General features: G+C 34.1%; 1 long non-coding RNA gene across 1 annotated transcript; it reads left to right on the forward strand.

The window, feature by feature from the left end:
• Positions 1-26,821: 26,821 nt before the first annotated feature.
• On the forward strand, positions 26,822-96,151 carry LOC122112861. Its single transcript, XR_006148284.1, has 4 exons — positions 26,822-26,940; positions 37,622-37,719; positions 93,734-93,862; positions 96,088-96,151. It is a non-coding gene; the product is annotated as an uncharacterized LOC122112861 (long non-coding RNA).
• Positions 96,152-144,179: the final 48,028 nt, after the last annotated feature.

Below are 144,179 nucleotides of genomic sequence, written 5' to 3' on the forward strand. Positions count from 1 at the left end.
CTGGACTGAAAATTTTATAAGACACAACTGTGAGACAAACTTAATACATAGCTATCAGAAATAGTGGGAGAAAAAACGTGAAAATGAATGCAGGTAATAACATACACAAATAGTCTTTCTAGCATTTTCCATATTGATCAACCTTAGGAGATTTTATTTTACCACTTTCTTGGTGACCAAAAACCACTCTCATTTCACCCAGCAAAGAGACTTTGCCCTTCACCTTAACATTATTTAAAAATGCTGGCTGCCATTTTACTCAGTAGACTTGTGTGATGTATCACAACTCTCTTACTCTCTCCCTGAACTGGATGTTTTTCTAATAGCTCAGTGCTTGTTAACCTAGCAAGCAGATATTGTCCTCTCCCTTTTCCCTGCCAGAATAGCTCAACCCTCATTACAAAGGTTGAAAAGGCTTGGTGCTCATTTTTCCATTCTCCCTTACAGCAAATACACTGGTAAATTATTCTCTTTTCCAACAGGGCACAGCGTAACATTTCTAGGAATGTCTTTTTGCGTTAAAAAAAATATTCAACACAACTATGTTTATCACAGCATTATTCACCATAGCTAAGATATGGAACCGACCCAGATGTCCCTCAGTAAATGAATGGGTCAAGAAAATGTGATATATACATATACATATATATATATATATATATATATATATATATGAATTCTATGCTGCCATCAGTAAGAATGACATCACCCATTTGTTAGGAAATGGAAAAACTTGGAAAAAATCATATTAAGTGAAGTAAGCCACTCCCAAAGAAATTTAGGTCCCGTTGTTTCCCTTCTTTGAAATACTTGGTATATATATGTACATATACATATATATATACATATATATATATATGTACATATATATACACACACAATCTTATCAGATGAGCTGAAAAGATCAAAAAGCATGTACAAATGACCATATACGGTGATGCTAAGTGAAATAAACCCCAAGATATGGACTCAAGAGGTCTTTCTTTGTTATTGCTTTAAATGTACTATGTGATTTTTTTTTTTTGTTTCCTTTGTATGTTGTTTCCCCTATGGTATATCCTTGTTGTTATTGTACTTGATTTTGATGCCCTGAATCTCCTATATACATTTGTCTAATCTGGGGAGGGGAAGGGGATTAACAAAACTCGGAAGTAAGGACATAGGATGACCCATTGCAACAATGATACCCACAGGACAGTATATTGGAAATGAACTTTACAACTTTGTGCAGGGGTCAGAGGTAAGGGTGGGATGGGGTGGGGAGGAGTGTGGAAGTTGGGGGAGGGAAAGGATAGTGGGACAACAACAAGGGAAGGGGGTAACAATGATTGACAGGTAGTGTACTGATTGCCTTACTCATGTAACTGTAACTGATCTGTACTGCATCTTTACAATAAAATTTTAAAAAATACCTAGTTACAGAACATTTTTCTTCTATTTTACTACCTTTAAAAATTGGCATATTGAAGATATACTTATAGAAGCTTTTATAGTTTTTTTTTAAATAAAGAACCATTAAGACCCTTTGGCATTATTGAGTTTCTGAATTAACTAAACCCATAACCACACAAAATCAGACTCTCTACTATATGAGATTTGTTGGTAGATTAATTAAGTTGTACAAAACATGACTACATGTTCTAATTTCTACAGTTCAAATGATTATTTGTATAACATAGATCTTAAAAATCATGGTAGTATTGTCATGGACACACTTCTTCACCATGACATACCTTGGATTTCTCATCCATATTGTGTGGATAGCAGTTATAATTATCTCAGAAGTTTGTTCTGAAGATCAATGCAAGAAAATTCATTAAGCATTTGCACTGATACTCAGGAGGGGCTATGTGAGGAAACGGTTCTCATCTTTATTTTTCATGCCATTTTAGCTCCCTTTCTTCTTTAATATGCTGTCTCTGCTATTTGCAATTCTTCCCCACCCATTCCAACTTGTCAGCCTTTCTTTCCCCGCCATGTCAAAGTCACCTTCATGTTGAAAAATATAATGGTCCATTCTTGCTCCCATTTTATATGAAAAAAGGGATAGCATTCCATAATTATTACTATTATCTCTGGCTCCCATGTCATTACACTCAGTTTATTTTTGTTTACTTTTCTAACTAATTAATTTGTTTCTATTTTTGTTTCATCTTCATTGCTCCTTGTGTGATTCACCCACTTTAGAAAATAAAACAAAAGAAAATCCCACAAATCTGTTCCCACAATAGTTAATTTCCGTAAAATGAAATGGAACGTCTTAGTCTTGTCCAGATAAATCCATCTTAAATCAGCTTAATCTTCTTACTTTCACACCTTATACTTTCCTATCAATCTATACAATCGGTTTTACTTCTAATCACTTTAGTGCAAGAAAATTATTCTAATACCATCAATTCTTACCTCATGTCTGATAATTGCAATAAGAAAATAGATTTATGGAAACTGAAGGATAGTAAAAGTTTTAAAAATAAGAATTATTTTCTATTAACTTTTATATTCAAGATAGATACATTTTAAATGATATAAATTTATATGCACATTTAATTTTAAATAAAAATAAATTCTCATTGAGGACCTTAACTTTTTGAAGATAAGCCTGTGATGAATTTGAAGGTATTTTATTCATAAAGAAATGATCATTATAATGCATATCTTTTGCCTAATCCCAAGAATACTTAGATTTTGCAGTAAAGGATTAGAAATACTTCTATTTTATGTGACATCAATGGTTAAAATGATAAGTGTATTAAAGATTCATATACACATAAATATGAGAAAAAAATCATTGAGAGGTCATGGTAGCATCCCATGAGCCTAGAGACTAAGTTATTTAAAGTAAGACATGATGGTAAGATAATTTATCAGATTACTAAGATTTGAAGCCTAATTGAGAACTGAAAATATAATACTTAAATGAATTACAGACCATACTGAAAAGAGAAAATATCTTTGTGCTAATGCCCACAGAAATATCAAATGAACTCCCTGACCTGAACATTTTCATGACTTTGTATTAGTACATTTGCAGTGTCCAGAATGTTAATATACTAGGATCTGAATGTTTTAAAGAACAAATAAAGGATCCATTTGAAATATTTTAAATTTTAATTTAAATCTTTATTTTAAAGTTAAATTTGGGGGCTTGGAATGTGGCTTAGTGGTAGAATGCTTGTCTAGCATGCATGAAGCTCTGGGTTCAATTCCTTAGTACCATATAAACAGAAAAAGCCAGAAGTGGCGCTGTGGCTCAAGTGGTAGAGTAGCACTAGCCTTGAGCAAAAAAACGTTCAGGGACAGTGTTCAGATCCTGAGTTCAAGCACCAGGACTTGCAGAAAAAAAAGTTAAATTTTACATTATTTATGGTACAGATATTCTAGATTTTCTAAGGAAATATTTATTTCAAACTCTATTCAATACTGTTCAGAGCATTTTTTATCCATTTTGGTTTCAGAAAAATACTGTCTTTCTTCTGAGCTTTTGAATATTCTTGCTTTCACAGAATCCATGATGTTATTCTGAAAAAAAATAATTCATGTTTAAATCTTCTTCAAGACACTGTAATTCTTTTCTCTAAACATTAAATTTTTCCCATGTGTTAAAAAAAGTCTAAAGTTTCTCAAACTCCAATGATCTAAAGATGACTACATCACATGTTTAAGTTTAAAATTTTATTATATTGCAGTTCAATTCTGATATATTTTTTCTACCTCATGTTAATTAAGATATTTTTCCCGGATTATGAAACTGGTTTTGTTTAGTATTATAAATGAAAAATTTAGACAAATATAGGATACAAGGGAAGATTACAGATACTAAAAATTTTTACACATTGTAAGGAAAATAAAATTTCATATGTAAATGTAGTGAGTTATGATTTGGCCATATTACTTATTATGGGCCTTAGTTTGAAAGAACATTACTTTCTAAGAAATCACTGATGGGTATGTGTAGTTCTTAGTGAGTAATGAGTATGCATTCTTCATAATCTTGACCAGGACTTGATGGACTAGGTAGTATTATTATTACTAATGTGTCACTGTTGTTATTATTGTTATCAGTTATGGAGAGCTACAAATTGAAACTTCATAAAATTAAGATGACCAGTGTTACAACATGAATAATGGTGGAGACATGTTTCAAACCCAGAGTGCAACCCCAAGTCTGCTGTTATACAATATTTTGAATTCAGTAATTATTAAGTAACTGCACAGCATGTATGACTATAGGTTTGTCCTATTAAAAATGTCATTTTTGAAATGAATTTAGTACTAAAATTCTTGGGACATGAAATTCCACTTTTCTGGTAGAAAGGTTAAGTTTGGCTTCACTAGATTACAGTGCATCACATTGTGGAATAAACAAAATGTCAACAGAAAAGATAATATCCAGCAATGAATTATAGTAAAAATAATATTCAGAACCTAATATGTAGACACTACTATACTAGAAACGGATGCAGTGGGAAACACAGAGGATCCATCAAGCATGATATATGAGTGGAATTTCTTATTTCAAAGCAGTTTGAAAGACAGTAACTACAAAAATGTGCTTGGAAATGTCAGTGTTACTATTTTCTTTATGTGCTTTTTGTTCCATAAACGTGATTTACAAAATGAAATAGATGCAGTAGCTCACTGAATGAAATCATTTTGATAAAGGAACATATGACATGACTCGTGGGAAACTTATACATCATAGATATACTGAAAATAAAATACAGAAATCATCTTACGCTGTGATAATTATACACCATTTTTCCTTGCTTGATAAATTGACTCTCCTAAGATTGTGGATGCCTGCACCCAACTTTCTGCCTTTCAAATTTCTCATACATAAAGTAGAAAAGATATTTAAAGTAGATCACACAGTTTATTTTGGGCTTAACATTTTTCAAGAGACTGTCCATTGGGCTAGGAAAGAATAAAAAGACTCAAGAAATAAAACTAATTGGTAATTTATGGAGACATAAATTTACTTTTGCTTTGCAATTCAACTACAGACTTTTAAAAAAGGTTTTGTCTCACTCCTAGTGGCTTCCACTTCTGCCCTATCCATTAGTGTACATCGACTTTCTGCCTCTGCTGTTCTTTAGGGAAAGTCTGTGTTGTCCGGGTTAAACACACTATGTATTTGAGTAAGTTTTCTATTCTAGATTTGGTTCTTTTGAAAATCCAGTTCCAAGACGTGATTTTATAGAGGAAAAACATAGAGACATCAATAAGTGAGGCAAAGATGAATGACAGGATGATATGCCAAGGAGAGATGGGGCAGCCTCTGAATATCAGGTGGCCCAGATCCATAGGTAAATGTTCAGTAAACTTTCCAAATCAAGAAATAACTGCTTCACTGCAGCGTTGGCACAGATGAAACAGTACCACTAAGTTTCTAAGAACTGTAGTGCTTATCATTCATGTTATGCTGAAGATTCAAGGTCTTTGCCTCCTAGGTCCATTTCATCTTTGGCTTTTCATAAAATCCTTACCACAAAAGAATTGAGAGCTGCAATCATTCTGATCTCAATAGATTTTTAAGAAATGAAGTATAAAAAAATGTAAGGCAATGGCGCTTCATCCACATGATTTTTTGAATGAAGCCTTATCACTTGCTCATAAAACATTCACCCAAAAACTATTTTAAAAAGACATTATTATAGGTAGAATCTAAGTTCTGGAAAGATTTCAGCCACTGGATTGAGAACAACGCATTGAAAGACCTATTTTTATTAGGTGAATTTGGGGTATTCTTGTCATTGGTAATAGGGCTTTAGCAATGGGCTGGTAGGGTATTTAAAATAATATATAGAATGAATAAAAGCATTAAGGCTGGCTGTGTACTCCTCCAAGTGTAGGCCACTCACAGGCATATAGAAACATGAGCAGTTGCTTACCTAGAAGAGAAGTGATAATCCAAAATAAAATCCTGAATATTTTAGGGATATTTTAATCTTGGTTAGAAAACACTCTTCAGTTGGTGCAGAGGCAATGACTTATTGAATAACTGACAGCTGTGGCCTCTGAGGCCACTTTCTCTCTCAGGAACAGAAGTCAGATTTTAGTGATGGGGAAGGTAGTGTAAATCTTTAAAATCTGAGGACATGCTAATCATCTGAAATCCATTTGTCAGACAGATAATGCAAAGAAGTGTCTGTTAATATTGAGATTAAAGACTTGGCTAACATGGATCCTGGACCACATAGCTTTTGAGTCAGAGGATGTAGAAGAAATCTATTTAGAATGGATGTGAGCAGGCATTTAATAAGTATGCTGGATCGTTGCTGCTGAAAGCTACATATGATTGAAATTAACAATGTCTTCAGAGTTAGTGAAGTCAATGGAGAAAATAGATCAAGGAATATTGTTGGTTGTCAGGTGAAAAGGAGAACAGGAAAATATCCATTTCTTTCCATGGCTTAGCCTCAGTTTATCAACTAGCGTGAGAAAATGCTCATCAGAATTATGAAAACTCCCCGATGACAGTTTGCTGCCTTTGGTATGCTTTCCACTTCAGTCTTTTTCAATGCTCATTCTTTTAAGCTCTACGCACCTCTAGCACCAATACAAACATGAATAGATGATCCAGTTTGTGCATGTACTGGCTTCTACATGGCTTCTGAAACTCATGCAGCACAGACCAGACAAAACTATTCTGGTTCCTAGCCACCACTGGTTCAGGACTCTTGTCAATGATCTGTATTGAAACTCTTGGGGCTTTTCAATCTATGCTCAAACCTCTTGCTACATCTTATGATCAATATTCTCAGAAAGTGAGCAACCTCCGAAGTCTGAGACCATATGGGTATGGGATTGGACTTCAGGTCTGTTTGCTTCATGTCCTTTAGGAAACAACTCTTCCCTCCCCTCACCGCATTTGTTCTGACAGGAGATCCACATTTCCCAGGTCCTAGAAGCATAGGAAAGGCCCGTACCGTAGAGTGACTTTGAAACAATGCAATAGTGTCATTACAAAGGTGGTTGTGAAAAGCTCCAAGTGCCCAGTAGCCACCATTTAAATCACTTGATTTTATAATTGTGTAACAATTTGCTATAAAAGAAAGAAGCCGGTGTAGCTTGCATGCCTTTAGATTCAGATAGTCTTAATTACAGAGAAATATGCTTCCATTCTGAAGGCTGCAGTGAATGCCACAGTGGCATTCTGCCTTGTCGACTTTATTATGTGGGGGAATATTTCCAGAATACAACAGACTTTCTGGCTGGGACTTTTGTTTATCAAATACTTTATATGTTGACATTGAGAATTTTCTATTTGCTTTATTTCAGATGGTCATATATTACATAAAATATTAGAAATGATTATTGGTTATAACTTTTCCTAAGTCAGGAAAAATTCAATATCGACTTTATTGTTCATATTTTTCTCTATGTAATATTGAAAAGTAAATTTCTAACTTCTGAATGCCTTTCCAGCTTTACTGCTGGTAATGACGATGGATTATATTTTGCTAGCAGCATTTCTGATTCTAACCCAGTTCAGCCATTTGCTCTTATGTCTTTATGTTGTGCAAGAAGAATATGAGTGATCTAAATTGCTAAAAGGTATATTCCTGGTGTATGCATTGCTCTTCTTTATGTAGACTCCTTCATGATTCTTATTAGGGAAAAAATTCAGAGCAAGACATTATGTAAGTAAAAATATGAACGTGAAGAATCAGAAGTCCTTGAAATGTAATACATAGAGCACACTGACATTTGAGGGTGAACTCAAAGAAAACATAAGGATTAATAGTAACTAAGCAGGATATGGCTGATAAGAAGTAGAAGTTGAACTTTTGAGGCTTGTGTTAACATTCAGTTATGCAGCTTTATCTAGGCTTCAAGAACAAAGGGAGAACTATGCAATAGAATGAAGCTAAAATGTAATATGATAAGACTGTCATCAGCTAAATATGTCACCTGTTCGCCTTCCACTAAAGTGACATTGGTTTTAACACAGTAATTATTGGAGCAAGATATGGCCCTTATTTCAAAAATCCATTTCATGTTTAGTCATATACATTTTACAGATAGAGACAGCAGTTGCCTTCACACTGCCTTAGTAGTAATACATGTTTGAGTCCTTTTGTTTGTGGTTTTGAAGCAAGAACTTGCTGTCATTTCTGCATAGGACCAAGATAAGCAAAGCAAAACCACTCTATGATTATATGAAACTGGCTTAAACATTCTTATTTGTGAGGATAAATTAAACTTCAATCTTTTTTTTGCCTTAACCAATCTTACAGCATTACTTTTTTTCACACAATGGGTATGGTTTTCCACTTTTTCCATACTATTTTACTATTTATGGTACCTATGAAAATACCTGCTCAGTTTATTCACTGTATTTGTTAATAGCCTACTATGTGGGAGACACATATTCTTCTTCATATGAAATTGAACATATATATCAGAAAAAGAAATGGCTTCACTGATAGCTAACAAAAGAGATACTATATGCTTTTTAATTAAAAGTGAGACACAGGCACTTCCAGAGAAACTTTTATGTATCAGTATTTAGGAAGACCATGAGAATTAAATTTCTCATTGTTTGTGATAAATATGTTTTGCTAAAAAGATACTGCTTGGAATGTTAAGAAACAGGGGCCTAAAATAAAATAAAATTAAAAAAAAAAAAGAAACAGGGGCCTAAAACATGAGCTTATGGCTCTCATAACTGTTGCTTTGCGAGAGCTCATTGTCCTAGCCAGCTCTACAAAGAAGCTCTTCAGTGTTTTATTGAGCTGTCAGAATTGTCTTTCAAAGTTTGGCTTTGGCTCAGCTGTGGATACCTGAACTCTAAGATTTAACCTGCTCAGCAGGGCACAACTGTCAATCTGTCAGAGCCACAGAACTATGAAGCAGACCTCTCTTACACCTGGAAGATAATCCATTGTTAGACAATCCTGTGGTAGACATTGTAATACACAAACATTTCATTGCTAGAGTCTTATTTTGTACATTGCTTCTTTGCTTATTTAAACAATACAAAGAGTTGACTCCTGTAGGCTTTTATATCTTGAAAAATATGATTATTTATTTATAGTAGGTTAATATGATAGTAATGAAAAAGAAACAAGAATGGCATACCATGAAGAGCCTACAAGGGTGGGCACTTTGAAATATAATCAGAAAACCCTTATGCCTTTGTATTTTGATGTGTTTTTTTCCCCTTAAAAGTAGGGCTTGTCTTAATCCTAAATTCAAATGCCAGGGTCTGAATTTGTGTGCTCTCATTTTCACATCATTACGCACATTCATTTTGTTTATTAGAATTTTTATTATGTGATATTGTCTTTTCTAATATATTTTGTATTTCTTCAGAAGTTGAGCTTTGCTCTTATGCTGCTGCTTTGTCCTTTGTGCTAAACATATTGCCTAGCAAATATTAGGTCTTAATATTAGTATATAGAAAGAACAAATTAATTCTTCATTGATATATATTCTCTAATGGGAAATAAAAATTATTATGTCAAGGTAATACTAATACTATCTCACTAGTTGCATAGGTACATTTTTACCACAAATTTTAAGTTTAAAGAAGAGTAAATTAAAATATTTTTCCTTTGTGGGAGAAAGTGGAGCTGTAAGGAAACTTACTACACCAAAATACCAGAGTATTCCAATACTGAACAAAGTATATTTTAGTGTTTACAGATACAAATTCATTCACTATAAATTCCATTACCAAAAAATTCAAATATTTGTTCCTAAGATCATGTGTATGAAATTTAAAATTATTTGAATAGCCAAATATTTAATAAAAATAAGTGTGTATTAATTTATCAAATTATTATAAAATTGTAATTGTTCAGTTAGGAACATTTTTCTTAGAAAAGACAAACCCAGATTTATAAGAAATGGCACAGAAAGAAGGTAAGATAAAAATATGAGTACTTGACATTTGTGAAGCTTTTTTTTTCAATTAGTTAATCACATTTCCACACATTTTCTGATATGATCATCCTGAAAACTTGATGGCAAAATGGAATCAAATCTCTCATTTTACAAAATCTAGGACTCAGTAAACAAAAAAACTAATGAATCAATTCAAGAAAAAAATATTAATGACTTAATTCAGGACACACTACACACATTACACACACACACACACACATGCATACACACACTTGCTACGAAGAAAAAGGCAGGAAGAGGGCTGAGATTCATTCTTGCTTTACAAATATCCTCATTTTTGTACTAAGGAAAGGGTCTTGAGTCTCAGGAGTAGATGTCTAAAAAGGACCAGACAAACAGCATAGATTCCTATTTCTAGGCTACCTAAAAAGGTTTAAAACTGAACCCAAGCCAACTGCTAGAGTACAACCTGTCTCTGAGCCTTCACTTGAAGCAGTTGGTGTTTCTGCAGTACCTCATTTTTATCATGTCTCTACCCTTCAATAGACGTTTACACTTGATTGACACATTTCTCCATTCTTACATGAGAGTTTACATTAAAATTCAGTTTAACAATTTTCAAACATTGATTTCATTCTTTCACATCTCTTCTGAAGTCTTATCTTTCAACCTCCACGTTCAAACTTATGTTGGGAATTCTTTCCCAATGCTGACAGAATCTCATGTCTTCCATCCTAGACACACTTGGTTTTTCTCTCTCATGTAACTACAAGGTCTTTCCATTTATTTTACTTAAACATCAAAGAAACAATATACAGAGCCAGGAACAGAAGTGATAGAACTGAAAGGATCCTCCTCCTTTTCCTTCATTTATTAAAAGCATAGTAAAGGAAAATAGAGATCATTCAATTCAATATGGAAAGTGTTGAAGCAAAGATATAAATTTACTTTTATATTAGCATGAATTAATCGGACAAACACAATGGGTTTTATTACGATGTTTTCACACATGTACATAATGTGTATCTTTCATATGTGTGCAATAAGAATGCCAAACTTCTAATGACTCCAGTAGCCCAGGAACCTACATCTGTTTAGTGGAGCCAAAAGTGATTCATATTGTCCAAAAGACAAAAGAGATGTATTAAATGTGAAGGTATGTCTAGAGAAACAGCTGTGCATCTGATCATGGCAAGGTTTAATCGTATCTAGCCAAAATAGTTTCATATGTAGACCTGGCTGTATAAGAAATACCAGGAAATGTTATTAATATAATTATATTAATGTCTGATTGTTGCAATGTAAGATACAAACCTCTAGATTTTCCAGAAAGTGATTCTGATCTAGCACAACTATAGAAGCTAGTGCCCCAGCAATGTCTGAGTTACTTTAAGTGGGTAAATCACATGTGAATAAATGATGTTGTAGATAGATCTTTCTGTTAAAGGAACAGAGGGAGGATTTAATGGGTGCAAACAAGACAGAATAGCTTTAACCTGGAGAATTCAAATCTTGAAATGCCTCAAAAAGTTGCTGTTTCCAAACCCCAGTGAATAGCTGCCAGGAAGCCACCAGGGAGCTCACTATGACCTTATGCCCAACCACAGGGAACTGCTACTCAAAGCTGCTATTATCCCACATGGAGCCCTAGCAGAAAGCTGGCAGGATCCCATGAGCACAAATAAATATCAGAGAGATGCCATTTCATAAACAAGCATAAGCATTTGTAAGCACAGTGGGGGTTGTGTTTGTCCACACTTATCTTGGCGATTATAAGAATTATTCTTATATCCCCTTCTTGCCCACCCCTCTTACAGTGACATGCATTCCTAGCACCAAAGCAGCCACAAACAGAGCTAATCTCCATCATTTTCCCACCCATGAAAAATCAGCTCAGTAACCATGAACCCCAGGCACATAGACTCTCATTCTTCATCTTTCATGTGCTTTTTATTTTGCCTTACATCTTTAATATACTAGTGTTGCAATTCTCTCAAGCAAAGAGTCTTTCATATCTTCATAAATTTCCATATGTAAGAGCATGAAAACTTACTTCCTTATATATTACTTTCATCCCTTTATGCCTTTATTTCTTGTTTTCCTAAAGATCTATTTCATCAACTATGTTCTTAGTAATATTCTCAATTCTCTTCCCTTAGCCTCTTTCTATATAACATTAACTAGCAAGTGCCAAACCTGAATAATACTTGGATTCCAGATCCAATTTCTTTCTTTCCTTCTTTCTTTCTTTCCTTCTTTCTTTCTTCCTTCCTTCCTTCCTTTCCTTTTCTTTGTTCCTTTCTCTTTCTCTACTTTGCTTTCTTTCATTCTTTCTCTCTCTCTCTTTCTTTCTTTCTTTTCTCTCTCTTTTTCTTTCTTCCTTTCTCTTTCTCTACTTTACTCTTTCTTTCGTTCTCTTTCTTTCTTTCTTTCTCTTTCTTTCTTTCTCTCTTTTTCTTTCTTCCTTTATCTTTCTCTACTTTGCTCTTCTTTCTTTCTTTCTGTCTCCCCTCCTTCCCTTCTTCCCTTCCTCCCTTCCTCCCTTCCTCCCTCTTTCCTTCCCTCCCTCCCTCCCTCCCTCCCTCCCTCCCTTCCTTCCTTCTTTCCTTTCTTCTTTCCTTCCTTCCTTCCTTCCTCCCTCCCTTCCTTCCTTCCTTCCTTCCTTCCTTCCTTCCTTCCTTCCTTCCTTCCTTCCTTCCTTCCTCTCTTTCTCTCTTTTGTTCTTTCTTTCATTCTTTATTTCCTGTCCTGCCGCTTGAACTCAGGGTCCTCTGTGCTGTCCCTGAACTTCTTTGTGCTTAAGGCTAGCACTCTACCACTTGAGCCATAGAGCCATTTCCCAGCTTCCATTTCTTTACTTCAACAGGCAGATATTGATGGAGAGCACCAGAATACTCAAGTACTGTTTTTGAACTAAGTTAATATTCCTGAGGCCTCTTTATTCCTCTAGTAAGTTTGTCTTCTAATTCCTACAATTTAATAGTTGCTCACTCCTACAGCCTCACCCTTTATTACTCACCTTTATTTTTCTTCTCTCTCTCTCTTTTTTTTTTTTTGGCTGGTCGTGGGGCTTGAACTGGGCTTAGGCACTTTCCCTGTGCTCTTCAGCTCAATGTGAGTGCCCTACTGTTTGAGCCACAGCGCCACTTCCAGTTTCCTAGTGGTTTATTTGAGATAAGACTCTCACAGACTTTCCTGCCTGGGCTGGCTTTGAACCGTGATCCACATCTCAGCCTCCTGAGTAGCTAGGATTACAGGCATGAGCCACCAGTGCCTGGCTCATTTTTCTTTAAATGGATAATATCTTTAGTTAAGTCCACCAGTGTTTCATATCCCATTCACCACAACAGAGTACAGAATAGCAGCTCCAACTTATCTGATATTCCTCACCAGGAATGTATCATCGTTGTAGCAAAAATACATGGATGATGCTACCGAATTGCTTTAAAATCTCTCAAGAGCTTTCCATTATATGTAGAATAAAAGCTAAACTCGATCTCAAAGATTCCAGAAACTGCATATCTGGTCTTTTCTGTCTCTTTAATCTGATGATATTTTAGTCACATTAGTACTTGTCACACTTTTTCAAAAATACCAAGCTTTGTCCAACTTTGAATGCTATTCTGGACCTCTGGAGCTCCTTGCCAACATTCTGCTACTACCAAACATGTGATTACATTTTTATCTTAATTTATGTCTCAGGAAAATATCTTTCTAGGCCAGTCTTTCCTGACTGTGCTCTTAAAGTTGTTCTTGACTCTTACCCTCTCCCTCAATCTTATGCTTGTTTCTTATTCTGTAAAATAACCAGACTAAAAATGAGACTTACCACTAATTCAGACACCATAAAATAATACCTTGTCTCCTTACTCCTTCAGAAGTATGGGGAGGGACGGGGAGGCAAAGTTCTCAACTTTGTTCTACCTTAGGGTAGAGAGGATGTTTTTGCACTTAATTTGGCTTTAGCATTATATCACAGCAGGCTTTTAAATTGTAGTTCCTGCCTACTGAAATTTATTGCCCTAAGATAAGAGAAAGAAGGTTATAAATAGAGGGACTACTTCATTCCCATTCATTGTTTGTGAATATAGTACTTGTATATCTGTACATATATATAATATACTATCTATACATTTTATATATAGTGTATGTATAACATATATACTATATTGTGCACCTACAGTATATATGCACTATATGGAACATACAGTAAATATAAACCATCACAGTGTCTATAATATATATATATAATAATAGGATGCACAAAATATATTATCAATATCTAGATATGGTATATGTATATATAATATAGCATATACACTATATACATTGTGTATAGTATAGTGCATGTGTACAAAGGGACATACTACCAAACCCATTTCAACAAAATTTAAAGCACTTGGTATGTGATGTGTGTATCCATTTTTACTTAATTCAGAAATCTTAAACTTTCCAAGAAATTTAAAACTTTACATCTCCATAAACCTTTGTTTCTTTAAGCATCTTTACACCTCTTAAAATTACAGGTAAAAAGGAAGTAATATTTCAAAAGTGTTCTTACACAGACTACTCTCTGCCTCAAATAGTTTATGTATCCTTTGCTCTTATAGTATTTGATGCTTGCCAAGTACATTGAGCAGAACACTTATTTTTGTAACATATTGGTAATGGTTATAGAGAATAAAATGTTGCTAAGTAAATTTGGCAAAGGCTAACTTAAAAATAATAAGTTTCTCTACCATGGTAATTTCTTTTTAAAAATTTTTATTTATTTTTTATTGTGAAAATACTATACAGAGGGGTTACAATTACATGGGCAAGATAACGAGTACATTTCTTATCAAGCATTGTAGCCTCCTCCTTTGTTTCCCCTTCCCATCCCTTCCCAGCCTCCCCCTGCCCCCCACCCTACCATGGAAATTTCTTTAAGAATCTCTACATGGAAATTTCTTGAGTTGATTCTTAAGATGTCTTGCAAGATCCTTATGTAGCCTTGAAACTTTTATCTTTTTGTTCAAGTACTGAGGCTTGAACTCAATGCCTGGGCAATATCCTTCAGCTTTTTTCTTCAAGGCTAGTGGTTTACTACTTGACCCACAGCTCTACTTCTTGCTTTTTGGTGATTAATTGGGGTAAAATTCTCATGAACTTTTCTGCCCAAGCTGGCTTTGAATTCCAATTCTAAGATCTCTGCCTCTCAAGTAGCAAGGATTATAGAAGAGGGTTGCTACTCTCTGGCTAAAACCTTTCCATTTTAGAATGGCTGATGGTATGAATACCCAAGATACATTAGCTGGTTAAACCTTGTTCTAAACCCTCATATGCCTATGAGTAGAATATCATTGCCAGTATTCCATGGTACTCAATCACTTGAAGTTTAACAAGGATGGGGATTATGCCTTTTCTATTTTAATTTTGTGTCCAGATATTTTTGGTAAAATAATATTTTATTACTAGTATCTAGCTTACTTAGATGTACTAAGAAAGGAAGCATTCATACTTACCCGCTATGAGCAGTTCTCTAGTCTCTTCCCCATTCTCACTCTAGAGGGGCACACATGCTAATTCCCTATATCTTGGAAGTATCTAGTTGAGCATGCTGACCTAGCTGTGTCAGCTTAGTCAGCTCCAAAGTGCTTAGCTAATGGACTACAGTTACAAGGTCTCGTCTTTACTTTCTCTGTGACTGTTTGCAAAAACAGTACTACTGCATTGTTTCCTTATTTTTCTCCTTTCCAATAAATCCTATTATTGAAACTAAAGGTACTTGCAATCATCTGGAATAAATGGAAAGAAGCTGAATATGAATGAGAGAAAAGGCAATTCACTTTTGATATTTCCTGAGTATATAGCCATATTCTCTGAAAGCAAAAGTACATTGTAGTCTATCATGAAGGTGTGTTGTAATTCTCATTGCCAGGATACGTGGATTGTAATAAACTCACAGACAGATTGTAGCATTACTACATATAATACATATTTGTGTCAAGTGAGAGTTAATTAAGAATATATTTGCCTTACTTGATATATTTTACAATTAGTTTTTAAACTACTTTATATTTACCATTTTATATCATGTTTTAAACATTACATATTTTAATCATTTAAAAGTGTACATATTGTTATTTGATGTGTATCTTTTATGTAACTTTTTGTTGTTGTTGTTGTTGGTTGTGTCTCTTGAACTCTGGGTTTGGGTGCTGTCCATGAGCTCTTCAGCTCAAGGTGAGTGCTCTGCAACTTGAGCTACAGCACCACTTCCAGTTTTCTGGTAGTTAATTGGAGATAAGAGTCTCATGGATGTTCCTCCCTGCGTTGGTTCTGAACCATGATCCTCAGATCTCAGCCTTCACAGTAGCTAGGATTACACATGTGAACTACCAGCACTCACCTATAACTTGTATTTTTTTAAAGTTACTTTGATTAGAACTAGTTTTTGGGGGGTTGGGGAAGGGCAAAACTGCACTATATATTCACTTTTTTCCTAGCTTCTTAAATGTATTGCTCAAATTTCCATTTTTTGCTAATCTGGTTTTTAATCTGATCTATAATTTGTCAAGGTATGTTTGTTAAAATTTTCCATTATGATGCTGGTTTTGTTAAATTTACCTTGTAGTTTTCCCCTTCATAAATATATAGATATATATTTATTAAAATTATATTACAGATACATTTACACAGATAATTATATTTTCTTCATGAGTTGATTATTTCATGATGATATAATGACTCTTATTACTTATTTGTATTGTGTGAAAATGTGTATTCTGGTAAAATGACCTCAGCAAATCTCCTGTGTTATAAACTCTTTGACACTTCTCTTTTTGAACTATGGATCTTTTTTCTCTCTCTTGAGCACAGCAATATTGTAATTAGGAAGGAATACAGGATTGCTTTTTTAGGACTAGAATATAAAAGGGTGTAAATGAACATGAGAGGGCTATGTAGAGATGTCTCAAGTAGGTTTTCTGGTTGGTAGCCAGCGTCCAAGATCATAGTAGCATCAACACCAAACAAGAGAATACATTTTCTGGATGACTTCTTTTTCTTTTCTTTTCTTTTTCTTTCTTTCTTTTTTTTTTTTTGTTGGTCTTAGGGGATGAACTCTGGGCCTGGGCGCTGTCCCTTGGCTTTTCAGCTCAAGGATAGCGCCCTACCACTTGAGCCACAGCATGCTTCTGGCTTTTGTCTGCTTATGTGGTGCTGAGGAATCAAACCCAGGGCCCCATACACGTGAGGCAGTACCACTGAGCCAAGTTCCCAGTCCTGGATGATTTCTCAACAGAAGATACTGCCTGGTCTTTCAATTTTTCTAGATATTGAATGATATTGTGAATTGTTGACTACAGAATCTAAATAATTACTAATATTATTTTAAACTCTTATTTTTGTAGTGATACATTATGCTTCAGTAGATAGCTGGAATAATCTGATCATAATCCTGCTAGCTTTGTCTCATTATATTCACGATATACATTTGGGGACTTTCTATAGCTATATGTAACTGAAAAACCCAAAATGAACTACACTGTGGCTTTTATTCTTTTTTTAGGAAGGAAGTTTGCAGACGGGCAGTCCAGAGCTGAAAGGGCAATCCTTAGTTACCACGGAACAATATACTTCATCTCTTTTTTTTTTCCCTTCTGTCATTTTTAGCACCATGCTTTAATCTTAACCTTCACCTCACATCCACATTTCAGGTATTAGTGAAGGAAAATGGCAGGAAGTACACAATGGGTCTTCCCTGCAATTGAGTGAACTTCTATTAAACAGATTTCCTTGAAGCCACCGTTTATGCTTCATTGGCTATACCTACTGCAAAGGAGTCTGGAAAAATGCAGTTTTAAATCTAACAAATTTCCATTTGAAGAAAATCAGTGTTCAGTTGCTAAGGAAAAATGAGAGAATGTATTTGAAGTAGTTCCTACAGACATTATTTGCTGCAAGTGGTATATCATGTCTTTTGCTCTAGTTATGTTTCTCCTGTTCTACTTTGTTTCTTATATAGAGGACATAGCTGGAGTATTTGCAGTTGAGCAAAACAAGTTTAATACATTCATATTTCCTATGATTAGGCTGACATTCTACTAACTTGATTTATATTTCTTTTGTTTTTTAAATAAAACTGGGAATGATTAAAAGAGGCATATTTATAAAGGACTAAAAACAACCATATATTTACGTTGACAATGATGAATCATAGCTTTGTGATTTTATCTTTAACACTATGATATCTAGCAATAAAGAAGGTTTTTAGACAGAATTGTTTCTAAATGAACTCAGATATAATTTATTATTATCATTATTTTCATTATTATTATAATTATTATTATTATCAAACAAAGCTAGCATCAAACACTTGAACATAATAGGCTAGCACTGTACCTTGAGCTTTCTTCTCAGCCCCTGGTTTTCTAAGACAAAGTCTCATATTGTGACATAAGCTAACCCTGAACTCCCTAAGAAGCCTAGGCTGATCTCAAACCCAAGATCTTCCTACTTCAGGCTACCAAATGCTGGGATTTAGAGATGTGCTGCTGTAATGTTGTAATTTTAATTTAAATCTCATCTGAAAGTAATGATACTAATGATCCATTGGTTCTGAGAGATCAAAGAACAATTTGTGCCAGGGGAAATTAAGTCTGATAGCCAGGGAACAGAAATGATGGCTAGTGTAATCCTAAGAGTGTGTTAGATAAGTTCTTTTTATTATAGGATAAGAGCTGAATCCCACTTGTTCTAGAAAAGAGAGATTTTGTGCAAGAAAATGAGATAAGGCTAGAAGTCAAAATATGACCAGGCTTTAATATGTCCAAAGCCAAAAATTGGAGAGCTGTTATTATAGGGCACAATTGCCTGGAAGGCAGATTCAGCATGTTATACTTTTTCTTCCCTATTTCTCATCTCCATGGATGCCCAGCTTGATTCATAAGTCTATTTCATTTTTTTCTTTCCTGCATTTAGGTTCTCAGTTATTCTTCTCATCCCATAATGGTTGACCCAGTTTATTTCACTTGTGGCAAAGTAGTATGCATTATTTTTGTCACTACCGAACACTAGCAAACTATCATCCATTTTGTTACAGTCAGATTTTGCTGAGCAAAATTTTTGAACCAGATCAAAACCATAGTTCATTGGCTGGAAAATGGACCAACTTTCCTTGATTATTTTTGGGCATTTAATCTATTAAAACTAAAATTTTGTGAAGTCTTTTCTTATATACATTGGTAGGGATAGTCAGGAACCCACATGGAGATACATTTCTTTCATCAAATATTTACATAGATGTTTCATTACTGGCAATTCTTTGAGGAGGCAATTTTTGATATTATATTTTAAAACTCACATATGCACCATTTACTCATTGGAAAAATTTCAATAGTCTCAAATTATGAAAAAAATATTAATTTTGATTTTTTCAACTTCTAAGTGCTTTTTCTTTCATTTTTTTTTAAAAACAAGCTTTTAATTAGAACAGAATCTGTGCATGCTCCATATTGAGTTTATTGTACTATTAACTACATTACCATGGTACACTTGTCACAATTATTGAATCAATACTAATATCTTACTATTAACTAGCAATCACAATTTATTCTGATTTTCTATTTTCCCCATGATCCTTTTTCAGTTGCAAGATCTCATCTAGAGTATCATAATACATTTAATAGGCATATCTTCTTAGGCTTCTTTTGATTATAGTTTTCCTTTTTCTTTTCTTTTTAAATTCAAGGTTGTTTTCTAGATTTTCTTTGAAATTCATATTTCTAGAGCTCCAGAAATTATGTGTCAGAGGTAAAGCTTAAGTAATTCTGTATGTTAATGTATGAAATTATAAGCAAAGTAAAATTCAAGGGTAAAATATTCATATACAGAGATATTATTTTTTAAAATGACATTTAAAATCCTGTGATACAAATAGTCTTGGTGCAGTTGTTTTACTTAGAACATGTATTTACAAAATTTTACTGGTGAAATAAATTATTGCTGCATTTAGCATGTACCTAATTAAACATTAAAAATCTACAAGTCACATTTGTTTAAAGTTCTTTAATAATTTTAAATTTAATTATCTAAAAACTATCAATCATCTTATTAGTCAATATTTGAAACTTCATGCATGTCAATGTAATTATTAATGCCAGCCCATTTACTGGCTCATTTACTCTGGCTATGCACAATTATATGTGACATTTAAAAAAAAAGCATTGTTTTCATCATGACAGAATCATTTTTCTGAAGATCAACAGAAGATCTATTTTTTGATAATTCTCTCCTGTATTGTTTTCTTGACTAAATTCATAGACTGAGATGAACCAGATGGTAATGGAAAATACACCAGTGGTACTCCACTTAATTAGCATCTTAAATTGTTTTTCTTTTTACTCCAAAATAATCTATATTTTATTATAGGAAGCCAAGAAAACACACTATCTCCTATCTGATGATATTTTTACTTCCATTTCTCATTTGATACTCACACATATTCAGCTATAGATAAAGTAAATAGAAACTCAGCACTCCGGGACTCATTCAAGTTTGAATAAAAGTGGAAGCAGAGGGCTGGGAAGGTGGCTCAGTGGTAGAGCCCTTGCTTTGCATGCCAGAGGCCCTGTGTTCGATTCCTCAGCATCACATAAGCAAAAAGAAAAAAACTGGAAGTGGTGCTGTAGCTCAAGTGGTAGAGTGCTAGCCTTGAGCTGAAGAGCTGAGGGACAGCACCCAGGCCCAGAGTTCAGGCCCCACGACCCACCCCCCCAAAAGTGAAAGCAGTATTAGCTTCCATATTTTGTTTTTTTAACCACACTTACAATATATAGTCTCTCTATCTCTTTTTCTATAAGTTCTATTCTTTCTCTTGAGAAATGCATTCTTATACAGCCATTGGTTAAGATGTAATGTTAATTCTTGCTGGCATACTAAATATACCTTTTTTTTTAGCAGGGGTTTGTGTAACCCACTTTTTCCCAATCACATCATTTAATCTTCCATTTAACATATTTGTATAATTCCTACTTTATGACAACTCTGTTTTAGATGTAATGGTTTTAGCATTCAATAATACACTGGCTTTTCAGCTTTAGGGATTTTATACACGTAAATAGATAACTAAAATAAACAATAAATATGCAAATCAATAAGCATAAGAATGTAATGCTACTAGGAAGAAAATGAAATACTGTTGTACAGGAAAGGTGATATAGATGCTACAAAGGTAATAGATAGGTCGAGATCCAGTGAAGAGGAGTCAAATATGAAGAACCAAAGGAATAAAGGATGGGAACTTTATGCACTTGAGAGTTATTTCCAAAAGTTATGTGACTATATTGAATAAGTGGAAGAATTTAAACAAGTATTTCAAAGAAGCCCGCTTTGACCAGACTACCTTGCCATTTCAGAAAAGAAACAATCCTAAAAGTAAGATTCTTATAGAAAGCAGTCATCTAAACTAATTGGATGCAAACTTTCAGTCTTTCTGTTATACTTGATGTTACCTTTTCATATACATATACATTTTTCAGTTTTTGTTTTGCCTTTCTGGATCCCATTTTTCTCTCCTGTCTCCACAGAAAACCTTATTCAAGCCAGGCATTGATACGCTCATGCCTTGAACCTAGCCATGTGGGAGGTAGAAATTGAGATGATATGGTTCAAGGCCAGACAAAAAGTTCATGAAATACAATAGCTGGACATGGTGTCATGTACTAGTCTTCCCAGTTAACATAAGAGGCATGAAAAGAAGATCGTAGTCTAGTCCTAGCAAAAGCAGAGATTTTTTTAAAATTTAAATTGTATTGTAAAGGTGATATACAGATAATGAATATAGGTGATTCAGGTAATGAGTACATTTCTTTTTGAATAATGTCACCCCCTCCCTCATTCAGTTTTTCCCCTCCTGACTTCTTTCTCTGCAGTTGTATTGTTCATTTCCAACATGGTGTCTAGTGGGTTTTACTGCTGAACTGAGATTTTTAACTCCAACCATAAAGGATTGGAGATGTGGCTTAAGCAGTAGAACACTGTGTTGAAAGTGTAAGGACCTGAATCCAAATCTTAGTACTACTTTCATCACCACCCCTTCAAGAAAAAAGATAGATTCATTTTTTATGTCACCTTTTGATTGTTCCCTTCAAAAAGAAATTCTCAGCATCCCCAGACTCTCAGCAACTAGACTACTCTATGACTTTTCTTTAAGTGAACTTATTATGTAAGGCACTACAAACTGCTCTCTTCACACTATGCATTTGCCATTGAAAGATGCTTGCCCATTTGTTTTTGTATTTTTCTATCCCTGCTAAGCCTTACTTGCAGAACAAAATTACTTATTATTTGTTTAATAATTATTCATTATTATTAATTATTAATTATTATTAGTTATTGATTTAGTAATGTATGAATTAATGAACATGAAAATCATAAAGAACTTTAATATTCATGAAGAAACATTTTTATTTGAGATTAAGACAAATTAGTAGAAGAAAATAATGACTCAAAATTAGGAATATAAAAATAATAACAGATGCATATTGATTATGTTTCGTTGGCTAATGGAGAAAGCTATAGGAAAGCTGGTAGTGACTTAGCTGCTCTTTTAATTGTCTACCAAGTAAGAATTTGGCTGATTCATATCCAAATATTTAAGTCAATTATTACTCATAGACTTTTTGGAAAGTAACAAGGAAGAATACTTTGACTATTTTTAACATTCTTGGCACTTTATTCTTGAGGCAAACTTGAAAGTATGTATTATAAAAAGTAAATTCTAAGTAAACTTCTGGCTGGGATTTCAAAATATATTTCCAGGCTGACATCTTTCTCAATGTTAAAAAGAAGATGTCAGTGTATCTGGTATATTGTTGACATTTTGGTGACAACCTTACCATCAACTATTAATGTTAACTTATCCTGAAAGGGTTAAAAAGAAATCCTATAAGGGAATGAATAATATTCTCATGCAAACAAAAAGACCGAGCAGAGATTGTTAGTACAAGTGACACAGGTTATCTATCTATCTATCTACCTATCTATCTACCTACCTACCTCCCTCCCTCTCTCTCTCTCTCTCTATTTTTTCTTCTCTATAACCAGAAAATGAAGATTTCTGTGATTATGATTGGGAAAGTGCTTAGAGAGATAAATTTGAACAGATGAGGAGTTTGTTTGAAGTCACTTTATGCCTTTAAACAAGATGGGTTTTGTGGTAAAGTATAATTGAAATTTTCAAATGTTTAACTGCAATTTTTAACTATCAGCCAGACTATATTTAACTTCACAATATAAAATGTTTACATGGAAATATCTAGTGCAGTAAAATGGTAATACTCTCTCCTAAAACAAACAAACAAAACCCAACTATTCATGTCTATCCAGTAGCCTTAACCCCTTGATAAAAGAACTTGAAGCTCTGCAATGATGAAATAGTGAATGAAGAATATTCTATTATCCACACATTGCCATTTTTGAAGCACAGAACTTTAGAATACCTGCCTGAACTATTCTGTCTTATGTTCTGAGCTCACACATATAAAAAGAAATGAAGACTGAGTTTGAAAGTGTAAAGAGGCCTTGGGAATGAGCAATTGTGTTTTACGTGGATTCACTGACCATTTTTCTAGGGCCCAAGGTCAACAAGAAGCATAGTAAGGGAGGTGAGCAACCCTTTGGTATAGTGACACCGCATGTTGGAGTCTTGTATGCTAACAATTAGTGTGGACCTTAATTGACTATTTTAACTACAGTTCTCTCATTTCATATTCAGTTCTTTTGGGGTGTGTGTGTGTGTGTGTGTGTGTGTGTGTGTGTGTGTGTGCGCGCACACACGTATGTGCTAGTCCTGGGTCTTGAACTCAGGGGTGGGCACTGTACCTAAACATTGGCTAGAGCTCTACTACTTGAGCCACACCTTCACATCCAGCTTTTGTTCCCCTCTTACATATGCCCCAAACTGCAATCCTCCAAGCTCAGTTTCCTGAGTAGTTAGGATTACAGGTGTGAACTACCGGTGCCGGGGCTCTTCAGTTTTTCGTAATCCATGGCTCTATTAATAATTACTCAAATTTTGACTTCATAGCAACGTTAATAAAATTGCTTACTTTAATATTTTCTCACATTTTAAATTTCCTAATACATTTAATGAAGTTATTTTGTGAAGCATAAACATCTAAGGAAGAGGGAAAAATATGTACTGATCTTCCAAAAAGTATCGACAGTACTATACATATTTTGAATGTCTAAACACAATGTTTAAGGGATGTATTATATTCTACTGTATAATGTGAGTCATAGTATTTTACTTTTCCTATTTACATTATTTCCAAATTCATACTAAAAAGGTTAAAACCACAATGCCATCTGTATGCCTAAAACTTTATATTTTTTCTTACAAACATCTTCCAAGATTTACTTAAGTGAAAGATACAATTTCTTTTAAAAATGGACAAAAATGTTTTTGTGAGCACCATCTTTCATTGGTTTCTATAAAAATTGTCCAAATGAGCAGAAAAGGTCAGATAAGGTAATGTTAGGGCAATGAACCCTAAGATATGTGTTCAAATGTTTTCTTTTCTTTCATGTGATTGTTTCTAACACATTTATAAAATTATTTCTTTGTTGCTTTGTATGTCCCTCCCCCACAGTATAACCCCTGCTTTCACTGTATTTGATGTCGGTATAATTTGTGGAGGGGAAGGGGAAAAACAAATCGTTTAAATAGGGATACAGGTGGACCCATTGCAACAATGAGATGTACAAGACGTTATGTAGAAAAATGAACTTTACAACTTTGGTGGGGGGGGGGAGGGAGGGTGTTAGTGGGGAGGATTGGGTCGGGGGTAGGGGGGAGGAGGAGAAGGGATGGGAAGGGGAAACTAAGGAGGAAGCTACAATGCTTGATAAGAAATGTACTCATTATCTTGCCCATGTAATTGTAACCCCTCTCTACAGTATTTTCACAATAAAAAATAAAAATAAAAAATGTCCAAATGTATAGTTTGCTCTAAAAGACTTCTGATATGTAATAAACCCTTGAAAGTCTGAAATTTAAGTGCTACTATAGTACAAATAACACATCTTTGTTTCAATTCACATTAACATTATTATAACCAATAATGAGATAGAATATTTTTAAATTAATGTGTTCTAAATTGAGATATATAAAGCATTGGCAATGGGGAAGGGGAAAATAGTTTGCAGTGCACTTTTCCTTCCTGTGTGAACATTTTCATCAGCTTCCGTGAGGGGGGTTACTTTTGCTATTGTATTCTAAGATGAATATTGAAATTTTAAACTTCACGTACACTGTAAGAATAGAATAACAAGATTTTGAGTTTACATTCAAAAAGAATGAGTAGCAGTATAGTGTTATTTGAAAACTGGTAAATGATCTTTAGGGGTGAAAATGGAACATATCAATAATATACTTAAAAATACAATAGTATAGCTGAGCACTGGTGGCTCAGGCCTGTAATCCTAGCTACTCAGGATGCTGAAATCTGAGGACTGCGGCTCAAAGCCAGCCTAGGCAGGAAAGTCTGTGAGACACTTATCTCCAACAAACCACTCAGAAAACCCGAAGTGGTGCCATGGTTCAAATGGTAGAGTGCTAGCCTGAGCTGAAGGGCTGAGGTCCAGAGTTCAAGACCCATGATTTAAAAACAAAGCAAAACATAACAAAACAATAGTATTTGAATAGATAGGTACTCATCCAAATTTAGCATTGAACATATTATAAAAATAATGTGAGAATATATATAATATAGACTATACATTAGGTTTGATATCAAAATTCTATGAGAAAGCCAATTGTACTGATTCTATATAACTAATTCACATAATTGTATGACACATGTTTGAGTGCAAACAAACAGATAAACAGATGTTGTCCTACTGAGAAATATCACCTTGGGTGACATGCTCACATGAGAAGTATTACTTGCTTGTTATTGGACCTTGCTTGTTAGGTGCACATTGGCAAACTGCCTAGAGATGAGGAAATGTGTAATTGAAAACTTGGAAATTAAAAGCAATTTTTTTAAATTAAAGTTGTGTCTGCCCAAATTTACATTTCAAAACTTTTAAACCGTGGCATTAATATCATTATTTTCTTATTTTGAGTAGGTGGATGGATAGAAGGAAGGAAGTTTCTGTTTTACTGAGGTATCATAGTGAAGTATGCTTGATATAAAAAGAGCCAGTTAATAAATATTCACAGAATGGAAAAGATGTGACTACAAATATATCCAAACACAGGGCTCTCAATACCGAGGCTGAATCAAGCTGTTAGATGTAACAAGAAGAAATATTAGGTCACTTGCTAACTAAGCTACTATTTGAATGCCAACCTTCTCCTATCTCACTACTTACTAACCTTTAGTCATAGGAGTAAAAAAGCTAAGCAATTAAATTGATATCCTTCTGAAGAACAAATAGAATTAGCATAGATGAATAGTTTCTTTCCCCATTCTGGGACATTTGCCTCTGTTCTATCTTTATTAGCGACACGTGTAGTGTATCTCAGTTATTGTCTTCTGTTTCTCCATTGGCTGTCCCTTCTGAAGGCAGCTGTCACACTGTATTTACCTCACTCTGCATTCTGTCAATGCTGTGAGCTAGCTGTAGGGTATCTGCTTAGGAACGACTAGAGGGTTCCCAATAGGGACCAGTGACAGCGGAAAGAATAAGCAAAACTACCCACAGAGGCACTGGCTTCCAACAATTTCGCGGAAGTGTGAAGATTTATAGTAGAAAATAAAGCACCTCACGCTGGGTCTGGCTTCAAGCTTCCCTTGAGAACCTTCCATCTAGGCAATCTCTTTTATCCTGCGAACGCAGTGTTCTATCTGTGGGAGTTTAAGTTTCATATTAACAAATTGGCTTAATTATTTTTAACCAAATCATTAACTACCTGCAGAGACTTTAGAAAGAGCTCCCAACAAGTTTGACTTGTTCTTTCAGGGGAAAATTACACAAAGCTGTTAAAATTCTGAATAGTTTTCTAGGAAGGGGCATGGATTCTTCTCCTAGGGAGAGCCTAGGCAGCCAGGTAGGCAATTCACAGGAAACCACAGCTTCTAGAGAAATAACTAAAAAGTAAGTGAGCTTGCCTGCAGCAACAGAGTTTGTTTATCATGAAAGACTGATTTCCATTAGGTTGTTTAAATTTCTAATCTGGTAGTCATCAAATAGAAGCATTGAGGTATGTTAATTGAGGTGTGTTCTGCCAAACTCCTCAGAGCATATAGATATGAATATTTTATTACGAAGAAGAATCCAGAGCAAAGAAAATCAATCTGGTGGGTTTCGTTTTGCCCACTGGGTATGGCAATATTCATTTAAAACTAATTGTGGTCAAGAATTAGTTTCTCTTCGTTAACTCGGATATATCTATGCAACACCACATTCACCATTCTAAATCTCAAAAGTTTGAGGAGTCACAAAATTATTGAATATTTTATACATGATGATTGACTAGAGAAGTTTCATAGCCTTAGAGAAATGTGCAAATATGTCTATTAGAAACTTATTATTTTACTGACATTGCAGGAAAAATCGGAGGTGTATCCATTTTGGGCTATCATGTTAAATATGACTTTGTTTTATTATGCTGAGTCCATTCAGATTTTCAGCCATAATTTTCTATTGCTACTTAGATGTAATTTGTATATGTATATTATACTGAGTCCATAGCCATATATAGCTCGATATTCTATTAATCCTCAGGATATAATAGTATGCTGTAAAAACATAATTCCATCCACTTAATCAGTATCCTAAAGGTAGTTAAAAGTACTTCCTAAGTGTTACAGAGGAACTTCTTGAGCATGTTGTTGCTGCTTTCTAAGAGATAGGTTCAGATAACCAACAATTCATCTTTTCAGCTTGAATAAACTGTAGCCAGCCTTCTGCCTAACTCCCAGCCATGCATCTCCCTTTTTCTTTCAGACTGAGTCTTTTCTCTCTCTTTACCAATCTTACATATCAGAAATCTCTTTGTCAGGGAACTGAGAGCCCTCCTCTTCAAAAGCGAACATCAACGCAGATAGCTCTCAGTTTCCTGGCAAGATAGGTCGCTAACTTTTGTAAGAGATAAGTGATAAGTAGCAATTAGCAAAACCATGTGGCTTATAAGTAGATGAGTCTGCCCTCAACATCCTCCAGTACTTTTCTGTTAGCTTTCACCAGCACTTAAAACCCCTCTTGCCTATTGTTTCAATGAAGTTTTAAGTTCAATTGCTCCTACTAATTGTAGTGATAGTCCTGAATAAAACCTTTGTTGCCAGTTTAACTCCATTTTCTGGACCTGGCAAATTTTCAGCATTAGAATTATGAATGATGCTGATGACTATAAGGATCACTTGACAATTGGAAAGAAAATTTCAGAGGAGTAGTTATACAATGTTTGATCATGATAATAAGAATATATAGAAATACTGTGGGGAGGGAAGGGATGGTAGGGGAAAAACAAAGGAGGAGGTAACAATGTGCCATAGGAAATGTGCTCATTACCTTACTCATGTAACTGTACAGTATTTTTACAATAAAAAACATAAAAAGACTTCTAGATTCTTTATGAAGAATTATTGAAGTTTCATCACTGAGATTATTAGATCTGTTAAAATATATATTCATGTTCACGTGCACATGTGTATGCATGTGTATGCATGTTTGTGTGTATGTGTGTGTGTATGTGGTCCCTCTCATTGCTTCATGAAATAAAGATCTTAAGCAATAAATAAAAAAATCAATGGAATTAATTTAAATCAACAATTGCACTGTTCTTAAGAAAACTTCATTATCAACAGTTTAGTATTTTATTTATTTATTTTTTTATTGTGAGAATACCATACAGAGGAGTTACAATTACATGGGCAAGATAACGAGTACATTTCTTATCAAGCATTGTTGCCTCCTCTTTGTTTCCCCTTCTCATCCCTTCCCATACTCCTCCCCTCCCCCCACCCGATTCTCCCCCAAACCCCCACCAAAGTTGTTAAGTTCGTTTTTTGATATAACGACTTGTACATCTCATTGTTGCAATGAGTCCACGTGTATCCCTAGTTAAAAGATTTGTTTTTTTCCCCTTCCCCTCCACAAATTATACCAATATCAAAAAGAGTAAAAGTATGGGTTATACTGTGGAGAAGGGACATACAAAGCAACATAGAAATCATCTTATAAATATGATAGAAATAATTACATGAAAGAAAAAAAAATTTGAATACTTATCTTGGGGTTCATTCCCCTAACATCAACTTATCTGACCTTTTCTGCTTGACTCAGACATATACTAGTTATTGCAAATAAGGAAAACCATGGGACCTATGTTTCTTTGGGCCTGGCTTACTTCACTTAATACAATTTTTTCCAAGTCTTTCCATTTCCTAACAAATGGAGCAATGCCATTCTTTCTGATGGAAGCATAGGATTCCACTGTGTATATATGCCACATTTTCTTGATCCATTCATCTACTGAGGGGCATCTGTGTTGGTTCCATATCTTAGCTATGGTAAATAATGCTGCAATAAACATAGTCGTGCTGGTAGTAGTTTAGTATTTTAATATTTAAATCTTTAGAAAGGAAACAATAAGTCTTGAATTTTTGCTGGAATATCATTTTCTCATTTCATGTTAAATATACACATAGCTACCCCCAAGACTTGACTGAAACATAATTGTCCATGAGTATTTTGTAGGCTGTCTATTTAATTTGTACCTTTTAAGACTAGATGTCTGGTTTGAATACTGCTGACCGTGTCTTTGACAGCACTCTGTTTTTTGAATTTTTTAGAATTAACATGGGTTTCTTTGGAGAAGTTCTTCATCCTTATATTCTTCTTACAATTGTTTCCTTTAGGGAATGGTTTGTGCTTTGCTGAGTTACTTTCTGATTCCCTTAGGGCTTGTTTGAAATTCTATTTAGCTTTATGTTTAAATATTTTTAGTGAATCGCATTATTCAGTGCTGTGGCCTGCAGTGTCATATGTATGCAGACGATACCCAGATATTCTTTCCAGTCCCTGAAGACCTATGAAGCGACTTGATGTTTTGCATAATTGTCTGTGTGATATTCAAGCATGGATGTGTTCAAATTTCCCTGAATTTAGTACAGATAAAATTGGATTGGTACTGATGGATTCACTGGCATAAATGTTGAAAGTGTAATCGAAGTTGGTAACCTTAAAGAAGATGATTTCTTTGGCTCTAAAAGAAAATTACACTTTGACCCTAGGATTAGTGCAAACTCGTGTGTGTGTGTGTGTGTGCGTGTGTGTAAATGTGTTATTAACTATAGTTTTCATTTCTGTACTTGCCATATGCTGATGTGCCACATCATGAATTCCCAATTTTAGAAGAGTTTCTATCACAATTTACAATCAGTGACCTCCACCTGCCACCTTTCAGTCTGATTTTAATAGGTTACAAATCCTTCTACATCCTTCCCTTCAGAACTGGAATCTATTCTTTTATGCATGAGGACTTTACATATACTGTTGATTTGTAAGGTTGAACTAAAAAGCTTATTTGTTTGATTTAGGCTTTTAAATATTTATTGTATCTTCATTTGTATTAAGTCCACATAGCCCCAAGATATAGACACATGAAGGACACTTCATAAATGTAATTGGGTTGATTGATAAGCTATGTGCCATGTTTGCAGAAAATACTATTTTACAATGAGAGGAACCATTAATGAATCCACAGTGAATCTGAGCTGTGAATAAATGTATATCTAACATATCTTCTCACCAGGGAGCCAAAAAGTGTACAACATTTTAGCTACTGACTTAAATAAATGAGCTAGAACAAAATTCCTATGGAATGGTCCCAATCAATTAGCTTAGTAAATTCCAGGTACGGCTTTAACTAACACAGATACCTTGAACTTTCTTCAAGTTCTTAAAAAAAATGTGGCTTCACATTCCTGTTTCAGGGCCTGTGGAAGCCGAAGTAGTTAAGACTACACTAAATAGAAAAAAAAATGGATTTAATTGATACAGAAACACAACTGCCAGATACAGTTAGGGATGTCTGAATTTGGTCAAGACTTTCTGGTAAGAGTGGAGAATGTGATACCAGAAGTGGAGCAGGCTCACACACAGTTTGCAGAGCACTTTAGGAATCCCTTCTGTGTTCTGTGGAAATCATTAACACACCAAAGAATGTCTTTACACTTGTGCTGTCTCACAAGAAGAACCAGTGACCTTCCCTGTTATCAATTTACCTAAGTTAAAAAGACCTCCCGTCAAGAGTACAAAAATGATTACCATTATATCAAGTAAGATTAAACTTTTTCATCAGCAATACAAAGATTACTTGACCTGAACACTGTAGCAACTTAGGTTGTGCTCTTCATTTCCTTTGACTTGAACTGTCACAGAAAAAGCTATTACATATTGTTTCTAACTAAGAACAGTGGGGGAACATGTTCACATAATCCTGTATCCCTGTATCCCTGTGGAAGAAACCTGATGAGAGTTTTCTAGATGTTGCATTTTCCATTGTTACATATCCTACCTGATATTCCTGGTATTGCACTGCAAGAAATAAAAGGAGAGTGTTTTTTGAAAAAATTATTCATTATGTTCTTCTTCCTCTAACCTTTTAAAATATTATTCTATGTCCCAATAGAGTCACTCATATATATTTTTTTCTTACTGTTTTCTATGATTTTTATTATGGTTTATGCTGTGATATAAAGTCATCTGAGGAATTAATATGGTTTAACACAGCAATAAAACCATGTGAGACAAATGTTCAGACTTGTTTATTTTCCATAGCATTCCATATTAAGGCAGAGAGTATTGCTAAGTCTTTTTTTTTCAATTGTGAAGATAACATACAGAGGAGTTACAATTACCTGGGCAAGGTAATGAGTGCATTTCTTATCAAGCATTGTTGCCTCCTCCTTTGTTTCCCCTTACCATTCCTTCCCATCTCCCCCTCTCACCCCCAAACCCTCCTCCGCCAGTGCCAAAGTTGTAAAGTTAATTTTTTTATTTAATTTTAATTTTTATTTTTTGTGAACATACTGTACAGAAGGGTTACAATTACATGGGCAAGATAATGAGTACATTTCTTATCAAGCATTGCAGCCTCCTCCTTTGTTTACCCTTCACATCCCTTCCCAGTCTTCCCCCGCCCTTCCCCCCACTCAATCCCCCCACCAAAGTTGTAAAGTTCGTTTTTGACATGACAACTTGTACTTCTCCTAGTTGCATCGGGTCCACCTGTATCCTTAAACGACTTGTTTTTCCCCATCTCCTCCACAAATTATACCTATTCAAATATAGTGAAAGCAGGGGTTATACTGTGGGGGTGGGACATACAAAGCTACAAAGAAATAATCTTATAAATGAGTTAGAAACAAATGCATGAAAGAAAAAAACATTTAAATACTTATCTGAGGGTTCATTTTCCTAACATCACATTATCTGACCTTTCCTGCTTGACTCATACATATACTAGATAATGCAAATAAGGGAAACCATGGGACCTTTGTTTCTTTGGGCTTGGCTTACTTCACTTAATATAATTTTTTCCAAGCCTTTCCATTTCCTAACAAATGGGGAAATGTCATTCTTTCTGATGGAGGCATAGATTTCCATTGTGTATATATACTACATTTTCTTGATCCATTCATCTACTGAGGGGCATCTGGGTTGGTTCCATATCTTAGCTATGGTAAATAATGTTGCAATAAACATAGTTGTAAAGTTAATTTTTGATATAACGTCTTGTACATCTCATTTTTGCAATGGGTCCACCTGTATCCCTATTTAAACAATTTGTTTTTTCCCTTCCTCTCCACAAATTTTACCAACATCAAATACAGTGAAAACAGGGGTTATAACGTGGGGGAGGGACATACAAAACAACAAAGAAATACCTTAAATATGTTAGACACAGTAGCAAGAAAGAAAAGAAAAACATTTGAGTCCTTAACTTGAGGTTCATTTCACTTAACATCAACTTATCCGACCATTTTTGCTTGTCTCAGAAAGGAAATGAAGTTGTTGAGACATGGAAATTGAATTAAATTATTGGATACTCAGTTGGTGTCTACTGGAGAACTGGCTGCCAGGAGGGAGAAACCCTCACATATTTTGGTGATCAGAATCAGAGTGCATTGGACACCAAATGTGGAGGAGAAGAAAAAGTAGTTTCATGTCCAGTTAATCAATATATGTACTGAGGTAACAGGGAATATAAACTTAGGGGATTCCAAATGCATAACATGTCAATACAAACCATCTTTAAGTTTCAGTGATTTGAGCCTATTTTTCCTCAGTCTGACAAGCCCATTTTGTAAGTAACACACTTTTGACATTCTAATTCCTTTCATAATAGTTTTGGGTAGACCTTGAATTTAAAAGAATTTAACAAGTTAGGCTATAAAACAAGAAACTGTGTTGTCTTTACTTATGCTGTTAGATACAGTTAGTCTTAGATCCCATTCTTGGTGTGTTACAGATAGAAAAGTCTGTGAAACTCTTATCTTCAATTAACCACAGATGCAAAGAACGCAGAAATGGAGTTATGGATCATAGAGCACTAGCCTTAGCACAGGGGACATCACTCCGGCAAAGAGTGCAAGACCCAGAAACAACAGCAAAGAGAGAGGAGAGGAGGAAGGAAGGCAGGGAAAGAGAAATACATAGAGACACAGAGAGAAATAGGAAACCAGTATTATAAGAAAAAGCTATTAAAATACAACATAATAATATTCTATTACTTTCACAACCAGATAATATTTCTAAAAACAGATGGCAAAACAAAAGAACATGTATATAATTCAAGAAACAAAAAATGTATGAACAATGAAAAAGAAAAATGCATGATATCTTTAACCATGATCAGAAAGAGAATTAGTAGGAGGAAAGTAGTCACATACAGTTGTCTGTGGGTAAATCACTTATCAGATTATACCAAAAAGCAAAATTAGAGAGAGAGTTACAAAGATACAAATGCATTCATTGGTAGACTAGATGTGTATAAAATCAAGATAAAGAAATTTGATGAAGTTTCAAAGATTTGGCACAGTACTATTAACTGATGAATGAGGCCTGAAGCTTGCTATGAAATTGTTAAGTATTTTGGAAATGAAAACCTACAAATGGACGTAGCAACCTAAGGCTTCCGCCTTACTTCTCATCTTCAAATGTGTTTGTTGGGTGGTCTCTAAGAACAGGCATATGGAAATCTGAGACTTCAGAAAATAAAACATAGGAAGGAAGGAAGGAAAGAGAAAGGAAGAAAGAAGGATGGAAGGAAGAAAGGAAGAAAAGAAGGGGTCTGGGAAGGTGGCCCAGTGGTAGAGCACTTCCCTTGCATGCATGAGCCCCTGGGTTCGATTCCTCAGCACCACATAAGCAGAAAAAGCCAAAAGTGGCACTGTGGCTGAAGTGGTAGCACACTAGCCTTGAGCTGAAGAGCTGAGGGATAGCACTCAGGCCCAGAGTTCAGGCCCCACTACCGCCCCCCCCCCCAAAAAAGAAAGAAAGTAGGAAGGAGGAAAATTTGTTTTGTATTTCAGCCACTTTTAAGGAACCTCAAAGGGCATTTTATGGTGAGGCACTATGTCAAAAAAATTTCTGTCAAAGTTAGATGATGGAATAATTTACTATGACCAAATTAAAGGATGCTGTAATATTACATAAATGCACATAGAGGAAAATCAATTTCACTGCACCCTTTATATGGAATTTAGAATTAGCAGATATCCCAACCTGCTGTCATACAGCTGATTCATTAAGGGACTATGGTATTTAAAGTTGTTAATTCAGAAAATTGCCATTTGAGAGTGAATTATTACCTTATAATCAAATGAAGATTTTATACATGGACAAAAAAATTCTTGGTAAAACCAATACATCCAGGCCTTGCATTAGTATTTTTTTTCCTTATTGTGATTAAAAATGAAGATGGGAAGGGGAAACAAAGGAGGAGGCAACAATGCTTGATAAGAAATGTACTCATTACCTTGTCCATGTAATTGTAACCCCTCTGTACTGTATTTTCACAATAAAAAATTTAAAATATGAAGAAACCCTGTCATATACTTTTGCTTCTCAGAATCAATTAACTAAGGAAGACAGAACACAAATAAATCAAAATGAGAATTCCCAGTTATGAAATACTTAAACATATTTTTTTTCATTTTGGAATTGGGAAAGAACAAATGAAAAGAACACATTCAACCATAAGTTAGTGTAGATTCTTGACACACAGCACTATTTGCATTTTTTTCCTTATGCAGTCAGGCAGTTTGTGCATATTTAATGTCTGACTTCCATTTCCATGCCTGTGAACAAACAGGCAGTACCAGTTACACATGGGAACAGGATGTCTTATGCATAGAAAACATGTACCAAAAGAGGAAAGTTTTGATGAAAACTTAGAAAACAAGTATCTCATTGGAATACAATTTGTGAATTTTTTAGCAGTTTTATGAAAAACTGAAAACTATTTGCAAAGAATAAATGAGCAATTTCACACAACTCTAGTTTGCTTCCTCTTGTTTCCTGTTTTGCTTTGTTATGCATGGGAGAGAATCTTATGCAGAAATGTCTTATATTACTGACCCAGCTCTTTCTGAAAGTGGTTTTGTCATCTTTCAAGTCCTTAAAGAATAAGATGAAAGGAGAAATAGGTAAGAGTTTGCGTTGAGGAAAATGAAAGTTGAAAGGCACAAAATACAGCGAACATAGGGGCTGATTATTTTGATAGATGTTCAATATCTAATGAACATTCCAAAATATTACCTCAATATAAAGAAATAGTCTGCTTGAGTGGAAAAGCAGAGTGATTAGAAAATAATTTTAGAGGAAATAGAAAAGATTTAGAATTCCTAAAACATACAAAGGAGTTTCAGTTCACAGCCTGTAGAATTCAAACCTGAATTGGTAAAGTTAGTATTTGATATAATGTTAACCTAATATTGAAAAATGGAAATACAAAGTGGTTGAACAAGTTTACACTACCACGAACAATGTAGTAAGGTTCCCTTCTGTCCACATCCCCTCCAGCATCTGTTGTTATTAGAGTTCTTGATTCTAGCCATTCTAACTGGGGTGAGGTATTATCTCAATGTTGTTTTGATTTGCATTTCTTTTATGGCTAGAAAGGTTGAGCATTTCTTTATGTTTCTATTGGCCATCCTTCTTTCCTCTTCAGAGAAGTTTCTCTTTAAGTCTTTAGTCCACTTATTTATTGGGCAGTTGTTTCTTTGAGGATTTGTTGTTGGGGGATTTAATTTTTTGAGTTCCAGGTATATTTTAGATATAAGATCCTAGCCTTGTCCTTTGTATGGCTAGTGAAGATCTTCTCCCAATCCATGGGTATGGAGATTCCTCAAAAGGCTCCACATAATGCTCCCCTATGATCCAGCATTCCCACTTTTGGGCATTTACCAAAATGAAACAAGACCATAGTAAAGCTACCAGCATAACTATGTTTATTGCAGCATTATTTACCATAGCTAAGATATGGAACCGACCCAGATGCCCCTCAGTAGATGAATGGGTCAAGAAAATGTGGTATATATACACAAGGGAATTCTATGTCTCCATCAGAAGGAATGACATTGCCCCATTTGTTAGGAAATGGAAAGATTTGGAAAAAATTATATTAAGTGAAGTAAGCCAGACCCAAAGAAACATAGGTCCCATGGTTTCCCTTATTTGCAATAACTAGCAGATGTCTGAGTCAAGCAGAAAAGGTCAGATAAGTTGATGTTAGGGTAGTGAACCCCAAGATAAGTATTCAAATGTGTTTTTTCTTTCATATAATTGTTTCTAACATATTTATAAGATGATTTCTATGTTGCTTTGTATGTCCCTCCCTCCCCCACGGTATAGCCCCTGTTTTCTATTTGTGTAATTTGTGGAGGGGAAGGGCAAAAACAAATCGTTTAACTAGGGATACACGTGGATCCATTACAACAATGAGATGTACAAGTCGTTATGTCGAAAAACGAACTTTACACCTTTGGTGGGGGCGTGAGGATCGGGTGGGGGGAGGTGGAGGGAGTATGGGAAGGGATGGGAAGGGTAACCAAAGAGGAGGCAACAATGCTTGATAAGAAATGTAGTCGTTATCTTGCCCATGTAATTGTAACTCCTCTGTACGGCATTCCTACTATATATATATATGCAATATCAATAAATTACCAATAACAAATATAGTAAATATGAGATTCTTTTGCAGTGAACATTGTCCTTAGAGTATATCTCATGGGAAATTATGTCGGCATAGTAGATTCAAAATTTGTTTATTATTTTTTGTTTGTTTGTTTTTTGGGTCCAGTCATGGGGCCTGAACTCTGGACCTAGGCACTGTCCCTCAGCTCTTCAGCTTAAGGCTAGCGCTCTACTACTTGGGCCACAGCGCCACTTCTGGCTTTTTTTCTTTTTGCTTATGTGGTGCTGAGGAATCGAACCCAGGGCCTCTGGCATGCAAGGCATGCGCTCTACCACTAAGCCACCTTCCTAGCCCCTGTTTATTATTTTTTTTAATAATTAATTCTTAGGGGAAACAAAGGAGAAGGCAACAATGCTTGATAAGAAATGTACTCGTTACCTTGCCCATGTAATTGTAACCCCTCTGTATGATATTTTCACAATAAAAAAATTTTAAAAAGAGAAAAATGGAAATACATTATATTCTAATGAAATTGCAGCTTATGTTCCAAATTCTAAGCACAATAAGCCTGACAGAATTTTTCTTCCTCAAAGAACTGTTTTTAAAGTCAACCTTACTTTTTCCCCCTAGGAAGTAAAAACAGTCATTTCCAGAAACCTTAGAAGTTAACTTTGTTTCTTCTCTCAATTTTGAAGATGCTATACTTTTTTAAAGAGGAATTACTGTAGGTAAGTCACATATTAAGTTATGACAAAGAAAATGACAAATGAAGAATTTTTTTTACCTTTGTATCTCTTATATTGTTTCTAAATAATTATTTAGGGTATGATAGGGTATTAGTACTGAGTCTGTATTAAAATGGACACATGTCAAGTGTGTCCTAAAATAGTTGGACAATCAGATTGTGTTTTTATAAATGAAAAATTTCTACTTTATAAATGAAAATCTCTACTTTAGGAAAGGGAATATGAAACAGTTGGATATGATTTAATTGAAAGTTGTTTATAACCTCTTTATCAACTCAAATTCAGGGAAAGAAAATAATAAAACTTAAAATTTTTATTGCCATAGGGTAACAGACTAATATGGTAATATACACATAACCACACTATTCACAAAACTTTCTTTTTTGGGATTTGATGCATTGTATTTTATTTTTTATTTTATTTTATTGCAAGGATGCTGTACAGAGGGATTACAGTTACATGAATAAGGCAAGGAGGACATTTCTTGCTGAGCATTGTTTTCCCTTCCTTTGTTGTTCTCCCACTATCCCTTCCCTCCCCCACCCCTCTCATTCCCCCCCCACCCTTACCCGAAGTTGTAAAGTTCATTTCCAATATACTGTCTGTGGGTATCATTGTTGCAATGGATCATCCCGTGTGCTTGTTTCAGCATTTTGTTATTTCCCCTTCCCCTCCTCAAATTAGACAAATGTATATACAAGTTGCAGAGTACCAAAATCAAGTACAGTGATAACAGGGGATATAAAACTTTCTTAAGTGTCTGGTAGGTCCTATGGAAAATAAGGTTTACTAGAATAATTAATACCTGTGTGGGCATATTAATTTTTTACGATGATGTTAATACCATTTTCACATTTAATGTCACATGAGTAAGAACTGCAACTCACTATTTGTTCTCTACTGTAGGATCTTTCAAAGGTTGTAAATTGGTGATTGCCACGATAGTGCTTTAATATCTGATTAGCTCATTCCCAATTTAATCCCAGAGCAGTGATAGACACTGATTTTTCTCAGGACATACAGCGGACAATGGCAGGTAAGGACACTAAATCCAAGCTGAGTGAAACAGCTATTTTAAAATGTTCTTTAGCTGGGTGCCAGTTAATTCATGGTTGAAATTTAGCTGAGATCTGAGGATTGAGGTTCAAAGATAGCTTGTGTACCAAAGTCCATGAGGTACTTAACCACCAAAGAGCTGGAAGTGGAGCACTGGCTCAAATGATAGAGTGTTAATCTTCAGCAAAAAGCTGAGAGACAGAGCTCGGGACCTGAGTTCTAGACACATAATTGGCACACACACACACACACACACACACACACACACACACACACACACACGCACTCTCCTCCCCCTCCCTTGCTTTGCTGCTTCTGATACATTTATTGACATTGCAATTTATTGAGGTTCTATTAATGGAAAGAAGGATGTGAGTACTTTTGCCCAGGCTTTTTTTTCTTCTTTTTATTATTATCTAACTATTTCTACAAAGGAGTTGCCCTTTAACAAAGTGTATGAATACAATATATCTTGATCAATGTCTTGACTAAGTTTTTGACATGTTTAATCATATTTTCTAAGACAAATCATGTCATATCTGTAAACTAGGGTGTAATGATAAAAATACTGGACTGGAACTTCATCTGTGTTTTTTTTTTTTTTTTTTTTTTGCCAGTCATGGTGCTTGAACTCAGGGCCAGGGCACTGTCCCTGAGTTTCTTTTGCTCAAAGCTAGCATTGTACCTACTTGAGCTACAGCACCCCTTACAGCTTTTTCTGTTTATGTGCTACTGAGGAATTGAACCTAGGGCTTTATGCATGCAAGACAAGCACTCTACCACTTTGCCATATGCTCAGCCCCTCAACTGTGTTTTTATTACATTATATCCTTTGGATGGTTTTAATTGATTAGGAAACTTTGGTGGTAAGAATATAACATCTAGGTATGGGTACAAAAATGTACTGAATGCAATGGATAGATTACAGGGCTCTTTGTAAAACCTTAATAATGTAATGACCCTTGCAACCCTATATCAAAGTCTTAGATTTTTATACACACACAAAAAGTGTCTCTATCTCCCTAGATTACAAAATTTATAAGACACATGATAAAAGGGCCCATATTTTAAAGCTGTGCTAGCTGTCAAGAACCTCTTTAGATCACTATTTTATTCTTTAGCAAAAATCAATAGAAGTCACTTATTGTGCTTTTTTGTGGACAGAAATAGGATGGAGATCATCGATGGGTATAATTAAAAAATCCCAAACTGTGTGTATAAATTGAGAATCACTGAGACAATGGAGGTAACTGCTTGCAAAATTTACATCGATTCATTTGAGGAGGAGAGTGGAAGCATTAGTTACTTTACCAAATGGTTGTTTCTCGACTGGTATTTCAATAGCACTCTTTCATGCATGGAAATTTTCACAGGATTTTAAAACGCTTCAGTATCTGAGCAACTTGTATATAAAGCATTTTTTTTAATGTGTGGATGCTTCTGAAAATTGAGATTGTAATAAAATATGCTGAGCAATAGTAGTTGATGTTTCTGAGAGGCCAGAAAAGACACAATCCTTTAAGATGCCATAACTAGTAATCATTAAGAGGAAGAATTAATCATTATAGAATATATGGTATTTAACATTCAAAAAATAATATTTTTATTTTCTTCACCTAAAATAGATTCTATACGCTTATGAAGTATATGGTTCAAAGAACATATAACTTATTAATTGAAATTAGTATTACACATGACTATAGTGGGCAATGAAACACATTAATTTGATACATAGTATAAGCATACAATATATAGTACATATAAAATATATATAATACATTTATATAATATGATGCAATATTATATGATTAATTTTTATAAACACCAGCTATTTGTCAGACATAATGCTAACACTATAAATTTTAAGCTTATAGATCTTACATGTGAAGTCAGTGTTATCCCAATTCTACAAACTCCGCAAAAATCCCGACATCTTATTTTCCATGTTTATTAAAAGTCTGCTTTACCTACATTTTACTTCAGTTAGTTTGGACACCGTTTCCCTTTGACTTTGAACATATTCACTTATTCTCCCTCAATTTTTAAATGTGTATTTGTGAAATATTTCTACTTTATATAGTCACAGAAGAAACATTACACTTTATTAAGTATGTTATCTTGTTCATAATATATACTTTCTAATAAATTCTAAGACAGACATCAAATGAAATTGACACAGGAAAAATATCAGTTATTTACTTTACCATCTATTGGAGAATATTTAGACACAAGAATGGTAGGCTACTAATTGAAGGAGAGAACATCGAATTAAAGACTTTTAAGCCCTTAATATACCAGAAAGATAGTATGATACCATAAAATAGACAGAGCATAAACAGCTATTTGTAGCAGACTTCATACAAAGTAAAAATGAAACACAAGGAGACCCATCAGGGAGCCACACTGTAGAAGCAATTGCTGTTAGTAGAGACAGTTGAGCTCTGGGATAGAGTGCTGTGCTGCTTCAGAGCTCAGTGGGAGCTCATGGAGGAGCAGCCATCCCCTATAGACAGGAATGCAAAAACAATGGACTGGACATTTGCTGACAATGGGACTCTCTGAATAGTATGATTACTTCCAAAGATGACAGAAAGTTTTCTAGGCACCTTTTGCTGTGTCCTCTAAGTGGCAGTCCCTCAGCTTATTTCATTAAACAAGGAAATTGAGAATATTGTAAAGGAGTCAAATGAATTTCAAGGTTTCATAGAAGAGAAGTTCTGGAATGTTTTCATCATTGTTTATTAGAATCAGAAAAAGCAAATAAATTTAATTGCCTTCTTCAAATAACTATATACTCAGGAGTTATATATAAATAATTCTTTGATTTCCAAATACCAAGTTAAATACAATCAGAATACTGGTAGATAATTAGCATGCCCGCCTAGCTACCTGTCTGCCTGACTTCTTTCCCTCCTTCCTTCTCTCCTCCCTTCCTTCCTGCTTCCCTCCCTCCCTTTCTCCCTCCCTCCCTTTCTCCTTCCTTCCTTCCTTCCTTCCTTCCTTCCTTCCTTCCTTCCTTCCTTCCTTCCTTCCTTCCTTCCTTCCTTCCTTCCTTCCTTCCTTCCTCTCTTTTTCTTTTTTGTTTCTGACAACATTGGGTTTGAACTCAAGGCCTTCTACTTGCTAGGCATGTACTACAATGTCCTACCCAAGCCTATAGTATAATACGATATTTTTTTCCCCTGTAGTTCTGGCTTTTGAACTCAGGACCTTGGGCTTTTCAAGCAGTCACTTTACCAACAAGTCTAGACTCCAACCTATTTTGTCTGAATATAGTTTTCTGTAAGTAATAGAAGTGAATGGAAAGTGGATAAATTATCTGGTTTTTTTCTCACTAATATTATTTATACCCTAACAAGTACTGACACTAAGCATTCACTTTATTATCTGTTGCTTTTCTCAGAAAACCTCATGAGGACTTAGGAAAGTAAACCTTCAAAAGCCCTGGGACAAAGGAAATGGCCTTAATGTTAAATATTATCTTTTCTCTGTAGTAAAATTGGTTTTAAAAAATGAAGAAATCAGTCTCCCCACTAAAGCAAAGTATATTGTTTGAAACTACACACACCTGTAATATGCTGATTAAAAGTACCCAAAGAAAACCAGTCCCACTTCTTGGATCCTGTGAATCTTACATTATATATAGTAAAAAGCAAAACTAAACAAATAAAGTTTTTTGCCAGTGTGATTAACAATACTGAAACTGGGAAATAATCCTGGAGAATTACATGGGCACCCCAAAGACAGCTACACTTCTCCTTGTAAAAGAGAGGCAGAGATGAATTCCATCATGGCAAAGGGCCCATTACAGTAAGGATCCAACTTGAGCAGAGAGAGAGAGAGAGAGAGAGAGAGAGAGAGAGAGAGAGAGAGAGAGAGAGAGAGATTTGAAATGTTACTTTCTGCACTTTGAAGATGGAGAAAAAGAGACATGAATCAAATGATGTAGATCTAGACGCTGAAAAGGCCAAGAAATAAATTCTGACACTGTAATTTCAGTCCCAGTGAAACTGCTTTTACATTTCTGGTACTGTAAGGGCATAAATTTGCATGACTCTAAGCCATCAAGTTTGTGGCAATTTGTTATAGCAGCTATAGGAAACTAATACAATGCATGTAAATATTTTCAGGACAAATGAAAATTGTCGGAGATCAGGAAAGAAAAAGAGACTATGTTGGGAATGGAAATCAGCATGTTTGGGGGACAGGGATAGAGTTGGTGAATAAGAGTGAATATGGTTGAAATAATTCATATGCCTATATGAACAAAGAAGTAAAAGCTGCTAAAATGTTTTTCAAAAGGGAAAAGGGGAGATTAGGAATAGAGATGGACCCAATGAGTTTCATTGGATTGTATGTATGGATAGAACTCCCACAAAGAACTTCCAAAGTAATTAATTTTCAGCAACAACTCTCAAAAATATTAATGCATATAAGAATCATCTTGGGAATTATTCAAAAATCATATTCCTAGCCTTACTGTCAATAAATCTGACATTAGCAAATTGAAGAGAACCTGGGATCTATGTTATAATTATTCACTGTAGATAATATTCAGAAAAAAAATCTTGTCTTAATGTTGCCCTTGGTTCAATTTTGTTTTTGTCGGTCGTGGGTGCTGAACTCTGGGCGTGGGTGCTGTCCCTCAGCTCTTCAGCTCAAGGCTAGCGCTCTACCATTTGAGCCACAGCATCACTTCTGGCTTTTCTCTGCTTATGTGATGCTGAGGAATCAAACACAGGGCCTCATACATGTGAGGCAAGCACTCTACCAACTGAGCCAACTTCACAGCCCTGGGTTCAATTTTTTTTTTTAATATAATTACTAGTCCCTCTATTTTTCAAGGTAAAAGGTTTGTTGAAAAAAAAGTCTTCTTTGTCTTGTATATCTTACTTCAGTGTTGACTACTGAGGTACATCCTAACCCTTCCTGATTTTTATGTGCTTTGTAATTGAAAAAACAGCCATTGTTCCCAGTCTTTGTATATGAGCTTTAGACAAGGCAATATGTTTGCAAGTTGCCTGGTCAAAGGTCCTAGGACCCCTCAACATTTTTTTTTTCTGATTTTCCACTGGTCCTGTCCTTAGCCTACAGAATGGTAGATCTACAATGATACCTGTTTACAGCAGTGTCTAAACTTGGCAACCATTCTGTCAACTCTCTAAGTCAGGGGAGATAGCAACAAATCCACCAGGCAGCCTCCAGACAAGCCAATCACAGGTCCAACTCTTCTTTTGGAGTCCTTAGTCACATGGTCCACTCCTGTGCTTCCTTCCCTAGGAAGCAGAGGGAATCCAAAGCCTTCCTCTCAGTTACTCTGGCTTTGCTTCACAGGGACAATAGCATGCATATGTGTGTGTGAGATATAAAAAAATCCACTTTTCCACAGAAGTCTAGTGTTGGTTTAGAGTAGCCTAGATACGGTAGCTGCTCAGTTGTCGCTAGAGTATGGCCAGAGTTATTCTAGTTTATGTATATTTGCTATCTGCCTAGGGGAAGAACAGCCTCTGATTACATCTTTTTAGATTCACATTTGCCTGTGCTTACATTTTCATGTTTCCAAAATGAGATAGATGTTTCATCAAGTAGTGCCATAATCATATTTCCCTCCTTTGGTGGTACATAAAGGAAAATTCTATGTTAAAAAATGATTTAAATTTGATGAAACATCTAAGTAAAAGAATGAAGTTCTATCATCCATTGTAAAATGGTGACAATAAAATTAGATCCAATTCCATAGTTAGAGTTCAGGCTGATCATTAATACAACATTTTTTCATGAAATTGTTGCTATTTTTATCCCTTGACAGTCTCTAATCCTCAGAAGATAGAGCATAAGAACTTATAGTTTTGTCCATAGTCATCCCTTTTATTGGTAGATATTTCCCACATGTAGAAAATGCTGAGAAGCTAGATATTCAGTAAATCATCAGCTGATTAGGGATTTCCATTGAATTTCCCTGGAGATAAGGATATCAGGAAAACAGGCTCAGTGCAGGGATAGAGTGAGTCCTAGAAATATTTGAAATTATTGTTACACCCCATTTTCCCTGTTTTTGTACATTCTATTAGAAAGGAAGAATAAACTTCCCAAAAGCTCCCATGGAAATCTTCATAGTTTATATCACCATCATACATTGCTTAAATATTCAATTTCCCTCTGTATAGAGAGGTTTCACTTAGTGGAATAAAGCTGCGATAAATATTTTTTGATGAACTACATTGTATATTGAAATTACCTAAAAACTACAGTTTGATAAACAAAATCATTTAACTGAATTTCATTTGGAAAATACTTGATTAAGTATTTTTCATTCAAATAAAATAAGAATAAGGAATCACAGCCAACCTTAACTTTTAGGACCAAAAATAGCTCACATGATGGTTTTGCCTGAGCTTAATTATGACCACATCTATGTGGCATATTTTACAGCATATAATCTGAAAATATTTCTCCTTTAATTTAATTATTATTTACAAGTGGGAAATAGTCATGATTTTCCTGACAGAAGCTGTTTTTTATGTATCATTCAGTCTTTTGGCGCCTTGAAAACTAAATTGATATTAAACATTTTTTCCAATGTCCCCAAATACTGGTGAATAGTTCTTAAACAAAGGTTCCTTATGACAAAATAAATCTAAACTTAAAGGATCCATATGTGTACATCTGTTTGCACATCTACTAGGCAGGCAAACTGTTACAAGTGTTAATGTGGCTGCATTTGGTAGATGTGCAAATGCCCTGGTCCCAGTCACTCCATTCTAGTGTTCCTTTCTCCAATGGTGGAGAAAGGACTTTTTAAATTCAATGCCTTGCATGAAATATTGGCTATTCTCTTCTTTTCCTTATGTGGTTAATAATTTGCCATTCAATAATTCGCCCATTTTTTATTTAAAGTCTCCAGCATTTGTTTCTTATTTTTTCTCTCAACTGCCACTATTCAAGTTCAGACTCACATATTGAATCATTGCAATAGCTTCTTGATTAGTTTTCCTCTGCAGCTTTCCCCTTTGCATTATTTTCAAATCCAATGACATAGTAACCTTTTTAAATTACTGTTTTCATCATTGTATTTCTCTGTGCATAAACTTTCTAGGGTGGTCTTTGTGGGATTAAATTCAAATTCGTCAGCCTTGCATGAAATCTTGTTCACCATCTGACCCTGTTCACTCATTTAACAAGTATTTATTGAGAGTTGACTGTGTGCATTCTCAGGTTTTTTTTTTTTTTATAATTCTCAGTATCTTAAAGGACTTCAAATTTATGTTGGATATATGTGGAAAATATTGGTAATAAATTAAAAAACTGAACTAGATATCAACTTCAAATGTCTTAAAAGACAGCCTATCATGTACAATTTATGTGAGTATATTTGGCAAATATTCTATGTTGAATAGCAATAATATCTTGTTTTAATCTGCATTACAATGCTTACCATTATAATAATATGCATTATTACACATTTTATAGACTAATGCATGAATAAACATACTTTATTTTATTTTTAATTTTTATAATTTATGTTTATTGTAAAGATGATGTACAGATGGGTTACAGTTATATAAAAGGCAAATAAAAAGCAAATTTCTTTATGAACAGTGTCATTCCCTCACTAATATGCTTTTTGTAATCCAACTGAAAAAATATAAAGACAATTAATGTTTAAATAGAATATTATCCAAATTAAAGTATTTTTGTATAATAATCCTGTGACTGAACTGAGTCCAATTATGTTAGATTTATTAGTTCTTATTTTGTCTGTTTATGCATAGGTTATATATGTATTTTTCTGCCACTAGAACTATAACTATTACAGGATGTAGCAACATATCATACATTTCTTATTCTTGGGCACATAGAATGCCTATGATTTATCTTACTCCTTCTGTCTAGCAACTAGATTCAATTAATTACATGATAGAGTTGTGATTGAAGTGCATGGATGTTAGTGAGATGAACCCGTTTTAAGTCTGTCTCCTTTCCATTGTTTCCCAGACTTCTCTGTTGACATGTCTGTGCAGTTACCTTGTATCTGAAAGCTTAGCTACTAATATAATGACAATATGAATTGCTTCAGACTTTGTACATGCAGAAAACCAACCATATTATGTTAAATTATCGAAACTTTGGGGGCTTTTGTCATTGCAGCACCCTGATAGCTGCAGGCATACTATGTAGTAGGTGTAAATTCTCATGCCCATTGAAATGCTATCAGAGTGATTTTGACTAGCACTGTTGGAAATGTACAGCTGGACACAATGTATAGTGAGATGGCTGAGACACAAGCAGTGAAGTTGACTATCAATAATCTTCCTGGAGATTTCTTATCAATCATGGCTGGCTCATGATCACGCATTATCTGTGATTGGTACCTCTGATGTCATACTTATTGGCTATGTTTTCCTCATTCCCATAATTCCCCTGAGTTTCTCATTGTTTTAATTTTCTAGTAGATTTATTAGGATGCTGATTCTCTTCTTTTTAAAAAAAATATTAAGTAGCTGTGTAAAGAAGGAACCAATTCAACAAAGCAGTTTATAAATACAATATACAAGATATCTTGATAAATGTGACTCCTTTTAACTTTCTCACCCATCTCTCTTACCCACCCTTCCACACTCTTCTTAATTTTGTAGGCTATCCATTGGATTCTGGAGGGCATTTTCTCCCTCTTCTCTTCATTGTCTACTTCTTCCCTCTTGGCCTCACCCTTTTCAACCTGTTTCTTGGTGTTTTATTTTGCTGAACTTTAATTGTGCTTTACTAAGGAAGTACATACACTATTTGAGATCTCCCTTGAATCTCCTGTTTTTCAGTTAATACATTTCTATACACTTGCATACCGCCTGACATATTTACTTATAAGTTAATAATCTAAATCTAACTTTCACATGCGGGGGGGGGGGTGGGGGGGGGAGGGGAGGGTGGAGTGTAGTTGTGGAGGTAGGAGGTAAGTGATGGTAGGGGAAAAACAGAGGAGGCAACAATGCTAGATAAGAAATGTACTCATCACCTTGCTCATGTAACTGTAACCCCTCTGTACAGTATTTTCACAATAAAAACTTATTAAAAAAAAACATGCATTGCTTCACTTGGTATATTTTTTCAAGTCTTTGTACTTATTTACAAATGGTACACTATCAACATTTCTAATGGATGAGTACAACTCCATTTATTTTTAATAAGCTCTGAAACTTTTGAGGGAAAACGCCTTTTTGCCTTTGCGTGGTCCACTTCTAATACAGTTTTTAAAAAACAAAATTTTCTTAATAAATATAGTCTAAGTGATTCAATCAATGTATGAAAGCAATTAATACTGTAATTTGAAGGTTTTTTAAGTTCTTTTAAGTTTTAATATTTGTATTTCTGTAGGTAGTTAGAAATTGAATACAATTTTATTTCTTGGATAAAACTCTAAAACATGCCATTGCAGACTGTCACCTCTGGTCTATATATAAACAACCTTTATATTTTTACCTGTCATTGTCATTTCTGAGTATTCAAATCAAATTAAATGTTTTAAATTTCATGTACAAGAGACTTTTTCAAACCTTCAAATTACAAACACAATTCTTAATTACTCTGGTAGTTTGTAGGGTAATGTCAAACTTCCAGAGCAATTGTTACCCTTTAATTTCAGAGCAACTTTTTCCTCTGGTTCCTACCCAAACACAACACTTCTTTGCCCTGTTTGTTGGGACTTTTGCTGAACCTTCTTTATGATATTTAGCATAATGAATACTTTGTACACATCTACCTTAATCACTTTACTTCTAAATATCAGGGACTTTTTCATTAAAGCTCCATGTAGAAACTAATTCCGAGATTCATTTCTAACTTTTTCACTAACCTTATTGCTCTAGACCAGGCCTTTTCAAAGTCTCCCTTTGGGAATTTACAAAATACTGGTTTATTTTTCATTGCATTCTTTCCAGTTAAATATGTTTGAGATTCACTGTCATATAACTCAGAATATCTAGGAAATGCTACTTTTTTTATCATTTTAAGATGATGAAATTAGTTTCTATTTCATAGTCAAGATTAGACATATAAAGTGGAGACAGTTTACTTAAGCATAATCTAAAAATATAAAATGTTTACTTATAAAAAGTTTACTTAAGTGTAATTTAAAAATATAAAATTAAAATTTTTCTGGCATACATTATTTAAAAATAATATGCTTTAGAGTAAAAAAATGTACTAGGAGGTTTGCCTCCTAATTTAATATAAAGAGGAACAACAGAAAACAATAGATTGAAGTATTGAATAATCTCAATTATACCTTAATATTTATGAAAGGAAATCCTATTTTTAATCTATGATTTTGTTAGGTAGGAAACATTTTTGTAACTAAAGGAGTAGATATTACTAGACTATCATAGCATTGAGCTCCATAAATAAAAGAAATCATGTATTACATAATAAGTTATTTGATAGTCCTATGATACCTGACTTATAGAATGAAATCTTCATTAAGTAACAGAAACTTGTAAATATCTAATTTTAAAATATTTACTTGTTGAATATTCCTTGGATAAAGCATTAACTCTAAATTGAAGTTTGTTTACTCTAGATACAGGTTATTATTATTATTATTATTATTATCTTGGTTGGTCATGGGGCTTGAGTCCTGTCCTTCAGCTCTTCAGCTCAAAGCAAGTGCTCTACAACTTGAGTCACAGTGCCTCTTCTGGTTTTCTGGTGGTTAATTGGAGATAAGAGTCACATGGACTTTTCCTGCCAGGGCTGGCTTTGAAGCGTATCCTCAGATTTCAGCCTCCTGAGTAGTTAGGATCTCAGGTATGAGCCAGTAGTGCCCAGCTAGATGCAATTATAATCCATCAAATTAGAACAAGCCAAAGATTAAATACATCCACAACTATTCTCCACATCATCTATAAGATAATTGTATCTTCACAAAGCCAAGCTTGGTAGTTAACATATATATGTACGTGCTCACTTAGGTTTTGGACCTTCCTCATTGTGGAAAGTGAGCATTTTGATGTCTATGCTGATTAAGACTCTCACAAACAGCAAATGTAAATGAGAACATCTCATGACCAATTCGCCACAGCTTGCCTGTTTCATCCTGCAAATGGAAATTCAATTACCCATTCAAACCTTTGCTTTTGGCAATGTTAGTACAATTAATGAAGGTGCAACAATTTAAAACACCATTGGCTAGCAAAATTTCGTGTTTTGCAAGATTAAGTATGTTTCAATATTATACCTAAACATTTGCATCTTATGCCTAATAAATTTTAACCTTTGAATCAATCTTACTAAAAGCACAATAAAAATGTAGGATAAAACATATTTTTAAGAGAATTAAGTGTTAATATTCCAGATAGACTTTGTTTCTAAGTGAGTAATAGAATAGAGTGGGCTGCAATTGCTCTAATTTTGTCTGTTCTTTGGCAAATAAACAAAACCTAAATGTATACAGATATCTCTCTTTGCTGAGCAATTTCATTGCAACCTATAATTGCTCCACTATTAGTGATAAATTCTGATTTACAGCTTAATTGGCCAGAAGTGAATATAGCTTCAAGGTCATTGCAATAAAGATAGCAAGAACTTTAAGGGTATATAAGTTAAACTAGACATTGTTTTGTGCAGCAGTGGAGAAGATCTGTTTAATACATTAGAATACAATATGAGCTGTATTGTGTGGCACTGACTCCATGCATATAACACAAGAAAGGTCAATTTGAAGTACTCACAGAAATCATGCAGTAAAATATTTTATATTTAACAACATGACTCTGTTGCTTTTTCCCTACAAGAGATACCAATAATTACATGATGCCAAAAGGGATTAAAAATGGACCAATTAAAGCCTCTAGGAAAGTTAAGCTCTAAAAGAAGCAGTAGAAAATACTTGAAAAATAGAAGCAAGGATTTTAGGAACCTAAAAATCTAAAATTGCATACTGAGCTGATGCATAGAGAGAGCCTGTTATTTCTTCATAAAATATAAGTGGAATCTTAGGATGTAGGGAGTGATCCTGACTATGATAGAAGAAGCAGTAACAAAGGCATTTATACAGAACTTTGAAGCTCATTATTTTCTAAAGTACATTGAAATATGTAAAAGACATCTTTGTGTTTTCATGGAAATAGAAAGAGGAAATCTGGTTGGTATATGAACAACTAATTTTCAACTGATACCCAAATCACGCAAATTTGAGGCATGATTTATAGAAGAAAGAATAACATTTTTCACAATAAAAAAGAAACAATACTATCTAAAAAAGAATAACATGTAAAATTAAATACTAGAATAAGCCTAGTCCCTAGAAATATGAATAAAGTGAGAAGGTATAAGCTTTTTTGACTGCCTACAGTTGAAGAAATACTCAGAAAGCTAACAAAACTTCCACTATTAATAGCCATGCTTGTTGTGTGGAATGCTAACACATTTGTCTAGTTAGAAGGATGTTTCTTTAATAATACCTAAAGCCAATTATTGTTATTCTATTAAACAGGCATTATGTGCTAATAAGATGATCTTCATATAAAGTACAGGGTTAGAATTAGCCTTTCTGCATTAGTTTCACATATTTTAAGTCTCATATAAAAAATGAAGAAAATATCTTAAAACAGAGAGAAAACTTGGATAGAGGAGGAAGATGTCATCATGGGAGAGGGGCAGCAAATAGGAAGGGAGGGTTTTGAGTTAATCCCCTGTATTGCAAATAAATAAAAACCAAACACAAGAAAAAGAGTGGGCTGGTAGACACTGTATGAAAGCTAATACCACATTTAAGTGTTGATATTTCTATTAGTAGATTTTGAGAGGGAGCCCTGATAAGTGTATGCACAGACTGTTTAAAAAGTGAGTCATAAGAGAGTAAAAGGAACTATATTTCATATAACCTATCTGAGAAGTAGATTTTGGTTGCATTCATGGCTTGAATTGATCTGCTTTGTGAATAGACTGTTTCCCCCCACCCCCTGAGATAAACTGCACTCACAGAGATTCCAGTGTGTCTACATTATTAGGAATTTTTTAAAGAGGTGATTCTTAGATTTGTGTTTTTCCCTTCTAGTGCTCTTTTTCACCATAAGCACTAGCTCCTAGAGACTCAAGAGACCCACAAAACCCTATTGTAAGTAAATCTATAGGCAGGAAAGGGCTTGGTGAGGGCAAACACATCCAAGAAATATGGACAAATAAGAGCAGTTACCTCTGCACAGACATCACTGGAACCAGAAATCTAGACACTATTATTATTGTAGGCAATCAATAGGGTCTATATAGGTCCTTGTCTCCCTCTAGCACCTGGATTTTTCAGAAGAATATAACTTACCAAAAAAAGGAAATAAAGGCAAAACATTTCAAATAAAATGAGGGAGAATGTAACATTAGCCTTATGGGAATTATTGTAAACTCTTCAGGAATGTATTTACTCATAGACAAGTGGTTAGATGAGACATTGATCTGTTAACACTGATTAAGAAGGCCAGGTGAAGCCTGGCTGAGATCTGATGATGCTTGTTCAAAGCCAATCCAGGCAGGAAAGTCTGTGATACTCTTATGTCCAATTAATCACCAAAAAGCCAGAAGTAGATCTGTGGCTCAAGTTGCAGAGAACTAACCTTGATCAGAAAAGCTCAGAGGTATCTTCTTTCCTGGCACACATAGAGATTTCTATACCACATTCACTTCTCAGGAATCAAATGAAGGTTCACACAGTGAGAGAACTCTTAGTGATATGAATTTAAATAGGAGCTGTAAAATGCACCAGGTATGTGACATTGAGGCTAACATTAATCTCATTGAGTCTTACATTTTTGGGAATTATAATATCCATGTAGTTAGATTATTTCAATAATCAATTGATATTCACATTTTTTCATTTATTGTAATTGTTTTTAATATATATTTCCCATATATATTTTTATTGTAAAAATACTGTTCAGAGGGGTTACAGTAAGGTAATGAGTATATTTCGTATCAATTATTGTTAACTCCTCCTTTGTTTTTCCCCTACCATCCCTTCGCTCTCCACCTTCCCATTAATATATATTTTCATTGTAGAGATACTGTACAGAGGAGTTATGGGTATATGAGTAAGTAATGAGTACATTTCCTGTTGAGCATTGTTACCCCTTCCTTTGTTTCTCCCCTACCATCCCTTCCATCTCCACCTCCCCAACTCCTCCCCTGCAAAGTTGTAAAGTTGGTTTTCAACATAGTGTCTTGTGCATCTCATTGTTATGATGGGTCAACCTGTGTCCTTTTTTCAGCATTTTGTTATTTCCCTTCCCTTCTACAAATTAGAAACATGTAATTGTTTTTTTTTAATGTGCTCATTTACCATCTTTTAAAATGTGCTCATATACAACAAAAGTATGTGATGTGGATATGGTTTGAATGAATATGTTGGAATTTGTTCTTTAGGAGGGGAGATTGTAGGGGCTGTACGAGGTGGGCCTAGAAGGTGGATCTTGAGTTATTGAGGGTATTGGCACTGAAGAAACCCTTACAGCTCTTTGAAGAGGTTTGCTATAAAAGGAGCAAACCTTTCACCTCTTTATCTACTTTCTGACTCAAAATGAGACCATTTTTAAAGACAGTACTAAGTATTACATGTTGAATGAACTGAAGCTGGCCATGGAGAAAGTTGGAGAAAAAACATTCCAAGAACAGGAAAGTGGAGTTTTAGAGGCAGTATGTAGAACTCTGGTTTATGGTCGAGAGAGATCACTGGATAGAATGTAGAATAGATATAATGCTGACACAAAGGATCTGAGGTATTTTTTGCTTTATAAGCTATAGCGATTAATCAGACTCTTAAATATTTCTTAGTGTGATGCACATTTTTAGAAGATAAAGGAGGAAGAATTTGAGATATATAAATAAATAAAGACATACTGAAATCTGAAAAAAAAAATGTCATTGAAGGTAAGGGTTTAACCATGAGGACATAGGGGCTAGAAGGAAATGGAACTTTCCAGGTTAAAGAAAAAGCCAATGGAAAGTCAACATGCTCTGAGAAGGAGCAAACTTCCTTCATTCTGGATTCCAGGTTGCAATGCAATTGAAGCAGCAAAGCAGTGTTATAATCCTGAGAGCCAGGACTCTGTTGATACTGGATTTTGAGTTTCAGAGAACACGAAATAAATGATTTGAGTAAATAAGAATGTGTAATATAAGGGGCAAGAAAAGCATAAAGAGTCCAATAAGGATTAGAATATAGAGGGAGGCATACAATCCAGAAGCGCAGGATGGTTGATGTTGAAGAATCTCTACAAGAACCAAGGCCATGATGTGCTTACCCTTCACTGTCATATTCAGTTCTGGAAAGTCCACAGCCATGAATAGAGGAAAGGCAGTATCACACCATCCCGTTCTCTGTATTAGCGTTTTTCAACACTACCAACAGTATGAAGTTCATGTTTTCATCAACAATATTGAGTGCGAAGGAGACACAGAGAGAGAAATAGAGAGCGGGAAGAGCAAAAGAAAAAGGAGGAGAGGGGAGAGAAGCAGAGATGCAGAAAAGGGAGAAGTATAGATTGAGCTCAGAATCAAATACAGCCTTGATAACAACTAATGATATGAAAATTATATCTGCTATATTCATGTTCCTAGAGAGCAGAAACAGACAGAACATTCCATAGTGAGAATTTATATGGAGAGAAAACCTAGGCATAATCAAATCAACCTCTACATAGTTTCTCCTAAAAATCTGTCACTTGACCTTCTTCATCAAGGTCTGAAATCTACAGTTTGGAAAATACCATTCCATATTCTGTTGGTCTTCCATTCTTGTGGTGTGAGAGTCATGGGTCAGAGGATATGTAGTGGCCTATGGCTTTCCCACAGATTCCAAAGGGAATTGCATCAGAGTAGTCAAATTTATTTCTTGGAGAGTTAAGAAAATCAAAATAGGTAGATTTTTGTTTTATATAATTTTATCTTCTATTTTGCATGCTTTTTGATGAACATAATAGTTATGTGCAACTTATCCATATAAAATAATGCGAGGCATAATGAAAAATAATTTTACTCATGAAATGGACAATTAAAGTTAAAAATCTTTTACTTGATATAAAAAAGATTTGGTCTGTCCTTATACGCCCACACTATCTAGCTTTGTGATGCTAGCTGGAAGGAGGAGAATCTGGTTGACAGTTGTAGTCATCTGTCTGTTGATCTTTAAAATGTATATGTGAGCTACAGAATTATTTGAGAAGCACTGCTTCTCGCTGAATATGTTGTGTACTTCTTTTATTAGAATCATAATTATTCTCAATTTCAAGACACAAATAGCTCGGAAGATTTTTTAGATCGAGTATTATAGACTGTTAAGAATATGTCATAAGTTTGTTCTTAAAAATAATTTTGGTAAGTGAAAATCCTAGGACCCAAATTCAGTACTAACTTTACATACTATTTATCAAGAGAATATAGTAATTCAAACATTCTATGAGTGGTTGAATCATCTTATGTATCAATACTCTAAACCTGGCATTTTGTTAACTGCACAAAATGTTTTAATTAAGGTATGTTAGTTATGCGTACACACTTACAGATATACTGTGATGTGTTCATAACCAAATACAAATGGTGTTTCAATTACCTCCATATTTATCTTAGCCTTAGCCATTCTTTCCTAAATGTGATTATGTCTGAGGTATGATTGTCCCATATATATATAGATAGATAGATAGATAGATAGATAGATAGATAGATAGATAGATTAGATTAGATTAGATTAGATTAGATTAAATAAATCAAGATTTCAGGGATGAACACATAACACTGAACCAATTCTGTCAATTGGAAGGTTGACAAATGAGATCATTTTTATAACTACAGAAAAGCTGTATTCCAAACACTGAACATTTTGCTGAGACGGGTGACCTAAAATATCAAACTCATAGACATGTCTCAGAAGACAAAGACAAACTACCAAAAAGCACATGTGTTAACTTACTATTGAGGGAGAACTTTAAAAGGGATGACATGACATATAACAGCAGTTATCACTAAAATGGGAAAATCTGGAGAGCCAGGCAGATTTTGTGCTAAGAATGGTAACATAATTAGGGGGAAAAATGATGGCAGCTCTATATGTACTTTGTGACATCACCATTGAGACTCCTGTTAGGAAGAAAAATAAAGTTCAAGTGAATGTTATTGCATGGAATGACATAAAAAAGGAAAGAATTATGAACATACTACCATTCTTAAATATTTTAGTATGAATAAAAAATTTATCAGGGAGAAGATGTAAATTCTTTGGGATTGGGGATTCTGTAGCTTCAAATAGTATAGCAATGCATATGCATAGGAAGTGCCACTGGGTACCCCCAGTGAAACACATCTCAAATGGAAACTAATGTATTTATGTTCTGAGCTGGCTGGAGGCAGGCACACCAATATGTCTAAGGAAAATCATGGCCACTAAAAGTGCTCCTAGCTTGAGGCTGATTTTAGACAGTTTCTGTAAGTCAGATGAGGAAAGTTGATATGCCTATTTTTAGAATAGAAATGTCAACAGGGTCGTTTTGAAGACATTAGCCTAATTTCCTATAATTTATTAATAAATTCACGCTGTGGTTATTTATATACATATTCATATATTTTACTTATTTATGTCTGTGTGTGACCCTCAAAGACCCCTCAGCTCTCCTCTAAGCCAAGGAGATGACGAGATGACCTTACCTCTATAGTCACAAAGTGACTTTCCTCAAGATTGGAGCTTTTTATACTTGCACAAAATATGTGGAGTTCAAAGTAATATTATTAGTTATATCTATACTCTGTTTAAGTAAACATACCGAGACACATGTGGGTGTCAAAGCTCTGTTGCCTTTAGGAAGAAAGCTAAGGGATTGGTGGCAATAAATCCGAAGAGACCAATAGAAGCCTAGAAGTAAGGAAGATAAACCAGAAAAGATTCAGGAATTAGAAGTGGAAATTTTCATATGTGTGTTGCTGTACATCCCCTACTTTGTGGGCATGTTGCCTCTACTGGTATTCACAGCTTCACTTGAGCATCTCTGGTTCTTAATGCATTTGCGGCTTTCCACATCAGTGAAGCTGTCAGTGAACAAGACATTTAGAAATTTCCTGGGGTACAATTCCACTTTGGGGTATTTACCCAAACGGTCACAAACAAGGCCATACTAAAGCTCCCAGCACAACTATGTTTATGGCAGCATTATTCAGCACAGCTAAGATATGGAACCAACCCAGATGCTCCTCAGTAGATGAATGGATCAAGAAAATGTGGTATATATACAATGGAATTCTATGCCTCCATCAGAAAGAATGTCGCCTACCTCATTTGTTAGGAAATGGAAAGACTTGGAAAAAATTATATTAAATGAAATAATCCAGACCCAAATAAATTTAGGTTCCATGGTCTCCCTTATTTGCAATAACTAGTAAACGTCTGGGATAATCTTACCAGACAAGCAAAAAAGGTCAAAAGCTATGAACATATGACCATATAAGATGATGCTATACAAAATGAATCCCAAGATAGGAACACAAGAGGTCTTTTTCTTTGTAGCTGTTGTTTTTAATGTACTTATAACGTACTCTGTGATTTTTTTTTGTTTCTTTTGTATGTCCCCCCCACCACCCATGATATAACCCCTATTTTCACAGTATTTGATGTTGGTGCCCTGCATCTTGTATATGCATTTTTTTCTAATATAGGGAGGGGAAGTGAAATAACAAAATGTTGAAATAAAGATACAGATTGACCCATTGTAACAATGAGATGTACAAGACACTATGTTGAAAATTAACTTTATAACTTGGGGGTGAGGAGGGACGAGTTGGGGAGATGGGGAGGGAAGGGATGATAGGAGAAAAACAAAGGAAGGAGTAACAATGCTCCATAGGAAATGTACTCATTACCTTTCTCATGTAACTGTAACTCTTGTAACCTGTACAGTATCTTACATATATTATATATAATATAATGTTTATAATATAATGTATAATATATAATATATTATATATATATATAAGAAATTTGCTGGGATATATGGCCATAATTTTTATTTTGGTTAGTTAAATCTATTTTATAGTTGATACAGTTAAAGAGACTCTCCTAACAATTGGTGCAAATTGTTCATGTTTAGAGTTGCATATCAAAAAAATCATTAAAACGTAAAGCAATTTTTATGGGTAGCTACACTCCATTTACCATTTAGTAAATTATACCTTACTATCTATCTATCTATCTATCTATCTATCTATCTATCTATCTATCATATATATGTCAAATATTCTAAATGATTTATTGAAGTCTAGATAGTCTACTACATAGAAAGTTATCTTCCTTGATTTTTTCCTTACTAATAAAACTAAATAGCTACCAATGATGTTTCTGTCAACAAAATCTGCATAAATTCCAAGAGGGCAATATTCAGATTTATGGTATATTATGAGAGATTATTCCTGGAAGGTTTTAATTATGTTGCATATGTCTACATTTTCTACTGGCCAACAAAATTGTAAAGAAGTACAAAGCAAGATTGTTGTTTATAATTTTAAAACAAAAAAGCTAACAGAATAATTTTGTGCTATTAGAAAATTTGCAAATATAGCGCAGATAGTTGTCAAGTGGCATTTTTATTTCCTCTATTATTACCTTAATGCATATTCATCATATTGTATTACTAACATTTATATATTTTTAGCTAATATCACATTTTCTTAGTTTTCACTTAATAATCATTTTTGCTTGCAAACTATCATCAAGGATTCCACATAGTATTTAGTCATTGTAATCCATAGATTGTTCTTGGATGTGATAGGTCCTGAGTTTACTCATCTTTTGATATCAAATTTTGTTTACAGAAGTATGTTATGAATAGAAGAAAAGTTTCTATTGCTTTTCTCCATTTCTACCTTCTCTCCCTCCCTCCTGTTCTCCTTCCCACCCCTCCTTTCCTCTCCCTCACTTCCTCCCTCCCTCCCTGCCCACTTTTCCCTTCCTTCCTTCCTTCTCTCTTTCTCTCTTCCTTCCTTCCTTCCTTTCTTTCCTTCCTTCCTTCCTTCCTTCTTTCTTTCTTTCTTTCTTCCTTTCACTTTCTCTTTCTTTCACTTTCTCTCTTTCTTTCTTTCATCTTTCTTTCTTTTTTTCTTTCTTCTTTCACTTAAACTCAGGACCCTGTTCTCAAGAGGCTTTTTCTCTCACAATTGATGCTCTAACCCTTGAATCATGACACAAGTTCTGATTTTTTCGCTGGTTAATTAAAGGTAAAATTTTATAGATTAGTTTCTCCAAGCTGGCTTTAAAACAAGATCTTTAGATTTCATTCTCCTGAGTAGCTAGGATTATAGGCATGAGTATTTAGCATCTTGCTTTCCTATTGTTTTCTAAATTATAACTATAAAATAAATAAAATCCATATAAAAATCACACGTATAAAACCTAGTATCAACACATACATAGGCACTTTTATTATTGACTTTTAAATGCTTACAAGGTTAATTAATAATTTTCATACTTCCTTTGTGCAGACTTTTGGCATCTAAGGCCTTTCTATAGTATATGTGGAAAATTTATGTGGGGACTGCTATCTTTTAAATAGTAGTCTACAATGGTTATCATTCAACATCCCAGTTTATTAGGACAATGAAAACTGTTAAATATTCATCATTCTGCTCTTTCACTTTTAACTCCACCCCTTCCATCAATTTTCTTAGTTACATAAAATATGCAGTGAATATTAAGTCCTTTGATAATTTATCTATGCCACTAATACAGATTCCATTAATAAATATGTCTTTATTATAGTTACCAGAAAATTTCACTGCAAATTATATTTTAGTGTTGCTGGGCACGACTGGCTTACACCTATAATCCTAGGTACTGAGGAGCTTGAGATCTAGCCATAGGTTTGAAGTCATCCCAGACAGGAAAGTTTATGAAACTTTTACTCTAATTAAGCACCAACATAAGCCAGGAGTAGAGCTGTGGCTCATGTGGAAGAGTTAGCCATAAGCAATAAAGCTCAGGATGGTACTCAGTCCCTGTGTTCAAGCCCCAGGACTGGCATAAAAATATTGATGCTTAGTACAAATACAAACCTTATATTTATATTAGTAGTCTTAGGAGCATTGATACAAAGTTTTTCATATAGTTCAATATAAGATGTAACTACTTTCAAATTTTAATTTGAAGGTAGGGCAAGAAACTCAATTATGATACTCAATAAAAATAATAAATTTGAATAACCAAGGAAGACCACAGAATAAAGATAACTAAAATGGATCAAGAGAAATAAAAAGCAAAACAAAGCCAGGTTCTACAGTATTCATGTATGTGACTAAATCCTACTTCAAAGGACAATGTAGATAAATCACATGTCATTTTTATGCAAAACCCACGCAGTGCTATTCCTGCTATAATAGGTCAATGCAATGGAGAAAGAATTTTTTTTGACAAGATGTATTATTGGTGCAAGATCTATTATTGTGGCAAGTTTTACAACAACATTACAGATAAAATCCTGTAACTTCATCAGTTCCCCCCAAATAAAATACAAAACCATATATATATTTAATATATTGAGTCTATATCATATTTTGACATATAAAACTCAGAGCTATAAACCTCTGGGGGGAAAACACATAAGCCATTAACTTATTGTTTACAGAGTAGGGAAATAAAATACTTAATTGGTCAAAAATATTTGTAGCCATTGAAGAAAAAATAATTGGTAAAAAGAAGCGCTATCAAAGTTAAAATGTCTTTTTCATTAAAGGATAAACCATTAAGAAAACTCAAGTCATAGCAAATATTTCTGTAAGTAGTCTTGGGCTCAGACTATATACATAACTAGATTGCATCAACAATACCAATATGAAAACTCACACATAACTTGGGAAAAGATTTAAAATACTTAAATATTTGGGAAACTTGTCATAACTACTCCCTTGGGATCTGTCAATGTGAGTGTGACCAAATGAAGCAAGGATGTCATATAAGGGAACTTCTGAACACTACCAAGGGAGAGAGACAATGGAAAATCACTGACAATTGTTTCTCAGCCTCTCACGTATTTAAACTTAAATTACCCATATTATCCAGAAACTTGAAGAGAAATGAAAAGACATGTAAAAGGAAGCCTAATAACCATCAATTTCCCATATAGGCTATTTTCAATACTTACACTTCTTTCTTTTCTTTTTTAATTGTTAAAATACCATACAGAGGGGTTACAATTACATGGGCAAGGTAACGAGTACATTTCTTATCAAGCATTGTAGCCTCCTCCTTTGTTTCCCCTTCCCATCCCTTCCCATCTTGCCCCACTTCCCCCTTTCCCCTTTCCAAAGTTGTAAAGTAAGGTGCTTTTATTTATTTATTTATTTATTTATTTTAATGTATTTTTCAATGTTTAAGTTATCTTTAAATAGTTACACAAAAGAGTTGTCATTTCACAAAGCAGTTTATGACTGCAATGCATCTTGATCGATGTCACCACTCACAACATTCTCTCGCATCTCTTCCTTATACACACCTCCCCTCACTCTTCTTCAGTAGGATAGACATTGAGTCCTTGACTACATTCTCCCCCTCTGCTCCTTTTCCCTCATCCAACCCTTTCCCCTTGACCCCACCCCAGCCTTTTCAAGTACCAGCTTCCTGATGTTTATTTCATTGAACTTTGCCTTTATCTTTTTTTTTTTTAAGCGGGAACAAGCATTACATTGGGTTTTAGGGGTTTTATTAAATGATGTCTTCATATACATTTTCTAAATTAACAGTTTCTCTTAGCTTTACTGCTATAGGTACATTGCAATAACCCAACTGTGAAGAAGCAACTTCCATATACTTGTTAGGATAATCAGTTGTTCCACTCCCCTAAATGATACCTGGGATTTTTTGGGGGGGGATTTTTTTTATCATCCTATTCTCAGTGAATGGTGTGCTAATACTCTCTAGTAAACATTAAAGATATCCTTGGTAGAGAAAAACTATTTAAAGACTGCTTAAAAGTAACAGTATCCTTCTAATTGAATGGAATCTTCACATACAGGAAATGTTCAATAAATGTATAGCAAAAGCTTGTTGACACAACTAAGGCATAACTCTTTAAGGGGAGCTTCTGATATTGTCACAACAAATGAACTATTAAATCCTTCAAAGAAAAGACAATGCCTACAATGATTAACTGTACTGAAAACATCTTTCTATTCAAAGATTTTGATATATCTTGTTTTCTAGTGGTGCAAACACGTTTTGTAGTTGTGACTGTCCATCTTGCATGAAACTTTGTTGGTGTGAGAGCAAAACCTACAGTACTACAAAAGTTATGACCATACAGACATAGTTATGAAGGCAAAATGACTTATCTGGCACCTTGAAAGTTTCCATGAGTGATCTTTGTAGAAAGACAATGTGTGAGATTGCTCTGACTCCATGTCTGAATTGTGTTTTTGAATCTTCAAGTAGTAGCAATACTGAAAAAACTATTGCAGCACTTATTAAGATGATCCTTACATGACAAAGAAAGTCATTTCTTTCCCATGAACAAGTCTGAAAATCAAAATACTTTTCTCTCTTTGAGTTCATTGCCAGTTCCCTTGAAAATAAGATACCCACAGAAAAGGTGGTTTGAAATTTAATATTCACTGAATTAAGCTAAGTGAAGGACACAGGAGTGGGAGAAAATTTAGTCACTTTTTAAACAAAAAAGATTGAATCTGATTGTAAAAGATTAATTTAAGTGGAAGAAGACAATTGATAATTTTTAATAAATTTTATACCGTGGAAAAACACATTGGACAACTGTTTCTGAAATAAATTAGCAGTAAATTCACAGTAAAAATACAAATATAAGTTTAAGTAATTATTGTGATATATCATAGGAATTTAGAGTTTTATGTGCTTCATATTGCAATTTAATATGTATAAAATTTGTATCACTTGCATATTTTTTATCTTTTTGTTTTATTTTTGTCAGCAATTTTGTCAATGTAGTGTTAAATTCTTATGTTCTGTTTTTAATTTTAATAAGGTTTTTTTTATTGTGAAAATACTGCACAGAGAGGTTACAATTACATGAGCAAGGTAATGAGTACATTTCTTATCAAGCATTGTTGCCTCCTCCTTTGTTTCCCCTTACCATCCCTACCCTCCTATCCCCTTTTCTTCACCAAAGTTGTAAAGTTCATTTTTTGACATAACATCTTTTACATCTCATTGGTGCAATGGGTCCACCTGTATCACTATTTAAACAACTTGTTTTTCCCTTCCCCTCCCCAAATTACACCAACATCAAATATGAAAACAGGGGTTATAACGTGGGACAGGGACATACAAAGCAACAAAGAAATCATCTTATAAATATGTTAGAAACAATAGCAAGAAAGAAAAACCATTTGAGTCCTTATCTTGGGTTCATTTCACCTAACATCAACTTATCTGCCCGTTTCTGCTTGTCTCAGATATATACTAGTTATTGCAAATAAGGGAAACCATGGGACCTATGTTTCTTTGAGCCTGGCAGTTGCCCCTCAGTAGATGAATGGGTCAAGAAAATGTGGTACATATACACAATGGAATTCTATGCCTCCATCAGAAAGAACGGCATTGCCCCATTCGTTAGGAAATGGAAAGACTTGGAAAAAAATTATATTAAATTCTTAAGTTCTATATTTCATCCTTACACATTAAAGAAATATCATGAAATCTGCATTCTCCTCATATGTACTTAGTGATGAATAATGGCACATTACGCAGTAGAAACATAATTATCTCTTTAGAATTTGGTTGGAAATTCAGAAGTATCTTATCTATGCAGAAAGGCACAATTCTAGAATAGATGACCTTCTATAGCTACTTTACATCCCCTCCACATCATTTATGTGGCCTCTCTTAAATATTATTGCAGTTGCATACTAGAAATTACCCTGTGTTGCATAGTATTCTCATGTTAAGGTTGCACACAGAGGGCTGCTACATAAGCCCCTTTTCTGAGTCTCTGCTGTGCCTAACACTGAGCTGAGCAGATGTTTCATCTTCTCATAGAATGTACAGATGGTACTCTTTACACATGATGAACTATAAAATGGCTCAGGACACTCAGTAGCTGGAAACATCTCTTTACTAACTAATGCCATACCCAATTCAAGGTGTCAATGTTAGAACAATGTCTGTATGATGTCAGTGAATACAGGGTTTGTTTTTTAAGTGGGAGAAATAATTCAATAACAGAATTCAAACAGACCCAGGAAGGCTGATTGGTCACTTTTCAATTTTCTTGTTGAAATTGTGGCATCCTGTAGTCATAAATTATTTGTCTTTCTTTTGTGCCTTCTTATTACATTTTTGGCTTAGCAAGTGCATGAATATATGTATTCTTGCATTCAAATCAGATTTATGGCTGGAAAATACATTTTTAGAAAATTATACCTTCACCTCCTTGGATATTGAAAAAATTGTGAGAGAAAGAGTTATAAATTAGCATCTGAAGTAGTAAAAAAGAAAAAGGAAAACTTCTTTTTGACTACCTAACAGCCTATGATCATAATAATATTGCTAAATGTAAGAAAAGTTCCTATTCGAAATATATAACCCTTTTACCCCCAATTTTCCAATACTGAGGAAAGCTATAAATGTTCTATTAAACTGGTAAAAATTTTCATTTAAACTAAATAAGAAAAATAATAAGCATATTACCTTTTATATTAGGAAATAAGTTCAAATTATTTTTCTAGCTTTGATCCAATTTGAAAGTTTAGTAAGCATAATCATAATAGAAAAATATGTAGTCATCGTTTAATATGTTTTTAACTTTATAAGACTTCATAGACTTGCCCATTATGCAGTATTTTGAAAACATGGAAAGAGGAAATTATTTAAAAAAAGAATTATATCTTCCAAAGGCAATGTATTTAAAAGCATTTCTTTCTAGTTATTTGCTGAGTTGAATACATGTTAAGCTATGATCTGTGCATCTTATTTTGTTGTGTGGCATTAATTTGGGTACATTTTAAAACAGCAAACCTGTTCAAAATGTTTAACAAATATATAATGTCCCATGATATAAATTATACATATTTAATTAAAATTCCCCCTAATGTCTCCATATTTTAATACTTTACTAATAATTTACATAATTATATTATGATTACTGATGAACTAAACAGATATGGATGGTTATAGAAATGATGCTGGTTTTCACTAGTGGATTAATACCATAGATATTCTCTTTATTGTTTCAGAAAAATAAACCTACACATTCATGAAGGAAAGCACATAGCTGGGAAGTTTCTATTCCTCTCCTCTCACCTTTAACACAAACCTTGTGAACACTCTTAGGTAATTCATTGTTTCCCCTCAAATCCTAAATGAATATTTCCTTTTGGATTTCCCCCATTTGTGGTGGTACAGAGTAAGTTCGTGTAGCTTTAATTTCTGTTGTGTTTTCTTCTGCACCAAGTTTACAAACAACTAGTACATGTCCCTAACACACAAATCATAATGTTAATAATCTTCTGATGAAGTAATATAATTGGATGTATGTATGTTTCTTTATTCACAACTTATTTTTATGCTTGGAAGCTTGAAGAATTTCATTACATTAGTTTTCCAGAATTACAAAATGTGAGAATATTTGTTTATATCTATTTCACAGAGACTACTATCTGCTCCTTGTATACTCACAGGCATTAAATTTTAGAAGTACTTTTGTTTTGTTTACTTGGTGTATATCTTCTTTTTTATTTTTATTTTTCATGTATATTTTTATTGTAAAGATATTGTACAAAGGGATTACAATTACATGAGCAAGGTAATGAATCCATTTCCTATCGGGCATTGTTACCCCCTCCTTTGTTTTTCCTCTGTCATTCTATTCCTCCCCACCTCCCCAACTTGCCTTCCCCTTGCAAAGGTGTAAAGTTCAACATAGTGTTCATCCTAGTGTCTTGTACACCTCGTTATTACAATGGGTCATCCTGTATCCTTATTTCGGCATTTTGTTATTTCCTTTTCCCTCACCAAATTAGAAAAATGTATATATAAGATGCAGGACACTGGAATCAAATACTGTGGCAACAAGGGTTATACCATGGGGGAAGAACATACAAAGAAACAAAAAAAATCAAATAGTGCATTATAAGTACATTAACAAGATCAGCAAGAAATATAAAATCTCTTGTGTCCCTATCTTAGGGTTCATTTTGCTTAGCATCATCTTATATGGTCATATGTACATAGCTTTTTACCTCTTCTGCTTGTCCTAGACATATGGTAGTTATTGCAGATAAGGGAAACCATGAGACCTACGTTTCTTTGGGTCTGGTTTACTTCACTTAATGTAATTTTTTCCAAGTCTTTCCATTTCCTAACAAATGGGGCAATGTCATTCTTTCTGATGGAGACATAGAATTCCATTGTGTGTGTTTGTGTGTGTGTGTGTGTATGTATGGAGAAATATATATACAATGCATATATATATATATATATATATATATATATATATATATATAATCACATTTTCTTGATCCATTCAGCTACTAAGGGGCATCTGGGTTAGTTCCCTAACTTAGCTATGATGAATAATACTGCAATAAACATAGTTGTGCTGATAGCCTGGCCTTGTTTGTGAGTGATCATCTGGGTAAATGCCCCAAAGTGGGATTTCTGGGTCATAGGGGAGCTCTATGTGGAGTCTTTTGAGGAACCTCCATACTGCTTTCCATACTGAGTTCTTTCTCTAGAACTAACAGTGACTATTAAACCATTTGGCTAGTAGTTTGCATTTACTGTTTTACTCTTCTATACTCTGTGTTTTAATTTCAGTAGCATATTCAAGTTCCAAAACATCTATTTCTGCCTTCCCTGTTAAAAGTTGCATTTCATTCTTGTTTCCAGATGGTGACCTGTTGTTTTCTTTCTAAAGCTTTCTATCTATCTATCTATCTGTCTGTCTATCTATCTATCTATCTATCTATCTATCTATCTATCTATCTATCTATCTATCTATCTATCTGTCTGACTGTCTGTCTGTCTGTGTGCAATATAATAAATTAAAAATCATATTTAAGTAAAATATATTAAAACATTTCAATTCTATTTATGCATGTTTCACTTTATTTTGATTCTTTCTAGAGTTTTCTACATGAATTGCCTGGTGTTCTGTTAATTATATGGTATTTTCATAATATTTTCTTTTCTTTTAAAAAATTTTACTTATGTTTTATTTTATTGTGAAGACCTGTACAGCGGGTAACAGTTACATGAGTAAGGCAATGAGTACATTACTTGTTAATCACTGTAACCCCTTCCTATCCTTGTTGTCCCACTATCCCTTCCCTCTTCCCCCAGCCCCAAACTCCTTCCCTCCCCATCCCATCCCCCTCCCACCCGAAGTTGTGAAGTTCTTTCCAATATAATGTCCTTTGGATATCCTTGTTGCAATGGTTATCCTGTGTCCTTGTTTCAGCGTTTTGTTATTCCCCTCCCCAGATTAGACATGTATATACAAGATGCAGGGTACCAAAATCAAGTACAGTGACAACAGGGATATGCCATAGGGGAAAGAACAAACAGAGGAAAGAACAACAACAACAAAATAAAATCATGTTGTACATTTAAAACCATAACAATAAAGACAGATTTCTTGTGTCCATATCTTGGGGTTCATTTCACTTAGCATCATCTTACATGGTAATTTGTACATGTTTTTTTAGCTTTTCAGCTCGTCTGATCAGATTATCCGGTGGGTGGAGGGGGTGGCTGGTCCGACGGTGTAGCTGAGGGGGTGGGAGGGAAGGGATGGTAGCCAAAAAACAAAGGAGGAGGCAACAATGCTGGGTAAGAAATGTACTCATAACCTTGCTCATGTAACTGTAATCCCTCTGTGCAGTATTTTCACAATAAAAAACTTAATTAAAAAGAAAAGAAAGCTCGGGCTGGGAAGGTGGCTCAGTGGTAAAGCGCTTGCCTTGCATGCATGAGGTCCTGGGTTCGATTCCTCAGCACCACATAAGCAAAAAGAAAAAAGCCGGAAGTGGCGCTGTGGCTCAAGTGGTAGAGCTCTAGCCTTGAGCTGAAGAGCTGAGGGACAGCGCCCAGGCCCAGAGTTCAAGCCCCAAAAACAAAACTTAAAAAAAAAAAAAAAAGAAAGAAAGAAAGCTCGCAGACTGGAAGATCTTCACTAGCTAACGGACAAGGGTCTCATATCTAAAATATACCTGGAACTCAAAAAATTAAATCACCCAAAAACAAACCCTCAAAGAAACAACTGCCCCATTACTAAGTGGCTAAAGACTTAAAGAGAGACTTCTCTGAAGAGGAAAAAAGAATGGCCAATAGACATATGAAGAAATGCTCAACTTTTCTAGCCATAAAAGAAATACAAATCAAAACAAAATTGAGATTCCACCTCATCCCAATTGATTTCACTTATTTGCAATAATTAGTATACATATAGGGTATTTTTTTCACCTGTCCTGGGGCTTGAACTCAGGGCCTGGGCACTGTCCCTGGGCTGCTTTTGCTCAACCTAGTGCTCTACCACTTGAGCCACAGCACCACTTCCAGCCTTTTCTGTTTAGGAATCGAACTCATGCATGCAAGGCAAGCGCTCCACCACTGAGCCACCTTCCCAGCCCAATTTTTTTTTTACTTTTTATTTCATTTACTTTGATTTCCTTTTTATTATCTTTAAGTAGTTGTACTAAGAAGTTTCCATTTAACTGAAGCAGTTTGTGAGTACTATACATCTTGCTTCTAACTTTCACACTAGAAATAAAAGTATATTTATTCATCTCAATTCTGTGGGAGCTGAGTCAATTAAAGAAATATGCTGATAGCTTCAAGCATTCAGTAAGCATAATTTTTCCTCCGCACTATTTCCATGTGATATATGCTATGAAGAGACATACATCCTTTCTCTACAATAAATTCTGGTCTTCCCTGGAGATTGGTAGCTAGGTGGTTAGGACAGTTGTTTGACTCTTTTAAGATTTTGGGTGTGGTTTTGACATGAAAATGATTGTAACAGCCTCTGAACAATATTACTCATTATTTAAAATACCCTCATGCAAAGTATAGGGCTTGATCAATTCCTGAGAACTTTGCAAATGAAATTTCTCTTGAAAGAAATGTCTCACTAGATTTGCATTTTCCAAAATATTACTATTTTCTTTTTTGTTACCTTTTTGAGACATTATTACTTAAAATTCTTAGTTTTCTTCTTTGCCACAACACAACTAATATTCACTGCTATCCCTACAAGGCAATAAAAAAGTCTAAGTATATATACTCAGGCCAATTTGCTTGGCAGAAGTGCAAAGACCAACTCGTGCTCTTAGCAACAATGTCTGAGATATTTAATTATTTCATTATACTACTAAGACAAAGACTGGTGTCAATTCAATTTTACAAAACAAAAGGCTCTGAGACCATGCAGTATTGCAAGCCAAAGACTTTCCTGCACTGTGGTAATCTACTTTTACTACAGAAAAATAACCTGATTTGTGAAAATTTGCTAGTATTAAAGTGAGCACAATTTTGCAGCCTCCATCTGATGGCTCAGCCTGCAACACGCTTATATGTCCAGCTAAGTTGCTGACTACACCTGTGAGTCTCTGTGGTCCAAATCATCATTTACCTAAGGAAAGGCTGATCAGTCCAATTAGTTCTCATTTGAGAGCATGCCAACAGCACAATAAATGTTTCTTAATTTTGCCAATTTGGTAAGTATGGAAATACAAAGACACGAGAAGCCTTTAATGTAAATACTTTACTATAAAGATATAGTAGTGTTCTCACTTGACTGTATTTGCTCCAGAATGAGTGCAAAAAGGATGACTAAGAATTATATATATTTGGTAATTCTTAATTAACAATATACAGCCATCAATTTAGTTTGGATATAATTGATTAGCATTCCCTATCTATTCCACATTGTCTTAGAAAAGTAAATAATTTCAATCATTTTTACCAGTAGAGTATGGCTTTTGTCACCAATAGGAATTATAAAAGCATTCATGTAAATGTCAGTTGTTGACCAATTGAAATTAAGCAATACTTAAAATTGATTTATTAATCCGTTTATTAGCTCTTGTTATTTCATGTGTTAATAAAAGCACACAAATTCTGTTCTAAATATGTTTTTCAAATAGCTTGTGAAGCATATTTCAAAATAATTAGTTTCTATCATAATTTTAATTATTTTATTTAAGGAATTTAAACACAGAGAAGATTTGTAATCCTCCATAAAGGGAAGAGATTCTCCAGAGCAAAATAAATAATGAGTTGATTTTTTTTTTGTTGGCTGTGAGGCCTGAACTATGGGCCTGGGCACTGTCCCTCAGGTCTTCAGCTCAAGGCTAGTGCTCTACCACTTGAGCCACAGTACCACTTCCAGCCTTTTCTGCTTATGTGGTGCTGAGGAATTGAACCCACGGCCTCATGCATGCAAAGTAAGCACTCTACCACTGAGCCACATTCCCAGCCCCAATAAGTTAAATTTTAAAGATGCAAAAAATTCAGTGATATTGTAAAATGGGCCATTTTTCATGTCAATTGAAACTATTGCTATGTTATAAAGCATTTTTAATTTTATATGCTGTCACTTTATTTTGTTCATTTTATATCTTTCCAATTGTTAGTATGTTGCTTTGTTTTCAACTACAGCTGTCCTTCTAAGCAAGGTGTAGAATTAAGGAAGAACTCTAAATGCATCATTTTTTAGGCATATTTCGTTAGATGTGCTGGCAATATTCTAAAGAAATAATGGAACAATTTGCCATTGTAATTTGGCTATTGTAGAACTTAATTTGCTGTACTGTAATCACTGTGGTTTTCATTTTCTGTCAATGCACATTTAAAGTTGAAAGAGCAAATCTGTACTGAACAAAGCAACCAACAGCCAATTAGAGACATCTGGTGATAAAAAGTTTAAGGTGTATAGTCAAACTTGGCCTGGAAATGAATACATATTGTCAAATATAAAACTTGACCTGGAAAAAATTCTTATGCATTATCTTGGTAAAAAGTAAGTCCAATTTTGTACTTCATAAGATATAAAATATACAATTAGATCTATCAATTGAGAATTAACCATAAAACCATATTTGTAACTTTACCACATTTTAATTCTTTAGTTTGTTAAACCAATGACACCAAGATCCATGCCTTCAAAATAAAATGTTCTGAGTTCTGATATAAGGAACAAAAAAGAAATCTATAAAATTCTGAATAGTGTAAAAAATAAAATAGATATACATTCCAGGTATATAATGACTACAAATAAAGCCAAAGTGTGCTTGTTTGTGAGAGAAAATGGAATGAAGAGGTATTCAGAATTGTTTGAGATGGTTTACCAGACGAGCATATTACAACATTGGACTTGTTATGAATAAAGCAACTTTGTTGAACTGTCAGGATAAATTTGCTAATTCATACAGTTAGTAACTTTTCCTGTAACTTAGGTTAATCTATTTACTCATTTTACCTTTTATTCAAGAGTATCTACAGGCAGGGTACTGGTGGGCTCATGCTTGCAATCCTAGATACTTAGGAGGCTGAGATCTGAAGATCACGGTTCAAAGCCAACCCAGGCAGGAAAGTCCGTGAAACTCTTAGCTCTAATAAACCACCAGAAAACCAGAAATGGCACTGTAGCTCAAGTGGTAGAGCGCTCGCCTTGAGCTGAACAGCTGAGGAGCAGTGCCCAAGCCCAACGTTCAAGCCCCACGACTGACAAAGAAAAAAAAAAGAATATCTAAAGGATACTCTTAGGAAAAACAAACTGTAATAAAAATAAGAAGATGTATGGTGGAGCAGAGTACCCCTACCTTTGAGACTATGCATTTTAGACTTGTCAACTGCAAATAATGTCCATTAGTATCTTGAAGAACTATTACATTGAACATATTTTTATCTTTAATTTCACTTTTGTCTTATTTTATTTTACTTTATTGTTAAGATGCTGTATTGAAGGGTTACAGCTATATGAGTATAACAATGATATTGCTTGTTGATCATTGTTACCCCTTCCCTTCCTTCCTTCCTTGTTCTTGTACCACTATACCTTCCCTCCCCCACCTCCCACACTCCCCAACAAAAGTTGTATAGTTCATTTCCAATATACCATACTGTGGGTATCCTTGTTGCAATGGGTCATCCTGTATCCTTGTTTCAGCATTTTATTATTCCCCTTCCCCTCCCCAGATTAGACATATCTATATTTTAAAATTATAGTTCAAAAGTTTTCACTTTTTGATACATACAATACTCTCAAATCCTAGTGTGATCATACTCAATAAATATTTTGACTAAAATAGGCAGTATGAGATCCAAAATGAGAACAAAATAGAAAGAAAAGCATATTAAAAATACTAGGTAAGTGATTGATTTTCATAGTCATTTTCAAGATTAAAGAACATATAATAAATATAAACATTAAAAATACTGAAAATTGCATTTTAATAAGTTTTAAAACATTGAATAAATATATAAAACAATTATTACATGTATTTTGTTTTGAACTACTGGAGAGAACTTGATGAAAGGATTACCTCGGTACCATATACACAATTGGACAACTACTTTAAAATCTCAAAAACTGTCTAACCCTACAAATCGTTTTTGTGTGTGTGTGAAAATACCATATAGAGGAGTTACAATTACATGGGCAAGATAATGAGTACATTTCTTATCAAGCATTGTTGCCTCCTCCTTTGTTTCCCCTTCCCATCTCTTCTCATCTTCTCCCCCTTCCACCAAAGTTGTAAAGTTCGTTTTTTGACATAAGGACTAGTATATCTCATTGTTGCAATGAGATATACTGTATACCTATTTAAACGATTTGTTTTTATCTTTCCCCTCCACAAATTATACCAACATCAAATACAGTGAAAGCAGGGGTTATACCGTGGGGGAGGGACATACAAAGCAACATAGAAATCATCTTATACATATGTTAGAAACAATCGCATGAAAGGAAAAAAACATTTGAATACTTATCTTGGGGTTCATTTCACCTAACATCAACTTAGCTGATCTTTTCTGCTTGTCTCAGACATATACTAGATATTGCAAATAAGGGAAATCATGGGACCTATGTTTCTTTGGGCCTGGCTTACTTCATTTAATATAACTTGTTCCAAGTGTTTCAATTTCCAACAAATGGGGCAATGTCATTCTTTCTGATGGAGGCATAGAATTCCATTGTGTATATATACCACATTTTCTTGATCCATTCATCTACTGAGGGGCATCTGGATTGGTTCCATATCTTAACTATGGTAAATAATGCTGCAATAAACATAGTTGTGCTCATAGCTTTAGTATGGTCTTGTTTGTGATCATTTGGGTAAATGCCAAAAAGTGGGATTGCTGTAACCCTATAGATCTTTTGGAACATATAGTAGAGAAATTACTGATCAAGATTTTATGATTGAACACCTCTGATTAAGAGAAAGTTGATAAACTTAAAAGTAAACTACTTTCCAACATTAATGGCATTGTTCCTTTTTTCTTTCCTGAAAGGAAAACCAGAGCCAAGGGAGGAAAAATATCCAAACTGATTGTAATAGCATTACAAATGATTACATATATTTTCTAACACAAATCAGAATCTAGAAATTTTTGAGGAAAATGAAGAAATAATGGTTACCCTGAACTATTGTGAAGTGTATATATATATATATATATATATATATATATATTATATTCAAGAGAAGACAAACTATTTTCTCTTTATTATTTCTTTATGGGCAAGATAGTTCTTTACTAGCAAAGAAGGAAAACCATGGCCATGAATAAAAATCATCTCAATTAAAACAAAGGCTTTTGTGAAAGATCAGAGTTCTTTCAGACCAGATAATGAGCTGTTTATTTTGTGACCTAATAAGAAGTCATAAGAAAATGACACAAACTATGTTGAAGCTACTTAAGACTGAACCAAATGGCTGTCTATTTTATTATCTGCTTAAGAATTTGGTGTCTGAGAAAGATAATAGAATGATTGCTTTTTCACAGTGAATGAAAGCTGTGATGCAGAGTTTTTTTTAATACAACTAGCATCACTTGAAATAATAGTTAATAGTAAAAATGGGGATGGATCAGATATTTCCATACATAGTCATTCTTACATCAAAATAAGACCTTCACTTTTAGCAAGGGTTTTCAATATAGGCCTCAAAATTAATTTTGTGGTTTTAGGGGGAAATTTATAGTATATGTTTTATTGAAGATAGTTTTTAAGTTGTTGCCCAATAATATAATGTGCATCAGTGCTTACAATATGTTTAATCAATGCTTTGGTCTGTGTTCAAATCATTCCAAAGTATGGCCATATTTTTTCTCCTTTAAAATTTGATTGTGTTGCAGGTATTTAATTCTGTCTTAAAGTGGTGCTTTGCTGACTATCTTCCCAGCCTGTTGCAATGGTCAGACAAGTCATAAAAGTGACTGCCAAGAGCTAAAATTGGCATGCATATAAGTAGTTCTGAAGGGTATTGGCTATCTGAAACCTGAATGGTCTTGCAATTTTCAAACCATTATCCCAAGTCTTTTTCCCATAAAGAAGACCAGAAGAGTGTCTACAAATTTGTGATAGCAACAAAAATATATTACCAAATTATTTTGTAAAATTCTATCTCGTTCCCCTATTTTGTTTGAAGTCATTGATCAAGTTCCACACAAAAAGCACAGAACATCTCTCCAAATTCTATTTTAGGGATATCTATAGTTATGGTACTAAACTTTCTAAACATATGTCTGCTTTAGGTTAAGAATATACACAGAGTGGATTTATTTTATATTATCTGTAGTTAAGACTGATTATATCCAAAGTTCTTTGATGGTCTGAAATGAAGGGATTAATCAATATTTTCAGAAAAAAACAGACTTGATTCTGTAACTTGTCTTCATTTTCTCTATGGTTCTCAAACATTATTCCTTGGAAACATAATCTGTGATATAATTATTTCCTTGTAGCACTTCTGTGTCTCTGTCCTCTGTCTCTGACTCTGTCTTTCAAATTAATGAATTAAGGACACATCTTCAAATGGAAAAAAATAACTGGTAACAATAAAATGAAACTGATAATGAGTTATATAAGACATTCCAGTCTAATACCAGCTGAATTGTATTGTGCCTTGTGCAGCTGTTAAGTGAGGATAGAATTTATTATCCCAAATCTTTTAAGTGACTCCTTTAATCTCTATTCATTGAAATTAAGGATATTATGTTTAAGTGTAAGAAAAAACAAAACACTTGTGTGTGTATGTGTGTGTGTGTGTGTGAGAGAGAGAGACAGAGACAGAGAGAGAGAGAAGAGAGAGAGAGAGAAAGAGAGAGAGAGAGAGAGAGGTAGAGAGAGAGAGAGGGAGAGGAGATATCTGGTCACTGTACCTGAACTTCTTTTGCTCAAGGCTAGCACTTTACCTATTGAGCCAAAGGTTCCCTTTCATTTTTTTGGGTAGTTTATTGGAGTATCATGGACTTTCCTGCCTGGTCTGGAATTAAATTGTGATCCTCAGATCTCACATACATTGAGTAGCTAGTATTACAAGTTGAGCCACCAGTGCCCAGTGCCCAGCAAGAGGAACTTTTCATGAAGGTAGGACTAGAAAAAAGGAAAGCAAATGTTAACAGAAAGATTTCATTGATAGTGTGCATATTTTCAGATGTAACTGAAGAGATAGAAAAGTTCTTTACATGATAAATATGGGAACAACTATTGGTGGATAACTGGAAGTTGTTAATCTCAGAATTTACAAAGTAGAATTAAAGAAGAATTTATTATAGATTTATGAATATGAAATATCCTTATTGTATATCAGAAGACTTGGAAGCAAAAGAGAGAATACAAGGAAGAAAATGTAGTTAACACCAGAGGAGGTGTCAACATTTTTTAACACTCTAATTTGGACACTTGTATAATGAATAATATTTATTAAACCCACATGGGAAGTGTCATGACATTTATTTTCTAACCAACAGGGGAATCTAATTTCAGTGAGGACCCAGTGTAGAATAAATTACTGCCTCCAAGCAAACTGATGCATTCGCCCTTTTCTTACCAAAGTGGTAATGGAGTGAAATGCTGATCAGGCAGTATGCAGAGGCAAGTAGCCAGGGAACAAAGAATACATATTAGAAAAGGATGAAAGGTATCAGCACCAATTAAATAAAGAGATCCTATTCTCTGGAAGTATTGGCCAATATTCTGAGAATGGTGTTGAGAAATAATACTTTCTTAAGTAATGATATTGAGTCTATCTTGAAAGATACCTACATATATAAATATATGAAATATATATGTAATATATGTCTACACTTTAAATCCAGCCTTAATTCAGAGATACATGCTAACATATTTACTTTTAGAGGCTTAAGATAAGTTGAAACTTCTCTCCTAGATGTTGAAAACACAAAAATAAAAATTACAGGACAAGCCTTAGCCCTCTAATAATATGAAAGAGGTAATTAATTATATTGACTATGCTATTTTCTTTTGACAGTGATAGATTAAATGATAATGAACTAGCATTTTTGTTAGAGAAAAAGAAATTATGGAAGAAAACAGATAAAAGTATTTTCCACATATAATGAAAAAGGCAACATGTGGAGCTCTCCCCCTCATCCCCCCAAAATCTCATAATCCCCAGGTTGTGAATTGTCACAATCTGGAAGCATTTACTGCATCTCTTGTAAAGAAAGAGTGCATCTTGTTTATACATTCTTCTAATTTGAGGAGGGAAAGGGTAATAACAAAATGCTGAAACAAGGATACAGATTGACCCACAGTAACAATGAGATGTACAAGACAATATGTTGAAAATGAACTTTACAACTTCAATGGTGGGGGTGAGAGGGAGGAGTCAGGGAGGTGGGGAGGGAAGGGATGTTAGGGGAAAAACAAAGGAGATGGTAATATTGCTGGGTAGGAAATGTACTCGTTACCTTATTCATGTATCTGTAACCCCGCTTTACAATATCTTTACAATTACATATATATATATATATATGTATGAATATATATATATATATATATGGAGAGAGAGAGAGAGAGGGAGAGAGAGAGGGGAGAGAGAGAGAGAAAGAGAGAGAGAGAAAAACCAGCCAGTGTTCTGTACATTTCGTAGAATGAGGAGACAGGTATTGCAGTTGAGAAATGTGAAATGGCTGGAATTTTTTAAGGTCCATATTAGAGTCTCTTAAGGAAATTCCTCAGGTCTGTAAGAGTTGCCCTTAAGTTCTTAACTCTAAATCACACTTTCAGTGAATGATACTCACTGAAAATAGGAAAGGAATTTCTATCAATGAGGAGTTACTTGCCAAGGAATTATAAGCAAAAAGACTCCTAGATTTCAGAAAGTTGGAAGAATTCACAACAGGAACAAGCAGTAGGTGTATCCCATGGTGAATATATGTAATATTGGTTAGATGTTCCAGAAAGCATACAAATTAGAACTAAACTAATCCGCAATTCAAGTGTTCATTCTGTTTCCTTTCACAAAGCTGAAAATGAAGCCTGGAAGTAATCAAATGGAAATAAATTATCTGTGAAAACTAACTTACTATTCCTTTTTCAAAGAAAAAGAAGTTTACATTGATTCTCACAAATATTTTACTATTTCAACTATACAATTTCATTTCTAGACGTGATAAGATGCACCTTGTCCTCTGAAGGCAGAAGGAAAATGATCAAATCAAATAGAAACACAAAAATGAGAGAAAACATGGAAGTGAAATTAGCAAACTTTAAGACAGTTTATAAAGGTCCTCAAGGATTTTGAGATAATGCAACATAATCAAGATAGAAATTAAAACTGTGAGCAAAACAAATAGAATTTATGGAGCTCACAATGCAAACCATGACATAAAAACATAATGGGTGAATAACAGATTATACATTATAGAAAAAAGATCATCAAAACTCGAAAATTATATAGAGAATAACAAAAACTACCAGAGTAAAATAAAAATATAAAATAAATAAAAGAATAATGTAATAGTTTACCTGACAGATATGATTAAATAAACTGTAATATTGTCTATGAGACTCTCAGAGGCAGAGAATGTGAAGGAAAGGGAAAATTTGTTTAAAGTAATACACATGAGCTTTCAAGGCTTCCATATGTGATGAAACTCAAGCAAGACAAAGAAAATAATGCCAAGATGTGTTATAATAAAGACACTGGAAATAATTGAAAAGAGAAACTAAGTAAAAACCTCCAGAAAAGGAAATAAAAATATCCATATGTTAAAAAGAGATAATTGCAAGTTTATATTTTTTTAAAAGCAAGACAGATGACAACAGAATGACATCTTAAAGTGCAAAAAAATGTGTCAAATTAGAATTCTGCATCTTACTAAATATCCATCAAAATTAAAGGCAAAATAAACACTTAAAAACAATTCCAGGGACAATCTGTTGAGAGTATCTCTACAGTACAAACATTTGTTGAAAGAATTTCTTCAGGCTGAAGAAAAAGAATCAGAAATGGATTTTCTTTTTTTTCAAAAATGGATTTTCTACATAGAAAAATAGCGTATTATATTAATACTTATGCAGCTAAGGATTAGTGCAGAGAGATAAAAGCATGAGTAAATATATATTTTTCTCATCTAAAATTATCCCAATGTATTTGCCATTGTAAAGAGAAACAACAGTAATACATTATCATTCTTAACATTGGAAATGTATAATATCAATACCATAAAAGACAAAAAGAAAATGGGGACATGTTATTCTATGGTACAAAAATTTTAGGTGAAATACGTTGTTCATAAGATAGAATAGTATTGGAGATTAGAGCATTATCAACAAAATATAAAAATAACTTGAATCAATAGAAGAGACAAACTGAAATAAAAAACATCTTGTCATAAAGTATCTTAGATAAAAGAGGAAAAGAATAGTTGGAATTAAACTTAAATAAATAGTACAATAATACTTTTAAGCCCAATAATAACCCAAAATATAAGTGGGCTGTGTAGTCTCAATGAAAGAGAGAGGATAAGGATATATCAAGAATTTTGCCTGTAATCTTAACTACTTAGGAGGCTAAGAATGAAGATAACCATTTTTTAATTAATACTTGGGTTTGTATTCAGGGGAGCATATATAATAGGGAGTCATGTTTCAAACTTTTTTTCCTATTATTCTTTTGAATGGCATCTTGCTTTATTGCTTGAGATTGGCCTCAGCCCATGATCCTCCTATTTGTATCTCCAACTTAGTTAGGATTACAGACATGCCAACCTGTCTCACCAAGAGGATACCCTAAGCAATATTGGGAGACTCTCAACTAATAAATTACAATAGAATAAACTGTTATAAAAACAATAAATGATCAAAAACATAGTAAAAAATATCTGAGTAGAAACCAACAATAAAAATAAAGAACTATAAGTTGTTATAAAATAATGGAAAAGACAAACCATGAAAATACTAGTGGTAAGACACAAGGAATTAATACATTGGTATATAAAACATATATCTTCCTAAAACTGTCAAAAAATAAGGTTATGCTAAGTGAACTATTTAACACGTAAGTTTCTCCTCCAAAAAATACCTTAGCAGAACCTCCATGAGCATTCATTAGCAACACGTCTGATGTTCCTAAGCTATTGCCACCTTAGTAAGAGAGTTCTCACACTCTTGAGTTAAAACCAGACCTCTGATTACTGTTGTCTAATTTTACAGCCTGGTTTCTCATTGGATTCCCCACAAAGAACTTCACTACAGATAGGCCGTGAAACTTGCAGTCATCTAATCAAATGTCTCCATAGTTTTACAGCTTGCCCCCCGCACTGGAATTTACAGTCTTATTCCTCCACCTGCGTATTTTTTATAAGTAAGTATCAATATCCAATGTTAGCCCTTAGGTAAAGCTTTCCAATTTACTTAAATATGGATAAGACTCTTCAGCCATGAGCTCTGCAATGCTGTTTATTTCACCTATCCCTTCTTGGTTTCTGAACTGTGTTTGCAGGGATTTAAACTATTTGAAGAAAAGACATTGTGTTGTTATCTCTGTACTCTTAGCAACAAGCTCAGTGCTCAGTAAAAGCAAGTACACCTTTTTCAAATTATAAGTAAATTAGAATATTTGATGCCAGTGTTTTTATATGAGCAAAGGTACACTAGTTTTCAAGCTAAAGAAATTATTGAACTTAGCAATCTTTTCAGTTACCACGTTATGTTTCCAATGAACAGTTAAACTATATTTCCATAAATAGCAATACTTTCCAAGGCTATCTACAAATTCAATGTGATACCTATCAATATTCCAACCTCATTCTTCAAGGAAATATAAGAGGCAATCCAAAAATTCTTATGGAACAATAAAAGACCCTGAATAGCAAAAATGATCCTTAACAGAAAGAACAGTGCTGGAGGAATATCAATACCAAATTTCAAACTCTACTACAAAGCTATAGTAATCAAAACAGCTTGGTACTGGCACAAGAACAGACCTCAGGACCAATGGAATACAAATGAAAACCCAGAAATGAACCCACAGACATATAGCCACCTAATCTTTGATAAGGGAGCTAAAAAAATAGAATGGAAGAAAGACAACCTCTTCAGCAAATGATGCTGGCAAAATTGGTTAATCAGATGTAGAGAAATAAAGCTAGATCCCTATATATCACCCTGCATCAGAATCAACTCCAAATGGATCAAAGACCTTGGAGTCAGACACTCTGAAAACATTAAAGGATGGAATAGGAGAAATCCTAGGTCTCCTTGGCCAAAATTTTCTTAATAGAGACCCAGAAACACAACAAATCAAAGAAAGGTTGGACAAATGGGATTGCATGAAATTGCAGAGCTTCTGCATGGCAAAGGACATAGCTAGCAAGATTAATAGAAAGCCCACGGATTGGGGAAAGATCATTAGCCATACAACAGACAAGGGTCTCATATCTAAAATATACCTGGAACTCAAAAAATTAAATCCCCCAACAACAAATCTTCAAAGAAACAACTGCCCAATAAATAAGTGGGCTAAAGACTTAAAGAGAAACTTCTCTGAAGAGGAAAGAGGGATGGCCAATAGACACATGAAGAAATGCTCAACCTCCCTAGCCATAAAAGAAATACAAATCAAAACAACATTGAGATACCACCTCCACCAGTTAGAATGGCTATAATCAAGAACACTAACAACCACAGATGCTGGAGGGGATGTGGACAGAAGGGAACCTTACTGCATTGTTGATGGGAGTGTAAACTTGTTCAACCATTTTGGGAAGCTGTATGAACATACAAAGGAAACAAATAAAAAATATCACATAGTATATTAAACAACAACAACAAAGAAAGACCTCTTGTGTCCGTACCTTGGGGTCCATTTCACTTAGCATCAAATTATATGGTCATATGTACATAGCGTTTGAGCTTTTCTGCTCATCTGATAAAATTGTCCGAGATGTTTACTAATTATTGCAAAGGGAACCCACAGACCTATATTTCTTTGGGTCCGGCTTACTTCAATTAATATGATTTTTTCCAAGTCTTTCCATTTCTTAACAAATGGGGCAGTGTCATTCTTTCTGATGGAAGCATGGAGTTCCATTGTATATATATTCCACATTTTCTTGATCCATTAATCTACAGAGGGGCATCTGGGTTGCTTCTATATTTTAGCTACAGTGAATAATAGGAGAAACTCTAGGGCTCCTTGGCCCAGGATGAAATTTTCTTAATAAAGACCAAGAAACCCAACAAATCAAAGAAAGGTTGGACAAATGGGATTGCATGAAACTGCAGAGCTTCTGCATGGCAAAGGACATAGCTAGCAAGATCAATAGAAAGCCCACAGATTGGGAGATCGTCACTAACCATTCAATGGATAAGGGTCTCATATCTAAAATATACTTGGAACTCAAAAAAATAAATCCCCAACAACAAATCCTCACTAGACATCTTAAAGATAAACTTGACTTTCACAAAGCTTCAGCAATTTCCAGATCATTTTCCACTAGAAATGAAACAATGTGGGGAGAAAAGAAGCATTTTCATATTTCAATAACAGACAAGCTTAATTTTTAAATTACATCAAAGACATCTTATCCATTATTTTCCATGTCAGTTGGTGTCATTTTAAGTGAGATGAGACATTTAAATTTAAATTATTCCAAGACAAACAACTTGGCTACCAAGTTCATTTCTTCCTTTTATTGACAATACTAAATGTTCTATTTTACTGACAAAACTAATTTATCTAAATAGCAAATTCATTTTGTTTTTACTTACTAGAACACACCTTTTTTCAAGTACTGTACTAGATATTGAGCATGTGTGACATAGGCAAAGAGAAAGTAAAATATTTTTAAAAATTGTACAAAATTTAAAAAGTATACGAGCGTTCTCTGTTTGAAATGATATTTGGCATCTGCTACTTGCAAATTTCTTAAAGTTTGTATTGCTGATGAAAGAGAAAGACAAAAATAATTCTAGTTAGCAAAAACTTTGGAGATCTATGGTTGGATTTTATCTGGTTTTGTTTTAGTAGCTTTAACTCATGCCATTAATGGTCACTGAGAAGGAAATCCATTCTTCAGTTTTTGATTGCTATAAGCCTGTAACACTTTTAATTTTTTTAACCTGCTGGTTGCACAATGTACAAAATGAGGTTTAAATTTTTCCTCAAGAACAATTTTCATCATAAGTATTTTCATACATTTAAGATTTTTAGGATTACTTTCACCTGGGTGAAGTGAATTTCTCTGCTCAAAAAAAATCCAAAGATAATCATTGCTGCTACTAAGATAAAATTACAAAATATACATCATGTAAGAGGTAATAAGGAATCTTAGAAACAGATATCCTCAGTAAGGACTTGTTGGGTGAATGAACTAAGGGGATTTCAAAAAACAAAATAACAATATTTTTTTTTTTTTAAAAAAGGCTTTACAAGGATTCTCCTGTTTTGATTACAGGGTATGTAGATGTTTTCAAATCTATATTTTAGAAAATTCTAAACTATCACATAGTTATGCATTATTACAAATGTCAGGCAGAATGTTACTAAACGCAAAAGATAATACAAGAGGTCTACCTGTCATGGTAGAATTGTTGCTAGGGGTGTGGTTGGAATGTTTGTGTAGGTAGAGTTGTTATGTGTCCCTAAATGGAAACTTTCCTGCTTGTGTTTCTTACATTTTATAGGGAATTTTTGTGAAAGTGATTATTCTAATAAGGACATTAGGTATGTATTATGCAGGAAGAAATACAGAGCTTGCTATGAGAAGAATCTATTGTCTGTCTACCTATCTGTCTGTCTGTCTACTATCTATCATCTACCTATCATATATATTTTATCTACTTATGTACTATATTTTGGATAACCAGATCTCTGAAGAAGTATGGACTCCATCATCTGTAAATGGATTTTTTCCAGTGCAGTCATGTCTAAGTAGCTTTTCCAGATTGCTACTTTATAACTAATTTCTTATACAATACAAATACACACACTTCTTTCACTCTTTTTTCATTAGAAATGAGTTGAAATGAAGTTCATTGCCTGCTCTCTGCAGAAGCTGAAGGCCTCATAGGTGGTGATATTTTGGCCAAATTTCCTCTGGCTCTTTCTGAAGAGGAAAGTGAAAATGTCTTACAACTTTTTATAGTGAGCTCCCAAGATTATTGTTTAGATAAGCCTTCTTATTTCCCTCCTCTAAATGTGTAGTAAAAACAATAGTTTATTATGAGTACTTTCAGAATGCTAATACTAAGTATAATTTTTTAGTATATATCTAAGCTTAAATTTAATTTAGAATTTAACAGACACTTTATTGAAGAAAAAAATGGTCAGTGTATTTTCTTAAGTTGTTCATCCTTAGGCCAAACCTACAATGAGTATAATCAATGTTTTCCTTAAAAATAATTAGTTGAGAGCCTAGTGAGGAAAACAGTATTATAGATGTTCACGGAAGGAATATATACCAATTTGCTTATTTTTAAAAATAGTATTTTTGTACCTACAACTTTCAAACACCTCTAAGTGCTCAAAACTATGAACAAACTCTTCTCATTTATCTAGTCCCTAGATCATGATATGATTTTTTTAAACTTAAAACTCTGATTATCAACATCTCCCCTTTTGAAACTCTAAATTACTTCTTTGGAAACAAGCAACAAAATACCTAATTGCCTTGAAAAATACTTGTTTATTATTATCGCAAAATAAATTACAAGGGTAATTTTCCTCTCTGCTTACTTGAGTGATTATCTGTCTTCTATGAAATTTGATGACAATATTGTTATTTGGAAAATTCTGAAGAATTTTAAATATCAAGCATGGAATACTTTTCATTTGTCTAACAAACTCTAAATATGATCCTTTTTATTACATTCTTTTTAAAAGTGTATTATCTTTAAGTAGTTATACAAAATAGTTGCCATTCATTAAAGTAGTTTATGAATACAATGCATATTGATCAATGTTACCACTTTCAACATTCCCAAACATCCCTCTCTTATCCCATCCCTTCCCTCCATCTTCTTAATTTTGTAGGATATAGATTGTATTCCTGACTGCATTTTCACCTCTTATCCTGTTCATTTGCTTACCTCTTTCCTCTTTGAACTTGACCCTACCCCACCCCTTTCAAGTAACTGTTTCCTGTTTGTTTTGTTGAAGTTTGATGTTTGACTTTGCCTTTCTAAGGAATTATACTATTTGAGTTCTACCTTGAATTTATTGTATTGCAGTTAATACATAGGTATGAACTTGCATACCACACACACACACACACACACACACACACACAAACACATGTTTGTAAGCATGCTGATAGAGTACAAATTTTTTATAAAAGTACATAGTTTATATGAATGGTCTATCTTATATATAGGTACATAGTGTCTCAATAACCAATTGTAGTAGATTGTTAACCTGATTGGTACTGGTTAAAACAAAGCACAGTTGAGATAATTATGTATTGGCTCTTTCAGCTTTTCACTGACAGTAGCACAGTGAAAAGCAGAACTCCAATTCTTGGTGAATGGTCACCATTCTTTTGAAATAGCTTATAGACATTATAGGTACATGCACCTATATGACCTCTTATACCTATGATACTACTATTTTAAGATGCCAGTATTCTCCATTTAGGAAAACAAAAAAACAAAAAATCCCTAATTCAATTATGAAAGGTAAAAATATCATGTTTTCTCATTCTAGCAATGATTTTATAATTCTGTTGGAAAGCTGTCATCTATAAGCTGTGCTCCTTTCTTTATTTAAGCTCTTTTATGCTTTTGCAAGCCAATATTAGATGCTATTCACAAAGTGATAAGAAAGAAGACAGCATGGAAGTGTGTATAGTTCTGTTCTCCCATTAGCAATAGAGAAGGAGAGGGAAAGGAGATGGCAGAGCCAATCTGTGGCAAATAATAAGAGGTTCTGATGAAAAGGATAAATGTCAAGAGGCTCTGGTTGTATTACATGAGTAAGTTTTATTAGAGGTGAAAATTAAATTTAATAAAGATAGTAGCACGGGAAAATGGTGTCCTGAAAATCAGAAAATGAAGTAGCTAAGTGATGGAAGGAGAGAATAAGTGGGAAATAGTAAGGAGACAAAAGGAATATGCCATATTCAATTCTCTTTTGTTAAAGCTATTAAAACAAATTAAAATTGCTAATGCCTTTGAAAACCAATGGAAATAAAATGAGAAATTTATAAAACCATGAATTTGGAATACTGCTGAAAATTATTTAAAATTTTTTTTATTTTTTTATTTTTTATTGGGAGAATACCGTACAGAGGAATTACAATTACATGGGCAAGATAATGAGTACATTTCTTATCGAGCATTGTTGCCTCCTCTTTGTTTTCCCTTCCCATCCCTTTCCATACTCCCCTCATCACCCACCACAGTTGTAAAATTCGTTTTTTGACATAACAACTTATACATCTCATTGTTGCAATGGGTCCACGTGTATCCCTAGTTAAACGATTTGTTTTTTCCCTTCCCCTCCACAAATTATACCAACATCAAATACAGTAAAAGCATGGGTTATACCGTGGGGGAGGAACATACAAAGCAACATAGAAATCATCTTATAAATATGTTAAAACAATTGCATGAAAGAAAAAAAAACAAAAAGAGAACATTTGAATGCTTATCTTAGGGTTCATTCCCCTAACGTCAACTTATTTGACCTTTTCTGCTTGACTCAGACATATACTAGTTATTGCAAATAAGGGAAACCATGGCTTACTTCACTTAATATGATTTTTTTCCAGGTTTTTCCATTTCCTAACAAATGGGGCAATGTCATTCTTTCTGATGGAGGCATAGAATTCCATTGTGTATATATACTCCATTTTCTTGATCCATTCATCTACTGAGGGACATCTGGGTTGATTCCATATCTTAGCTATGGTAAATAATGCTGCAATAAACATAGTTGTGCTGGTAGCTTTAGTATGGTCTTGTTTGTGATCATTTGGGTAAATGCCCAGAAGTGGGATTGCTGGGTCATATGGGAGCTCTATGTGTAGTCTTTTGAGGAACCTCCATACTGCTTTCCCCCAAAAACAAATCTTCAAAGAAACAACTGCCCAATAAGTAAGTGGGCTAAGACTTAAAGAGAAACTTCTCTGAAGAGGAAAGAGGGATGGCCAATAGACACATGAAGAAATGCTCAACCTCTCTAGCCATAAAAGAAATGCAAATCAAAAAAATATTGAGATACCACTTCACCCCAGTTAGAATGGCTAGAACCAAGAACTCTAATAACAACAGATGGTAGAGGGGATGTCGAAAGAAGGGAATCTTACTACATTGTTGGTGGGAGTGTAAGCTTGTTTAAAAAAACGTAATATAAACAATGCTTTCATGTTCTTATACCTGTTATTATAAAATGTAAAAATTAAAACACAATTCTCATCAACAGTTTATAAATCAATTTTTCCCAAAATTTATACCTTAGCATTAAAATGCGACTTGCCATAGCACACATCATAATATCTCTAAAGCTTTCAAAACTATTGTGTGAATAATCCATTTTAAAATTATGAGATCATCTGCCAGTGTAACAAATTTCATTATTTTAGTGGCTGGTAAAATATTAAAAGAATAACATTCATAGATTTTCTAAGTTAATTTGCAGTTTTATTATTTTCTGTTTTGTTTATTCATAGATGACATTAAAGACTCTCTAGTATTTGTGTTTCAATTGAAAGTTTAAATTAAATATTCTGACAATAAAACTGTTATTGTAATTATAATGTGCATTTTTGCTATGCATGTTCATATATTCTATCTGCTATATTTTAAATTCCTTTAGTCCTGATCCCCTTTTACTTCTATGTTGTCTTGCATGTAGTTTGTACCTAGTAGACACTGAAGAAATTCTACAAAGTCATTGGCTGTTGAGGGAATTTGCCTGTCACAATATAAATTTGTTTTGTGGGGATGAATTATTTCTTCCAATGATAATGAGGTTTTATAAGTGCATGATGTCATGGCTATCACAAGAGAAGAAAACAGTATTTTGTTAGCAACCTTTCAATGCAGTATTTTCCCTAAATGATGGTTGGCTTCCATCAAATAGTATACCCAGAGCTAATGTTGCCAACACAGGTATATTGGATCTTAGAGTGGAAACCACAGTCTGATTGTCTTCTGGGTCTTTGAGTATGGGCTTAGTTTCTTTTCCTTTTATAAGGGAGCTGACACCTTCTAAGATCTCTTTATTACACTATTTTCTCGGCCATCAAATAAAAATTGATTCCACCAAAGCCAATTAAAGATGGTCACTGATGGCTTGCATGGCTTTAACTAGAAAGCAGAGGGCATTCTTCACTGTTGTGGGTATAGAAGGATCGGTGTTCCTTTCATGAGAAGCTTTGGGTCATGATTCTAGTCTCATTAAGTGGAAGTGTCACATCTCATATAGATTTTCACATCCGATGAATGCTATTGAAACTGACAGCTGCTGTATGAGAGCAAACAAGGCAAAGAAGAAAAACTTCAGGTATAAAAATTAAGCTAAAAAAGTAAAGAAAACATTTATGTTGTCCTGGTTTTTAAATGCTGAAAGTTCTTTTTCTAGGATATTCTTTAGAAAGATTAGGTCAGAGGTTATTCTTTTAAAAAGTATTCTTTTGAGTTGGGCTACTACAATAATTTAAGAGTTTCTTTGATGCTATAGTTTAGCTCCAGATAGGCCCCCAATAATCCATGTATTGAGCTGTGATCACAGCGGGTAATACCATGGTGAGAAGGTAGGGCGACACAGAAGAAAGTTCGGTCAGTGGAACTTGCCTTTGAAAGGAATGTTGGAATCTGATCTACCTCCCTCACTTCCTGACTGCCATTAGGTGAGCAGTCTATGTTGCCATGCATTCCCACTATAATTTATTGTTCCATCAAAGCCAACAAGGCACACCAATCATGGGCTGAAATATATGAAGCTGCAAGACAAACATTTTCCTTAATGAAGTTTGTCTTCTCAGGCATTTGTTGGCTAACACACTTGATCGATACACTTCTTAGTTTTTCTGGTTACTTTTCAATAATTTAAAAGCAACTGGTCACTGCAAGGAGCCCCTCTGTATTATTTTATCACCCATGCTTTCCCTTTGACAGGGTGTACAAAATGAACTAAATATTATACAACTATTTCTAAATTACCATCTATTTTCTAGTTTGTTAAAAATTCCCACCATTCTTAAGGACTGACAAAGTTCTAAGATGTTTTTGAAATCTAACTTGCCTTGTTCCTGCTGAAATAAGCTTGCTTTTTTCTTTATAAAATTATATGTTTTCAATAAAATTCTACAAAAATTTAAAAAACACACCCATTGCTTTCATCCTTGTTTATATTATTTATTTTATGAGTATATAGATATATATGTATACACCTGTGTGTAGGTCACAGTGCCTAGTACACATTTATATACACATATTTGTGTATACATGCCTATGTTTTATATAATATGTATATATGCATATATATATATATATATATATATATACAAAGACCATCCCAAAATGGCACAAAAACACTAAAATATAAAACAGAAATTCTTTTGTTATGCTGTGAAAATTAATATCACAGATGTATTCATGTCAACCATGGAAGAATGACATTTACCAAGAAAATGAAATAGGAGACAATTTTTACTATGTCTGTAACCAGACAGTAAGAAAAAAAAATGCAGACGTACATTACTTTTTAGCTGAAACAATTTAGTTCTTCCTCTTTTTTTCTTACAGATTTCAATTAATAGAACGATCTATTTTATCAATCATTCTTTGGATTCTGATATTTTAAATTAACATATTGCAATTGTACCACTGAAAATATAGTTCCCAGACAGTGTTGATGGTTCATGTCTGTAATCCTAGCTGTTTAGCTGGCTGAACTTGGAGGATCTCAATTCAAAGCCCATCCTGGCAGAAAAAACTGTGAGATTCTTATCTCCCATTAACCACCAGAAAACCAGAAGTGGAGCTATGGTTGTGGTAGTGGTAGAGCACTAGCCTTTAGTGAAAAATCAGACTCAGGCCCATGATCAACCAAAAACAAAACAAAGCAACACAAAACAAAAGCGACCTGAAAACTCTGAAATTAATATTTTATCCTTTTGTTCTTATTAATTTGTTCTTGTAGCTGTTTCTTCACACAATCTAAGTGTTATTAAATGATTATTCTTCATTTATTTGTGTAATCATATTTAACACTAGTACATGCTAGGTGAGTTACCTTTCAAATAAATATTTGCATTGCCTCCACGCTCTTACATTGAAATTTTGACCCCCAGTTGGTGTAACAGAGCCTTTGTTAGTCAGTCTAGTTGTGAGAGCTAGTTCTACATAAGTGGTTTTTATGCCTTTATAGAAAGACCTTGGTGAGGGCTGGGAAGTTGGCTCAGTGTTACAGCACTTGCCTTGCATGCCTGAGGCCCTGAGTTCGATTCCTCAGCACCACATAAGCAAAAAGAAAAAAGCCGGAAGTGGTACCTGTGGCTCAAGTGGTAGAGCACTAGCCTTGAGCTGAAGAGCTGAGGGACAGAGACCAGGCTCAGAGTTCAGGCCCCACGACCGGACCCCCTCCACCCCCAAAAAAAGACCTTGGTGAGCTCCCTTGCCTATTTCACCAAGTGAGGACACAAGACAGTACTATGAATCAGAGAGCAAATCCCACCAGACATCACATCTTCATGTATCTTGATCTTATACCTCCCTGCATCTAGAGCTGTGAGAAATAAATTTCTGTTATTTATAAGGCATCTACTCTAACATCCTCTGTTATATAGCCTTCATGAACCAACACAAATGATGTTAAGATTTGTTTTTATTGTGAAAATACTGTCAAGAGGTGTTACAATTACATGGGCAAGATAATGATTACATTTCTTGTCAAGCATTGTTGCTTCATTCTTTGTTTCCCCTTCCCGTCATTTTTCAACATAATGACTTGTACATCTGATTGTTGCAATGGGTCCACCTGTATCACTATTTAAATGATTTGTTTTTTTCCCTTCCCCTCTACAAATTATACCGACATCAAATACAGTGAAAGCAGGGGGTATAATGTGGGGAGGGACATACAAAGCAACAAAGAAATCATCTTATAAATATGTTAGAAACAATCACATGAAAGAAAAAAAAACATTTGAATATTTATCTTGGGGTTCATTTCACCTAACATCAACTTATCTGACCTTTTCTGCTTGTCTCAGACATATACTAGTTATTGCAAATTACTGAAGCACTTCACTGAGTTTTATATTGTTCTAAGATTCACTTTTCTTCACTTTAAAACTGTATTTAGAAGTGAACGAAAGCCTGTGATGGTCTAAACAGAAGTTTAGTAGATCAAACTATCTGATACATAGAATATTCAACTAGGAGAAAAAAACATAAAAAGTACACTGACAAAAGTTCATCTCTTATATTTATGAAAATGAATATGCCAAGCATATTCATAGTCAATCAGAAGAGAGTGACAAGAAAATACATTTTCCAAGTAAGTAAAATTGTAGATAATTATTACTATCTCTTTTCCTGTGGGTTGAAAAAGAAAAGTCATAAACTTAGAAAGTCATTACAGATGATACCTGAGTGATTGTTGGAGTCCTATAATCTTCATTTCCCATAGATATGATATAGTTACCTTCCTACTCATTTCCAAGACTTTTCTCCAGATGCTTTTAGTCTTTGTTTCCAAAATCTTAAAGAATGAATAATTCATACTACAGTATGACTAGATTAAAAAATACATTCCTGCTCATTCTTTCTATTTTATTCAGGGAACTTTAATTCATACAAAGATCCTATAGCTCCCTGACTCAAATTAACAACTAAAACTAATTATATGGAATTAATATTTTAGATAAATAATGAATTTCTTACTTTTAATCTAAAGAAAATTAAATATTCTATCAATGCTCATCTTTATGCACTTATAACCTGCATATGCTTAAACATATAGAAGAATGACTAATCCGAACTATACTACCACTCATTAACAGCTCAAAATAGATTTTTATTCCATGTCTGTTAAAATAAAAATATGAGACAATGGAAACATTTCTAATTTCTGTGGGCTTGGGCTGGAAGGTGATTCATAATTAATAAGAAAATAATGTTTCTAGGCAAGTTTAGATGCATTTGTAATTTATATCTGTTAATACAAGTCCATCTCTGTACATGGAAATTAATTTGTCGGCAGACTGACTAAACTCAAAAAGTGAATGATTTACAAATGAATTATTTTTCACAATTACCCTTCTCAAAATACAAAATAGGATCAAAATCAAGGATAGAATTTCTTTCCTTGCTTAGTTCTGTAGCTAATCTGGGTCTGTATTTTATGAGACGAATTATGCCCTACTGGCTCATGCCTGTTTTGTGAGGTAATCTCTCCATGTACATTTTGAGGACCCCTTGACTCATGCTTAAGTGTAATTTTATTATTTGAGGTTACTATCTGCAATATCAGAATAGAAAAACAGTGCCTTTGTCATTTATTTTGGCAACTCAGATACATCACAATTTTTTCTTCAGCTATCCTTGTTTCCTTCCCTTCGCTTTCTCCTTTCCCTTTCTTTCCTCTCCTCCTAGCTCCTTCTCTGTCACCCCTCTCCTCTTCTTGTCCTCTCCCTCTCTCTTTTTCTTTCTCTCTTTTCCTCCCAGTCCCTATTCTCCACCTAGCTGCCTTATTCCTCCTCATTTCTCTTCATTTCTTTCCTCTTGAGGACATACTTCTTGTGGTTTTCATATATCATTTCCACATCGTTGTTTTGGGAATTGGTTTTAGAAAGCTGATCCCCAATAGAAGTTGGTACAAATTTTGGTAAAAAGTTGTGATTTTCCAAGTTACAATTAGCACAAGTAGAACATCTATATATCTTGTTCTTTTTAAACCCTAATCTTTATTTAGTCTTTCTTACTCTAGTCACTAAAAAGAAAGTCCCCTGAATCACCTTGAAATTCAGTTTATTATTTCATTCAACACAAGTACCCATGTATTATCATCTGTATAATTTGTCAGCTAATTTAATAATAAATACAATAAAGAAATTTCAGAGATCAACTGATATAATTTCACTGCATAGTATACAAAGAATATGAGGCTGACAGACTACAAATTTTCAGAATTGAAGTGTATAGACCATAGTTAGAGAAAAAAGTCACTACTTATTCAATATTTTTCTCCTTTTATCACTGAAAAATCAATTTTTATATTTAATTTTTGTTTGACCTAAGTCATGCTTAGTAAAAGTTACTAGAATTTAACCACCATATGGCTGATAGAGGAGAGTAAATTGGTCTCCTTTGAACTGAGCAAGGTAATTTCTTTGTCAAAATAGTTTTATCATTACATAGTTTTGTCATGTAGGTAATATTAATAACAATTTACATAGTGGGAAATTGAGATTCAGATGATCTGATTGCTACACAGTAAATTCTAATTTTGACTAATGCAGTTACTGATTTTCCTGTACATACAAACATGATCAATGCTGGATCAAAATTTGATAACACTGCTCCATGCCAGTGGCTCACATCTATAATCCTAGCTGCTTAGGAGATTAAGCCATCTCAAGCAGGAAAGTCCTTGAGACTCTTCTTTCTAATTCTCTGCCAGAAAACCAGAAGTGGAGCTTTGGCTGAAATGGCAAAACAGTAGCTTCGAGCTTTCTCAGGGACACAGTCCAGGCCCTGAGTTCAAGCCCCAGTAATGGTGCAAGCGTACATACACACACCCACACACACACCCACACCCACACCCAAATGTGCTCACGTGCACATACAGAAAATGTATGTTTTTAATGAAATGAATTTAAAAAGTGGGTTTCATTCTCATACACATATATTATTTACTATATAGAAGCTTATCTGTGGTTGACATAGATGCTATGCAGAGAAATGTATTCTAGTATGTTCTTTGAAATTCATCAGATATATATATATATATATATATATATATATATATATATCAAAATTGTTATCAGTCTTTCTGTTTATTTTGGCCCTGTCACCAAAGAAAGGTATCAAAATCGTTATTGAAAGACAACCCAGAAGAAATACGGGAAATTAATGAGATAATGTAATCTATTTATAACTTATTTATTGCAACCATATTTTACACAAGAAGAATAATTTTAAATTAAGATATAATCAATTAGACCTGAGTTCCAGATATTGATGTTCAATATCAGGCTGGAAAAGAACAAATAATCATCTGCATATTTATTATATTTGTTGCTCAGTCCAATACTAAGGAATGTACCATACAAGTTGAGATAAATTGTTCAAATCTGCCACTTTGATTACAATAAACACAAGAACAAAGATAACATACTGGCCTTTTCATTCTTCTTTAGTAATATAGTCTCAGAAGTTACTCATTTTGGGATATCTTTGGTCAGTAAACATACTAGGGTCTGGCAAAGTGTTTTCAACATACACATTTAATTCTTTCTTTTTTTTTTGTATAGGAGGATTGAGAAACTGTCTCTCCAATACCAGTTGGTCCAAAAGAAGCTAATTCCTCTATTAGCTTTCTAAGCAATTCTGGCTTCATCCTTTCAGTTTGGAGGATTTATATCTCGTGAAGGCAGTAATAGGTAATAAACTGCCTTATTGCCTTCTTAAGTTACAGCTACCACTTTTATGGTAATTTAAAATCCCACAATCTATTCCTTTATAAATTCCATTTAGTTTGAGGAAGTTTAAAGCTTACTATGGCTGTCTTACTAAGTGAAGAATGTAGGAGCAATGGAAGAATTGGTCTTGTGAATCTGTGGGGCAGAAGTATGATTGTCAACATAACAAAGAATTGTCATTGGAAAATTCATAGTGGGAAAGAAGAATGAAGGTAATTGTTATCCTCCGAGCTAACATGGACTTCTGCACTGTGAGTTCATATCTCTCCAAATTTTATAATAATATATTAGAAAGCACTAATGATTTCCTACTTGACAATAAAATATGAGTTTTTTTTCAATTAAACACATAATTTACTTCAAAAATTTCTGCAAAACAGAGAGCTGTGTGTATCTTATGTAGATAACATTTAATTGTTGACGTGAGGTTAACATGATTTTATATCATCTTTTTTTAATGTTGTGTCAATCCTGAGTATTGAACTCAGGCCTCATACTCTTGCTCATGGCTGGCATTCTACCACCTGAGTTTTGTCTGTACTACTGGCATTTTGCTGGCAATTTGGTGATAAGAATCTCATATATTTGCATTCCTAGGCTGATCTGAACCACAATACTCAGATGTCAGCTCCTGAGAATCCAAGATAATAAATGTGACACATTGACACCTATCAAATATTTATCTTCATAGTATGGGATAAATTGTTTGCATGTAATCTCTTTATATATATGCTTACTATAGAAACAAATATATTGTGTTGAAAATTTTCATCATGTAAGTTCCAATTTTAATGTTTTGTTGACATTTTTATTTTGTATTCTTTGTTATTTGGTGTATATCCTGTTTCAGTATTTTTTCTTTGCTCTAGCAATCAAAATGTTATTGTTTTTAATAATTATATACAGAGGCATGTATTTTTTATTATTAATAATAGTTTTACTTATAATAATGTATCGTTAAAATAATTTCTTTTGTTTTTAACTACAGATTTTAACATATATTCATGTATGCAACTATATTTTATATGTTTAGAAAATAAAATTACTTTAGTATCCAAATAACACAAATTTTATCCAAACAGGAACACTGTGAAAGAAATGCCACTATTTTTGTAGTAAGTGATCAAACCCAGAATATTGAATATATTAGGCAGTTTAACCTCTACACTTTAACCTCTCACAGAGGAACTCTTTAGCTTTCAGATGAAAAGCTGAAATAATACTTAATTTAAAAAATATAATAAAAGTAAGGGAGGTTAGCAAACACTTAAGTAACTGTTTTCATAAGATGGATATGAAATCTAACTTTTTCTATATCTCATCACCAGCATAGACAGTATTTATCTATTTCTAAAGTTCAGTTTCAGTTACTGTTGAACTATTGAGAATTGAAATATTGAGAATATTAATGCTTGTAAGAAAAACAGCCTGCATGGGAAAATCAAGCAAAATATGCTTGTTGAGCAAATTGTTTCTTCGCTTAAATGTGCAAATCATTCTCATAATTAAATTTATTCCTGAAAACGTTACAGATAATTGTGGACAGAAACATATTTGAAATCATTACTCTTTACAAATTCTATTTGTAAGTAAAATATTCATTAGAACACAGTTTCCAGTGTATCATTGTTCTACAATATTATTATTCTGTAATGATAATAAAAATTCCCATGTTTGATTTTGTACAAATTCCATTTTCTAGGCCATCTTTCCCATTATATATGGATATATATATTTCTATTTATATGAATATGATGATTGGTTTTAGAATTCTGTTGCTGATATAATAACCTACTTGAATTAGGGAAGGGAAGGTGAACAACAGAATGGTGAGACAAAGGAGAAGGGGAACCAATGCAATAGCGATTTCCACAAGACAATATGTTGGAAATGATCTATACAACTTGCGGCGGGGACAGTGGATTGGGGGAGTGGGCAAGAGGCAGAAAAATGAGAGAAAGGGTATAAGAAATGTAATCACTACTTTACTTATGTAACTTTAACCCCTGTGTATATCATCTTAACAATAAAGACAAAAAATTAACCTACTATAAATTTGATTGCTTAAAGCAATGAAAAGTTATTTTATGTTTCTGTAGCTCAGATATCTGACATAAGTATCATAGGGATAAAACAAAGGCATAAAAAAGACTTGAGGGTGACATCCTTTTTCTTACCTTTTCTAGCTTCTAGAATCCATCATATTGCTTGATTTCAGAGATCTTCCCTTCCAGAAAGGTGTCATTGTTCAATCCCTGTTATCACAGCTTCTCTGCTTTCAAGGATCTGGAAGACTTGACTGGATACCTTTTAGGTAATCTATGATAATGACTAAACCTCAAGTTTCTTAACTCAACCACACCAGCAGAATCTTCCCGCAATTTACAGGGAAAAATGAAAACTTTCCAATGAATACTGTTGAATTCATCTGTAATTAACATATTAAAAATTAAACTTTATATAAATAGATACTCATTAGGAGCTACAAAAAGAAATGTGGAGGTAAGAAATGTTCAGTGAAATTATTACTTTTTTTTTTCCTCTTCAAGAAGTCACACATATAAAACACATAAGTACAATTTGATAGCTGTCATTTCTGTTCCTATAGCATGGGTTACTGTGAGTTACAGAGATCCCTTGACCCAACCATGTAACTCACATCACTTTCTTCTTGTCCCTTTACTCTGTGCTCTAAGCTTATGAAATTAGACTAAATTCCTCAACTACATTACATATTTACATTTGTAAGGGATATGTCATCTTATGGCACAATGTTCCAATTTCTTCTTTGATTAATATGGTACACGGCAGCAGTAAGGCTGATTTTTCACACTGTGAGTCCTAAATAATGGTCCAGAGATGAATACTTGCTACAAAAACATCACATAAGATAGCCTGCCCTGAAAGGATTTAACCTTACAATCAGCTAAAATAAACAGACCAATTAGCTAATTCCTTCTGAAATGAGGTTTAGCAAACGTAGTGATAGCTGACCACTCAATTGCAAGAATACGATAGCAGATTGCCAGTGTAACTGTAGAGTTTCATAAGATATATTCTTCAGCCAGGAGTCAAAGATGAGGAAACTTAGCGATTTCCTGATGACTGTGTCATTTACCCACAATTCCAATTGTTACTCTTACTAACTTTAAATTCATGACTGTGTGTATACTAGTATACTTTGTTGTTTTTCTTGACCATCATAAAACACTAGGAGCTTTGATTATCACTTCCCAGTAAGTGCCAACTCAGGAGAAAAAAAGACAAATAATGACACTAGTAAGAAAGTGGTTCATAATGCCTTCCTTTCCTTAAAGATTCTAGGGGACAATTGATTACACTTAGTTATACATTTTTAATCTAAATTGTGTCTGTCTCATGTAAGGGAAAAGTTTAAATTTCATTAGTTGGATATTTCTCTAGATGGAAGTCTTTGTTAACTGTTACTGGCAAAATTTTTATTGGTCAACTTAATACATGTGTCTTCTGTACTCTGCACTATTACTTCCCTCATCAGTAGAATTAACTACAGTGGTTTACACTTTGCAAATGGGAATAGGACATTTGATATATTTTTCTCTTTTAACAAGTGTTTAAGCAGTGTTTTTAAACCAAAGTTCTACAAAGGACTTTTTTAGATTTGCTACTGTCAAAAAATATGATCATCACAACCAGCTTAGAATGCCTAAAAGTAGATTATGAGGTTGTTGTGACAGATACCACTTCAGACACTTGAAAGATTCAAGTAAAAACTACATTATATTTTCTCCTTTGAGCCTGGCATGAAATTATACTATCACTTTAAAGAAGGAAGTTTCATATCACTGCATGCTTTGTCAAGAGTGCAGTTGGATGGTAAAGTTTAGACGCTCATTGCAGCAGAAGAATTATACAAAGACATAATCCTTTTGAATGAAATATCTATGTATATCCTAAGAAACTGTTTTGTGTTTTGTTTATTTCGTACAAGCTGCTCAAATATCTAAACACTTAGAAAATACTTCTAAACACACAATTTGTACTATGAAGCATGAAAACTTTTCATCAGTGTTGATCTTCCATCTGCAAATGTTTATACAAATTTTTGATGCAAATAATATGGATAACTTTGTAAATTTAGTTTGTCAGGAAACAGAAAGTAACCACTTCTAAGTAGGAGTATTGAAGTCAGGTCAGTAACTACTGTTCTTTGTATAGTGTCAAAAGAAGTGTTTCTAGAGTTTAAATGTATACTTGTTACTATTTATACACATGTAGAAAAATAGGCGCTTTTAAGTTTTGTGATTTAAGATGATATAAATTATTTCTAATTAATTAAAAACTAATTTCTATTTATATAATCATTATTGCTAATTTAGGACCAAATAAAGAAAAATGGAAATTTGATTTACAAACTTCTGAATGGAGAATTGGAAACATCTGCCTCTTAATTCATTGTGTTTTTAGAAAAGAACAAACTGAGAATTGGTTCATATGGTTTTGATGTATAATATCTACATCTTAAATTGTGCTTCACTAAACCAATTCACTTTGTTTCCTTACTTTCTATACTATCAAACAGATGAGTGATTACTCATAAATATATGTTGAACACGTAATATATTTCAGACTTTGAGCTAGGTAACCTTAAGTTGTGAAAGTTGGGTTTCACCCAAGCAAGAATAAAAATAAAATCATATGTTGTGCCATATATTATACACTAACATACAATATAATGACAAAATTGTGGTATTCATTATTGACCCAGACTTGTTTAGGAATCAGAATAAGTTTTGCTCTTTTGCAATAGCAATTGCTTCAAGGAGCTAAGGTCCAACTCAGTCTGTCAAGGGTGTCCAAGAATATTAAACAGGAGTTCTGTTTGGAGGAGGGGGGGCGCGGAGGGTATTGATTGTTTAGTTTTTGTTTTGCCTATTCCTGAGCTTAAAGGCAGTGACTTGTAGTCTTGCTTGTTTTACTTTCTTAGCTGAAACTCTGCCACTTGAGCCAGGCCTCCAGTCCTGTCTTTCACTTGTTAATTGGATAGAGACTTTTCTGAACTTTGATCCTCTGACCCCACCCTCTATAGTAACTTTGACTACAGACCTGAGCCATCCTTACCCAGCTAATATTAGGAAGTTTTAATACTGGTATAACTCCGGGTTCAGTTTGATGGTAAGGAAAAGAAACACCTTTTTTAATGTGATGAAGAATGTATCTGTGGAGGGTTGTTATTTTGGGCTATTTGAAACCAGTGTAAGATAGTAACTGTCATTTGGAGAAAATAAAACCTCCAAACTTATAAAGGACAGCAGTAAATGGCTGTCCTTTATATATATATTCTGGCCTATCCTCCTATTTGATTCTTAGAATCAATGAATTCCTATTTTTAAGTCAGCTCTTCTCAGTTCCTCTTTAAAATACCTTAAGTGATAAACCACCAGAAGACACAGGTACTTGAAAAAGATTAATTCAGGCAGAAGAAATGAAGTGGAAACTGATTTTAAAAAAAAAAGAGTAGTTATTGGCCAAGTCAGGTTCACAAATGCAAATGCTTTAGCTCAGGAGACTTCTGTTAATGAAACAAACCAGGCATAAGATGAATTAACAAACATTACTCAGGAGGCTGTTTACATGTATGAATGCAATGCTGGTTAAAATAGATCCTTTGCTTTTCAAAGAGGATTTAGAAGGTTAAATAAGATGCTGTGTGGAAGGTGCTGAGCACAGTGCCTTATAGACATGAAGTAGCAGGTCTGGAAAGGTGGCTCAGTGGTAGACTGCTTGCCTTCCATGCATGAGACCCTAGGTTCAATTCCTCAACACCACATAAGCAGAAAAAGCTGTGACTCAAGGGGTAGAGTGCTAGCCTTGAGCTGAAGAGCTGAGAGACAGTGCTCAGGTCTAGATTTCAGGCCCCACAACTGACAAAAAGAAAAAAAATAGGCTGAAGTAGCTAGTTAGTACTATTAGTATTATTTGTGAAACTAATCACAAAGGTGTGAGACTCACATCAGACTTTTAGCTGATTTCTTTTCTCATTTAAACAGAGAAGATAGATCAAGAGAGCAGGTAGATATTAGACTAAAAATCAAGTGAGCTACAGTTTAAAAAACACAATGCTAAATTTGGAGACTAAAGTACAATGGGAGGCAGGACTAGAATGACTGAAAGGAACATTTTGATACAACCAATAATAGAATGATGAAAAGAATGATATAACAGCAAAATAAAGAGAAAAAATGGAACATTATTGATTGTTCACCTATATCAGTAACTATGATGAGTGTTTTGACTTTAGGAAGTTGGAAAACGTTTTAGAAAATGTCAACAATATTTGATAAATTATCCTAGAACTACATAATTGTTATTATCATTTGAGAGTACAAGTCTCAGTTTGGAGAAGCCAAGCATTAAGGTATATGGTAGTGATAGAGCATACATTTATAGAAGTAGGTGAATACTTAAGATTAGCACCAAAAAGCAAGAGGAACTTCCAAAAAGTAAGGTTGACAAAGAAACAATAATTTTTTTCTGTATTTTAATTAAAATAAAACCTGAACATATTTTAATGCAGATAGGAGAGGTCTCAGTAGAGTTTCCAAGAAAGAACAAAGCAATGATGATGGATGTGCATTGACAGAAAAAGAAATGCAGATGTTGGCTTGCATTAGGGTAAGACAGGCACCTCTTCATCAAAAACATGATAATGAAAGAAGAAAACCATTCTACACAGACCAGAGAATTTGCTGACAGCTGTAAGTTAAAACCAGGCTGCTCATATTTTGTGATACTAGCTTTCGCCATGAATTAGAATGTTTGTCCAATGTTTGTGTATAAGGGATATGGTGTGTTTGCAGAATGCAAAATCAATCTTAGAAGAGACACTTTGAAAATAAACAAATGCTTTCAAGGAATGCATAACTGGAGGGAACCATCTTAGGTTGAGTGTATGCATGACATTGGATCTGTTTACTCATGCTCAAGTTGATGTCTGGAAACTACTTTTTGAAAGATGTCTGGCATTTAATATTGATATGGGGAGAACAGATGAGTCTTAAAAAATTACCAACTTGGGCATTATGTTGGCTGTGCTCACTTGAGTGAATTTGGGTATTAGGTGTGTCCTAGAGCAATGCTTGAATGATGAGTGACTAGAAACTAAGGAAGAAGAACAGGGAATTAGAGAGATGGAAATGGCCAAATTAAGTTTTTAGTAGCTGTGAGAAAGACAGAAATAAAGTAGTGAAAGAGCAATATTGTGCTTTCCCTTAGTATTTATTATAGAATGTCTGGGATGAATCCCAATTTTCCACCATACCTATGCCTTTGTAGTGGTCCTCTATTGTACTTCCTGTGCAGAGGCAGAGTCTTTTACTTTGCTCTTCACATCTAAGTAAGAATTTGTGATTATAATAGACTAGAAGAATGCAATAAGAAAGATACTGTGCCATTGTTAACCATTGTTGAACTTTACTCTTAAGTAGCCTCACATGCTTTGCTTTTTTTTCCTCTTGCTCCTGTGCCTTAACTGCTTTTGAGACGATTAAATGTGTAAAATAGAAGAATTGGTTCAACGGTTCAAATTGAGCCTCAAGATAAGGGGGATGACAACGAGGTTTAGCAAAGATATTTACCATAAGAAAGACATAAGTATATTGTTGCACCCCTAACACAGATGACAGAACTATCCCACCTACACATAGATCCAGGACCAAATAATGTTTATTGCAACATGCCACGGTGGTTAGCAGTCATTATGCCAAACAATTGTGGTAAATAATGACACAGCAGTTCTTTTTGATAAGTTAAATATAGACCATTCTCACAATGTATTTCATATAAAACACTTGCTTACCATGTGCATATATTTGCTTATGAGATACTTCCAAAAGGAATGGTTCTATAAGTCTGCAAGTGATATGGTACAAGGAGTACAGGATATGTAGAATCATCTCTTCCTTTGCATATATATTAAGCCTTCAAAATGTGATCAGCAATTTCATATTGCTGGGATTTCCTGAGGGAGGAAATTTTAAAATTTCCTATGAAATTTTAAAATAGATATTGTATTTGGAATAATGAAGTCCTCAGCAATGTGAATTCTTTTTCCTTTAAACATTGGCTTTCTCCACAATGAAATATTTAATTATAACAGCTCCCAAACAAATACAGAGTAAGCACTCAATATTTGATACTTATGAAATTATGCTTATGGTCTGTTTATGGTTTTATTAGTTTATCCCTTCATGGTTGGAATAGTGTGGTGGAGCAGAGCCTCACAATACCAAGAAACAATGAAAGAGGAATATAGGAAGCAGGACAGGTATAATCCCCAAAGACAGCAATGTCTCATCTCCTATGTTCTACCACTTCATCACATTATGAATCCATCAGGAATTAATTAGTTTATTAGGTTAGAGACCTCAGGACCTCATTGTTCAAAGGATGGCACCAACCCCAACACACGAGACTGTGGAGGATATTTCATATTCAAACCACAGAAAGGATGTACTGATGCTGTGTTAAGTACAGTGATGCTCTTTATTTTCTTTTGTTCTTTATTATTGTAGACAAGTTAAAGTTCACAAAAATGCATTAGACCTACCAGTAGACTAAAATATAGTGTTGTCAAGAGATCATTAGGTTAGAAGAAAATAATCTAGAAATTAAGTGACAACACAAATAGTTTAGTCACAGTTTGATTCTAACTTTCTGCTTTATAGTAGAAAAGTAGGAGAGAAAATAGGATATATGCAGAATCCAATGTTGTGAAAGAATAAACCAATTTTTTTCCAAGTTTCTTTCAGGAGACTGCAACCTAATGAAAGTTCCTCAACTACATTTTCTGGTAAACATTGTTTTAAAATGCATTATGCTGTTTCTTATAAAGTATGGCTAATAGAGTTGTGCTAATAAAATTAGTTCTATGAACAATGTGTCTAAGAGTTCTCCTGTATATAGATGAGCTGTATAAAGTCATCTGATCCTAGAGAAAAAGATTATAGAATTTTCAGGCAAAAACTACAGAATATTATTATTATTATTTCTTCATTCACTTTCAGCAGCAAGTTTAGTATCATCAATCTGACAAAAAATTGGGGTGCAGATGATTTCCAGTGGCAGGTGACTATGATGTGGAAAGTTTTCAGCAAGTGAAAATTGAGATAGTATTATGAGACCTAAGAAGTTCAACAGTATTATATTCTGGTGCAAAAGGCCAGCATAATATTGTCGAGGCTAAATGGTGGGATCACCTGCTACCAATGTTAACATTTGCCTTAGTTATTAATTGTGTATTTGTATAGTTCTGAGATAGATAAGTGATTCTGTTTTATAACACAGTTGTTATCGATGACATTTATTCATTCAAATTTAAGCATGTGGCACTTCAAATCATTTAAACGTTAATCTATAGAATAGTATATTTCTCACTTTCCTTCTTTGAACTTTCTTCATCCTTATATTCTACCATCTCTTCTTGCCTCTCAGATGACATCTAATAAATATCCTTATCTATGTCCTAGATAATGATGATATAAGCAAACACATCCAGAGTGTACTAACAACTGGGGGAAAAAATTCCCAAATAACACAGTGCTCTCCAGTATAGTCAGACAGTCCATTCTCTGAAACTATTCTTGTTCTGAAACCAGTTTTCATTCATTTCCATTTTTAATGTTTTTCTTTTCCAGTCAGTATGCCAAACCTCCATAACATGTGCTTTCCATTAAATGTCTTCTAGATATTTTGGTCAGTCCATTCAATATGTCTTATAAATAGAGTTATTCTTGTCAAATATTTGTATACGAATAACCTCCTTAATTTTGCTAGTTGTAGGATAAGCGAAGGTTGCTTGTCCTCCAGGCAAAGCTCTATCATCTGAACCAGATGGTTTTCCTTACTGTGTCAAGGTATGAAAATCTTATTTAAGAGTCTCTGGGGTGTTGAGAATTCAAAGCAATTTCATAACCTCAGTACTAGGTGTGAGTAGTACAAGCTGTAGAACAGATTTCTCTGTATCATCCCCATGAACTGCAGCTGCTGGCTGCTTTTGGCAGACTAGTTATCTGTTAGAATGTTTTCTGTTCTCTTGGAAAAAAAAATGTAACTACCATATTCTCAAATCTTTACTAAAAAGGGTTTGTCCATATGGACACAAATAGGCCTAATATCAGTGACCTGATAATTAAAAAAACAAACTGAAAAATTAACAATGAATTATTTTTCCATATTAATCTAATGCTCATATTGTACTTCAATTCACCATGTGAAGAAGTCAGCTCTGCCTTTTTAAGAAACATTGAATTGGTGACAGCCACATGTTAGTGATTTGAATATCCATGTTTAGAAATATACTATGAAAATACTATTTGTCTTACTATTGACCTAATGGGAGAATTAATGTTCATGATGACAAAATGCAAATAAAGTATACTGAATCGTTATTTGAGTTAAAGCATCATGAATATAAATTAAAGCAAAGTTTATTATTTTTTGCATTATCATTCTCCTCTTCTCTCAAGGCAGATTCCCATTACATTAAACTAAATGCTATTATAGAATATTCATTGTTCCATAATGCATGGTCACATTACAACTTTAACAGATATAAATGATTTTTAAACATCTATTATAAATAGCTTGTAACAAATCTATCAACTATCATCTATGTATGATGTGAGTCTACCACATTTCTATCATCTATATTTCTTTTTCATTTTATGTTATTTTCTTCAAGTAGTTGTACAAAAGGGTTTCAGGTTAACATATCAACTTATGTTAACCTGAATGAATCTTGGCCAGAATTACTCCTTCATCATTTACCCTTCCCTCATCCCTTCCCACTTATCTCCTTCAATTTTCTAGTTCAATTTTTTATATTCTTTTTTTCCCCCTCTATACGGTAGTTCAATTTTTATGTATGTACATTAGGTATTATACAGTTTTGGGGACTGTGAGCTTAACCCAAATCATCTTCATTGTGAGGTCAGAGATTTTGTCAAAAGAGTAGAAATAGAGAGATTCACAATATAAACAACTATCCACATAATGATAAGTATTGAGCAACTGAAAAAAAAGTACTACTAATATTCACAGTAATTTGAGATGGTGTATACAAAGCAAAGGGCAGATTCTGCTCACAGGTTCACACATGTTTATTTTTTTTGTCCCTAATCCCAGAAGGGAATTGCATTCCAGAGGATCCTCAGATATCTAGACAACAGCTGCATTTGACTCTAATTAATATTTAACCTTTTAGATAAATTCTATTAAAACGTAAAATTTACTTTATAATCCCTAGCGATACAGCTCATGCAATGTATTACTAGTATGGCTAAAAAGAAATTTATGGAAGGCATCTGAATAATGAGCTGAGATTTAACATAAATGTATGCAAATTTGCCAAACATTGTAAATTCTTGGAGAATGTTCGCAGGATTTTTTTCTTTTTATTATGTTAATGGTGAAGATCAATTGAAACACGAAACATATGGAAATTTATGGTTATATTTAATACAAATGCTGACAATTCTACAAGGCAAATTACATTAGAAAAGGTAATGGAGTTTTGGATTTACTATGTAAAACTTGAGGAAAAATTTGGTCACAACTGAATCTTTTCAAAGGTGGAATTACATAAAGCTATTATAAACTCAACATTGGGTTAGGGATGACTTTGCCATGGCAGATTAGTTATGGTGACCATATTTGAGCTCTCTGACATTGTTCCTAGAATCTGAGACTTTTGGGAATAAAATTTCATTAATAGCTGCATTGAACAGTGCACAAATTTGGATTGCTCTAATCCCAGTTCCTGTTTACTCTTTTTAACTTGGTTTCTATGACAGTGAATATGAAATATAAAGAATTCTTAGTCATCAAACTTAAGTGAAACATAGACAGAGAAAATCTCTGTTTTTAATTTTTTCCAACCTTTTCAGACATAACATATCCTCTCTCACAGGAGGATATAATAGATTTCTCCTTCCAGTCTTGCTCATTACTGTCCCTGTAGGCTGTTTGATGTAACAGCTTGTATCTTGACCTTTCAGGTGGACTCCAGGTCCCCAGTAACAGTATGAATATATGAGAATATATTGCAAACATGTGAAAAGTAGAGGTTGTATTGGTGGTTCACAGAGGATACAGAAATCAGTATAATTGTTCTTGCTAAAATGAATCTTAAAATGTATGAGGATGAAAATTTATTTTGTAGCTTTCTTTTCTTTTCTCCTTCCTTCTTTTTTCCTTTCTCCTTCCTTCCTTCCCTTTCTGCTTCCTCTCCTCCCTCCCTACTTATTCCTTCCTTCCTTCCTTCCTTCCTTCCTTCCTTCCTTCCTTCCTTCCTTCCTTCCTTCCTTCCTTCCTTCCTCCCTTCCTTCCTTCCTCTCTTCCTTCCTTCCTCCCTTCCTTCCTTCTTCTGTCTGTCTTCTTTTTGGTAATATATTTCAGAAGAAATAGGCTTAAAGAAATACATGAATAATGATAAATTAAGATATTTGAGTCAAACATCTATTATTATTTTGTGATGAGAATATTCAAAATCCACTCTTGGATTTGTAGGATACAAGGTACAAAAGAAGAAGGGCAGATGGAAAGAGATACGCTAACAGGACTAAAAATATTCAACAAATGAAATGTTAAAACCTTCAGTTTTTAAGCTTCAGGAGATTTCAGTTACTAAAACCTGTCTATAACAAATGAGAAGGAATTGAAATTTATTTCCATAAGCCCAAAGGAGGAAAAGGTGAATTAAATCATGTATTATTAGTGGAATAAAAATTTCAATTCAAAAGTCTATACTATTATTTGAAATATCTTGACTTGCAAGAGAAATTATTTTGATAGATTTTGTAATTTTAATTGGATAAATTTATGTTCTTGCTAAAGTGGAACAAAATTGACAAAGTATATGATTTTACATCATTCAAATTTAGGGAATCAGAAATAAGTAACATAGATAATTTATTTTAATACATTTTCTTATAAAGTATTTATTTAAAAAGGCATCTTGAATAAAAGCAAAGGGTTATATCTTGAAAAAGTATTTGGTCTGAAATATTTGTACATTTCAACATAAACATATAAGTAAGTGAGAGTTTGGTCTTGCCAAATTTAATTTGATCTTACTTCCAAGTTTCTTTTTTTTTTTTTGTCAGTCGTGGGGCTTGAACTCTGGGCCTGGGTGCTGTCACTCAGCTCTTCAGCTCAAGCCGAGTGCTCTACCACTTGAGCTACAGCGCCACTTTCGGCTTTCTGGTGGTTTATTGGAGATAGGAGTCTCACGGTCTTTCCTGCCCGGGCTGGCTTTGAACTGCGATCCTCAGATCACAGCCTCCTGAATAGCTAGGATTACAGGCGTGAGCCACCAGCGCCCGGCTACTTCCAAGTTTCTTATAAAATGTTGCTTTAAAAATGACTTATGTAAAATGTCTGAAAAATGATATGAATATCAATTCCTCACAAAATGTGTTTATATTACTATAGGCAAACACAGAAAAATCATATAACATCAGTTTATTCTTATTAAATTCTTAAATATGTATAAAATGTATTCCCCTTATGGACTTTCTAAAAATTTCAAAAATTTAAAACAATAATTTTACTTAACATGCCAGAAGAAGTGATTGTGCAGATTAAAAGAAAATATACCCATATGAGTCCAACCATATGTGAATTGATAGACATGGATACATAAAAAATTTAATATAGATACGAATGTATATGTGATTCTAAACACCAGGTTTAATCTGTGGTGAGAAAAAGAGAATCATAACCTGTGACCATGCTAAGAGGCATGTTGAGGTTGATAAGCACGGTTGTGGTTTTCTTAGACTGATAATGTCAAAGATCTTATATCTATCAGGCCTCTTTCACATTTTCTACATTAAGTGGAATTGATCCACATCAATAAAAACAGCTGTAGATGATAGATACATACAGAGGGGCATAACTACAGAATACGATCCTAGTACAATCTTTCTTCCTACCTCCAAAGATTAAAGAAACTCCTATTCAGAAATAGGTAGGTTCTGCTTTTGATCTGTTTGTAATTTTTTGTTTCTTGTTCTTATTTCCTTGTTGTTCACTGATTTCCCCATATTCCATATTAATTATCACATGAGGATTTTCCATTTGTTCATGATGGGTTGTTGAAAACTTTAAGCAAAATGTTGGAATTGTTTGCACAATCATTTCATAGTGGTTCTCTGTGTGTTATATCACAAAATAGTTCATTTTATAAATCTCCCTTTCTGCTAGCATGGGCCCTTCCAAACACTCATACCTCCTGAGAGTTATTAGGAAATAGATTATCTCCTCCATCTACAGTCCCAGTATGAGTGCTTCTATGTACACAATGACTTCAATAAGAAAGGGACTATTTTCAAGCTTAGCATTATCTTAAGGAGTCTTCCCCACCACACAGTGATTATTGATAACCTGACAAAAGGATCAAAAGAATAAAATCACAAGCCACCTGCAGTCTCCTGTTCTTTAGTCTGATGCCTGTTTGCCAATAGATCAAAATCATAACAATACTATCTTTAATGTTAAAATGCCTCTTAAATCCAAAGGCAGGGATGTTCTCATGATAAGAATTTTTGCAATGCTCCATTCACCTCATTTATGTTCCACTAGCTCATAAAAAGCAAGTTTTACTAACAAACCACATCTAAGCCCTGAACAAAAATTAATTTGCCAAAACTTTGTAAAGAAACCTTGTAAACCAGTCACACAACATCAGTTATTCTAAATATTACTTCAGTACCTCTATTTGCTTCTGATACATTTTTATGACCAAAAAGAAATCAACAAAAAGAGAGAGCTATCAAGTAATTCTCATATTGTCAGATATCCAGTTATTTAATATGTTAAAAAAAATGTTCCGGATTGGGGACAGGGCTCAACAATAAGACTGCAAACTTAACATGCATGGACCCTGAGTTCAAATCCCAGTACAACCACAAACAAGAAAGAGAGAAGGGGGGAAGGGAGGGAGAGAGAGAAAGAGAGAGAAAGAGAGAGAGAGAGAGAGAGAGAGAGAGAGAGAGAGAGAGAGAGAAATTAGGAAAGGAAAGATTTATTGAACCTTTGAACTTCTGGCTGAATACCAGAGTAAGTCTGAAAAACAGTTCCGTTTAAAACTGTTTGACTTTCTTCAGAATCAGAGTAAATGTAATACATTAAGGAGATTGCTGTTAACAGACTAGCATCGCCATTGCGGGATGCTCTTTACATATACCTCTCAGGCCTGTGAAGTTCCCACAAGAGTAGGAGGAATCAATACAAGAAGAAATATAGCTGCAACTGAGTGAGAAATCCAGCTCGACCATGACATTTTGAAAATGAGTGCTCGACCTGATTCTTAACTGTAAAAATTAGACTGGGTGATTTCCACATTTTCCCACGTAACCATGGGTCAGCAAATCACTTGGAGGACTTCTGATAATAAATTAACTGCAAAAAATGCTTAAAGTCAGATACTTCACCAAGTCTCATGACATCTTTCTGGAACAGATACACACATATACATACACACTTATATGTGTACATGTATATATATGTATATATGTATTAAATTATGGATGAAATTAAATTTGTGTCCTTAATATATTTTTTCTTTGTGATACTGAGGATCAAATTAGTGATGTAATAAAAGAGGCCTAGAAATTGTCGCCTTGACCTGTGAAGACACAGATTAAATCATCATCTGTAGACTTCATGGAAGACACTGAATCTACCAGCATTTTGAGTTTGGACTTCACCTTTAGAACTGTGAGGAACAAATGTCTGCTAGATAAGCTTATTGTTTGTGGTACTCCTCATAGCAGACCAGATGGGTTAAGACAGGGTCTAAGTGACTTCAGCAGTGAATAATGGCTGTGGATCTGCGTCAGCTTGGAACATCAAGCAACATGAATAGTTCTCAACTGCAGGAAATCATTGTGACCTCTAAGGAGACAAGTCCTAGGCCATGGAAAAGACTTTATGAACAGAAAGCAAAACATGTTTTACAAATTCAGAAGGAATTATGATCATGCTTTCCTACATGATCTGGAGAAGACATCATAGGAGGATAAGGAAGACAAAGCAGTGATAAGTACACTTCATATGTAAGTTTGAGAGAAGCTTCATGTGCTTGACTGAGGTAGAAGCTTTTCTTGACGGTAGGGAGTGGAGGTGTATCAAGCTAAACAGCTACTAGAATGTGAGGGGGAGAGCAGTTATATTTCTTCTGGATTTGGCTCCCGAATGAAGCATCAGTGTAACCAAAAATGTTTTCCAGAAAGAATAAAATGTAGGGAAGGCAAGGTAGACTGAGAATCTGCAGGTGACTTTTGTGATAATCCAGGATTGGTGTTAATCTTTTAAGTCTGCTTTTCATTTTATTCCTGTCTTGTGGCCTTTCTTAAACCTTGAGTTAGAATAATCCTTATTCCCTTGCTGGCCTAAGAACTTGGCCTATGGTGCAAAAGCTGAATTATCAAGGATGTGAGTTCAGATCCATTAACCTTAGACGAATATCATGTAATTAAGGTGTAGTGCTTTCTAGAAGGAAGGACATGTGTAAATACTGACAATCTTCAGCCAATGTTATTTTAGAAGAAAGATTTGCCTCTGTTGTGTTTTGTCCCCTGGGGAGCAATTGAAGGTCATGTTGTTAAAATTGCTGGTGTGCTATAATATTTGTGTCAGCTAATTAAACCTGTCATATCAAACATTTTCTATATGACCTGAAATGTTCCCTTAATTCCCTCTGTTTCTATTCAGTATATAGAGGAAAAAGAATAAGCCAATCTCAGTTCTCAAATTCACCCGCTTATTCTTTGTATGCTTTATTGTGTTTGTTAATTTATTTTTATTGATTTTATTGCATTTTAATCTTCCTGTAATTGTGATGTAGAGAGGGGTTATAGCTCCATAAGTGAGATAAAGAATATGTTTCTTTTTCAACTATGTCACCCCTTCCTTTGCTCTCCTAGTTTTTCTCTCTATATCCCACCCATAAGTTGTATAGTTCATTTTCAACAAAGTGTCTAGTGAGTATCACTGCTAAATTTGTTTCCCTTTTGTCCCTCCATTTCTGTGCCATCCCTTACTTCCCCCAAAACAGATAAATGAACAAAGGAGACAAAAGGGAAATAAAACAAAAGCAGCAACAAAGGAAAAAAATACTTCTTGTTTTCATTTCCTGGAGTTCATTTCTATAATTATTTTATGTGATCAAATGCACATAGCAATTGTACCTTTGTGGTCCTCTCCTAAGAATGTCCTCCTTTGGTCTCACTATGTATGAATGTCTAGTTAATTAAAAGTGAAACACTCTGATGGGCTCTGATGGCTCAGAACTTCAATCCTAACTATTCAGGAAGCTGAATTCCGAAAATTATCCTTGGGAGCCAGCCCAGACAGACAAATCTTCAATGCACTTATCTCCACTTAGCAAAAAGCTAGAAGTGGAGATGTGGCTCAAGTGGTAGAGAGCCAAATTTTAAAAGCAAAAAACTGAGCAAGAGTGTACAATATTGGCACACACATACACACCCCAATACATGTGCATACATACAATGTGAAATATTATATTGCATTATCTTATGTTTGTAATTATTTTATACTCCTTAATAAGCCATCAGAAAAATAATTTAAATAATAGTCTTCATTTTTGAATTTTCTTTATAAATACCAATTTTCTTTATCAATTCCTTGGAATTACATGGTTGAAGAAAATGGCATTGAAGAGAGCTTTCTTTTAGGAACAGTTAATGAAACTAGCTCTTTAGAAGATCTATCCAGTTTGTGCTTGCAATTTATTCTGTCATAATTTAGATTTTCCCAAATAATCACCTCAGAATATACTTGCAGAAATACAACATTGTCTCAGGGGTCTCTCTCTCTCTCACACACACACAGTAATCCAAATGATAGTCTAATTCTGAGGGTGCTATGAACCTGTCTACAAAGTCTTATTCAGCACTACATTAATGTTAACCTTCTGCCTTACCAATTTATCTACTAGAAAGTTTTACCACCACCACTATCAAAAGAGTGTCCTAGAAAATAAACTTCATAAACCATGTATTCCCTCTCTTTTGTGGTCTCAAGCTTTACCAATAAATTTGGCTGTTGTCTTCCATGAAGAAGGGGATTTGTCGCGTAGTTTGTTGCTAACTTTCTGAAACTTTGTATCATTTTTTGTCACGTAGTAGGGTCTCATATCTAAAATAAACCTAGAACTCAAAAAATTAAATCCCCCAACAACAAATTCTCAAAGGAACAACTGCCCAATAAATAAGTGGGCTAAAGGGGCGGGGGAGAGGATTGGGTGGGGGGGCGGTGGGAGGATGGGCAGGGATGGGAAGGGGAAACAAAGGAGGAGGCTACCATGCTTGATAAGAAATGTGCTCATTATCTTGCCCATGTAATTGTAACCCCTCTGTACAGTATTTTCACAATAAAAAATAAATAAAAATTTAAAAAAAGACTTAAAGAGAAACTTCTCTGAAGAAGAAAGGATGACCAATAGACACATGAAGAAATGCTCAACCTCCCTAGCCATAAAAGAAATGCAATTCAAAACAGCATTGAGATACCACCTCACTCCAGTTAGAATGGCTATAATTAAGAACTCTAAAATCAACAGATGCTGGAGAGGATGTGGACAGAAGGGAACCCTACTTCATTGTTGGTGGGAGTGTAAACTTGTTCAACCACTTTGGAAAGTAGTATGGAGGTTCCTCAAAAGAATCTACCTAAAGTTCCCCTATGACCCAGCAATCCCACTTTTGGGCATTTACCCAAATGATCACAAACAAGGCTATATTAAGGCTACCAGCACAACTATGTTTATTGCAGCATTATTTACCATAGCTAAGCTATTGGAACCAACCCAGATGCCCCTTAGTACATGAATTTGATCAAGAAAATGTGGTATATATACACAATGGAATTCTATGCCTCCATCAGAAAGAATGACATTGTCCCATTTGTTAGGAAATGGAAAAACTTGGAAAAAAATCATATAAAGTGAAGTAAGCCAGCTCAAAGAAACATAGATCCTATGGCTTCCCTTATTTGCAATAACTCGTATAAGTTCAGGACAAGCAGAAAAGGTCAAAAGCTATATACATATGACCAGATAAGATGATATTAAGCAAAATGAATACCAAGATAGGGACATAAGTGGTTTGTTCTTTCTTTCTATTGTTTCTAATATATTTATAATGGACCATATGCTTTTCTTTGTTTCTTTGTATATTCCTTCCCCACGATATAACCCCTGTTTTCACTGTATTTGATGTTGGTGCCCTGTATCTTGTATATATACTTCTCTAGCTTGGGAAGGGGAAGGGAAAAAAACAAAATGCTTAAATAGGGATACAGGTTGACCCATTGTAACAATGAGATGTACAAGACACTATGTTGAAAAATGAACGTTACAATTTAGGTGGGGAGAGGTGGGAGAGGGAGAGTGTAGTTGTGGAGATGAGAGAAAAGGCAGGGTAGGGGAAAAACAAAGAAGGATGCTACAATGCTTGATAAGAAATGTACTCATTATCTTGCTCATGTAACTGTAACCCCTTTGTACAGTATTTTTACAATAAAAAATGTATTAACAAATTCTTCCAATTCTTCCCTTTGAAAACCTTCCCTTCTATTTCAGGGGACAGAGCAGAGTAACAAACTGTGTCCTCTTTCTTAATTCATGACTGCAATTTACTTAAGTCTTGCTGATAAAGCAGTTCTGCTGTGTTTGGTGCCTGTTGTGACATTAACTTTTGAATGATACTGTTTTTGAGAGTGTTTGGGTATTACTCAAGAAAATAAAAGAGATCAGGAATTTGAGCAAGAGTTTGAAGAAACTTGCCAAATAGAAGTTTCTGCTTCATTTTTCCCTATCTTGAATGACTCTACTTACAAGTATATTGGTATTGGATAAGGCTACCCTTTCATCAACTTCTGCTTAAGCTAGAGGAACAAGTTCAGTGATAATCTAAGTCTATGTAAATCAAACACATACACATATGCATGTATACCATCTATCCTATAATATGGAATTTAAGTGACTGTTAAATTGTTTATGAATGTATGAAAGATGTTTTATTATTCTCTCTCATTAGACCATTCTCACAAAGCATAAGAAACCATATATATATATTTTTAATTTTTGTCAGTCGTGGGGCTTGAACTCTTGGGTTGGGTGCTGTCCCTCAGCTCTTCAACTCAAGGCAAGTGCTCTATCACTTGAGCTACAGTGCCACTTCTGGTTTTCTGGTGGTTTATTGGAGATAAAGTCTCATGGACTTTCCTGCCTGGGCTGGCTTTGAACCTTTATCCTCAGATCTCAGCCTCCTGAGTAGCTAGGATTACAGGTGTGAGCCATCAGCACCTAGCAAGAAGCCATACTTTCAAAATTAGTTTTAAAATTAAACAAATGTAGCATATGAACACTAAATCAGAGAATATGTATCAGAGAATTATTATCTATGTTATGTTGTACTCCAAAGTTCTTTGTCTTTTGCTTGAACTTATATATTTTTAATTCCATTGAGTGAAGTTCTAATGGCTCATGCTTTATAGTAGAACTTAGAAAATCAGCAATACATCAGTTGTTTATTCCAATTATTTCAACTAATTAAAAGGCTGAACTCTGAAGAATCAGGGTTCAAAGCCAGCCAGACAAAAGTCTGTGCAGTTCCATTTCCAATTAACCAGCAGAAAGCAGGGTTTGAAGCATGACTGAAGAGGTAGAAGACCAAACAAGCAAGCAAAGTGTGACCTCTAAATTTTGAGTTTAAGACCTATAGAAAAAAAATTACAAAGTCACTAAGGATATTTAAAAAATGCTTTAGCAAAATGAGAAAATGCACATGACTTGATAGACAATTTTATTTATGTTAATATAATCATATGCATGTATTAAAACATTCCTTTCTATATATAATATTTCAAAGTATGAAACATGATTACTTCTTGGCTGAGAGACAAGATTGGTTAACTTTCTCTTTTAGTTTGCAAATTTTTATACTTCCAAAGTTTTACAGCAATTCTAATCTATTATAAAAAATGTATAACAACTTAATTTCAAATAAAATCTTGAATATGACATGCATGGTAGGCCACCTGAGACAAAATGAATATTCAATAGACTTCATCTCTTTACCCAACCAGAAATAAATAGATCAGTATTTGTTTTGTTATCAATAAAATCTTACTCAAATTATCTGGAAAACAACTGTACTCTAGCATCCCACAGCCTTGGATAAGAGGAACAGCATAAAACTTAAAGACAGAGGTTAGCCCTGGGCATAAAGAGCCTGTGCAAAAGAGAGTTAAAATGACTCATTGATGCACAGGGGTCTAATTAAGCAAGTGAAGCATGAGGGTGATATCATCAGAAATTGTTCTAACGGTAGGGAAGCGATTATGGACACTATTGCAATGGTCAAGTTCACTCATAATGAACACATGAATAAGAAACTGTGCATTAGACACTGAAAGCAAACTTTTATCTGGAACATATTTTTTTCCCTCAGTGATAACAAGCAAAGGCAATGCTCACTCTAATTTGCTTTTTGAAGGGAAGATGAAAGGTCAAGGTCTTCAGTGACCATAAAACTGGAAATCAAATGTTCTGTCAGGCAAATGCCATGGTCAGGGCCATAGAGAAAACTTAAAAGCAGAATAAAAAATTTACTTAAGTGATAATTTTGTTTCACCCCGACCACATAGTTAAAGTGTCTTTCTCCAGTAAGTATAAGCTAGCAGACAATGAACAAAAGAATACTTTCCTTAGCACATAAGCATTATTTGCAGTTTAGGCTGTCTCTGCATATCTCCACTACTCATAACTAAATGCTATATATAATAGTAAATATTCAACTAAGAATATGTGGAACAATCTTGGGTGAATCTTCTAGGGCATAGTCAACATGCAGATCCAAAGTGAATTGGCTACAACTAAAAAGTTTTTGATGGTACACTTTAAAGTTAAATAAAAATGGTGCTAATCGCCTTCAGGTTTGGGCATTAAAACTGCACCCAGAATGGTCTTTCTATACAGCAAATCACATCACAGTTTGATATTCAGATAACTTGTAACTTAACTCTAAGCAACCGAGAGCCAACCCCTTATCCACCTCAGTCATAGGATGAAACCAATCAGTTAACTCATAAATCATCTCTTTTTTTATGATTATATAAATAGCTTTCCCCTTTGTAAGGAAGGTATTATGAACCATCTTTGTTATGGGTGCTGCTCAAGTGTAGATTTTTTCTCTATTTAAATTTGTTCAATTTAACCATTATCAGTTCTTCCAAGTCAAGATAAAGCTTCTACAAACTGACCACCTAGTAAATAACTACACCTAGCAACTGAGCCCATGTGCCTGTCTAGACTTGCATGGACAATTCTCAGGAGTGGGTTTCTCAGATAAAATAGAAGGTCTTCAGTTTAATTTGAATTTTGGGTATACCTTTTAGATAATACATGGACTAAACATACATATATTTTTAAAGTATTTGTTATTATCGGATAGTCAACTGGAAATCTGCATGACAGTGTTTATTCTACAGAGCAGAGCTCAACAATCTTTAAAGAAGGAAATGTCCTTCTTGAAGACATAATTATTTAGCTAAAAAGGAGGAGGAATTGGAGCCACAAGACTTAAAACAAAAAGAGAGGTGCCACAGCATAATATGAAGCCCACAGAAGTTAAGAAAAGCTATACTTTCCTTGAGATATTCGATTCTTATAGAAATTTAAATACAGTTAAGCATAGCCTGTCTGCATTGGTTTTAACTTCTCAGAAAACAGGAAAAGCTGTAATATTTGCTTGTTTTTATCTATATATGTAGGCTAAAAATAGTGACACTTTAATTTCCCATAGAAATGATATGTGCTTTAAACAAAATAGCCTGAGCTGAAATTGCGACAATTTTCTCAGATAGCTCAGAAAACTTAGCCATATTGTCTAATCTCTCACAACCTCATGTTTTATTCTTTAAGTCAGTAAAAGAATATTGCCCATCTATGGGTCTGAGGAGATTTCGCAAAAGTAATATACTCCATTTAATGCTTGAATTATACTAAACGCTCAATGCACATTCATTTGCTATTAATAAGAAGATACAACTATAAAATGTATAAGAAATGATCTGTTGACAATTATTTTTTCCTAAATAGAGACTCACAACTCAACTAGACCTTTTCTTTACATTTACCCTAGTATCTTTTACTTAGTATCTTATTACTTTTTATGTAGGTTTTTTGTTTTGGGGTTTTTTTTTGGGGGGGGGGGTCGGTTGCGGGGCTTGAACTCTGAGCTTGGGCGCTGTCCCTAAGCTCTTCAGCTCAAGGCGAGCGCTCTATGGCTTGAGCCACACCGCCACTTCCGGTTTTCTAGTGGTTTATTGGAGATAAGAGTATCACGGACTTTCCTGCTCTGGCTGGCTTTGAACCGTGATCCTCAGATCTCAGCCTCCTGAGTAGCTAGGATTACAGGCATGAGCCACGGGCGCCCGGCTTAGTATTTTTTTTTTTTTTTTTTTAACTAGGGCAATGACATTGGGTAGCATACTCTTCAGAATATTTAAATAACTCTCACTACTGAATTTTTATCTGGAATACCGTTTTCACATCCTTTCATTTTTTATCTGTATGTGTCTTTAGTGATAAAATGGGTTTCATATTGTTAGGTTTTAAAAATATTTAATTCACACAGCTAGTTTATATATTTCAGTTAGCTATTCAGATAACTTTTTAAAAATATTATCTCTAGCCATAAAAGAAATGCAAATCAAAAGAACATTGAGATACCACCTCATCCCAGTTAGAACAGCTATAATCAAGAACTCTAATAACAACCAATGCTGGAGGGGATGTGGACAGAAGGGAACCTTACTTCATTGTTGGTGGGAGTGTAAACTTGTTCAACCACTTTGGAAAGCAGTATGGAGGTTCCTCAAAAGACTCCACATAGAGCTTTCCTATGACCCAGCAATCCCACTTTTGGGCATTTACCCGAATGATCACAAACGAGTCTATACTAAAGTTACCAGCACAACTATGTTTATTGCAGCCTTATTTACCATAGCTAAAATATGGAACCAACCCAAATGCCCCTCAGTTGATGAATGGATCAAGAAAATGTGGTATATATACGCAATGGAATTCTATGCCTCCATCAGAAAGAATGGCATTGCCCCATTTGTTAGGAAATGGAAGGACGGAAAAAATTATATTAAGTGAACTAAGCCAGGCTCAAAGAAACATAGGTCTCATGGTTTCACTTGTTTGCAATAACTAGTATAAGTCAAAGACAAGCAGAAAAGGTCCAAAACTATGAACATGTGATCATATAAGATGATGTTAAGTGAAATGAACCCCAATATAGGAACACAACTTGTGTTTTCTTTCTTGCTATTGTTTTTAATGTATCTAAAATGTACTATGTGATTTTTTTTGTATGTTCTTCCCCCACGGTATAACCCCACTTTTTACAGTATTTTATGTTGGTGCCCTGCATCTTGTATATACATTTTTCTAATTTGAGGAGGGAAAGGGAAATAACAAAATGCTGAAGCAAGGATACAGGTTGACCCATTGTACCAATGAGATATACAAGACACGGTAAAAAACAAACTTTACAAATTGTGGAGGGGAGTGGGGAGTGGGAGAGGTGGGGAGGGAAGGGCTAATAGGGGAAAAACAAAGGAGAAGGTAACAATGCTCAATAGAAATTTACTCATAACCTTATTTATGTAACTGTAACCCCTCTGTACACTATTTTTACAATAAAAAACATTTAAAAATCTTTAAATAATTGTACAAAGGATTTGCCATTTGACACAACAGTTTATGAATACAATATATCCTGATCAATGTTATCCCTTTCAACATTTTCACCCACCTCCCCAATCCATCCCTTCCCAAACACTTCTTAATTTTGTAGGATTACCTTAAATTCTTGACTGCATTCTGTTCCTCCTCTCCTGTTCAGTCCTCTACCTCTTTCACTGTGACTCCTATCACACTCTTTGCAAATTCCTACTTCCTCGTATTTATTTTGTTGAATTTTGACTTTGCCATTCTTAGGGAACTCAAATTAAGTGTACAGCTTATTCTATAAAAACAACTGGCAATCTTGTCTCAAAAGAGTTTTAAAACTACCTGAAGCCTAAGGAACTTAATTTATGGAATAATAGACTTTAATTCCATACATTATTTTGATATTTCCACATTTGCTGGTCTCTCTTAGTGTGTCAATACTTTAATACATGATTCATCATGGAGAAATCACCTTATAATAAAGTGTCAATCCATTATGTGAAAGAAAAAATTTATTTTATTTTTCACATTTCTTCTTTCACGTTATCTTTTTGCTACTTTGTTCCTATGTCATTAAGAAGATGAAAGGATCACCACTACTCCAGATCAAAAAGAAAATCACTATAAGCAGGAAATATAATTAGTATGATTATATAGTAAGTTACAACCATATGATTGCTAAAACCATTGTCTTAATAATATAATTATCGTTTTCATTATTCCTTAAAAAGGGAGAAATATTAGTGAAATAAAATAACTTCTGGTCTCCACATTCCAAAATTTAATATTGTTCTTGCCAGAATATGTTGACCATGACTCAGTACATACAAAGAACAAGAAAATTTTCTCTTCTAAACTTGCAGAAAATGATTTCTAAATGAAAGCTATTTCCTGTATCTAGACTTTTCATAACAGGAATTTGTTATTTATTTCACTGGTTTAGGAGCTTATGACCAAAACAGTAAAGTGAGATCAGGTAATTCAGAGAATTTAATTGTATAGATAAACAGGTTTAAGTTCTGCGCAAGGAAAAGAAAAAGCTAGAAAGAAATTCGTATTGATATCAGACAAATGTTTTGATTAAGTAAGTCTTAGGAAAAAAGAATAGACACTGATCAGACTAAGTAACATTCATGTGCTGTAAACAATGCAACTAAGAACAGATATAAAAGGCTGGTATTAGAGCAATAATGAATAATAAAGTTATTCAGTGTTAACCCCCACTTTACTTGATTTTTGTCTCTGGTTGAATTTTATATGATGAACATATATTGAAAAGCATGATTTAAGGAAGAAAATTCAACCTACAAATAACAAGAGCTGAATGAATACTAATAATAATGATAACAACTGAACATATTTTATATGATTTATATCATGTCACCTCCTTTAAATTAATTTTTAAATTTCCTTATAATTATTTTGATTTATTATTATTATTCCAGGAAATCTGGCATAATAGATATTATTATTCAATAATAATAGGTATTATTTTCCTTTCCAAGTTATAGATAAGGAAATTAGCTCAAAGAAGTTAATTAAATTAGTAAATTTCACAGTATCAGCAAGAAGTACTAGAATTTGTATTTGATTTTCATAAAAAGAGGCACTCTTTCATTACATAGCTGAATTTTCACTGGATTAGATTATAGTTTCAAAACATAATTCAATTTTATTTTCTTTATTACTATTTTAAGTAGTTACACAAAGGGCTTGCCATTTAACCAAGCAATTTATGATACAATACACCTGGATTCACTGTTATTTTCCATTTGTGTGAAATAACACTTTTGATCCTTTCAACTTTAATGGTATGTGTCTTTAACGGTGAAACTTGTTTTATATTGTTATGCCTTGAAATTTTAATTCAACCAGTTACTCTGTACGTTTTAATTAGTTGATTCAGTCCATGCATAGACTAATCAAATAATTAGATCCTGTCAATTTTTTTTTCTGTTTTGAATACCCTTTTTTCTTGTTCCTCCCTAGCTTACCTTTATGGTTTGGTGGTTTACTGTAGTAACAAAATCTGATTGTTTTCTCTTTGTCTTTTGTGTATTTGTTCTTCTATAAGGCTTTAAACTTCTATGTACTCTCTTGATTTTAATGTTTTTTTTTTTGTTTTTTCTTTTGGATGTAGTAATTCCATTAAATTTTTACATAAAACTCATCTAGTGCTGATTATGTCTGTTAGCTTTTGCTTGTAAAATTTTACTTTTCCTTTATTTTGGAACCATTACTTTTCCAGGTTTGTTTGGCATTTATTTTCTTTCATGAGTTGTCATAAATATTGCTCTATTCTCTCCTAGGCTTTGAAATTTCTGCTACTAGTCTAATGGGGGTATTTTCAAATAAGACTGCATTTTTCTCTTAAAGTGTATAAATTCATTTTATATGTTTGACAGTTTCCATGCCACTATCCCAAGTCTTACTTGTTGGATTCCAGCTTAGTATTCACCTCAAAATGCAGCTATTTATTTGTCATTCTAGTTCTTCTTTGTAAATGAGGATACAAATACTAGTATTCATATACCTCTATTTATCATCTTGCCAGCTGCTTACCTTCAATTATTAGAACAGTAGCAGAAAGAAATTCTGGGGAAATTGCACCATATATGAAAACACCAACAAAAACCTAATTCACATTTTTTCTTGAGGATGAATTTTTTAAAAAATTATTTTATTGTAAAGATGCTGTACAGAGGGATTACAGTTACATGAGTTAGGTCATGAGTACATTTCTTGTGGAACATTGTTACCTGCTTCTTTGTTTATCTCCCACTATCTTTTCCATCCCCCACTCCTCCCCCTCCTCCCCACCCATAGTGTCTTGTGAGTATCATTGTTGCAATGGGTCATCCTGTGTTGTTTCAGCATTTTGTTATTCCCCTTCCCCTCCCCAAATTAGATAACTATGTACAAGATGCAGGGTACCAAAATCAAATATGGTGGCAACAGGGGATATACCATAGGGGTAAGAACATACAAAAGAAACAAAAAAATCAAATAGTACATTAAAAACAACAACAATAATGAGAAACCTCTTGTGTCCATACCAGCTGCTGCCTGCTGCCTTCTCCCAGAGTGGACCACATCTCAGCCTTTTACCCCTACGACGCCCCTTGCAAGCAGGAAGTAGCCAGACAGAATCTTCACCCTTTTTCATAATTATCAAAAGGCTGGAATGTTCGCCTGGACAGCGAACAGAACTCACCCAGTACCTGCGTTACCTAGGCAACTGGGACACCTGGAAGAGGTCACATCAGCATCCGCTGAGGTCACATCTAACTTGATGTGGCCACACCTTTCTCCCACCTGATCCCACTTCCCTTTACCTGGACACACCCTTCCCCGCCCCCTACCGTATATAAGGCCTAACCTGGGGCCAGACGCTCCTTTTTTTCTTTTGCCAGCTGCGTGGAGTGCCAACCTTGCCTGGTCCCAGCAGGTCTACTGAATAAACCTACCCTTTACCTGAATACCACGTGCGTGGTGCTGTTCTTACTCAGATACCTCCTTTTAAAAAACCTAACATTGGGGTTCACTTCACTTGCTATCATCTTATATGATCATATGCACCTAGTTTTTGAAGGTTCTTTTTATTTTGTGGTTTATTTCCAAATTTTTTTCTTAATCAGAGTTCACTTAATAGCCAGATTGATATGACATGGAATTTCTGAGACATAGACACCTAATCTGTAGCATATGCTATAAGCAAGTGATTTAAGAGCAGACAAGGAAAGACATCGATTTTCTTGCAGGTTTCACCTCACCATTACATCTTCTCTTAACCATTTTCTTTGTCACATTTGTAAAATATTTTGTTTGTAATTAATACATTATTAATTCAAATGGTATATTAACATGTATAGAATAACACTGTGGCAAAACATATATGAGATTAAAAACAAATAATAAAAAAGAAATTCAAGCTATATTTATGATACTATTTTGTTACCTTAATCTTCTAATCATTAGACCTTACAAGCACAAAATGAAGTAGTTATACAATATTGCAACATAAACTTCTGTTTTAACTATTTTAAAACACTAATAATACTAGACATTTTTATATCAACTATAAATAACTTCTTTGACAATGGTACTCAGAAAAAATACATGTTTAATCACAGCACCATGCTTCACTGAGGTCTGCCTTTCATGCTAGCTTCTCTTAAAGGAAGAGATAAGGCTACTGAAGAAGCACTCTGTAGAACAACAGGCAGTATAGTTTAGTAATTAAAGTAGATGTTATGCCTTACAGATGAAGTTAGAAATCCCTGCTCTGTCCTTATCTAGCTACAAAATAATTCATATGATACTTAGCATTCCAAGCTTTCCTTTCACATCTGTAAGATGAGACAAATAGCAATACTAGGTACTGAATTCATACTCTGTCATAGATTTCAAGTAAAAATTAAATAAAACAATGTATTTTGTGCTTCTATAGCATCTCCAATGTGAATAGTTCTGATGAAGGAAATATTTTTGCTATTGTAGATCTAGCAGTAACTGGTCTATCTGTTATCACTGTTTATAGGAGACAGCTTTCTTAACTTTATCTTTACCATCTGAAGACAGTTATAAATGTTTCTTGTATAGGATGTCTTTTCAAATTCAAGTCTTGCTCTGAGCTCATGAACTTTGAGTCACTGAAACCACAATTTTCAGTGTGTTTATAATTACCCTCACTGATGTATCGTGAATTTTTGTTTTATACGTGAATTGTGACTTTTCTGTCATACTGTTTTCCATCTTAACTCTTGATAAAACTAGACATATTTCATAGAATTTTCTGAATTTCTGGAAATTTTCTTGGTCTCATTTGTCCAATATTCTAGATACTAACTACTTAGATTTTCACTTAGTGGATTTCAGTGCAATTAAAAGCTCAGTTCTTCAAATGTAAAGCAATCACATGTGATTTCTGTCTACCAGTTTTGGTAGCCTAGTAAAAATTGTTGCATTGGTGTCCAATTTTCCTAAAATCAGGCTCAAGTCACAGAATAGTCCTGGTTTAATATTAATAATACATACATTTGATTGAATTAGTTTCATGCTCAAACAAAATTTTTTGCTAAAATGAGACACTTAGCATAAGTATTTATATTGAGAAATTTTTCCATATTATAGGAAACAAAAACAGTGTTTATGAAATGATAGCAATGTAAGTTTCAAACATATAGATGTTTAAGATCTATTTAATTTATGTATATTTGCATATATATTAGGAATGTTGATGCATACAGTTAACTGAAAATTTCTTAAGGAAATATTGTTTCTTAATGGTTGGTATAGTTTCTTTGCTGAGGAAATACGTTACTTGCTGAAATCAACAAAGTTTATCTATACCTTGTCAGTCTAGCAACTGTATCAGAAGGAATTAATTTTTGTGAGCCCATGCTAGCTTCTAATGATTATTGTTTTCTCTTCAAAATATTTTCAAAACAACCATTTAATAAGCTCTAGAATTTCATTATGTCCTTTCATGTCATGACAGGGGATCAAATCTTATCCTATGTTTAATTGCAGAAGGATCTAAATTTATGAGTATTTTTTGTTTCTATTTCTCTCATTCAATAGTTTCTCTTAGTAGTTTTCTTGGAATTTGGGATCACATTTATTTATAGAATCTGTCTATAAACATGGCATACATTTGTGCTTGATACATGCTAGGTACTTGAACAAAAATTAATGATGACATGAGTCACTAAGTTAAATAATTAAGTACTTAAGAAATGTAATCAGATATAATGTTTTCCATAGTCTTTCCATTTCCTTATGAATGGGGCAATGGAGCAATGTTATGGGGCAGGAGAGAAAGTAGGAGAAAATGAGGGAGGGGTAACACTGTTCTAAAAGAAATGTACACATTACCTTACTTTTGTAACTGTAACCCCTCTGTATACCACCTTTACAATAACATTTAAATTTCAAAAAGCATTTCATAAAAAACAAAAAAGAAATATAATTTGAATGCAAACTTGAGGGAAGGTAGAGGATAAGCAGATGTTAATTGTGTTCTTGGGGACTTATTAAAAATATGTTGAATGTGTTTATGTCAGAAAACGTTGGGACCAGAATTTTAAAATGGTAGAAATTGATAGGAGTAAACTTAGGGAACTAGATGACCAATAGATAGCTAGAGTATGTGCACTTACATGGGTCCTCTAGAATGCAACTGATTGGATCAGAGTAATGCAGAAACCCCAAATAGCATCCAATTTATGCACTTGTAGATCTCTGGTTTTCCAGCTATGCAGATTTAAAAAGGCTGTACAAGTTCTTAAAATGTCTATGGCTTTCAGTACAATAGAAAGTTTTTCCGGGCTGGGAGGTGGCTCAGTGGTAGAGCGCTTGCCTTGCATGCTTAAGGCCCTGGGTTCGATTCCTCAGCACCACATAAGCAAAAAGAAAAAAGCCGGAAGTGGCGCTGTGGCTCAAGTGGTAGAGCACTAGCCTTGAGCTGAAGAGCTGAGGGACAGTGCCCAGGCCCAGAGTTCAGGCCCCACGACCGGACCCCAAAAAAAAAAAAAAAAAAAAAGAAAGTTTTTCCTTGCTTATAAAATATTTGGCCATCTCTGTGGAAGACAGACAGACAGATCTTGATACTGTCTTAGATCTCCAAACTTGCAATTTATAAAAAAATCCAATTTATTTCAATGTTTTCACTAGCTGAAATATATTAACAGTGTAGGGATAAAGGAAAATGAATTTATTCTCACTCCTGTCATTAATATTATAATCAAAATAAAACAATTTACTAAAGACTATAGAAATCTGGGTGTTATAAGGCTATGCATTTGTTCTAGAGAAGTTTTAAATCTCTTTTAAGCATCTATTAAGAGACTAATCCAGGGAATAGAAATGCAATTCTCAAGTTCAAATGGAAGATCTTGAAGTCGTGGATTTAGAAACCGTAGTTAATAGGTGATACAATTCTTGAATTAAAAAAGCTCTTTTAATTAGAGTGTAAAGTTGATTTGGTGAAAGAGAAAAAAAGAAGGAAGAGCTAATAAATAATTTTTAGAGCAAAACAATACATAACTCTTGCATTATTAGAGAACTCTGTTAAAGGAATAAGAACTCCTGGAAAACGGTAACAGGACAGCAAAAGGATGCAAGTGACAGATAGTAGTCTCAAAAAATAAAACTGGACTTCAATTTCAAGTATCACAGAGAGATTACATCAGAAGATGACAGAATTATATCCTTTGCTTCTGGCAAGACAAGACATTTATTCACTTCAGTAAGTCAATTTCAATAGTGTTATGAAAGACGTGTCAAATTAAAAGGTTAATAATTAGGTAAGGGAAGATAATTGTCACCAGATAGATGAATTAAGGAAAAAGACTTTTGTATTTTGGTTCAAATAAAACACCTGGATTCTTTTCACACACTCAAAAAATTACTATGAGTAGAAATAATTTAGACTGTTCAGGGCATGAAAATTTAAAAATGAATATAAGAATAATTTTATAATAGGATAAAGATTAGATTCACTATCTTAGTACTCTGATATGTTAGTCGTAAGGTTTTAAAGCTCATGTTTATTTAAATTAGCTTGAATTATGTTTAAAAATAATTAGAATTCTAGATAAGCTAACAATTTTATTCAAATTAATAGTCTGAATCAATAATTATATATTTGAATGCTTATATCTTTACAATGAGCTAAGTTTTTATACAAGAACCAAAAGAAATTTTAAAAACTAGAAAACACTTCAATGGCAATTGTATATTTACAAAAGATATAAATTGAACAATAATTTATAGACTAAGTTACAGGAACATTGGTATTAATGTAGACTAATTATATTTTCCTTATTTCAATAAGTATATATATAATGTAGACTAATTATATTTTCCTTATTTCAATAAGTATATATATAATACTTATGTTTATTTAGATTATTGATTTTTTTCAAATGCCATATTAACAGAGTGCTGTTCTAGTTACTCTGTTCATTTAAATCTAATTATACAGACAGTAGTAAATAACAGAAAAGTACCTAATGGTCGGGCAGGAAATTTAGTTTTCACTTTGATAGTTAATAGGATAAACCACATAATGAACTTTCATTCTTTCCACCACAGGGTCCATACAGTTTAAACTTGGAAAGAAATTTTACAAGTATAATAAGCTAGGTATTATCATTTTCATCTGGATTACTCTATTTCCCCAAAGTTTGAGTGTAGTAAGAGTTTGGGGAAGAAATTCACATTGACTATCTTCACATCAAAAAGGCAGAGATGTATATCTTCTTGAGAACAAAACAACTTTGGAAATGAAAGTTTTTTTCTACCTCCTTTTAGATTCTGATTGAGAAGAAAATCGGACTACTGACAAGGACCATCTCAAAAACTTCTTCCTAAAGGAAACTGGCTATAAAATCCTTTGTAATATAGAATGAGAATTATTATTATTAATCTGCCTAAAATCAGATCTTAGCCTTCTATATATTTTTCAATTTTCCATATATACTATGGCATCTACTGTCTCCACATTATGTTAAAAACAACTGTTAAGCTTATATGGACTTTTATGTGTTAGAACTCAGATAATCCATCCACTCATTCAAGTGGTAATCAAATCTGTATTGTTTCAGTAGTTAATGGCCATTCAGACTAGAAACTGGCTGTTTATAGTCCTATATTTCCTTGTATATTTACCATGGTAAATGAGTATATTCATAGCTGAGAAATTGTTCTAAGAAAAGAAAGAGGCTGTAGCTTCCCAACAATTGTTATAAAATAAACAAAAATACTTGAGGCGGTCAACTTTTCACCTGAGGGTTATGATTTCTGAAGGAAGTTGGAGTTAGAGCCTTCCAGTAAGTTTACTGTCCAGGGATGGTTTCATTTCAGAATTAATAACTTTCTGATGAGCTAATCAGTTAAATGACTTTAAACCACAGTTTTCATTTGACCATATCAGGCAACATTTTAGTCTGGGGCATCACAGTAGAATTTAATGGCAGGTAAATGAATGCAAGTAAACACTTTTAGACAAATGTAATTATAACTATAGTCATGACAAAACAATGTGGGTGCTTCTAAATCTGTAGCCAAAAACTGCAGTTACACAGCTTTGCAATTCACAAAAATATTAATTTCTCATTTAACATAGATAGAAAATATATCATCAAATGTGTTTCAGTTTTACACAGTATGAATCAATGCTTTCACTGCTAAATAATAAAATTTTCTTCTTGGACATCAAACAATCTGAGTAGAAATTTTAGTTTAATATGTATTTAGCAATTTTAACTGGTAGTAAACTAAAAAGAAACATAAAATATACAAACAACGCATGTGGTCTCATAGTATGCTGAGATATTTTATTTATATTCAATTGATTTGTATTCATAGTCAAAATACAAAGTGCATAAAATATTTACTAATAGAGATAGTTAGATATTTATGGGATGAAATGAGAATACATGTTCAATGTCTACCAAAAATATCTATTCTAATGATTTTTAGAATATATTACAATGGAGAGTGAAGGTAGAACTTACCACACGAAGAATAAACTTTTTTCATTTCTTCTTACATCCATTAAAGAACTATTTAGCAATAATAAGAAAGTGATAGAAATATGATTCACTTACTTGCAGTTAATACTGTTGGGAAATGAAAGTGTCTTTGTTCAGAAATGACTGTGGAATCTGACACAATTTAAGAGAGATAATATCAATTCTTCTTGATTAATGAAGATCAATGTGTCAAGATAGTCACTAAACACATATGTAAAATGTATGCATATGTGTGTATGTGTGTTTATCTCATACCACTGGACAGATTAATATTTCTTGCTTTCGGTCACATTTATAATATTAAAATCTCTCAAGGATTTTGCTCCACTCTCTTGACCCACATTCTCTATCCTGTTACTTCCTCTCTTGTTGTTAAAATCAGGATTTTGAGGTGTCAAAGGATACTCGGGCTATTTTATACGATCAGGCAATCCTATCCAAATACAACTTTGTATTCATAATTTAGCTTTGAAATATGTCACTATTGTGTGCTTATGCAAGCAAGTAGTAGAATTCACAATTAGAAAATTATCTTATAACAAAAGACCCTGAAGGGCATTGCAAAGGGGGACACATAGCCTAGGGGAGAAGACAAACTACTGGAGAAAATGTACAAGGTGTTAAACTTTTCAATGTAGAAGTTTTTAAGAGCCATTCTGAGTGGAAAATCATAATAAATTTGAGGGTTTTTTTCTTTTAATTGTAACCAAGTAAAGAAGGAAGGGATAAGTGTGCTTCCTGAAGCTAATGATTGAATGTTGACGGGTGACAAAGAGAAGACAAAAATCTCTCAACTCTATTTTCTTGTCTTTTCTGTCATTGTGAGTGATCTGTGATCTAAAATGGATAAAGTTAATGTTTTTGAGAGCGATTTAAGTTCAAAGTGGGAGAAAAAATTACAATTGCTGTGAATAAGTTCAGCAACTCTGGCTCAGAAGAAATTTATCCCCAAACAATGGAATTTTTTCATGAAAAGACTAGGCAATGGCAGCTCATGTTTGGAGACCCAAAGAGTTCAAAGAAGAATTCAAGAAACAACAACAATGATGCACAAATAAAGTAAGAGAAGGCAGAGAACAGAAATACGATTCATTAAAATGATTGATGATTGAAATTAACGTTAATCTCAGACCAAATTCAGGACCAAATTTAGAAGAATGACTTATTGAAAACTTATCTATTCACCACCAGCATAGAATGCTAAAGGCAAAATAAACTAAGAGCAAGGGGTTTTAATTTCCTTTTAAGGCAATGATATATCTTGATTGAGTATAGTTGATAAACACTGAAATGATTTCTTCCTTAATTTCTCCATTTGTTAACCTAGCTACATATCAGAATAATGTATATGGTATATTCAAACTTCAGAAACGATCTAGGTATAGATGAGTGTTATAAATGTACGGGTTTCTAAGAGCATATGACTTTAGAGAAAATGCAGGAAGTCACTGTTCAAAGACTATATTCTATATTAACATGGACTAATGCAAGAAGCTATTAACTTTCTGTAGGCCAGTGAGATGAAGGGACAAGTTCTGAGGGTTACAAATAGTGACAAATGTTTGCGTATGATTGTAGCCATTGGTTTGAACATACATGTATCTCTTCTGAAAGAGAATACTATCAAAAATGAATATTTGTATTATAATAAATAAAAGCAAGAAACAGATATAAAAATAATAGCAATAGTGGTTTAATAGTATCCCCCAATAATAGCAACAAAGGAGATTTCAGTCAGGACTTTGAAGTTTGAAAACAGTACTTGGACTAGGAATTAAATGCAGACTTGATTCTGACCAGAAAACCAGTCCTTTTGGACTGGGCCAACAGAACACAAAGCTCAATAGAAAAGGGCTATCATTTCTTCTGGTTACAAACTACATGAGCATAAAGATCACACACATTTTTCAAAGATACCCAGTGCCTTGTATATTGTAGATAGCCAATTAATAGTTGTAACTTTAAACAGCTGTACGACTTTCCAAAATTTTGAACAAGGATTTGGATGAAACTACAGAGTGCATATGTAAGTGGGTGTTGACTGACATATTCTTGGTCAATATATTGAGGTTTTGAAGAGACATTGTTGGGTAGAAAATAATATATGGCCTTTGGAGTGAAAGAGATAAACAGGTGCTTCAGTTTGATTCCACCATAATGAATAAGCCCTGTGACTTCAGACAGCTTGCTAAAATATGAAGATTTTACCTTTTAGGTGGTCATAGGCAATTGTGATGTGTGGGAGGGGGATGTGGGGTATGCTCATCTTAGGGCTTGAACTCAAGACCTAGGCACTATCCCTGAGCCTTTATTAGGGCTAGCACTTTACTACTTCAGCCACAGATTCACTTCTGGCATTTTTTGGTGGTTGACTAGAGACAAGAGTCTCACCAGCTTTCCTGACCAGGCTGGTTTCAAATTATGATCCTGAGATCACAGCCTTCTGAGTAGCTGGGATTACAGGCATTGGTACTCAACTTGTATTATATAATATTATAGACAATTCTCAGACCTGGGGTCTTAGGATCCTAATTTTGTGATTTAGGCAGGTTTTGAAGAAAGTGAGCCAGTGATTTTAATAAATCACAATATTTTATAAAATATTTTTCTGTTGTAAGACATATTCCATAATTATACTATATATATATATAAGTGATATATTATACATATTTATGTATATTTATGTAGTGAGTATTACAATTTTTTTTACCTAGGAGATATACCCTTTGTTTCCTTCATTCCTCTCTTTTAAAGTATTTAAGATACTATAGGATATTCAGATGCCAATATAATTTCAAATTTTAATAAAATACATATTTTTGAGAAAACAAATGCAGTACATACATTCTCATGAAAAGAAACTGAAAATAAAATGTAGATTCATAATAATCATGAGAAACCTATTGGCTGACCATTGTTTAGATAGATGATTCTATATCCCTCTTTAGTTATTTGGAAGATTTTTATGTACCTTGTAGCTGCACAACTCAGAATATTGGTTTGAAAAAGTGATGTTAGTTCTCGTATTGATATCTTAAACTTAATTCTGGCAACAAGTGAATCTATGTTTATGTAGGTTAAGTGTACAATATAAGCTGGGAGACCTAAGGATCATGGTTCAAAGCTAGCTCAGGCTCAAAAGTACATGGGATTTTTTTTTTGTATTCAGGTAAGGGGTAGGTTTATTTATCGTTCTGGCTGACACCAGGCCATCTTGGTCCTCCACATGGTGGGGAAAAGCCTGGGAAAGAGAGCTGGAGAGCTGCGAAAGAGAGAGAAAAGAGCTAGAAAAGAGAGCATCTGGGAAAGGTGGGAAAGATAGAGCTAGGAAAGAGAAGGGACCTGGGAAAGAGAAGAGAAGGAAAGAGCTGAGAAAGAGAAAAGAGAGCATCTGGGAAAGGTGGGAAAGAGAGAGCTAGGAAAGAGAGGGGAGCTGGGAAAGAGAAGAGAAGGAAAGAGCTGAGAAAGAGCTAGAAAAGAGCAGAGAGAGAGCTAGAAAAGAGAAGGAAGCTGGGAAAGAGAACAGAAGGAAAGAGCTGAGAAACAGCTAGAAAAGAGCAGAGAGCGTACATGGGATTCTTATCTCTAATAAACTACCAAAAAAGTTGGAAGTGGAGTTGTGGCTCAAGTAGTGGAACACTTGGGACAGCTCAGGACCAGAAAAAAGGTTTTCTAGTGCTTAATTGGAGATAAGAGGCACACAGACTTTCCTGCCTGGGCTGGTTTTGAACTGCGATCCTCAGATTTCAGCCTCCTAATTAGGTAAAATTATAGGCATGAGCCACCAGCGCCTGGCTAAATGTTTCACTTTTAAGTTGGGCTTTTGATTAGTCATGTACATTGTCTCTATTAAGGAGTGATAATTATAAAACAGCAATACTCAAACTGCCGGATGAACATGGTTTGAACTGACAAAGGTAGGAAATTTTACATTGGCATGAAGTCTGTTATTGGTAGCAATTCTTAACTATGAAGAATTCCTTTTGAAATCATGGAGACATTTTTGATTAGGTCTTGTGAAATTGAATCATCCAAGTATTCCAGCCCATGCAAGAAATCTACAAAGAGCAGAGATATTTATGTCTGGGCACAATGGATTAGTTGAAAGCTGAGGTTTCAATATGAATTCAGCATTTCTCAAGCATTGTCACTGTCACATGGCATGTTGACAGTGTATTAGAGATATCCACGCTGAAAATTGAAGTCCCTTACAAGCTGTCTGCCTTCAATCTCTGTCTCCTAGTCTGTCCAGACCTCAGTGACCAAAGGACTTCCCTTGCTGAACCACTTAAAGGACACTGAGCACACAATCAAACTACAGTTATTTTTCATAAATTTGTCATTAACTTTTAACATCTAATCACAAAATATCATGGTCTTCAATACTGATACTCTCTTTCTTTTTTAATGGTATCAGGATTTGAACTCAGAGTCTTATGCTTGTCCCACTGATGCACTGCCACTTACACCCTGTGTTTGAGTACATTTCTTTTTTAGGATGCCATCCCTTCCCTAACTCTCTCCCAGTTTTCACTCCTATCCCATCCATAAGTTGTATAGTTCATTTTCAACATAGTAAATAGTAAGTACCACTGCACTTGCTCACCCTTTGTCTCTCCATTTCTGTGCCTCCCATTATCCTCCAAAAACAAATAAATGAACAAAAAGAAAGCAAAATGTCAATGAAGATAAAACTTATTGTTTCCATTTTCTAGACATGATTTTGATAAGTATTATATGATCAGAGGTATATAGGCATTGAACCATTGTGTTGCTCCTCTAAGAATATCCTTCTTTGGTTTCACTGTGTGTGAATGCCTACATTTTTGTATGATTTATCATGTCCCAGTCTATTTTAGATCTAGCTTCTATGCATGAGAGAAAGCATGTACCATTTGTTTCTCTGAGTTTCGCTTACCTTACTTAACATGATTTCTTCTAGACTCATCTATTTCCCTGCAAATGACATTATTTTATTCTTTCTAACGGCTTGTAAAATTACATTGTGCATAGGTACTACATTTAAAAAAATCTATTATAGGGTATCTGGGCTGTTTCCACAACTTGGTTACTGTGAATAGTGCAGCAATGAACATGGATGTTCAAGTCTCTTTATGGTATCCTGGCTTGTGGTGTTCTGTGTAGATGCCCAGAAATGGTATGGCTGAGTCTTTGGGAAGTTCTATATTTAGTTTTTGAGGAGCTGCCAGACTGTTTGCTGTTCAGTGTGGTTGTATGGTTTACATTCCCACCAACAGTGCAATAGGGTTCCTTTTCCCCAACCTCCCAGCCATCATTTGTTGTTTGAATTTGCAAATTTACTGATTATTCTTGAGGTAGGTCTCACAAACTTTTCTGGCCTTAACTCAAAATCCTTCCCTTCTCAGTCTCCTGAGTAGGATTATAGGAGTGAGGCATTCAGTAATAAGGACTAATAAAAAGAAATTTGTTTTAAATTAATTTATTAGGCACAAATCTTGTGAACATCAGTAGTAAACTTTTGTTGAGTGATGGCTTTAGGTAAAGCATTGTGCTGAGTTAGTTTTTCACTCATAGGAAATGGTGATGTCCAGTATATATCATTGCAGAATAGAAAATGTGTATTAGAGCATAAGAAATTCTTTTTTTAAATTTGCACAAAGTTTGTTAATTAGTTATTTATCAATTGCCTATTATAGCTTCATAGATTTACTAAATAATCATATACATAAGTTGGCCATCAAGGAATAAGACAACATTATGAAATAAGTAAGTTAATGCTATATCTATATTACATAAATAGAAAAAAGTGGTTATGTATATGTTTGCTTAAGATTTTAAGAAATATACCCCAAATGTTTCTAACAGGACAAACATATTTATTTTTTCAAAAATGTCTTTATTGTTATCATGCATACCTCAGGTAAAGCCCACATTTCTTTTTGAAAAATGTCACCCATTCCCTCAGTCTCTCTCAGTTTTCCACTCCTGTCCACACCAACAAGTTAAAGGTTGATTTTCAACATAGTACCAAGTGAGTATCACTGCTGCATTTGTTCATCTTTTGTCCCACCATTTCTGTGCCCTCTTTACTCTCCCAAAGACAGATAAATGAACAAACAAAACAAAAGGAAAAAATAAAAATAGCAACAAAGAAAATAAAAACTTCCTTGTTTCATTTCCTATAGTTATTTTAGACAAAAATGATTGTATCTGATCAGAAGAACATAGCTATTCTACCTTTTGAGCTGATCATATGAATATCCTCCTTTGGTCTCACTGGGTGAATACCTAGAGGCTTGCATAATTTGTCATGTCCCAGTGTATTTTTTCTCTTTTACCATGCAGTGTATTTACTTGTTTATTTATAGGCACATTCTAGTTACTACAAATGGGAGAAACCATAAAACCACTTATTCTGGCTCATGCATAGAACAAATGATTTTCTGGCTCATGTGTGGAACAAATGATTTGCTAGAGAGAAATTTGATATATTGTTTTTGTCTTTAAGGAGTTAGGTTTAAAAGGAAAGAAAACTCAAAGTCTTATGAAGACATGTATAGTAATCACATATTTAGACTGATAGCCAAAACTTTGGAAAAGAATAAGAGTAAGTAAGCTGCCCACTGTATTCTTATTAAGAAATAACCACTTTTCTAGAATTCTGGCCTACTACAATGAAAAAACAATCTGATGACAAGAACTGGCTTGAACTCAGGAAGCCAAGAGAAGTATATTTGTTGTCAAGGTAATCAGAAGGACTTAAAGTTGTATACATGTCACAAAATGAAAAAAGAATTGTTTGAAATTTAATACTTTCCTATGTCTTACATGCAAATATACATATATGCGGCATGTGACACAGATGAGGAAGATATTACAGGAAGGCTAACCAGTAATTCTTAAAAATAAAAAAAATACAGATAAGAACACTTTGCAATTGGGCACAAGTGGCTTATAACAGTAACCTAGAAACTTGGAAAGCTGTGATTGGGAGAATCACAGTTACAGCTAGAAGCCTGGACGGGAGATGATACCTCAATTAAACAAAAGATAACTGGTTTTAGTCAGGCACTGCCAGCTCAGTCATAAAAGCTGAGCTACTCAAGGGGCTGAGATCTAGAGGACTGTAAATCAAAACAAGACTAAGCAGAAAAGTTTATAAGACTTCATTTCCATAATAACCAAAAGGAGAGAGAGAGAGGAAGAGACAGAGAGGGAGAGCTCAGCAGGCTGGAGATGTGTCTCAAGTTGTAGAGCACCAGCTGAGCAAGCAAACCAAGAGAGCATGAACCCTTGAGGTCAAATCCTGGTACCTTCAACAATAATAAAAATGATATCCAGTACAAAAAAGGTCAGGAGTCATGGATCAGTGGTAGAGTTCCAGCTTAACAAGTTCAAAGCTATGAGTTCACAAAAAAGAAATGTTTTTTAATTATATTATGAATTGTCATACTTATGTACATTGATAACTTTTTACTGAGTTACAGATTTGTATAAAACAATGTAGTACTTAGCATGATCTTTCACTCATGAGGTGATAAATTGCCTGTCAAAAATACATGTATTTCTCATATGGAACAATAAAAGACCCTGAATAGCAAAAACGCTCCTCAATGGAAACAACACTGCTGGTGGAATGTCAATACCAAATTTCAAACTCTACTATAAAGCCATAGTAATCAAAACAGCTTGGTACTGGCATAAGAATAGACCTCAGGACCAATGGAATAGAATTGAAAACCCAGAAATGAACCTACAGACCTATAGTCAAGTAATCTTCGATAAGGGAGTTAAAATAATAGAATGGAAGAAAGACAGACTCCAGTAAACGGTGCTGGCAAAATTGGTTAACTACTTGTAGAAAACTAAAACTAGATCCATATATATCACCCTGCACCAGAATCAACTCCAAATGGATCAAAGACCTTGGAGTTAAAGCAGACACTCTGAAAACATTACAGGATGGAATAGGAGAAACCCTAGGCCTCCTTGGCTCAGGCTGAAATTACTTAATAGAGACCCGGAAACACAACAAATCAAAGAAAGGTTGGACAAATGGAATTGGATGAAGTTGCAGAGCTTCTGCATGGAAAAGGACATAGCTAGCAAGATCAATAGAAAGCCCACAGATTGGGAGAAGATCTTCACTAGCCATACAACGGACAAGGGTCTCATATCTAAAATATACTTGGAACGCAAAAAATTAAATCCCCCAACAACAAATCCTCAAAGAAACAACTGCCCAATAAATAAGTGGGCTAAAGACTTAAAGAGAAACTTCTCTGAAGAAGAAAGAAGGATGGCCAATAGACACATGAAGAAATGCTCAACCTCCCTAGCCATAAAAGAAATGCAAATCAAAACAACATTGAGATACCACCTCACCCCAGTTAGAATGGCTATAATCAAGAACTCTAACAACAACAGATGCTGGAGGGGATGTGGACAGAAGGGAACCTTACTTCATTGTTGGTGGGAATGTAAACTTGTTCAACCACTTTGGAAAGCAGTATGGAGGTTCCTGAAAAGACTTCACATAGACCTCCCCAGCAATCCCACTTTTGGGCATTTACCCAAATGTTTACAAACAAGACCACACTAAAGCTACCAGCACAACTATGTTTATTGCAGCATTATTTACCATAGCTAAGATATGGAACCAACCCAGATGCCCCTCAGTAGATGAATGGATCAAGAAATTGTGGTATATATACACAATGGAATTTTATGCCTCCATCAGAAAGAATGACATTTCCCTATTTGTTAGGAACTGGAAAGGCTTGGAAAAAATTATATTAAGTGAAGTAAGCCAAGCCCAAAGAAACATAGGTCTCATGGTTTCCCTTATTTGTAATATCTAGTATATGTATGAGTCAAGCAGGAAAGGTCAGATAATGTGATGTTAGGGAAATGAACCCTTAGATATGTATTTAAATGTTTTTTCTTTCATGCATTTGTTTCTAACTCATTTATAAGATTATTTCTTTGTAGCTTTGTATGTCCCTCCCCCACAGTGTAACCCCTGCTTTCACTATATTTGATGTCGGTATAATTTGTGGAGGAGATGGGGACAAACAAGTCGTTTAAGGATACAGGTGTACCCGATGCAACTATGAGAAGTACAAGTTGTCATGTCATGTCAAAAATGAACTTTACAACTTTGGTACGGGGGGGGGGGGGGGGGGTAGGGGGGGAAGAGGTGGATTGGGTGGGGGGGCGGGGGGAGGCTCCGAAGGGATGTGAAGGGTAAACAAAGGAGGAGGCTGCAATGCTTGATAAGAAATGTACTCATTATCTTGTCCATGTAATTGTAACCCCTCTGTACAGTATGTTCACAAATAATAAAAATTAAAATTAAAAAAATACATGTATTCCTATCTGTCCTATATACACATGTATGTGTTGCATAACATTCTAATGTTTATATAGCATACTACACAAACTTGAGGTTTAAAAAAATATGTCCTCATAGGAGTCGACTCGCACTCAAAATTTCTGTATTATTCTGTTCATGCTACCATAGTAGAATTCCTAAGACTTGATAAATGATAAAGTAGTTTTGCAGGTAAGAAATCCAAGACTGAGGAGAACACGCCCAGTGTCTGGTGAGAAACAAGTCTCTTCCTCAGTGATGATACTTTATTGATGCATCCTCATGTAGCAGAAGACCCAAGGGTAAAAACAAAAGGACAGCTAGTTTTCTTGACCTTTTAGAGAAGGCCCCAGTCCTTTCCATGAGGGAAAACTCTCATGACTCAACCATCTTCCAAATGCAGTACTCAGTGTTGTCACTGCAGGTTTCATATTCCAACATGTGAATTTTGGGCCACACACATTCAACCTACAGCAGTGAACATAAACACGACTTGAGGAGCAAATAAATTGAAAAGAGCATGAATGTTTTTGTAAGTTGAAGGTTAGCATTTTCCCTCAAATTCAGAAGGTGAACCCTAAACTCTACTGTGTTATTATTTAGAGATGAGACCTTTGGAAGATGAGCAGATTCATGCTCCTCTAACCTCATGAGATCTTAATTAAAGAATTTCTGGGGAGGCCCAAAGAAACATAGGTCTCATGGTTTCCCTTATTTGCAATATCTAGTATATGTATGAGTCAAGCAGAAAAGATCAGATAATGTGATGTTAGGAAAATGAACCCTTAGATATGTATTTTAATGTTTTTTTCTTTCATGCATTTGTTTCTAACGCATTTATAAGATTATTTCTTTGTTGCTTTGTATGTCCCTCCCCCACAGTATAACCCCTGCTTTCACTATATTTGATGTCAGTATAACTTGTGGAGGAGATGGGGAAAAACAAGTCGTTTAAGGATACAGGTGGACCTGTTGCAACAATGAGAAGTACAAGTTGTCCTGTCGAAAACGAGCTTTACAACGTTTGTGCAGGGGGGAGGAGGGGGGAGGATTGGGGGGGAAGCTGAGGAGGCTGCAATGTTTGATAAGAAATGTACGCATTATCCTGCCCATGTAATTGTAACCTCTCTGTACAGTATGTTCACAAAAAAAGTAAAATTAAATTAAAAAAAAGAAAAAAAAAGAATTTCTGAGCAAACCTGTAGTGTTATGCTCATTTGTACAAGGATCCAGTGAGGAGATGAAATCTACAGCTAAAAGGAATAATGCTCACTAGGCCTCTATCATCTGTTACCTTTCTTTTATTTCTTTGGTGCTGGATTTTGATCCCACAGAGTTGTAAGCAAGCATTCTACCGTGGAGTTCTATGACCAACCTCTTTGTGGACAGCTTAATCTTGGAGTATGAGTCTTCAGAACTATGAGGAAGAGGTAATCACTGTGGTTTAAGTCACCCATTATATGATACTTTTTATGAAGTACAAACTGAACAAATTTATATCTATATTTTATTCCAAAGAAAGGAATAAGGGAAGAATAACATATTAAGAATACTTATAAATGTATGCATGCATTCTATATAAAGCAAGATAAAGAGTCTACAAGGAGAAGTACAAATAAACCAATTAAGTAAAATTAATATTATTGTGAATCAATGGTTTGACAAAATTTGGCTGTTGGGAAGTAGAGCATATATACCAAATAATTATATTTTGAAAGAATTTCTCAGATAGATAGATAGATAGATAAATAGATAGCTGGATAGATAGATTCATGCTAAATGAAAATTATGTACCAAACTCACAAGAAAATTTTAAATTCACACAAAATTATCAGTATGGAAACAATATAGCCCTTGATCTGTGTGAACATCCATTTGAAATGTAAGTCTGCTAAATGGATGGTAGCTAATAAATGTATTAATTACCTTGTTGACAATTTTAACTTATATAAGGAAATGAATGGGCAACTGATGCATTTCATTCAAATGGGAGAAGAAAATTGAGTTTATATGTGAGAGTGATGGAAACCTTTCTATTATAGTAGCTGTACCAATTTGGAATTTAGAATTCTGAAGGACAGAACTGCTCAGCAAATTCAAAGACATACTCTTGACTTTAAGGAAGTTGAAAAAGGTAAATGTGACCCCCAATGATCTCATCTGTAACACTAAAGTATAGATATGTCAAAAGTGTTTGAAAGGCTCTGAAATAAATTCTGATAATACATTTCTGCATAACTGCAATGCAGACTAAAAAGGGGAATCAGCAAGTGGATCCTTTGATGGTTTGGGAAAATCTGCAGTAAATTGAAATTGAAAGGCATTTTGTAAGGATGAACAGAAGGTCATACGACCAGGGAAAATGCAAAAGGGAGCCAAGAAACTCTAAGAATAGAATCAAAGAAGTTAAATCCAGTAATAAGGTGGGTGATGAGAAAAGCACCAGAGTATGTTGTTAGAACAACAATATATGTTAGCAAGGTAATTTTCTTCTCTTAGAGAGACCAGCACAGTGTTCATGACTGAAGGCTAAATGATCAATTTAGAATATTTATTTTGCTTAGTTAAGTTGTAGTACTGGTATTTATTAGTTCTCCTCTTAGTTTTTTCCATTTATAGAGCATATTGGAAACAAGTTTGGAGTTATCTTAGCTTGGATTTCCAAGAGTAGAACCCAGCAAAGAAATTCATGAAACCTGCTATTCTATAGGCTGAGTATGTATGACCCACATCATGAATCCCATCTCAAGAAGATGAAGATTGAGAAGATTATAGATTATAGATTAAGATTATAGATTAAGGTCAGCCTGGGCAAAAAGTTAGCAAGAACTCATCTCAATAAGTTAGATAGTCAAGATGGTATATGACTACAATCTCAACTATGAAGAAGGCAAACAAAGGTGATCACAATCCAAAGTTGGCCATGAGCAAAAAGCACAAGACCCTATCTGAGAAATGACTCAAGAAAAAGAAGACACTCTGTGGGTATGGCTCAGATAATAGAACATCATCCAACTTAAGCATAAGTCCTTGAGTCAAAAATCACTGTACTATCAAATACAAAATAATTCATTTGACATATGAATTGCTCTTGGTAGAATGAAGTAAGGGATAAGAATGTATTATCTAAAAAATGTGTTTTCATTTTCTTGGGCTACTATGATAAAAAGTTGTGAGTTAGGTGGCTTAAACAACAGAAATGTTGAGTTAGTTTAGATACTAGATTTCTAGCATTGAGATGTTTGTTGAAATGGTTTCTTTCGAAGAATGTTAAGGAAAATAATCCCCTCATTTCTATTGGTTTGCTGGCAATTATTGAGTTTTTTTAATTTGCATGTACACACTCCGTCTCTGCCTTCATCTTTCCAAGGATTTCCCTCTATGCATATCTGGGTCCAAATCACATCCCTTATTTTATAAAAGGAAATAAATCATATTCATTAAAACTGCATCTTAAAAACTAAATACCTCTCATAGGCCTCCAAATACCATAACACTAAGAATTAGGTCTTAATGTATAATTTTTGAAGATTCTAAATATGTGAGTTTAAATAGCTCATTTTTAATAAATAGTCCATATAAACAGCTAAAATTGGTGTAGTGCTGTTGGCTTATGCCTGTTAAGTATTGCCATTGAAGCCAACCTGGGCAGAAACGTCCGTGAGACTCTTACCTTCCAAAAATCAGAAGTGCAGTGTGGCTCAAAGTGGTAGAGAACTAGCCTTGATCACAAAAGCTCAGAAACACCACAGGCCCTTGAATTCAGCTACATGACTGACCCAAAAAGTCAACAAATACATAAAAAGAAAAGGTAAAATGCACATAGGAATACTGTAGACATTTTTGGCAGTTTAATTTTTTCAGAATTACTGTTTTCCTTGATTTATTTTAATTAGTTAATTTCAGTGAGCATAATAATTAAGATCCTTAAGAGTAGTAGACTATATACTGTAACAATGATGATCCCCACCAAAAAAATCAAGGTATATGAGTTCTATTCACTGGCAACAAGTTCCTTCTATTGTCTAGCCTCAGACCCTCCTGCTTCAGGAAATTTACTCTCTCCCCTAACTCCTTTCCCTTGAAAAAGAAGGATATCCATGGGAACAAAAATGTGAAATCAGAAAACAGAACAAAATTATTGATAAAGAGAAAAACCTCTTGGTAAAGCAAACTCCAGGCTAAGGCTTGACTGCTGGTGAGCCTTTACATCCTTGCTAAAAAGCAAAAGAATATCTCTCCCTCTTAAGCTTTCCAGGCTGGCAGCTTTGCAGTTTATGATGAATTTTGCTAAAAATCTGCAGACAGCCTTGAGAGTCCTCATGGGTTAAACTGAACTACTGTGTCAGTCGACGCTTGCCCCACCCAAGGTTGTATTTTGATTTCTGTATTCCAAGGATATGTTTTGACTTTCTTTTTACTATGGAAATACCATACAGAGGGGTTACAATTACATGGACAAGATAATGAGTACATTTCTTATCAAGCATTGTTGCCTCCTCCTTTGTTTTCCCTTCCCATCTCCCTCACTAACTCCCAAAGTTGTAAAGTTCGTTTTTCGACATAATGATTTGTACATTTCATTGTTGCAATGGGTCCACCTGTATCCCTATTTAAACGATTTGTTTTTTCCCTTCCCCTTCACAAATTATACCAACATCAAATACAGTGAAAGCAGGGGTTATACCGTGGGGGAGGGACATACAAAGCAACAAAGAAATCATCTTATAAATATGTTAAGCTACCAGCACAACTATGTTTATTGCAGCATTATTTACCATAGCTAAGATATGGAACCAACCCAGATGCCCCTCAGTAGATGAATAGATCAAGAAAATGTGGTATATATACACAATGGAATTCTATGCCTCCATCAGAAAGAATGACATTGCCCCATTTGTTAGGAAATGCAAAGACTTGGAAAAAATTAAGTGAAGTAAGCCAGGCCCAAAGAAACAGATCCCATAGTTTCCCTTATGTTTTGACTTTTTCTAATCAAGTATCAACAGTAACAATAGCATGTATAGAATCGGTCATTATGACCAAGTCAAGATTATGTTTTGCCTATGGCTCTTGTGTCTCAAGGCTATGTTTTGCTCCTGTAACCTTGCTTGTTTCTTTGGCAAACATCACCTATGTGAAACCCCTTCCTATGAAAATCCTCCGTGAAAAACAAATGGGGCTGTTCTCTGAAGCTCTGTGAGCTGGAGACAGTTGCCACATGGCTAACAAAAGCTTCTATACAGATTGATTGAGTGCTGTCATACCTTACTGGGAAACTACATATTAATATAGAAGAGTACAAGAATACTAGTTATTTTAGTTTATTGTTGTTCATGTCTAAGAATATTCATCTTTGAAAATGCATGAATAACTGATCTCTGACATGTTAAAAACTACTCTAAAATGTATATATACATATATTTATAATGCTTCTGCGAATATATTGGGGGGGAAATTTAGGTATATATTCTATTGCACAATAACTGTTAGAGGAAAACCATAAGGTGGGGAAGGGCTAGAGAAGTAGCACAATGATGCAGAGTTGGCCTAGCACATAGGCTTTACATAGGCCCTATGTGAGAAAGAAAGGAAAGAAGAAAGAAAGAAAGAAAGAAAGAAAGAAAGAAAGAAAGAAAGAAAGAAAGAAAGAAAGAAAGAAAGAAAAAAGAAAGAAAGAGAGAAAGAGAGAGAAAGAGAGAAAGAAAGAGAAATAAAGAGAGAGAGAGAAAGAAAGAGAGAAAGAAAAAGAAAGAGAGAGAGAAAGAAAGAAAGAGAGAGAAGAAAGAAAGAAGACACTGAGATTCAAGACTACCAAATGGGTAATCACATGACTTATAAGCTAAAAAGTGCTGAATTATTTTTCACGATCACTTGCTTATGAATAAAATTTATAAAATACTTACATACTTGTTACAAAGGCATTTTGGGTGTAATTAGTGTAATTGCACTTGAAGTGTTACCACACCATATATGACAGCTACTAGGGAGTGAGTAGACAACCCATTCTGACAAAAATACAAATAGCCTTCAAGCACTTAACTCCAGACTCTGCCAACAGCAACATCAGTAGCTTAAGCCCAGGTATTTTAAAGATAAAAATTGAAACATTAAGTTTTATCTGTTTGTTTTTCTTTATATAATTACCTTATGACTGAAATTCTATTTCTCCTATAACAGAAATATTGGATGAATATGAATAATGATATTAAGACAAAGAACCTCCCTTGACACTACAAATTTTATAAACAAAGTTAAATTGTTACAACTCAGTGACAATTGGTTTTATAATGGAAACACCTATTTTTTTCAGTAATGATGTGTGAGGGTAAGTCCACAGTAGGTGACCTGAGGAAAATAATATGAAGAATCACATTCATTTCCAAAAGTGTCTGAATGCCCTGCTGCTATCTATAAATCTGATTTCCTTTGTCAATAATGTAACTGATGGTTCTATGTCCAAACTGTAACTGAGAATTTCAAACCACAGCTGACTTTAATTTGCTACCAGATTAATTGGTTTGGGTGAAGTTAGGAAATCCAATCTTTTCTACCTTTATTAAATTGTAGGAG

Source organism: Dipodomys spectabilis, unplaced genomic scaffold, assembly GCF_019054845.1.
Source record: "Dipodomys spectabilis isolate Male_0828 unplaced genomic scaffold, ASM1905484v1 ptg000095l, whole genome shotgun sequence".
Classification (NCBI taxonomy): Eukaryota; Metazoa; Chordata; class Mammalia; order Rodentia; family Heteromyidae; genus Dipodomys; species Dipodomys spectabilis.